Source organism: Scyliorhinus torazame, chromosome 4, assembly GCF_047496885.1.
Source record: "Scyliorhinus torazame isolate Kashiwa2021f chromosome 4, sScyTor2.1, whole genome shotgun sequence".
Taxonomy (NCBI): domain Eukaryota; kingdom Metazoa; phylum Chordata; class Chondrichthyes; order Carcharhiniformes; family Scyliorhinidae; genus Scyliorhinus; species Scyliorhinus torazame.
The window spans coordinates 48,091,721-48,233,445 of record NC_092710.1 but is presented as its reverse complement, the minus strand read 5'-3'; the positions used below and the strand labels follow the sequence as shown (position 1 = coordinate 48,233,445).

At 44.1% G+C, this 141,725-nt stretch overlaps 44 non-coding genes across 44 annotated transcripts; all 44 read left to right on the top strand.

The window, feature by feature from the left end:
* Positions 1–12,388: 12,388 nt before the first annotated feature.
* Positions 12,389–12,461, top strand: trnaq-uug (transfer RNA glutamine (anticodon UUG)). Its single transcript has one exon. It is a non-coding gene; the product is annotated as a tRNA-Gln (tRNA).
* A 453-nt stretch (positions 12,462–12,914) lies between these two features.
* trnat-ugu (transfer RNA threonine (anticodon UGU)) lies at positions 12,915–12,988 on the top strand. The gene has a single exon. It is a non-coding gene; the product is annotated as a tRNA-Thr (tRNA).
* A 1,062-nt stretch (positions 12,989–14,050) lies between these two features.
* On the top strand, positions 14,051–14,123 carry trnak-uuu (transfer RNA lysine (anticodon UUU)). The gene has a single exon. It is a non-coding gene; the product is annotated as a tRNA-Lys (tRNA).
* Positions 14,124–14,577: 454 nt separating this feature from the next.
* On the top strand, positions 14,578–14,651 carry trnap-ugg (transfer RNA proline (anticodon UGG)). Its single transcript has one exon. It is a non-coding gene; the product is annotated as a tRNA-Pro (tRNA).
* Positions 14,652–16,235: 1,584 nt separating this feature from the next.
* trnat-ugu (transfer RNA threonine (anticodon UGU)) lies at positions 16,236–16,309 on the top strand. Its single transcript has one exon. It is a non-coding gene; the product is annotated as a tRNA-Thr (tRNA).
* A 3,254-nt stretch (positions 16,310–19,563) lies between these two features.
* trnat-ugu (transfer RNA threonine (anticodon UGU)) lies at positions 19,564–19,637 on the top strand. The gene has a single exon. It is a non-coding gene; the product is annotated as a tRNA-Thr (tRNA).
* Positions 19,638–22,906: 3,269 nt separating this feature from the next.
* On the top strand, positions 22,907–22,980 carry trnat-ugu (transfer RNA threonine (anticodon UGU)). The gene has a single exon. It is a non-coding gene; the product is annotated as a tRNA-Thr (tRNA).
* Positions 22,981–24,041: 1,061 nt separating this feature from the next.
* trnak-uuu (transfer RNA lysine (anticodon UUU)) lies at positions 24,042–24,114 on the top strand. Its single transcript has one exon. It is a non-coding gene; the product is annotated as a tRNA-Lys (tRNA).
* A 453-nt stretch (positions 24,115–24,567) lies between these two features.
* trnat-ugu (transfer RNA threonine (anticodon UGU)) lies at positions 24,568–24,641 on the top strand. Its single transcript has one exon. It is a non-coding gene; the product is annotated as a tRNA-Thr (tRNA).
* Positions 24,642–49,992: 25,351 nt separating this feature from the next.
* On the top strand, positions 49,993–50,065 carry trnak-uuu (transfer RNA lysine (anticodon UUU)). The gene has a single exon. It is a non-coding gene; the product is annotated as a tRNA-Lys (tRNA).
* Positions 50,066–51,665: 1,600 nt separating this feature from the next.
* trnak-uuu (transfer RNA lysine (anticodon UUU)) lies at positions 51,666–51,738 on the top strand. The gene has a single exon. It is a non-coding gene; the product is annotated as a tRNA-Lys (tRNA).
* A 1,599-nt stretch (positions 51,739–53,337) lies between these two features.
* trnak-uuu (transfer RNA lysine (anticodon UUU)) lies at positions 53,338–53,410 on the top strand. Its single transcript has one exon. It is a non-coding gene; the product is annotated as a tRNA-Lys (tRNA).
* A 1,597-nt stretch (positions 53,411–55,007) lies between these two features.
* On the top strand, positions 55,008–55,080 carry trnak-uuu (transfer RNA lysine (anticodon UUU)). The gene has a single exon. It is a non-coding gene; the product is annotated as a tRNA-Lys (tRNA).
* Positions 55,081–55,533: 453 nt separating this feature from the next.
* Positions 55,534–55,607, top strand: trnat-cgu (transfer RNA threonine (anticodon CGU)). Its single transcript has one exon. It is a non-coding gene; the product is annotated as a tRNA-Thr (tRNA).
* A 21,154-nt stretch (positions 55,608–76,761) lies between these two features.
* Positions 76,762–76,834, top strand: trnak-uuu (transfer RNA lysine (anticodon UUU)). The gene has a single exon. It is a non-coding gene; the product is annotated as a tRNA-Lys (tRNA).
* A 1,600-nt stretch (positions 76,835–78,434) lies between these two features.
* Positions 78,435–78,507, top strand: trnak-uuu (transfer RNA lysine (anticodon UUU)). Its single transcript has one exon. It is a non-coding gene; the product is annotated as a tRNA-Lys (tRNA).
* Positions 78,508–80,628: 2,121 nt separating this feature from the next.
* On the top strand, positions 80,629–80,702 carry trnat-ugu (transfer RNA threonine (anticodon UGU)). Its single transcript has one exon. It is a non-coding gene; the product is annotated as a tRNA-Thr (tRNA).
* A 1,575-nt stretch (positions 80,703–82,277) lies between these two features.
* Positions 82,278–82,351, top strand: trnat-ugu (transfer RNA threonine (anticodon UGU)). Its single transcript has one exon. It is a non-coding gene; the product is annotated as a tRNA-Thr (tRNA).
* Positions 82,352–83,399: 1,048 nt separating this feature from the next.
* On the top strand, positions 83,400–83,472 carry trnak-uuu (transfer RNA lysine (anticodon UUU)). The gene has a single exon. It is a non-coding gene; the product is annotated as a tRNA-Lys (tRNA).
* A 453-nt stretch (positions 83,473–83,925) lies between these two features.
* trnat-ugu (transfer RNA threonine (anticodon UGU)) lies at positions 83,926–83,999 on the top strand. The gene has a single exon. It is a non-coding gene; the product is annotated as a tRNA-Thr (tRNA).
* Positions 84,000–85,587: 1,588 nt separating this feature from the next.
* Positions 85,588–85,661, top strand: trnat-ugu (transfer RNA threonine (anticodon UGU)). The gene has a single exon. It is a non-coding gene; the product is annotated as a tRNA-Thr (tRNA).
* Positions 85,662–87,237: 1,576 nt separating this feature from the next.
* On the top strand, positions 87,238–87,311 carry trnat-ugu (transfer RNA threonine (anticodon UGU)). The gene has a single exon. It is a non-coding gene; the product is annotated as a tRNA-Thr (tRNA).
* Positions 87,312–88,886: 1,575 nt separating this feature from the next.
* Positions 88,887–88,960, top strand: trnat-ugu (transfer RNA threonine (anticodon UGU)). Its single transcript has one exon. It is a non-coding gene; the product is annotated as a tRNA-Thr (tRNA).
* A 1,049-nt stretch (positions 88,961–90,009) lies between these two features.
* On the top strand, positions 90,010–90,082 carry trnak-uuu (transfer RNA lysine (anticodon UUU)). Its single transcript has one exon. It is a non-coding gene; the product is annotated as a tRNA-Lys (tRNA).
* Positions 90,083–90,536: 454 nt separating this feature from the next.
* trnat-ugu (transfer RNA threonine (anticodon UGU)) lies at positions 90,537–90,610 on the top strand. Its single transcript has one exon. It is a non-coding gene; the product is annotated as a tRNA-Thr (tRNA).
* A 1,575-nt stretch (positions 90,611–92,185) lies between these two features.
* Positions 92,186–92,259, top strand: trnat-ugu (transfer RNA threonine (anticodon UGU)). Its single transcript has one exon. It is a non-coding gene; the product is annotated as a tRNA-Thr (tRNA).
* A 1,049-nt stretch (positions 92,260–93,308) lies between these two features.
* Positions 93,309–93,381, top strand: trnak-uuu (transfer RNA lysine (anticodon UUU)). The gene has a single exon. It is a non-coding gene; the product is annotated as a tRNA-Lys (tRNA).
* Positions 93,382–93,835: 454 nt separating this feature from the next.
* Positions 93,836–93,909, top strand: trnat-ugu (transfer RNA threonine (anticodon UGU)). Its single transcript has one exon. It is a non-coding gene; the product is annotated as a tRNA-Thr (tRNA).
* A 1,048-nt stretch (positions 93,910–94,957) lies between these two features.
* trnak-uuu (transfer RNA lysine (anticodon UUU)) lies at positions 94,958–95,030 on the top strand. The gene has a single exon. It is a non-coding gene; the product is annotated as a tRNA-Lys (tRNA).
* A 454-nt stretch (positions 95,031–95,484) lies between these two features.
* On the top strand, positions 95,485–95,558 carry trnat-ugu (transfer RNA threonine (anticodon UGU)). Its single transcript has one exon. It is a non-coding gene; the product is annotated as a tRNA-Thr (tRNA).
* Positions 95,559–97,146: 1,588 nt separating this feature from the next.
* Positions 97,147–97,220, top strand: trnat-ugu (transfer RNA threonine (anticodon UGU)). Its single transcript has one exon. It is a non-coding gene; the product is annotated as a tRNA-Thr (tRNA).
* Positions 97,221–98,269: 1,049 nt separating this feature from the next.
* trnak-uuu (transfer RNA lysine (anticodon UUU)) lies at positions 98,270–98,342 on the top strand. The gene has a single exon. It is a non-coding gene; the product is annotated as a tRNA-Lys (tRNA).
* A 1,587-nt stretch (positions 98,343–99,929) lies between these two features.
* Positions 99,930–100,002, top strand: trnan-guu (transfer RNA asparagine (anticodon GUU)). Its single transcript has one exon. It is a non-coding gene; the product is annotated as a tRNA-Asn (tRNA).
* Positions 100,003–100,456: 454 nt separating this feature from the next.
* On the top strand, positions 100,457–100,530 carry trnat-ugu (transfer RNA threonine (anticodon UGU)). Its single transcript has one exon. It is a non-coding gene; the product is annotated as a tRNA-Thr (tRNA).
* A 1,049-nt stretch (positions 100,531–101,579) lies between these two features.
* trnak-uuu (transfer RNA lysine (anticodon UUU)) lies at positions 101,580–101,652 on the top strand. Its single transcript has one exon. It is a non-coding gene; the product is annotated as a tRNA-Lys (tRNA).
* Positions 101,653–102,105: 453 nt separating this feature from the next.
* Positions 102,106–102,179, top strand: trnat-ugu (transfer RNA threonine (anticodon UGU)). The gene has a single exon. It is a non-coding gene; the product is annotated as a tRNA-Thr (tRNA).
* A 1,049-nt stretch (positions 102,180–103,228) lies between these two features.
* Positions 103,229–103,301, top strand: trnak-uuu (transfer RNA lysine (anticodon UUU)). Its single transcript has one exon. It is a non-coding gene; the product is annotated as a tRNA-Lys (tRNA).
* Positions 103,302–103,754: 453 nt separating this feature from the next.
* trnat-ugu (transfer RNA threonine (anticodon UGU)) lies at positions 103,755–103,828 on the top strand. The gene has a single exon. It is a non-coding gene; the product is annotated as a tRNA-Thr (tRNA).
* Positions 103,829–105,416: 1,588 nt separating this feature from the next.
* Positions 105,417–105,490, top strand: trnat-ugu (transfer RNA threonine (anticodon UGU)). Its single transcript has one exon. It is a non-coding gene; the product is annotated as a tRNA-Thr (tRNA).
* Positions 105,491–106,539: 1,049 nt separating this feature from the next.
* On the top strand, positions 106,540–106,612 carry trnak-uuu (transfer RNA lysine (anticodon UUU)). The gene has a single exon. It is a non-coding gene; the product is annotated as a tRNA-Lys (tRNA).
* A 453-nt stretch (positions 106,613–107,065) lies between these two features.
* trnat-ugu (transfer RNA threonine (anticodon UGU)) lies at positions 107,066–107,139 on the top strand. Its single transcript has one exon. It is a non-coding gene; the product is annotated as a tRNA-Thr (tRNA).
* Positions 107,140–108,727: 1,588 nt separating this feature from the next.
* On the top strand, positions 108,728–108,801 carry trnat-ugu (transfer RNA threonine (anticodon UGU)). Its single transcript has one exon. It is a non-coding gene; the product is annotated as a tRNA-Thr (tRNA).
* A 1,049-nt stretch (positions 108,802–109,850) lies between these two features.
* On the top strand, positions 109,851–109,923 carry trnak-uuu (transfer RNA lysine (anticodon UUU)). The gene has a single exon. It is a non-coding gene; the product is annotated as a tRNA-Lys (tRNA).
* A 2,115-nt stretch (positions 109,924–112,038) lies between these two features.
* trnat-ugu (transfer RNA threonine (anticodon UGU)) lies at positions 112,039–112,112 on the top strand. Its single transcript has one exon. It is a non-coding gene; the product is annotated as a tRNA-Thr (tRNA).
* Positions 112,113–141,725: the final 29,613 nt, after the last annotated feature.

The following is a 141,725-nucleotide window of genomic DNA, read 5'->3' as shown; positions in this document are numbered from 1 at the left end:
ACTAGGTGATGTGGAAGATGGGCTCAATGAACACGCGGGATGGAGCAGGCGGGACTGGAATATGTGGGAAATGGGAAGGTGAGAGGGTGGAGAATGTGGAGGATGGGAAATGTAGCGGATGCGGATTGTGGAGGATTGAAAATGTGGGTTGGGGCAAGTTGAGGAATGGCTAAGTTGGGGGATGGGAAAATGGGCAATGGGAAAGTTGGGTGACGAGGAAGGGGGTTGGGTTGGGAATGTTTTGTTGGGACAGGTGGGTGCGAAATTGGTGTCATGGGGGTGGAGTGGGGTATTGGCAAGGTGAGGGTGGGAAAGTTTGGGGATGGGGTGGTTGGGATGGCAAAGGTGTCCTTTGTGGAACATTCATGATTGAGAAGGTGGCGACAGGAGAAGGTATGGAATGTGGTACATCAGGGATGGGGAATGTTGGGAATGAGGAATGTGGAATACACAGAATGTGGGGGGTGGGGAAGATGGGGATGGTGAATTTGCCGGATGTGAAAGGTGGGGTGTGGTCAAGCCTAGACTCTGGCAGAGCGGTGTGGAGGTTGGTCGTCACCACCAGGACCCATTTTCCTTGTGGGGTGGCTGTGGGAGGACGGGGTGGGGAGGTCTTGGGGAGGGGGAGCAGAGATCCTTGGCCATGTCAGTCGGGATGGTCAGTGTCTGAAGCAGCAACTCCTGCAGGTAGATCATTCTAACTGACAGGACAATGGAACAATGATAGATGATGTTGTGATGCAACAAAGATCATTGATCAAAAAGTAGGAGGGACTGGATTCCTTTCTCAAATTGTAGCTTCATATTGCCCTGGGTTTCGTGTAGTTTTGCTTATTCAGGCTTCAGACCGAGACAGAGAGCAAGGACTTTATGTCCATTCTTTCTAAGTGAGTACCCCTCATAGCAACATCGCCTACGACACAAATTGCCACCCCTGTCCCCTGTAAAATGATGGAAAGAGCTTTCCTCTTCATTTTCAAATACTCCATTGCCTGGAGCCAACCTCTGGTCGCTGAACCATTTGGAGATGGAAAGCTTGCTCCCTCTTCCTCTTCCCCTATTCAACTGGCAACAGATGTTGAAGAAGGTGGCACCATGTAAGGGTGCAGTGTAAGCACAGGAGCAGGCAGCTCGATGCCACCAGGCATCGTGATAAACCGAATCTGCCTGCAGACTCCCGCAGGTGGAGCAAAGATGCTAAATTGAGATCTGAAAGACTGATCATCATAAATCTTGCCCTACCTGGGTGTATAATCCAGGTGGCATGGTGCCTGTGTCAGCAATTCAGCTCTCTCATATAGATTTAGCTTGGCATAATTTTGAAGTATATAAAAGCCTGAATGGTATCGACAAGGTCTGTGTGGAAAGATGTTTCCTCTTTTGAGCTGAGATCTAGGGGGCGCTGTTTTTAACATCCAGGCACCCTTATGGGATAGAGAAGATTGATTTTTCTCTGTCCATGGGTTGTCCAACTTTGAGGCTTTACCTCAGAAAGCAATGGAAGCGGGGTCACTGAATATTGTTAAATCAGAGATAAATTGCTCTTGTTGGGCAGCAAAAGTTTTTGAGAGTCGTTGGGAATTTAAAAATCGAAACACAATCAAAACATCCATAATCTTATTGAATGTTGGTGCTGTCTTGAGAGGCCCAGTCACCTTCTTCTGCTCCAGCTTTGTATGTTCAAATGGAACCAATTTGAAAGCTGACATTTGCACAGCGAATATCCTCATTGTAACGCAAAGAAAATGGCCAAATATTTTTTCAGCGAAAGAATTTAAATGGGGAAACCTTGGCGTCCTTAAAACGGATCAGTTGAAAATGTTTGCTGGGGAAAGATGTCCGCCGACACCCTCACCCGTTTACCGCCTCTGGTTGGGGTCCTGTTATAACCTGCCTACTGACGATTGGCTGGGGACTAATGATTATCCCACAATCCTATGGGAGTATGAACTTCCCCAATGAGGGGGGCGGAGAAACTCCTACTATAAATAAGCTGGCCAGTCCAGGAACCAGGAGGAAGGAGAAGGTAGCAAGGGAAGTTACTGCTACTGCTATGTATATATTGTTATAGTAAATAAACTTTATTATTTTGTATCCTTAAAACTCGTGCTGGGTTCTTCGGGGCCCTTACAAAACTGGCGACGAAGGTAAAAGTGAATAGCTGTCTACACTGCTGAAGCCACCTCCCTGGATTTTTGTTGGATACAGCTTGGAAGTTGTTTTCTATTATACCATGCCTCTGTACGGACGTTTGGATGTTTTTGATGCTGCGCTGGAAAGCTGGAACCAGTACACGCAACGGATGCGTTACTATTTCTGGGCAAACAATATCACTGAAAATGAGCGCCAGGTGGTCATATTGCTCACCGCCTGCGGACCGCATACGTTTGGGGTGATTAGGAGCCTTACGTACCCAGCTGCGCCGGACACCAAAACGTTTGACGAACTTGTGAATATAGTGGGGCAACACTTTAACCCAACCCCGTCCACGATAGTCCAGCGTTACTGGTTTAATACCGCTGAGAGGACCCCTGGAGAATCCCTTGCCGATTTTTTATCCAGGCTACGCGGGATTGCGGAATACTGTGACTATGGTGAGACCTTGTCAGAAATGTTACGCGACCGTTTGGTTTGCGGTATTAACAATGCGGCCACCCAGAGAAAGTTGTTAGCGGAGCCAACATTGACTTTTCAACAGGCAATACAAATAGTCTTGTCCCGAGAGAGGGCAGAGCGAGGAGTACAGGAGCTACAGGGAATGGAAGTGCATGCCTTGGGGCGAAACCCTTTCCGCCCAAAAACGTCCCCCCGCACTCCTGCGGTACCTTGGGCGAGGCAACGACCAGACCGACGCCAGTGGCCATCGGACATTCCTCCCCGAAGGGAGCCTTCTCCAGAGCCAATGGATGAGGAGCCATGTCCGTGTCAGACTTGTAGGCGCCGACCCCGTCGTGGACGGCGGTCCTGGGGACGCCAGAGGCGCCATCGTTCCGACCGAAACTGGGACCAGCCCAGGGGCCGTAACTGGGACCAGCCCAGAGGCCGTACCTTCCATGTGGATGAACCTGCGGCGACCACTCCTGAGGACGTGGAGACGGAGGACGACTGCCTGCAGCTGCATTGTGTGGCAGCTCCCCGTGTGGCCCCCATTAAGGTGACAGTACGGGTCAATGGCCACCCGCTGGAGATGGAGTTGGATACTGGCGCAGCAGTCTCCGTGATCGCCCAGAGGACATTCGACCGCATCAAGCAGGGTATACAGACCCTTACACTAACTGACTCACAGGCCAGGTTGGCCACCTACACGGGGGAACCACTGGACATTTCAGGAACTACAATGACCCCTGTTGTCTATGGACGCCAGGAGGGGCGTTTCCCACTTATCGTAGTGCGTGGCCATGGGCCCAGCCTGTTGGGTCGGGACTGGTTGCGCCATTTGCGGTTGCAATGGCAGCACATCCTCCAAACAGTTTCTGGAGGGTTGACTGAGGTGCTAGGACGATACCCAGAGGTATTCCAGCCTGGTCTGGGGAAAATAAAAGGGGCCGTAGCCCGTATCCAAGTTGAACCAGGAGCCACACCGCGCTATTTCCGGGCGCGCCCAGTGCCTTACGCTTTGCTCGAGAAGGTAGAAGGGGAGCTCACTCGTTTGGAGAGTTTGGGTATTATCAGGCCTGTCCGTTTTGCTGACTGGGCAGCACCAATTGTGCCAGTAATGAAGCCAGATGCCACAGTTCGCTTGTGTGGCGACTATAAACTTACAGTGAATACAGTTTCCCGACTCGACCGATACCCAATGCCTCGCATAGAGGATCTCTACGCGAAACTTGCTGGCGGACTCTCATTCACAAAATTAGATATGAGTCACGCCTACCTGCAGTTGGAGCTGGACCCTGCCTCCCGACCATATGTAACAATTAACACACACCGGGGCCTGTATGAATATACACGGTTGCCCTTTGGAGTATCCTCTGCCTGCGCAATTTTTCAACGTGTTATGGAGGGCATTTTGAGAGGTTTACCACGTGTGGCTGTCTACCTAGATGACGTGTTGATTACAGGGACGTCGGAGCAAGAGCATTTGGAAAATCTGGAGGCTGTCCTTAAACGCCTTTCGGAGGCTGGAGTCCGTTTACGTCACACAAAGTGCGTATTTCAGGCAAAAGAAGTAGTCTACCTAGGTTATCGGGTGGACCGCGAGGGTCTGCACCCCGTCGCAGAGAAGGTGCGTGCAATTCAACATGCCCCCACCCCGACTGACACTTCGCATCTTCGTTCTTTTCTCGGTCTCGTAAACTATTACGGGAAGTTCCTCCCCAATCTGGCAACTACGCTGGCCCCCTTACACCTGCTGCTAAAGAAAAATCACACCTGGGTTTGGGGTCAGCCGCAAGAAACCGCTTTCCGGCGGGTAAAGCAACAATTGTCGTCGTCTGGGTTACTAACCCACTATGATCCGGGAAAGCCTTTGCTCGTCACATGTGATGCATCCCCGTATGGTATTGGGGCTGTCCTGTCCCACAAGATGGAGAACGGGGCCGAGCGACCGATAGCTTTCGCCTCCCGCACATTGACTGCAGCGGAGAAGAAGTACGCGCAGATCGAGAAGGAGGGCCTGGCAGTGGTTTTCGCGGTGAAACGCTTCCACCAGTATGTGTACGGCCGCCATTTCACTATCGTGACTGATCATAAGCCCCTGCTGGGACTCTTCAGAGAGGATAAGCCGATACCGCCCATTGCTTCTGCACGGATCCAGAGCTGGGCTTTGTTGCTTGCTGCATATGAGTATTCTCTGGAGCACAAACCAGGTACGCAGATAGCAAATGCCGACGCACTGAGCCGATTGCCTTTATCGACCGGCCCCATGTCGACCCCCACGACCGGTGAGGTGGTCGCAACCCTAAATTTTATGGACACCTTGCCTGACACGGCATCACAGATCCGTGAGTGGACCCAGACGGAGCCAGTCCTGTCAAAGGTTCGGCACATAGTCCTGTATGGTGGGCAGCATAGACAGCTCCCAGGCGAGTTACGGGCATTTTCCTCCAAGCTGTCAGAGTTCAGCGTGGAAGACGGCATCCTCTTGTGGGCGACGCGTGTGGTTGTCCCGGAAAAAGGCCAGGAGCTGATATTATCAGACTTGCACAATGGGCATCCGGGCGTGACCAAGATGAAAATGTTGGCCCGGAGTTATGTCTGGTGGCCAGGCCTCGACACCGACATTGAGAAGGTGGCCCAAAACTGCTCCATTTGCCAGGAGCATCAGAAGCTTCCGCCGGCCGCACCCCTACATCACTGGGAATGGCCAGGGCGGCCTTGGGCACGCTACATGCAGATTTCGCAGGCCCTTTTCAGGGATCCATGTTCCTTCTACTAATTGACGCCCAGTCCAAATGGCTGGAGGTGCATAAGATGCAGGGGACAACGTCCTGTGCAACAATTGAGAAAATGCGTTTATCATTTAGCACGCATGGCCTCCCCGAGGTGCTGGTCACGGATAATGGCACTCCATTCACGAGTGAGGAGTTTGCTAGGTTTACAAAGATGAACGGCATCCGCCATATCCGCACTGCCCCTTACCACCCGGCTTCAAATGGGTTGGCAGAGCGTGCAGTGCAAACATTCAAAAGAGGCCTAAAGAAGCAGTCTTCCGGATCAATGGACACGAGACTGGCTCGGTTTTTGTTTACGTACAGGACCACCCCCCATACAGTGACTGGGGTAGCTCCCGCAGAACTCCTAATGGGCCGTAGACTTCGCACCCGCCTTAGTATGGTCTTCCCGGACATTGGCGCAAAAGTACGCCGCACACAAGAACGGCAGGGACCGGGATTGTCTCAGCATCGTCCGATTCGGCAGTTTGCGCCCGGTGACCCAGTATTCGTGCGGAATTTTGCTGGTGGTGCCCAATGGGTTCCTGGGGTAATCTTTCGCCAAACGGGCCCTATATCGTACCAAGTGCAAGCCCAGGGTCGTCTCCAGCGAAAACATGTAGACCACGTCCGGTCCAGAAGATCATCCCCACAAAAGATTCCCCGCCCCCGGAGCTCAGTTCAACAGCGGCAAAGACCAGAAACAAGGGAAGGTAGTCCTCCAAATCTTCCACTGGTGCCTCACTCAAAGCCTGCGCAGGTCATGACGGGACCGAATGGGGACAGAGACGCTGACATGACGGAGGCAGCAGACTCTGACTCCGAGATGGAGACACAGGATGAATCAGAGGGGGAATCCTCGGGTCCACAGGCCGTGGATGTACAACCGCGCCGTTCATCACGGAAGCGCCGGTCTCCGTCTCGTTATACGCCGCCTGATCCAGCACCGCGTGCAAATGGCGTCCGGCCTGCGGCCAAACGAGTTCGACGCCTCCCTTCGCCAGGGCCTACGGTGGATTCCTTGGACTTTGGGGGGGAGGGATGTTATAACCTGCCTACTGACGATTGGCTGGGGACTAATGATTATCCAACAATCCTATGGGAGTATGAACTTCCCCAATGAGGGGGGCGGAGAAACTCCTACTATAAATAAGCTGGCCAGTCCAGGAACCAGGAGGAAGGAGAAGGTAGTAAGGGAAGTTACTGCTATGTATATATTGTTATAGTAAATAAACTTTATTATTTTGTATCCTTAAAATTCGTGCTGGATTCTTCGGGGCCCTTACAAAAGGTCCCAGCTCCCAGCAGTGAACATTTTCCAGTAAAATCAAACAAAATGGGCTGATCCAGTCGTCAGTGGAACATCTGGATCTCGCGTCTCCCGTTGAGCACTCGGATCAATAGCTCAATGGTGACTCCAAATCTATGGCCTCGTCAATTTAATTGCAGCTACAATTACGAGGAGATGGAGAGAGAGGAAGAAGCTCATGAGAGGGAAAGAGAGCGTGGGGAATGTTAAAGAGAGGGAAAGTGAGAAAGAGAAGGAAGGGAGAGGGAGGGATCAAGAAAAGTAAAGAGAATTTGCTTTTTCCGAATATTGGAAATGGAGCTGGCAACTCAAAGGTAAGGAGAGTATAGACGGCGTTGCTGCAAGTTAATATCTCTCTCGATGAGGAAATACACACCCCATCCCCCTCACCATCCCTCTCACGTGGGACTACTTTCTGAGACCATCAAGTTTGTGAGATTCCTTTCCAAATTTGAAGAGAATGATGTGAAGCCATTTTTGTTCTTTTAGAAAATAGGAGGGCAGCTAAAATGGCCCCAAGATATCTGGACATTTTTAGTTCATGGGGAGCTGTTTGAGAGCGTCCAAGCGGTCTACTTCATGCTGCATTGTGATGGGCACCAGGGCCATAGGTCCCCAAGGCACAGGGCACCGATGGAGCCAGGGTTGTGGAGGGCAGAGTGCTGGAGGAGTGGCCGGGGGGGGGGGGGGGGAGCAGGACAAGTGGGGGCACGGTCTGCAGTACAGCCTGTTGGACCTGGCTGGGCATGCGAGTACGCACCATGCTAACATGTCTGACTTTTACCCCCTGCAGACAATGGCCTTCAGGCAGCACGTTAGCGCAGTGCTTAGCACAGTTACTTCACGGCTCCAGCGTTCCAGGTTCGATTTCTGGTTTGGGTCACTGTCTGTGCGGAGTCTGCACGTTCTCTGTGTGTGTGTGGGTTTTCTCCGGGTGCTCCGGCTTCCTCCCACAGTCCAAAGATGTGCAGGTTAGGTGGATTGGACACCCTAAATTGCCTTCAGTGTCCAAAACGTTTCGGTGGGGATACTGGGTTACGGGGATAAAGGGGATAGGGTGGAGGCGTGGGGCTTAAGTAGGGTGCTCTTTCCAAGGGCCGGTGCAGACTCACTGGTGGCCTTTTGTGGAACATAGGAGCAGGAGGAAGTCTTTCGGCCCTTCGAGCCTGCTCCGCCATTCATCGCGATCATGGCTGATCATCCACCTCAAAAGCCTAATCCTGCTGTCTTCCCATAGCCTTTGATCCCATTCACCCCAAGTGCTATATCTAGCCGCCTCTTGATTATGTTCAAAGTTTTAGCATCAACTACTTCCTGTGGTAATGAATTCGCAATGAAGGCCAACGTACCACTTTACCACCTGCTGCACCTGCATGCTTACCTTCAGCGACTGGTGCACAAGGACACCCAGGTCCCGCTGCACAGCGAAAACAGCGCGGGAGCAGAGAGAGCCGGGACAGCGAAAACAGCGCGGGAGCAGAGAGAGCCGGGACAGCGAAAACAGCGCCGGAGGAGAGAGCCGGGAGATTTAAAAAGCACGGGAGGAGAGAGCCGGGAGATTTAAAAAGCGCTGGAGGAGAGAGCCGGGACAGTGCTGGGAGAGGTGAGTGCACAAAAGGTGTGACAGGAGTGCCTTTAGTCACGGAGTGCTGATTGGAACAGAGTACATCTGAGTTTAGGTGAGTGACTGAGTTCGGGTGAGTGGCCAGAGAGGGCTGTGTTTTTGTTGGTGTTCGGGTTTATCCTTGAGGTTCGACAAAAAATGTTTTTTTTTTAAATATTTAAATTAATTAACTAGTTGAGTATGGCTGGACAGGTGGTGTGCTGTTGCTGTATGATGATGGAACTGGTGGATCCCATTGAGACCGTCAGTGACCACATCTGCAGTGTTGGCTGCTCGAGGAATTACGACTCAGAATTGATGAGCTGGAGACCGAGCTGCACACACTGCGGCACATCAGGGAGGGGGAACATTACCTGGACGCTTTGTTTCAGGAGGCAGTCACACCCGGTAGAATAAGTTCTGTTAATTCGGACAGTGGTCAGGGACAGAGTGGTGTGACTGCAAGGGAGGCAGGTAGGGGGATCCTGAGTTTAGGAGTTGAGGAGCCTCAGCCCTTGACCTTGTCCAACAGGTATGAGGTACTTTCTCCCTGTGTGGATGAGGAAGAGGGCTGTAGGGAGGATGCGTTGACTGACCACTGCACCGTGGTACAGGAAGCCATTCAAGAGGGGGGAGCAAAAAGACAAGTGGTAGTTGTAGGGGATTCTATAATTAGGGAGATTGATGGCATCCTTTGTAAGCCAGATCGAGAGTCCCGCATGGTATGTTGCCTGCCCGGTGCCAGGGTGAGGGACATCTCTGATTGGCTTGAAAGGATTTTGGAGAGGGAGGGGGAGGATCCAGTTGCTGTGGTCCACGTTGGGACTAACAACATAGGTAAGACTAGGAAAGAGGACCTGTTTGGGGATTATCAAACACTAGGGACTAAATTAAAGAGCAGGTCCTCCAGGGTTATAATCTCTGGATTACTACCCGAGCCACGTGCCAATTGGCAGAGGGTTGAGAAAATTAGAGAAGTTAACACGTGGCTAAAGGAGTGGTGCGGGAAAGAGAGATTCCAATTCATGGGGCATTGGAATCAGTATTGGGACAGGAGGGACCTGTACCGTTGGGACGGTCTTCACCTGAACCATTCTGGGACCAGTGTTCTAGCGAATAGGATAAATAGGTTGGTCACAAGGACTTTAAACTAGCAAGTTGGGGGCAGGGAAGTGTAAAGCTATGGACAGTATAATGGTTAATGGAGATCAAGGCAGCAGGTTACGTGACAGGTTATTTTGTAGAGATATGGGTTCAAAGACAAGGAGAATTAGGAGAAAGGGGAAGAGGAAAAATAAATTGCGATAAGTTGCTGATCAAGGTGTTAGGATTCATAACAAAAACATAAAAAACAGCATAAGTGTACTTTACCTGAATGCTCGTAGTATACGAAATAAGGTAAATGAGTTGATGGCGCAAATCATCGTGAATGACTATGATTTAGTGGCCATTACTGAAACATGGTTAAAAGATGGTCACGACTGGGAGTTAAATATCCAAGGGTATCTAACTATACGAAAGGATAGAATGGACGGTAAGGGCGGTGGTGTAGCTTTGTTGTTTAAGGATGGCATCCGGGCAATAGTAAGGGATGATATTGGTGCTATGGAGGACAAGGTTGAATCAATTTGGGTGGAAATCAGGAATAGTAAGGCAAAAAGGTCACTGATAAGTGTAGTCTATAGGCCACCAAATAGTAACAGAATGGTAGGGCAGGCAATAAGCAAAGAAATAACGGATGCATGTAGAAATGGTACAGCGGTTATCATGGGAGATTTTAATCTGCATATCGATTGGTTTAACCAGGTTGGTAAAGGCAGCCTTGAGGAGGAGTTTATAGAATGTGCCCGGGATAATTTCCTGGAACAGTATGTAATGGAACCTACAAGGGAACAAGCGGTCCTAGATCTGGTCCTGTGTAATGAGGCAGGATTGATTAATGATCTCATCGTTCGGGATCCTCTTGGAAGGAGCGACCACAATATGGTGGAATTTAAAATACAGTTGGAGGATGACAAGGTAAAATCAAACACTAGTGTTTTGTGCTTAAACAAAGGCGATTACAATGGGATGAGAGAAGAACTAGCTAAGGTAGACTGGGAGCAAAGACTTCATGGTGAAGCAGTTGAGGAACAGTGGAGAACCTTCCGTGCAATCTTTCACAGTGTTCAGAAAAGGTTCATACCAACAAGAAAGAAAGACGGTAGAAAGGGGAAAAATCGACCGTGGATATCTAAGGAGGTGAGGGAGAGTATCAAATTGAAGGAAAAAAAATACAAAGTGGCAAAAATTAGTGGGAGACTAGAGGACTGGGTAGTCTTTAGGGGACAACAGAAAGCTATAAAAAAGCCATAAAGAAGAGTAAGGTAGACTGTGAAAGTAAACTGGCTCAGAACATAAAAGCAGATAGTAAAAGCTTCTACAAATATACAAGACAAAAAAGAGTGGCTAAGGTAAATATTGGTCCTTTGGAAGATGAGAAGGGAGATTTAATAATAGGAGACGGGGAAATGGCTGAGGAGCTGAACAGGTTTTTTGGATCAGTCTTCACAGTGGAGGACACAAATAACATGCCAGTGACTGATGGAAATAAGGATATGATAGGTGAGGACCTTGAGAGGATTGTAATCACTAAGGAGGCAGTATTGGGCAAGCTAATGGGGCTAAAGGTAGACAAGTCTCCTGGCCCTGATGGGATGCATCCCAGAGTGTTAAAAGAGATGGCTAGGGAAATCGTAAACGCACTAGTGATAATTTATCAAAATTCACTAGACTCTGGGGTGGTCCCAGAGGATAGGAAAGTAGCAAACGTGACACCACTGTTTAAAAAAGGAGGTCGGCAGAAAGTGGGTAATTATAGGCCGGTAAGCTAAACTTCGGTTGCAGGGAAAATGCTGGAATCTATCATTAAGGAGGAAATAGCGGGGCACCTGGAGGGAAATTGTCCCATTGGGCAGACGCAGCATGGGTTCACAAAGGGTAGGCCGTGTCTGACTAATTTGGTAGAAATTTTTGAGGACGTTACCAGTGCAGTAGATAACGGGGAGCCAATGGATGTGGTATATCTGGATTTCCAGAAAGATTTTGACAAGGTGCCACACAAAAGGTTGCTGCATAAACGAAAGATGCATGGCATTGAGGGTAAAGTGGTAGCATGGGTAGAGGATTGGTTAACTAACAGAAAGCAGAGAGTGGGGATAAATTGGTGTTTCTCTGGTTGGCAACCTGTAACTAGTGGGTTCCCTCAAGGATCAGTGTTGGGCCCGCAGTTGTTCACAATTTACATAGACAATTTAGAGTTGGGGACCAAGTGCAATGTGTCAAAGTTTGCAGACACTAAGATGAGTGGTAAAGCAAAAAGGGCAGAGGATACCGGAAGTGTGCAGAAGGATTTGGATAGGTTAGGTGAATGGGCTAGGTCTGGCAGATGGAATTCAATGTTGCCAAGTGTGAGGCAATCCATTTTGGGAGGAATAACAGCAGAATGGATTATTATTTAAACGGTAAGATGTTAAAACATGCTGCTGTGCAGAGGGACCTGGGTGTGCTGGTGCACGAGTCGCAAAAAGTTGGTGTGCAGGTGCAACAGGTGATTAAGAAGGCTAATCGAGTTTTGTCTTTCATTGCTAGAGGGATGGAGTTCAAGACTAGTGAGGTTATGCTGCAATTGTAGAGGGTGCTGGTGAGGCCGCATCTGGAGTATTGTGTTCAGTTTTGTGCTCCTTACCTGAGAAAGGACATATTGGCACTGGAGGGAGTGCAGAGGAGATTCACTAGGTTGATCCCAGAGTTGAGGGGATTGGATTATGATGAGAGGTTGAGTAGACTGGGAATGTACTCATTGGAGTTCAGAAGGATGCGGGGGGATCTTATTGAGACATATAAAATTATGAAGGGAATAGAAAGGATAGATGCGGGCAGGTTGTTTCCACTGGTCGGGTAAAATGCGAGTGCAATTTGAAGAATTTGAGAAAGGAAACCAAAGGGAGGCTGCCGGTCTGCTTGCGAGGGAAATGAGCTGGAGAGGCTGAATGACCAGTGAAGGAAATTCAAAAGATACAATATGAGACTTTGAAGTGAGCTATGGGAGTGTTTTCATAATGGACCCTGATAGCTCAGTCGGTAGGGCATCAGACTTTGAATTTGAGGGTCCAGGGTTCAAATCCCTGTCTGGGCTTTGATTTTGGCTCAAGGCGTTTGCTTCCCAATGAACGGTAGGAAATAAAAATAAAGAATGCAGGATGCTTTATGGCAAGTGGAAGAACCGTGACAACATCGTGTTTGCCAAATTGCAACAGCCGTCCAGAATTTTCAAGAATTTTTGCTAGATTTTCAGTGAATGTAAAAACTCTCTCCTGGTCTTGTCCTGCATTATACCACTGTAGTTTTCTGGCCATGTTTAATCACTTCCCAATTCGTAAAATATTTCCTGTTTGTATACTTCTTTCCTGCAGAACTGCTTTTAAATGAATAACTTTCAGAATAACTGCAATTTTTACAGTTTCAAAAGCCCAGTGCCGATGAATATTTTAATTTCCACTCTCAAAGTCAGAAGGAGAAATCAACAATACTGATGTTTAATCAAAACAATTGAAATCTGTTCTACACTTGCAAAGCTTATTTGCAGATTGGTGCTGTGGTTTAGATGGTTAAAGTGCCTGTCTTGTAAACAGGAGATCCTGAGTTCAAATCTCAGCAGTACCTTTATACATTCAGGTCAAAGCATGTATCCTGTGAAGAATGCTCTTGTTTAATGGTGAACACAGAAAATGTTGACATCATTTCTGTGGTACTGACCTTCAAGCTTGCTTTATGTCAAACTTGATTCAAACTTCCATATCTCCCATTTTTCACGCAACTTCCATTTTCCTCATCTACTCCATTGCATGTAACCTCGATTCAGCTCTGAATAAGGATCACACGGATTTGAAACATTAACTTTGTATCTGGTTCCACAGACGTCCTCAAATTTGATGAGCTTTCATCCAAGCATTTTTAGTTTCTCATGCAGATTCACAACATGTGCTGTATTTTCCTTTGAATGCACGACAGGATTGACCTCAGGAAATCCAGAAGGAACATTTTGAATGTCTGTCAGCGATGTCTGTGAGCAAAGATTGAATGATTAAATGATTCACTCTGATGAAGGGTAACCCAGCCTCGAAACGTTAGCTCGGTTCGCTCTTCACAGATGCTGCCAGACCCACTGAGATTTTCCATCATTTCCTGTTTTAATTCAGATTTCACATCTGCAGTAATTTGCCTTTTTATTGGACGATATATGTTGCTGCATGTCAGCAAGAACGATTTGGGCGGGATAAAGGATGGGGCGTTTTCCATGAAGATGTGGCATTTGCAGATCTATTTACACCCTGAAAATTTGCGATTTGCATAATTTGCTACTTTACTAGATGAGCTTACTTGCGTTCACACTCTGCCACAACAAACAACAGATGACACGCTTTATTCCCTCTCTCAAAATCCAATCTGTATCTCTGCAGCTTCCCACTGATATCTCAGTGAACTAAACGTAATCTTCAATGTCTTGAAGTCCCAGTGCATGTCCCTGGGTAACAACAGTTGTCACATCACAGGTCATTGGTAAAATGCGAGTCCAAGTTGAAGAATTTGAGAAAGAAAGCCGAAGGGAGGCTGCCGGTCTGCTTGCGAGGGAAATGAGCTGGAGAGGCTGAATTACCAGTGAAGGAAATTCAAAAGATACAATATGAGACTTTGACGTGAGCTATGAGAGCATTGTTGAAATGGGCCCTGGTAGCTCAGTCGGTAGAGCATCAGACTTTTAATCTGAGGGTCCAGGGTTTAGGTCCCTGTCAGGGTTTTGATTTTGGCTCAAGGAGTCTGCTTCCCAATGAACGGTCGGAAATAAAAATAAAGAATGCAGGATGCTTTATGGAAAGTGGAAGAACCGTGACAACGTCGTGTTTGTCAAAATTGCAACAGCAGTCCAGAATTTTCAAGAATTTTTGCTCGATTTTCAGTGAATGTATAAACTCTCTCCTGGTCTTGTCCTGCATTATACCACTGTAGTTTTCTGGCCATGTTTAATCATTTCCCAATTCGCAAAATATTTCCTGTTTGTATACTTCTTTCCTGCAGAACTGCTTTTAAATTAATAACTTTCAGAATCACTGCAATTTTTACAGTTTCAAAAGCCCAGTGCCGATGAATATTTTAGTTTGTACTCTCAAAGTCAGCAGGAGAAATCAACAATACTGATGTTTAATCAAAAGAATTGAAATCTGTTCTAAACTTGCAAAGCTGTCTTGCAGATTGGTGCTGTGGCTTAGATCGTTAAAGTGCCTGTCTTGGAAACAGGAGATCCTGAGTTCAAATCTCAGCAGTACCTTTATAATTTCAGGTCCAAGCATGTTTCCTGTGAAGCATGTTTAATGGTGAACACAGATAATGTTGACAACATTTCTATGGTACTGACCTTCAAGATTGTTTTCGCTTGTTTTATGTCAAACTGGATTCAAATTTCCATAATCTCCCATTTTTCACGCAACTTCCATTTTCCTCATCTACTCCATTGCATGTAACCTCGCTTCAGCTCTGAATAAGGATCACACGGATTTGAAACATTAACTTTGTGTTTGGCTCCACAGACATCCTCAAATTTTATGAGCTTTAATCCAATCATTTTTAGTTTCTCATGCAGATTCACAACATGTGCAGTATTTTCCTTTGAATGCACGACAGGATTGCCCTCAGGAAATTCAGTAGGAACATTTTGAATGTCTGTCAGCGATGTCTGTGAGCAAAGATTGAATGATTAAATGATTTACTCTGATGAAGAATGACCCTGCCTCGAAACTTTAGCTCGGTTCTCTCTGCACAGATGCTGCCAGACCCACTGAGATTTTCCATCATTTCCTGTTTTTTTCCAGATTTCACATCTGCAGTATTTTGCCTTTTTATTGGACGATATATGTTGCTGCATGTCAGCAAGAACGATTTGGGCGGGATAAAGGATGGGGCGTTTTCCATGAAGATGTGGCGTTGACAGATCTATTTACACCCTGAAACTTTGCGATTTGCATAATTTGCTACTTTACTAGATGAGCTTACTTGCGTTCACTCTCTGCCACAACAAACAACAGATGACACGCTTTATTCCCTCTCTCAAAATACAATCTGTATCTCTGCAGCTTCCCACTGATATCTCAGCGAACTAACCGTAATCTTCAATGTCTTGAAGTCCCAGTGCATGTCCCTGGGTAACAACAGTTGTCACATCACAGGTCATTGGTAAAACGTGAGTCCAAGTTGAAGAATTTGTGAAAGAAAGCCGAAGGGAGGCTGCCGGTCTGCTTGCGAGGGAAATGAGCTGGAGAGGCTGAATGACCAGTGAAGGAAATTCAAAAGATACAATATGAGACTTTGAAGTGAGCTATGAGAACATTTTTATAATGGGCTCTGGTAGCTCAGTCGGTCGAGCATCAGATGTTTAATCTGAGGGTCCAGGGGTCAAGTCCCTGTTAGGGTTTTGATTTTGGCTCAAGGCATTTGCTTCCCAATGAACGGTAGGAAATAAAAAGAAAGAATTTAATGGAAAGTGGAAGAACCGTGACAACGTCGTATTTGCCAAATTGCAACAGCCGTCCAGAATTTTCAAGAATTTTTGCTAGATTTTCAGTGAATGTATAAACCCTCTCCTGATCTTGCCCTGCATTATACCACTGTAGTTTTCTGGCCATGTTTAATCACTTCCCAATTCGCAAAATACTTCCTGTTTGTATACTTCTTTCCTGCAGAACTGCTTTTAAATTAATAACTTTCAGAATAACTGCAATTTTTACAGTTTCAAAAGCCCAGTGCCGATGAATATTTTAATTTGCACTCTCAAAGTCAGCAGGAGAAATCAACAATACTGATGTTCAATCAAAACAATTGAAATCTGTTCTACGCTTGCAAAGCTGTCGTGCAGATTGGTGCTGTGGCTTAGATGGTTAAAGCGCCTGTCTTGTAAATAGGAGATCCTGAGTTCAAATCTCAGCAGTACCTGTATACATAGAGGTCAAAGCATGTATCCTGTGAAGAATGCTCCTCATTTAATGGTGAACACAGATAATGTTGACAACATTACTGTGGTACTGACATTCAAGATTGTTTTCGCTTGCTTTATGTCAAACTTGATTCAAACTTCCATATCTCCCATTTTTCACACAACTTCCATTTTCCTCATCTACTCCATTGCATGTAACCTCGCTTCAGCTCTGAATAAGGATCACACGGATTTGAAACATTAACTTTGTTTCTGGCTCCACAGACATCCTCAATTTTATGAGCTTTCATTCAAGCATTTTTAGTTTCTCATGCAGATTCACAACATGTGCAGTATTTTCCTTTGAATGGACGACAGGATTGACCTCAGGGAAACCAGTACCAACATTTTGAATGTTTGCAGCGATGTCTGTGAGCAAAGATTGAATGATTAAATGATTTACTCTGATGAAGAGTGACCCAACTTCGAAACGTTAGCTCGGTTCTCTCTTCACAGATGCTCCCAGACCCACTGAGATTTTCCATCATTTCCTGTTTTAATTCAGATTTCACATCCGCAGTAATTTGTTTTTTATTGGACGATATATGTTGCTGCATGTTAGCAAGAACGATTTGGGCGGGATAAATTGTTGGGCATTTTCCATGAAGATGTGGTGTTGACAGATCTATTTACACCCTGAAACTTTGCGATTTGCATAATTTGTTACTTTACTAGATGAGCTTACTTGCGTTCACACTCTGCCACAACAAACAACACATGACACGTTTTATTCCCTCTCTCAAAATACAATCTGTATCTCTGCAGCTTCCCACTGATATCTCAGCGAACTAACCGTAATCTTCAATGTCTTGAAGTCCCAGTGCATGTCCGTGGGTAACAACAGTTGTCACATCTCAGGTCATTGGTAAAATGCGAGTCCAAGTTGAAGAATTTGAGAAAGAAAGCCGAAGGGAGGCTGCCGGTCTGCTTGCGAGGGAAATGAGCTGGAGAGGCTGAATGACCAGCGAAGGAAATTCAAAAGATACAATATGAGACTTTGAAGTGAGCTATGAAAACATTTGTGCAATGGGCCCTGGTAGCTCAGTCGGTGGAGCATCAGACTTTTAATCTGAGGGTCCAGGGTTCAAGTCCCTGTCACCGCTTTGATTTTGGCTCAAGGCGTTTGCTTCCCAATGAACGGAAATAAAAATAAAGAATGCAGGATGCTTTATGGAAAGTGGAAGAACCGTGACAACGTCGTGTTTGCCAAATTGCAACAGCCGTCCAGAATTTTCAAGAATTTTTGCTAGATTTTCAGTGAATGTATAAACTCTCTCCTGGTCTTGTCCTGCATTATACCACTGTAGTTTTCTGGCCATGTTTAATCACTTCCCAATTCGCAAAATATTTCCTGTTTGTATACTTCTTTCCTGCAGAACTGCTTTTAAATTAATAACTTTCAGAAATAACTGCAATTTTTACAGTTTCAAAAGCCCAGTGCCGATGAATATTTTAGTCTGCACTCTCAAAGTCAGCAGGAGAAATCAACAATACTGATGTTTAATCAAAACAATTGAAATCTGTTCTACACATGCAAATGTGTCATGCAGGTTGGTGCTGTGGCTTAGATGGTTAAAGCGCCTGTCTTGTAAACAGGAGATCCTGAGTTCAAATTTCAACTGTACCTTTACCTGGTCAGGTGAAAGCATGTAGCCTGTGAAAAATCCTCCTCATCTAATGGTGATCACAGAAAATGTTGACGACATTTCTGTGGTACTGACCTACAAGATTGCTTTCCTTTGCTTTATGTCAAACTTCCATATCTCCCATTATTCACGCAACTTCCATTTTCCTCATCTACTCCATTGCATGTAACCTCGCTTCAGCTCTGAATAAGGATCGCACGGATTTGAAACATTAACTTTGTGTCTGGCTCCACAGACATCCTGAAATTTTCTGAGCTTTAATCCAATCATATTTAGTTTCTCATGCAGATTCACAACATGTGCAGTATTTTCCTTTGAATGCACGACAGGATTGACCTCAGGAAATCCAGTAGGAACATTTTGAATGTCTGTCAGCGATGTCTGTGAGCAAAGATTGAACGATTAAATGATTTACTCTGATGAAGAGTGACCCAGCCTCGAAACGCTAGCTCGGCTCTCTCTTCGCAGATGCTGCCAGACCCACTGAGATTTTCCATCATTTCCTGTTTGAATTCAGATTTCACATCCGCAGTAATTTGCTTTTTTATTGGACGATATATGTTGCTGCATGTTAGCAAGAACGATTCGGGCGGGATAAATTATTGGGCGTTTTCCATGAAGATGTGGCGTTGACAGATCTATTTACACCCTGAAACTTTGCGATTTGCATAATTTGCTACTTTACTAGATGAGCTTACTTGCGTTCACTCTCTGCCACAACAAACAACAGATGACACCCTTTATTCCCTCTCTCAAAATACAATCTGTATCTCTGCAGCTTCCCACTGATATCTCAGCGAACTAAACGTAATCTTCAATGTCTTGAAGTCCCAGTGCATGTCCCTGGGTAACAACAGTTGTCACATCACTGGTCATTGGTAAAATGCGAGTCCAAGTTGAAGAATTTGAGAAAGAATGCCGAAGGGAGGCTGCCGGTCTGCTTGCGAGGGAAATGAGCTGGAGAGGCTGAATGACCAGTGAAGGAAATTCAAAAGATACAATATGAGACTTTGAAGTGAGCTATGAGAACATTTTTATATTGGGCCCTGGTACCTCAGTCGGAAGAGCGTCAGACTTTTAATCTGTGGGTCCAGGGTTCAAGTCCCTCTCAGGGTTTTGATTTTGGCTCAAGGCGTTTGCTTCCCAATGAACGGTAGGAATTAAAAATAAAGAATGCAGGATGCTTTATGGAAAGTGGAAGAACCGTGACCACGTCGTGTTTGCCAAATTGCAACAGCCGTCCAGAATTTTCAAGAATTTTTGCTAGATTTTCAGTGAATGTATAAACTCTCTCCTGGTCTTGTCCTGCATTATACCACTGTAGTTTTCTGGCCATGTTTAATCACTTCCCAATTCGCAAAATATTTCCTGTTTGTATGCTCCTTTCCTGCAGAACTTCTTTTAAATTAATAACTTTCAGAAATAACTGCAATTTTTCAGTTTCAAAAGCCCAGTGCCGATGAATATTTTAGTTTGCACACTCAAAGTCAGCAGGAGATATCAACAATACAAAATTTAATCAAAACAATTGAAATCTGTTCTACACTTGCCATGTTGTCTTGCAGATTGGTGCTGTGGCTTAGATGGTTAAAGCGCATGTCTTGTAAACAGGAGATCCTGAGTTCAAATCTCAGCAGTACCTTTATACATTCAGGTCAAAGCATGTATCCTGTGAAGGATGCTCCTCATTCAATGGTGAACACAGAAAATGTTGACGACATTTCTGTGGTACTGACCTTCAAGATCGCTTTCCCTTGCTTTATGCCAAACTTGATTCAAACTTCCATATCTCCCATTTTTCACGCAACTTCCATTTTCCTCATCTACTCCATTGCATGTAACCTCGCTTCAACTCGGAATAAGGATCACACGGATTAGAAACATTAACTTTGTTTCTGGCTCCACAGACATCCTCAAATTTTATGAGCTTTCATTCAAGCATTTTTAGTTTCTCATGCAGATTCACAACATGTGCAGTATTTTCCTTTGAATGCACGACAGGATTGACCTCAGGAAATCCAGTAGGAACATTTTGAATGTTTGTCAGCAATGTCTGTGAGCAAAGATTGAATGATTAAATGATTTACTCTGATGAAGAGTGACCCAACTTCGAAACGTTAGCTCGGTTCTCTCTTCACAGATGCTGCCAGACCCACTGAGATTTTCCATCATTTCCTGTTTTTTTCCAGATTTCACATCCGCAGTAATTTGCCTTTTTATTGGACGACATATGTTGCTGCATGTTAGCAAGAACGATTCGGGCGGGATTAATTGTTGGGCATTTTCCATGAAGATGTGGTGTTGACAGATCTATTCACACCCTGAAACTTTGCGATTTGCATAATTTGTTACTTTACTCGATGAGCTTACTTGCGTTCACTCTCTGCCACAACAAACAACAGATGACACCCTTTATTCCCTCACTCAAAATACAATCTGTATCTCTGCAGCTTCCCACTCACATCTCAGCGAACTAAACATAATCTTCAATGTCTTGAAGTCCCAGTGCATGTCCCTGCGTAACAACAGTTGTCACATCACAGGTGATTGGTAAAATGCGAGCCCACGTTGAAGAATTTGAGAAAGAAAGCCGAAGGGAGGCTGCCGGTCTGCTTGCGAGGGAAATGAGCTGGAGAGGCTGAATGACCAGTGAAGGAAATTCAAAAGATACAATATGAGACTTTGAAGTGAGCTATGAGAATATTTTTATATTGGGCCTTGGTAGCTCAGTCGGTAAAACCTCAGACTTTTAATCTGAGGGTCCAGGGTTCAAGTCCCTGTCAGCGCTTTGATTTTGGCTCAAGGCGTTTGCTTCCCAATGAACGGTAGGAAATGAAAATAAAGAATGCAGGATGCTTTATGGAAAGTGGAAGAACCGTGACAACGTCGTGTTTGCCAAATTGCAACAGCCGTCCAGAATTTTCAAGAATTTTTGCTAGATTTTCAGTGAATGTATAAACTCTCTCCTGGTCTTGTCCTGCATTATACCACTGTAGTTTTCTGGCCATGTTTAATCACTTCCCAATTCGCAAAATATTTCCTGTTTGTATACTTCTTTCCTGAAGAACTGCATTTAAATTAATAACTTTCAGAATAACTGTAATTTTTACAGTTTCAAAAGCCCAGTGCCGATGAATATTTTAATTTGCACTCTCAAAGTCAGCAGGAGAAATCAACAATACTGATGTTTAATCAAAACAATTGAAATCTGTTCTACACTTGCAAAGATGTTTTGCACATTGGTGCTGTGGCTTAGATGGTTAAAGCGCCAGTCTTGTAAATAAGCGATCCTGAGTTCAAATCTCAGCAGTACTTTTCTACATTCAGGTCAAAGCATGTCGCCTGTGAAGAAAGCTCCTCATTTAATGGTAAACACAGAAAATGTTGACAACATTTCTGTGGTAGTGACCTTCAAGATTGCTTTCCCTTGATTTATGTCAAACTTGATTCAAACTTCCATATCTCCCATTATTCACGCAACTTCCGTTTTCCTCATCTACTCCATTGCATGTAACCTCGCTTCAGCTCTGAATAAGGATCACACAGATTTGAAACATTAACTTTGTGTTTGGCTCCACAGAAATCCTCAAATTTCATGAGCTTTAATCCAATCATTTTTAGTTTCTCATGCAGATTCACAACATGTGCAGTATTTTCCTTTGAATGCACGACAGGATTGACCTCAGGAAATCCAGTAGGAACATTTTGAATGTCTGTCAGCGATGCCTGTGAGCAAAGATTGAATGATTAAATGATTTACTCTGATGAAGAATGATCCTGCCTCGAAACGTTAGCTCGGTTCTCTCTTCACAGATGCTGCCAGACCCACTGAGATTTTACATCATTTCCTGTTTTTTTTCAGATTTCACATCTGCAGTAATTTGCCTTTTTATTGGACGATATATGTTGCTGCATGTCAGCAAGAACGATTTGGGCGGGATAAAGGATGGGGCGTTTTCCATGAAGATGTGGCGTTGACAGATCTATTTTCACCCTGAAACTTTGCGATTTGCATAATTTGCTACTTTACTAGATGAGCTTACTTGCGTTCACTTGCTGCCGCAACAAACAACAGATGACACGCTTTATTCCCTCTCTCAAAATACAATCTGTATCTCTGTAGCTTCCCACTGATATCTCAGCGAACTAAACGTAATCTTCAATGTCTTGAAGTCCCAGTGCATGTCCCTGGGTCACAACAGTTGTCACATCACAAGTCATTGGTAAAATGCGAGTCCAAGTTGAAGAATTTGAGAAAGAAAGCCGAAGGGAGGCTGCCGGTCTGCTTGCGAGGGAAATGAGCTGGAGAGGCTGAATGACCAGTGAAGGAAATTCAAAAGATACAATATGAGACTTTGAAGTGAGCTATGAGAGCAGTTTTGGATTGGGCCATGGTAGCTCAGTCGGTAAAGCATCAGATTTTTAATCTGAGGGTCCAGGGTTCAAGTCCCTGTCAGGGTTTTGATTTTGGCTCAAGGCGTTTGCTTCCCAATGAACGGAAATAAAAATAAAGAATGCAGGATGCTTTATGGAAAGTGGAAGAACCGTGACAACGTCGTGTTTGCCAAATTGCAACAGCCGTCCAGAATTTTCAAGAATTTTTGCTAGATTTTCAGTGAATGTATAAACTCTCTCCTGGTCTTGTCCTGCATTATACCACTGTAGTTTTCTGGCCATGTTTAATCACTTCCCAATTCGCAAAATATTTCCAGTTTGTATACTTCTTTCCTGCAGAACTGCTTTTAAATTAATAACTTTCAGAAATAACTGCAATTTTTACAGTTTCAAAAGCCCAGTGCCGATGAATATTTTAGTCTGCACTCTCAAAGTCAGCAGGAGAAATCAACAATACTGATGTTTAATTAGAACAATTGAAATCTGTTCTACACTTGCAAATGTGTCGTGCAGGTTGGTGCTGTGGCTTAGATGGGTAAAGCACCTGTCTTGTAAACAGGAGATCCTGAGTTCATGTCTCAGTAGTACCTTTATACATTCAAGTCAAAGCATGTAGCCTGTGAAAAATGCTCCTCATATAATGGTGAACACAGAAAATGTTGACAACATTTCTGTGGTACTGACCTTCAAGATTGCTTTCCTTTGCTTTATGTCAAACTTCCATATCTCCCATTTTTCACGCAACTTCCATTTTCCTCATCTACTCCGTTGTATGTAACCTCGCTTCAGCTCTGAATAAGGATCACACGGATTTGAAACATTAACTCTGTGTCTGGCTCCACAGACCTCCTCTCATTTTCTGAGCTTTAATCCAATCATATTTAGTTTCTCATGCAGATTCACAACATGTGCCGTATTTTCCTTTGAATGCACGACAGGATTGACCTCAGGAAATCCAGAAGGAACATTTTGAATGTTTGTCAGCGATGTCTGTGAGTAAAGATTGAATGATTAAATTATTTACTCTGATGAAGAATGACCCAGCCTCGAAACGTTCGCTCGGTTCTCACTTCACAGATGCTGCCAGTCCCACTGAGATTTTCCATCATTTCCTGTTTTTTTTCAGATTTCACATCTGCAGTAATTTGCTTTTTTATTGGACGATATATGTTGCTGCATGTCAGCAAGAACGATTTGGGCGGGATAAAGGATGGGGCGTTTTCCATGAAGATGTGGCGTTGACAGATCTATTTACACCCTGACACTTTGCGATTTGCATAATTTGTTACTTTACTCGATGAGCTTACTTGCGTTCACTCTCTGCCACAACAAACAACAGATGACATCCTTTATTCCCTCTCTTAAAATACAATCTGTATTTCTGCAGCTTCCCACTGATATCTCAGCGAACTAAACGTAATCTTCAATGTCTTGAAGTCCCAGTGCATGTCCCTGGGTAACAACAGTTGTCACATCACAGGTCATTGGTAAAATGCGAGTCCAAGTGAAGAATTTGAGAAAGAAAGCCGAAGGGAGGCTGCCGGTCTGCTTGCGAGGGAAATGAGCTGGAGAGGCTGAATGACCAGTGATGGAAATTCAAAAGATACAATATGAGATTTTGAAGTGAGCTATGAGAACATTTTTATATTGGGCCCTGGTACCTCAGTCGGAAGAGCGTCAGACTTTTAATCTGAGGGTCCAGGGTTCAAGTCCCTGTCAGGGTTTTGATTTTGGCTCAAGGCGTTTGCTTCCCAATGAACGGTAGGAATTAAAAATAAAGAATGCAGGATGCTTTATGGAAAGTGGAAGAACCGTGACAACGTCGTGTTTGCCAAATTGCAACAGCCGTCCAGAATTTTCAAGAATTTTTGCTAGATTTTCAGTGAATGTATAAACTCTCTCCTGGTCTTGTCCTGCATTATACCACTGTAGTTTTCTGGCCATGTTTAATCACTTCCCAATTCGCAAAATATTTCCTGTTTGTATACTTCTTTCCTGCAGAACTTCTTTTAAATTAATAACTTTCAGAAATAACTGCAATTTTTACAGTTTCAAAAGCCCAGTGCCGATGAATATTTTAGTTTGCACTCTCAAAGTCAGCAGGAGAAATCAACAATACAAAACTTAATCAAAACAATTGAAATCTGTTCTACACTTGCAAAGTTGTCTTGCAGATTGGTGCTGTGGCTTAGATGGTTAAAGTGCCTGTCTTGTAAACAGGAGATCCTGCGTTCAAATCTCAGCAGCACCTTTCTACATTCAGGTCAAAGCATGTAGTCTGTGAAAAATGCTTCTCATTTAATGGTGGACACAGAAAATGTTGACAACATTTCTGAGGTACTGACCTTCAACATTGCTTTACCGTGATTTATGTCAAACTTGATTCAAACTTCCATATCTCCCACTTTTCACGCAACTTCCATTTTCCTCATCTACTCCATTGCATGTAACCTCGCTTCAGCTCTGAATAAGGATCACACGGATTTGAAACATTAACTTTGTGTCTGGCTCCACAGCATCCTCTAATTTTCTGAGCTTTAATCCAATCATATTTAGCTTCTCATGCAGGTTCACAACATGTGCAGTATTTTCCTTTGAATGCACGACAGGATTGACCTCAGGAAATCCAGTAGGACCATTTTGAATGTCTGTCAGCGATGTCTGTGAGCAAAGATTGAATGATTAAATGATTTACTCTGATGAAGAGTGACGCAGCCTCGAAACGTTAGCTCGGTTCTCTCTTCACAGATGCTGCCAGACCCACTGAGATTTTCCATCATTTCCTGTTTTTTTTCAGATTTCACATCTGCAGTAATTTGCCTTTTTATTGGACGATATATGTTGCTGCATGTCAGCAAGAACGATTTGGGCGGGATAAAGGATGGGGCGTTTTCCATGAAGATGTGGCGTTGACAGATCTATTTACACCCTGAAATTTGCGATTTGCATAATTTGTTACTTTACTAGATGAGCTTACTTGCGTTCACACTCTGCCACAACAAACACAAGATGACACCCTTTATTCCCTCTTTTAAAATACAATCTGTATCTCTGTAGCTTCCCACTCATATCTCAGCGAACAACCTTAATCGTCAATGTCTTGAAGTCCCAGTGCATTGTCCCTGTGCAACAACAGTTGCCACATCGCAGGTCATTGGTAAAGTGCGAGTCCAAGTTGAAGAATTTGGGAAAGGAAATCAAAGGGAGGCTGCCGGTCTGCTTGTGACGAATGTGATATAAAATAGTTAATTTAGAGATATTAGTTAATGTAATGTAGAAATAAGCCACTTTGATTCTGGCAAGTAGAGACAAAGGATTTTAGACCGCATGGAAAAAAGCAGGAAGAGGTGTGTCTATGAGAGTGATGCTGCATTGATAGGGGCCGGAGAAAGGGATTGGAAGTGAGCCAATCAGAATAGATCAAACAAGTCAGGAGCGACATAGGATGACCTATGGGTGTCGAGTATGTGAAACTTGATGCCATTTGAATGTATCAGTACTGATCTCTTTGTCTGGGACATTCACTTAGCTCCCGGGGCTGCAGAGAGCAACATGTTATCTGTATCACTGTGGACTAGGTAGCTTGCAAGCTGAATAAAATAACTAATGTTATACCTGCAAATCCATCTCGACTTTTATTGAGGCCAGACTGACGGATAAAAAAATTTGGGATTCAACATTTGGCGCCGAAAACCGGGATTTCTCAGGGCGATCCTGGTCCAACTGCGAAATCAGAATTAGACTGATTATGAACAGGAGGATGGGGAACGAGGGCCCTCAATGTAGAACTGGAAAATGAACGCGCATTGATTGTTCCGCTCTTCTTATCGTCTGATTAGTCTGGTCACTCGCGGTTGGCACAGAAAGACCGCCTCGACGAAATCACAGGTCAGTCTGGGGATTAGCATTTTAATTGATGGGATTTCATTTGTGAGTTAATTCGGCTGGGGTAGGCTATATTGTTGATGGGACATTTAAAACTATAAATGGTTCAACTTAATTTGTGAGTTAATTCGGCTGGGGAAGGCTATATTGTTGATGGGACATTTAAAACTATAAATGGTTCAACTTCATTTGTGAGTTAATTCGGTTGGGTTAGGTTATGGGAGGTCGATGCGACATTTGAAATTGAAAATGGTTCACCTCCATGTGTGTGTGTGTTAAAAATATAGTTGATTAAGCTAAAATTGTCTCCTTGGACTGTAGTGGCGAAAAACGCAGTTCCGAGGACTAGTTGAGATTATGGGGAATTCCTTGGATAGCACAAATGATCCAGGCATGCCACTGCAAATATTATGTGATAAGTATCCGGACAAAGCGAAGGATTTTAGAAAATTGTCAGCACAGTTAAGAACTAAAATGGGAGATGAGTGGCCACTAGGGGGCACCAAAGACCTAGAAATGGTTAAGAAAATCCAGGGACAAATTTGGAGAAAAAATCAAAGTATGAAAGCTAAAGAATTAATTGGATTATGGAGGCAATATTGTCAAGAGGAAAGAGATAAGATTATGTTGTCTAGCTGGCAGGACAATGCCCTTAAAATGGGGATTCCAATTAGTGAACAGGGCAACCTAAAAACATTACAGATCTTGAAAAAGGAATGTGCATTTAAAAAAAGAGCAAGTAGAGACAGGAAAGACGCGGGTCAAACAAGAGATGAGCTACGTAGTTCAATGGCTGGCCTTGAATTGACAGAAAAAGAAAAATTCAATAATTTGGAAAAGTCAGTAAAAGTTCTGTCTACACCCGTAGCATGGTCTGCGCTCATTCCAGAACCACCAGAGTACAATAATATATACCCAGTCATTGCTGCCCAGATTCCAAATATGCCAGAAACTCAAGCCCTTTTGGATGATAGTGTGGGTGATAGTGTGGGTCCTGATTTACCAACTTCACGACCAGAAGAGCAAAAGGAACTCTGTCCCACAAGCCCAGTTAGCTCTAGGACAAGATCTCGGACAGCGAGAGAGGGGCTTGACCCTCACCAGAAACAATTAAGCGTATCACCTAAGTCTCCCCAAACTAAGGAGAAACCACAAGATTCGGGAACAAAGGAAGCTGAAACAACTTATTTTGAAGAGAAAGAACTCCCCCTAGTGACAGGGAGAGACGTTGAAGTCTTGGAACAGCCAGGGGAAATAGCTAGAGTGCCCCCTGGTGACATTCGGAGACAGTTACTGATTAGGAAGATGCGAAACCCCGACGCAGTGACTGCGGGAGCAAACCCCACGATAGACGTTTACTTCCCATGGACACCCAGTGAGGTGATGGCTATTATGGCTACAATCCCAGATAGAAAAAAATCTCCTGCTGCCTTCGTGGATTCCTTGAGAACTACCATCTCAATTTATCAAGCTGATTTAAGGGACCTCTGGCCCTAGTCCAGCAGATTTTAACCCCAGCAGAGTACCGCAATTATCTTAACCACCTGAATTATGCTAGTCATGCCGCACTTCAGCAGGCCTATGCGTTAGACGACGATGGAAGGACACAGATCTTGAATGCGTTGAATACACATTTCAAAGGCCCATAAATCTTTCTGTTATCTTAGACCTAAAACCTAAGAAGACTGAAGAGCCAGAGGAATTTCTGGAGCGTTTTAATGAAATCTACCGGGGGCAGTCAGGCGATTTGCTGTATCAAAATGGTCAGAATTCCCCTCAATATTGTGCTATGTTAATGCATTGCCTACCACCTTCTGTGGTTACTGCTGTGAAATGTAATAACATGAATTGGACAGAGAACGACCCTTCCCAGATGGCAAGGGTAGTCAGATTTTATTGGAAGGAGGGTGTAGGCCAAAAAGGTGGCTCAGTTACAAAGGTTAAGACTGAGTATGTAATGAAAAAGGATGATTGGCGATCCCAACAAGCGGCAGAAATGGCAGTTTACCAGCAGGAGCCCCAATATAGTGACTTTGGGTGGGTGGATCAGCGAAGAGGAGGATACCAAACCCACCCAAAGGGACCCTCAGGGGCCATTGGTCTACTGGAAGAAGAGGACGGGGCAGAAATAGAGGGAGCAATGCATGTTTTAATTGCGGCCATGTAGATCACTGGCAACAGGAATGCCCCTTTAAAAGACAGGCAGTAGACGGAGATTATCCGACCCAAAGGAGAGGGTACCCACCAAGGGGAGGACAGACGAGATACACTGACTTCTCCCAGGAAAACCCTTTCCCAACACAGGATTGACTAGCTAATTGAGCCATAAGGACTCTCCAATCGGACAGGGAACCTATTATCTCTCTGCAGATAGGAGATCAACATCACTCATTTGTAATCGACACCGGGGCAGCCATGTCTTCTGTGCAATCAGCACTTAAATTACCATTATCCGACCACACGCAGCAATTGTCAGGGTTCCAAGGACAGGTGTGTGAGTATCCTATTTCTGAACCTGTGACAGTCACTTACGAGAATAAGTCTGCAGAGCATCAGTTTGTAGTGACTACTGGATTGGACTGTAACTTGTTGGCCCGAGATTTACTGTGTATCTTGCAGCTACAGCTAGAATGCGGAGATGAGGGGGTAACGGTTACATCATGGAGGATGAGACAACAGTGCTATATTTCTATCACCCCCCAGTGGTGGACGTTAGACGTTGAACAGTCACTGTATCACGTTACCCTGGCCTATGACAGAACTGGACGAAACAGGGAGTTGGAGGACAAATACCGGCCATTACTTGAGACCGAATGGCCAGTCAAGGTTACACCCACAGTCACGGGAAAAGAAGGTACAGCCGATTTTGTTACAATATCACCACATTTATGGCCACAGTCAGATTCGGTAAGCCCTCATATTACACGTCAGGTCCATGACCAGTACCATGCCAGGGATATGGGGCGAATGGTCAGGAGGGCGGTGGATCATTCGGATCCAACAGACTACGCACTTCAAGTCATGCCGGACGGCACTACCATAAAATATTTTGAGGTCCCTGAAACGATTAACACTCGACTGCAGCATCACAGGGGACATGATGTGTTGGAATATGTCAATCCACAGGTCTGGGCGGAATACCCATCACAAGTGGGAAAGACAAATGTTACACCTATTAAGGTGATGATTAAGGATCATGTAAAGCTACCTTCCATTCGACTATACCCCCTGAAATCTCAAGCTGCTCCATCAATAGATAAATTAATCCGAGAGCTGTTGAAACAGGGTATTTTGGTCCCTTGCCAATCAGAATGTAACACCCCCATACTTGCTGTGCCTAAACCAGCCAAACCAGACCAGTACCGATTAGTACAGGATTTACGTTCAATTAATGCCATCGCACAGCCGTTACATGCTCTCGTCCCTAACCCTGCCCACATACTGGCTCAAATTCCAGCTCAAGCCCGGGTCTTCGCCGTAATTGACCTTCAGCACGCCTTCTTTGCCCTCCCACTTGCGACTGAAAGTCAATATTTGTTTGCCTTCACTTACAATGGACAGCAGTATACCTGGACCCGACTGCCACAGGGGTTCGTCAATTCACCTACACTCTTCTCCAGATGTCTGCAGACCCAACTCCAGGCCTTGACATTGGAGCATGGTTCCACTCTGGTGCAGTATGTAGATGACATATTGGTGGCAAGTCCTGACGAGCCCAGTAATAGGGATGATGTGATCCAATTATTGAAACACCTATCCTCGTTGGGTTATGTTGTTTCACAAGCAAAGGTGTTGGTGGCTCAGAGAAAAGTTAAGTTCTTAGGAGTTTTACTTACAGCCACAGAAAGAAGTCTCGAACCCAGTAGGATTGAACCAATATGCCAATTCCCCGCCCCTACAATAGCCAAGGAGGTTCGTCATTGGCTGGGTATGATGAATTATTGTCGGCAGTGGATACCAAACATCGCTGTCTATACAAAGCTGCTGACGCCTTACACTAGTGAAGGGGGGAATTTTACTCTCACCACCGAGGCACTCGAGGCCTTCCATTGCCTGAAGCAGGCCTTGCTACAAGCACCGGCCCTCGGTAGGCCCCTATACGACCGACCATTCCAGATATACTGTACTGTTCTGGAAGGATGTTCAACAGCGGTACTCACCCAGCAACATGGGGACAAGCACCGGCCCGTAGCATATTACTCTTCCAAACTCGACCCAGTGGCGTTGGGCCACCCTGTTTGCACCCAGATCTTGGCAGCGATATACAATAGTTTGCAGGCTGCTGCCAACATCACTCTCCAACAGGATATTACGGTGTATAGCTCCCACTCGGTAATCGCACTATTGGGGCAACTGCAGACTCAGCATCTTACCGCAGCTCGTCAGAATAGGTATGAGATATACCTTTTGAACAATCCACGTCTGACATTTAAATACTGCACCACTATCAATCCAGCCTGTTTTCTTAGTGGTCCCCCTGTCAATGAGGACGCGCCTGGTCACGACTGTTTAGCCTTGATTCAGGAAACTACAACAATAAGGGACGATCTGAGTGATATTCCGTTAGAACAACCTGACATGATTATGTATGTTGATGGCAGTGCATTAGTAAGCCCCACTGGCCGGAGACTGTCGGGTTATGCAATCATAGATCAGGATGGTCTGATTCTAGAAGCGGCAGCTTTCCAGACCCCTTACTCAGCACAACAAGCCGAACCTTTTGCCCTCACCCGTGCATGTATACTTGGGGGAGATCGCCGGGTAAATATCTACACTGACTCCCGATATGCTTTCGGGGTAGTTCATGACTTCGGACAACTCTGGAAGAATAGGGGATTCCTTACCTCGGCAGACACAGAAATATCCAACCGGGGTTTAGTTAATGACCTACTGCAGGCCCTCCTTATGCCCGCGCAGATTTCCGTTATTAAATGCGCTGCCCACACGAATGGTACAACCCCAGTTGACGTTGGTAATGAACGAGCAGATTGTGCAGCGCGAACAGCCGCGCAAATTCAGCAAGTGATGGTGTAGAAGACAGATATGAAAGTGTATAACTGAAAAGTTTCTCCCGGCCATTTTAGGTTAGGTTTGGTTTTAGTGTTTAGTTTAGTCAGTTTTGTCCTTTATAGTCTCCATTTTAGAGATGTCTTTTGGGCGTTCTGTCAGTCTAACAGTCTGTGTCAGTGATGTTAGTCCACTGTTGACTTTGAGTTTGAGTTTCGCTGAAGATTAGCTCTCTCTCTCTCTTCATGTTTCATTGCCAGACTTTGACCTTTAAAAAGTTACTTTCGAGCTGTCTGCCTAAGCAAAGAAAGATAATGTCTGTAATTCTCTGAAAGCTTCGAATTGTCTACAAATTGCCTTTTAAATGACTTTCAAATTGTAATCAAGCGACTACAAATAAAACAATTCTTTTTGGCACCTGAGGAGTTTATACTGCAAATTTCTGCTGAGTTCCAGTATTCGCAAAGTGCTACTGATAACCGAATAGCAGAGATGATATAAATTCCTTCAACTATACACAGTCGAATAATACAAGGAATCGAACAACTTAACACAGTCTACAAATATTATAAATCTTACAACTTGTCGTATTGCGCCAGGACTTGATTCATCAACTAAGCTTCCCCCAAACTTGGCGTAGTTCGACAGGTTAAGAATCTCTATAAATTATAGTTTCCTTTAATTGGCGAGCCAGCCAGGAGTCGAACCTAGAATCTTCTGATTACAAGTCATTCATTTTGGCGTAGTCAGGCAGTGGGGGGGAGTACTGAGGACGACCTTCGGAGGCCCATGTGACGACGGAAAGCTTCGAAGATAATCGGAGGAGGTCGGGAACCTTCGGGAAGCTTCGGAGATAATCGGAGGAGGCCCAGAAGACAGCCGGAACCCACGGCTAGACTAGGGTAAGAAATATCTTTTTCACCCATTAAAAGTCTTAAAGCCGCATCAATCAGTACTTCGACCCTTGAAAAGAACATTTTTTATAAACTGTGTTAAATAAATCAAGTGCCAGTCGGTCAGACTATCAGACGTGACTGGAAGATGAGTCACTGCAGTAACTAAAATAAAACGGCAGTCAGCGATCAAGAAAAGTTATGGCTGATCCTAATCAAAGTGTAGATTCAGAGCCTTTAGAAGGCAGAAAATTACTCCCCACTACATCCAAGGGGGGTGCTGGAATACCAGATGTTTCTGTTGAAGATATGTTGGGGGATTGTAGATCTTTCACTCGTAGACATTTTAACCTATGTGAAACCTCAAAGAAAATTGAATCAAAGTATGATATCCCCAGAGGACAGTGGTCCTTCAATAATATCAAGAGAGCATGGGGAAAATGCACACGATTACACGGTGCAGAACGTGTAAAATGGTCCTTGGTAATTACGGGACAGATACACAGTCAGCAAGAGATCATTGTTAAAAATAAAAGTGATCATCAGCTTCAGTCCACTAAAGACCAACTAAGTGCAGTTCTTGAAGATTTGCAAGATCCAAAATCCAAACTTGAGCATTATGATGAAATTAGAACAGATTTGCAAAATAAAACCTCTGAACTCCAGCAGTTATCTGTTCAAATCGCAGAATTTCAAAATCAAGTTTTTAAAGTGGAGTCAAAATACCAACAGTTACAATTAAATACTGAACGAAGTGATGATGAGTATAGGTCTACTAAAAGGCAACTAATTACAGTTGTTGAAGAATTGCAAGATGCAAAATCCAAACTTGAAACAGATTTGCAAGTTGCAAAATCCAAACTTGAGCATTCTGATGAAATTAAAACAGATTTGCAAGTTGCAAAATCCAAACTTGAGCATTATGATGAAATTAAAACAGATTTGCAAGATGCAAAATCCAAACTTGAAACAGAATTGCAAGTTGCAAAATCCAAATTTGAGCATTATGATGAAATTAAAACAGAATTGCAAGATGCAAAATCCAAACTTGAAACAGAATTGCAAGATGCAAAATCCAAACTTGAGCATTATGATGAAATTAAAACAGAATTGCAAGATGCAAAATCTAAACTTGAAACAGATTTGCAAGATGCAAAATCCAAACTTGAGCATTCTGATGAAATTAAAACAGGTTTGCAAGTTGCAAAATCCAAACTTGAGCATTATGATGAAATTAAAACAGAATTGCAAGATGCAAAGTCCAAACTTGAGCATTATGATGAAATTAAAATAGATTGCAAGATGCAAAATCCAAACTTGAAACATAATTGCAAGTTGCAAAATCCAAACTTGAGCTTATGATGAAATTAAAACAGAATTGCAAGATGCAAAATCCAAACTTGAAACAGATTTGCAAGATGCAAAATCCAAACTTGAGCATTATGATGAAATTAGAACAGATTTGCAAAACAAAACCTCTGAACTCCAGCAATTTCAAATCCAAGTTTTTAAAGTGGAGTCAAAATACCAACAGTTGCAATTAACTACTGAGCGAAGCGATGATGAGTATAGGTCCACTAAAAAGCAACTATTGCAGCTGTTGAAGAATTGCAAGATGCAAAATCCAAACTTGAGCATTATGATGAAATTAAAACAGATTTGCGAAACAAAACCTCTGAACTCCAGCAGTTATCTTTTCAAATAACAGAATTCCAAAATCAAGTCTTTGAAGTGGAGTCAAAATACCGACAATTGCAATTAAAAACTGAGCGAATTGAACTTGAAAATTGCAAGTTAGTGAAAGAAAGGTGTGTTTTAGAAAGGAATATAACCAGTGTGACTGAACATTGCAATTCTTTGACAAACATGCTTTCTGTACAAAAGATTGAACAAACTCAGAAAGCAGTCCAAGCCACCCACCTAGTGGCACAATCGGCAATTGCACAGCCGAGATCAATTGTTAAACATAAATCATTTTCTCTGTCGGATGAATCAGACGAAGATAGTGTTCCTACAATACAAAATACTAAAGCAATTCGACTAGCCCCTTTAAAACGCAAACGGGTTAGGGTTGGAAGCAAAAAAATAGAAGAAGATGGTGAAACTATCACTAGAAACATATTTGACCACCAATGGGTTCATGAACAAATTGATCCTTCTAAAATTGACGAATGGTCCAAGGGTCTTCCACACCCTAAAAAGGGTGGTATGACCACATGGGATGGAATTCACAGATTACAAGCCATTTACAGTCTCCACCCACTTGATGGAGTACAAATTCTGACTATCATGCTAGGTACTCGTATAAGTTTAACCCTTAAAAATGAAGTAGAAGTTCCCTTTGGAGACGATTTGCAAAATTTAGAAGCTGGTTGGCAAGCAGTCAAGAATTGGCTATTAAAATTCCAATATTAATTACAATACATACCCACCTCGTGGTCAATTACGTAACTCACACAAACAAGACGCACCTAGGGTTACGTTCCAACAAGACACACCCAGACTTGCGTACAGGGATTCTAGACCCTCCCAGCCGTACCGACGTAGGGAGGAACCGTACCCACGTAGGGATGAGCTGTACCCACGTAGGGAGGAACCGTACCCACGTAGGGACGAGCTGTACCCACGTAGGAATCCATACGATGATGATAATGCTATGAATGAAATGTTAAACAGCTGTCCTCCAGCTCAAAGAAGTTCTCTGTATGATAATTCAAAAAACTACTAGAACCCACTCTTGATGATTCTCTCCATTTCTCTCTACATGCACTTGTGGAACAAAAAAATGATGGACTATATATTTCATTAAGAGTGGGAGGCATTTATATCGATTTTTTATTCGACACTGGAGCTGAACTTACCTGTGTTACTGAACAGAGTGCTGCTTTCTTTCCCCTAACTGTAGAAACAATTGAAGCTTTTGCTGCAGGAGGAGGCTCGGTCACTCTTCGGAAGACTAAACCACTGCTTTTAGAATTTGGACCACATCAACTGATGACATCAATATGGGTAGGTCCGGTAACACAAGCACTTCTAGGTATGGACATCTTATCACAACTAAATTCTTCACTCAATTTCAATAATGGAAAAATCACCTGGTCCATTAGACACATCAAAAAAGGTGAAATACAAATTCATCCAATTTGGGCAATTGACAAAAATGATTGTGGTCTTTTAAAAATGGAACCAGTCACTTTTATGGGATCCGCTCCACCTTGTACCAAACAATACCCTATTAATAAAACTTCAATTCAAGGCATTCTACCTATAATAAAACAACTTGAAGAGAGGGGTATTTTAATGCGCATTCACAGTTCATCAAACAGCCCTGTATGGCCTGTAAAAAAGGCTAATGGCACATGGCACCTCACTATTGACTATAGAAAGGCAAATCAATTCATTGTCAGAAAAGCTCCTTTAGTGGCAGATCCATCTATAATCTTTAACTCTTTAACTCCTGACCTTCAATGGTTTTCAGTTATTGACATGGCAAATGGCTTCTGGTCAGTACCACTGGCTAAACATGTACAACCATGGTTTGCTTTTACAGTCAATCAGCAACAGCACACATGGACTAGACTACCGCAAGGTTTTCATAATAGCCCAACTGTTTACCACATGGCTCTGCAGAATCATCTCAGGCAACTGCCTGATCTGCCTTCCACCATTATTCAGTATGTAGATGATGTTCCAATAGCCTCCATCAATAAAGATGATCATGACAAAGACTTGCGGGTGGTCTTGAACCACCTCAGTACAAATGGTCACAAAGCTAGCTTTGCCAAAGCACAAAAGCACAAATTGCCCAGGAAGAAGTTGTTTACTTGGGTCAGAAAATTTCCAAAGGCAAAAGGGAACTTACTCAGAACAGAACAATTGCCATCAAAGCAGCTAAAGAACCCTCAACTGTACAGGAAGTCAGATCTTTCTTGGGCCTCTGTAATTTTAACAGAAATTGGATTGATTCTTATACTCAGTTATCCCAGCCATTAAATGATCTTTTAAAAGGAAACAGAAAATCAAAAGATCAAGTTAAACTCAATTCAGAACAAAAACAATCATTTCTGAATTTGAAAAAGGTCTTGTGTTCGGCACCAGCCTTAGGTATTCCAAACAACGGAAAACCTTTTACCATGTTTGTTCATGAAAGAGATGGTTACATGACTGCATTTCTAGCTCAAGAACATGGTGATCAGTTAAGACCAGTTGGGTACTATTCCCTTAAACTTGACAATGTGGCACTGGCATTTGGCAGTTGTTTACGAGCCATGGAAGCCACATGTCGAGCTGTAATGATGACATCAGGCCTTGTTCTAGACCAAAAATTAACCATTAAATGTCCACACTCAGTCCATTCTCTACTATCCATGAACAGAGTGTCACAAGTTACATCAGCGAGATGGACTAGGTGGACAGCAGTACTGGAAGCTCCCAACCTATGTTTTCACAAAGCTAGTCCTATAAACCCATCATCCTTGCTCCCGCTTCTCGAGGAACAAAAGGGAGGGGAGGGAGAAGGGCATGACTGTGTGAAAATAATAGAGGAAATGGAAGAAGTACGCTTAGTAGAAGAAGAGCCACTACAGAACCCAGATTTAATCCTATTCACTGATGGTTCCTCTTTTATTGACAAGGGTATCAGAAAAGCTGGGTGGGCAGTCACAAGCCCATACGAAGTATTAGCTGAAGGAAGCTTGCCCCCAGGTACATCAGCTCAGCAGGCCGAATTAAAGGCACTAACAGAAGCATGTCATGTGGCAAGAGATAAAACTGCTAACATCTATACTGACTCCAGATATGGTTTTGGAGTAGCACATGATTTTGGCCATCTGTGGAGAAAAAGAGGATTTTTCACAACGGCAGGTACACCTATCCGAAATGGACAGGAAGTACAAAATCTTCTAGAAGCTATGGTTTTACCAAAAGAAGTATCAGTTCTAAAATGCAAAGCCCATACTCATGGGGACTCTATGGAAGCAAGAGGAAATGCTCTTGCTGACCAAGCAGCAAGGGAAGCTGCCTCCCTTTGTGCCTCTCAGTGGCATCAGGAATCCAGTCACATTTACAAATTGGGAGTAACTACCTTATTACATGATTTACGTGAAATGCAGAATGATTGTACAAAGGAAGAAAAATGGACATGGTTAGAATCAGGTATTCAACCAGGTGATGATGATGACATTTGGAGAGAAGTTCAAACTTGTAAACCAGTTGCACCACAATCGCTAATGCCTTTTTTAGCTCAACAAATTCATTCATGGGGACACATATCACCTCAACAAATGATGGATCGATTCCATAGAAGTTGGTGTGGTAAAGGATTCAAAAAACATGCACAATTGTTAGCAAACCGCTGTGTAACCTGTCAAAAGAATAACTTGGGACCCATAACATCAATGCCTCAATTAAGAGCTCCTGCTCCTGCAGGTCCATTCCAGGATATACAGGTAGATTACATCAGCCTTCCTAAATGTCAACAATACAATGACCTTGTAATAGTGGATAAATTCTCCAGATGGGTGGAAGCTGCTCCAGCTAGAAGAGGGACAGCTGCCCATACAGCCAAAGTGCTATGCAAAGACTTTATCCCTAGATGTTGATCCCCAAATTTCTTTCTCTGTCAGTCTGGCCTCAATAAAAGTTGAGATGGATTCGCACGTAAAAAGAAGTTATTTATTTAGCTTGCAAGCTTGAATCATCTTACAGAAACGTAAGAGACATCCAGCCTCTTACACCCCAGAAAACGACTGAACTAAAAGACAAAGGGATCTCTGCAAAATCAATTCAAATGGTATCAAGTTTCACATACTCGACGGACATAGGTCAGCCTATGTCCCTCCTGACCTGTTCGCTCTATTCTGATTGGCTCACTTCCAATCCCTTTCTCTGGCCCCTATCAATGCAGCATCACTCTCATAGACACACCTCTTCCTGCTTTTTCCATGCGGTCTCAAACCCCTTTGTCCCTAACTGCCAGAATCAAAGTGGCTTATTTCTACATACATTAACTAGTAACTCTAAAGTAACTATTTTATATCACATTCGTCATTCCCTCCTTTTATCATTCCATGATAACCGAACTATCCAATCCATAGCTACGGTTCCTCATCTAAAAAGATCCGTCGCTGCATTTCCAATTCCTGTCTTAGCCCCCCTTCATCTGCCTCACCCTCATGGATTTTAACAGTTAAATTTTTTTTTCCGGTGATTGGGGCGGTGATCTGATCTAGTGCACCCCGCATTCTACCCATCACACATTTAAGGATGGCCAGGCCCACAAAGATGCAGCCGATAGCTACCACTAGATACATGGCCATATTTATCAACCAGTCCTTCCATCCTCCAAATCCCCAGTTACCCCAAGAGTCAGGATCCTGCATCCCGTCCAAGTGATCCCGTATGCGATCCATAAATTTAGTAATGTTAGCGGTCAAGTCCTGAACACCCATGATACACTTGCCCTGTACTATGGCGCATACCCCACCCTCACGGGCCAGAAGATAGTCAAGAGCATACCGGTTCTGCATTGCAAACAACCGTAGCTGAGACAACTCCTTGGTTATTGCCCCGAGGGCTCCCAAGGTTTACTACCCAGGTTTTCCTCAGTTTGGCCTTTAACTAACTTAAGTGTATCTCCCGGTAACCTACGTTCTAGCTGTACTTCCCTTCTCACACGCCCCGTCCTCTCTCTAGTCCCTTTCTCTTTCTCATGGTCTCTTCCTACACTCTTCTGACAGCCTGATTTTACCTTTATTGTACCACTTTTAACACATCCAAAATCAAATTTACATGTATTCCAAAAACAAGGCAATGTCCATATAATGTTCCCTTCCCATCGCCGGGACCGGTGCAGCTGCTTCATGACTCCTGCATTCTCCTTAACTTTGATGAACTTCCATGAGTCGATACCATGTCCTCGTATATGGGGGCAGCGAAGAACATCACCTTTGCATAGGTGATGTATCCTTGTAGATTGGTTGGGGCGACACAGATACATAATATTCCCCTTTTCCATATCCATCGCCAATAACACGCCAAGCGAAGTGAGGCCAAATATCAGACAGACGATGCGTAGCCACTCCATCATGCTCCACACCTGTAAAATAGCACTGGAGAAGGGAGGCAGGTTAGTATCCGACCTTTTACAGTAGTGGAGATGGACTCAATTTACAGTGATGTAGGTGGAACCAAGCACTTCGCCCCTCCACTTTAACTGCTGTGGGGGTGGTAAGGAGAACTTGGAAGGGCCCGTCCCATCGCGGCTCCGACCCCTTCCTAGTCCAATTTTTTGACCATGACATAACTACCGGGCTGGACTGAAAGTGAGCTAGGTACTGGGGCAATGGCTGGTGAGCCGCGCGGACTGGGCCATGGAGTTCCTTGAGCACTTGTGTAAGGGCTAGAACATAGGTGGTCATTTCTTCAGTCATCTGATGAAACTGAACCCGTCTGGGAACCTGCAGGCTCCAAGGAGTTCTAAGAGGCCTGCCATAAAGAATCTCGGCGGGAGAGAGCCGGGCTGGTCCCGCAGGTGTAACCCGCAGCTGGAAGAGGGCAACGGGGAGCAACTTAAGCTATGTCAGTCCCGTGTCTGCTCTTAATTTTGCCAATTTAGTTTTGAGGGTCTGATTGTGTCTCTCAACCAACCCGGCCGCCTGCGGTCTGTAAGCACAGTGTAACTGCTGGCGTATGCCCAACTGGGAGCAAAACTCCTTGTTAATTTGTCCAATAAAATGAGGCCCATTATCAGAACTTAACTGAGCTGGTATACCGTACCGGGGAATGATTTCCCTCATCAAGACTTTCACCACAGGAGCAGCTTTACTATAGATAGTCGGATACTCCTCGACCCATCTGCTGAACACATCCACAATGACCAAAACATATTTGTAACATTGACACCTTTCCAACTCAATGTAATCCATTTGGAGCGTCTCAAAGGGACCACTGGGCAACGGGGTTTGCCCCTTCCCACAAGGGACACCTTTTCCGGTGTTATATTGCTGACAAATCAAACACCGATTACTGATACTTTGGGCCAACCCCTGCGTTTTAGGGTGCCACCAAGTGTCCAGCAACAAATCACTAGTCCCTCGAGCCCCACAATGAGTTGCAAAGTGTACACATTCAATGACCCATAAAGCCAGCGCATCAGACATACAAGTCTGATGTGCAGGCGTGGTCCATAAAGAGGAAACAGAATCATATGTACAACCTAACCGTTTCCACATTTGTTTATCACTCTCAGGAGCGTCCTCCTGTAACCTTATGACGTCTTGGATGGTTGGCATTGGCTTGTCAGAAGCAGACATATTCATAGTAGATCGTTTAGTCTGACTTAACATTTTAGGCACCATCACTTGCTGAATTTGTGCGGCTGTTCGCGCTGCACGATCTGCTCGTTCATTACCAACGTCAACTGGGGTTGTACCATTCGTGTGGGCAGCGCATTTAATAACGGAAATCTGCGCGGGCATAAGGAGGGCCTGCAGTAGGTCATTAACTAAACCCCGGTGGGATATTTGACCACACATAATCATGTCAGGTTGTTCTGACGAAATGTCACTCAAATCGCCCCTTATTGTGGTAGTTTCCTGAATCAAGGCTAAACAGTCGTGGCCAGGTGCGTCTTCATGGACAGGGGGACCACTAAGAAAACAGGCTGGATTGATAGTGGTACAGTATTTAAATGTCAGACGTGGATTGTTCAAAAGGTATATCTCATACCTATTCTGACGAGCTGCGGTAAGATGCTGACCATTCGCCCCATATCCCTGGCATGGTACTGGTCATGGACCTGACGTGTAATATGAGGGCTTACCGAAGCTGACTGTGGCCATAAATGTGGTGATATTGTAACAAAATCGGCTGTACCTTCTTTTCCCGTGACTGTGGCTGTAACCTTGACTGGCCATTCGGTCTCAAGTAATGGCCGGTATTTGTCCTCTAACTCCCTGTTTCGTCCAGTTCTGTCATAGGCCAGGGTAACGTGATGCAGTGACTGTTCAACGTTTAACGTCCACCACTGGGGGGGGTGATAGAAATATAGCACTGTTGTCTCATCCTCCTCTTCGCTGATCCACCCACCCAAAGTCACTATATTGGAGCTCCTGCTGGTAAACTACCATTTCTGCCGCTTGTTGGGGTCGCAGATCATCCTTTTTCATTACATACACATAAGTATTAGCAAAATCAACTATCATCTCCAGATTGACACTTTTTAAAATGGTGTCCATGATCTTCATTAAGTTTCTATTAATCTCCAGATAAAATGAGATAAACCTTATTTCAAGTAAGTAAAACTTAAGATTCTGGCAATTTCAATCAATTGCTTTCGAAAATAATAACTTTTATCAAAGAGGTGGAGAAACCCACTGGTTTCCTTTAATTAATTCAAAACGTAACTTTGCTGGTGTTCACTGACTCAAAGGAAAGGTATCCGATTACACTACGGCTGCTGCTGTTATCTCAAAGCCTGAGTGAGAAGCACTGTCTGTTTTCAACTCCGCCTGCTGCTGTTAACCCTTTGAGAGACTTCTGCTTCAACCAATATGCAGCATTCCTCACAATCTCAACTAGACTTCGGAACTTTACAGTCCAAGGAGACAATTTTAGCTTAATCAACTATATATTTAAAACACTCACACATAGAGTTGAACCATCCTCAGATTTAAAAACAGTTATACTGGACTGAACCTCCATCTATTGAAGTCCCATCAGCCCCTGAACCCATATAATAGACTGAACCTTCATTAATGAAGTCACATCAGCCTCTGAACCCTTATAATAGACTGAACCTTCATTAATGAAGTCACATCAGCCTCTGAACCCATATAATAGACTGAACCTTCATTAATGAAGTCACATCAGCCTCTGAACCCATATAATAGACTGAACCTTCATTATTAAAGTCCCATCAGCCCAAAACCCTAACCCAAGCCGAAACAACAATATGAAATCCCATCAATTAAAGTGCTAATCCCCAGACTGACCTGTGATTTCGTCGAGGCGGTCTTTCTGTGCCAACCGCGAGTGACCAGACTAATCAGACGATAAGAAGAGGGGAACAATCAATGCGCGGTCGTTTTCCAGTTCTACATTGAGGGCCCTTTGTTCCCCATCCTCCTGTTCATAATCAGTCTAATTCTGATTTCGCAGTTGGATCAGGATCGCCCAGAGAAATCCCGGTTTTCGGCACCAAATGTTGATCCCCAAATTTCTTTCTCTGTCAGTCTGGCCTCAATAAAAGTTGAGATGGATTCGCACGTAAAAAGAAGTTATTTATTTAGCTTGCAAGCTTGAATCATCTTACAGAAACGTAAGAGACATCCAGCCTCTTACACCCCAGAAAACGACTGAACTAAAAGACAAAGGGATCTCTGCAAAATCAATTCAAATGGTATCAAGTTTCACATACTCGACGGACATAGGTCAGCCTATGTCCCTCCTGACCTGTTCGATCTATTCTGATTGGCTCACTTCCAATCCCTTTCTCTGGCCCCTATCAATGCAGCATCACTCTCATAGACACACCTCTTCCTGCTTTTTCCATGCGGTCTCAAACCCCTTTGTCCCTAACTGCCAGAATCAAAGTGGCTTATTTCTACATACATTAACTAGTAACTCTAAAGTAACTATTTTATATCACATTCGTCATAGATGGGGAGTTCCAGCTAGCATTGACTCAGACAATGGATCCCACTTCACAGGTGCTGTTTGTAAGGAAGTCTGTAAACTACTAAACATTATCTGGAATTTACACTGTCCTTACATCCACAATCACCAGGACAAGTGGAACGTATGAATCGAACTTTGAAAGAAAGACTGTCTAAATACAGCCAGGAAGGCATGAACTGGGTCCAAGCTTTGCCAATAGTGTTATGCAGTATTAGAGCTACACCAAACAGAACAACAGGCCTGAGTCCATTTGAAATCATCACAGGCAGACCAATGTCTCTGCCAGGAACTATTGACTTGCGGAAAGCAGACTGTCATTTAATGAGTGATACTTTGTTGTCTTACTGTCAAGATCTAACAAATGCAGTTAGCTCTGCTTCTCAACAGGTGTTAGCTGCTTGGGGAGATCCTCCAGAAGGTGGGCACGACCTGGTGCCTGGTGAAGAAGTGTACGTTAAAAAGCTGCAAAAGGAACCCTTAGGATCAAAGTGGGAAGGTCCTTTCGTAATCCTTCTCACCACCCAATCCGCTGTGAAGTTAAAAGGAAAGAAAAGTTGGATTCACGCATCACACGTGAAGCGCGCATACAAGTAAAATGTTTGCCGCAATTTTAATTTTCAGTTCTGTGATTGGCTTTGTGAACGTTGTATCAGAACTGAATAAGAACACATTCCTTTACACATCTACGATATATGCTAAAAACTTTAATATTTCCAATTGTTGGGTATGCATTGCAACCCCTACTAACTCAGGGGAGGGTATTCCCTTTCTAACTATTCCCTTTAATGCTTCAGAAACGGCAGAATGGTACATCTATCAAAGTGTCCCTCACTCTGTGGTGATCCGTTCTGGAGCATATTCATGTGAAAAAGGAAGGTTCCAGGTTCGCATCCAAAAATATATTAAACTATGGAAATCTGCAGGTTATCCACTAAATACCTTTTTCGGATGGCACCAACTTAAATATAACCCTAACCAAAAACCTCAACATCTCAACCTCCCAACTAATGGTAAACAAAACGGATCAATTTGCTTCATGAGTAAGAACCCTAAAGGGATACAAATGGGTAATAGTATTTGTACTAATTATGTAGATGTTAACACAGCTTATAAATGTACAAACGATCTCTTACAAAGAGTTCTGCGGTCCTCAAAGATAACAGGCATACCTAATCTCAAAAATAAGAAAACATTCGAAGACCGATGGTTCTTAGAAAATATCTACTTATATTCTGCTTATAATGGAACTTATTTTATTTGTGGTAACAAAGCATATCCCTGGCTCCCAACATCCTGGTCAGGATCTTGCTATTTAGGATACATTGTACCGGCCATTCGTCATGTGATTAATCTTCCTCATGCTTCAGAAGCAGTTGCTCGAAGGAACAAACGTTCCATTTTCTTAAAAGATGCAATTTTTGATAGAATGATTCCTTTCTATCAGAAAATGAGGATGGAGAATAAATTGAATAAAATAACAACCATCATACAAAACTTAGCAGATTACACCGCCGCTGCCCTAGATAAAATTTCTGACGAAATGCGAGCAATTTGAACCGTGGTATTACAAAATCGAATGGCACTTGACTATGTGCTAGCTGAAAAAGGTGGCACCTGCGCCCTGATTGGTGCAGAATGGTGCACTTTCATTCCCGATAACTCGAAAGAAGTTAAAGATTTGGCATTACATATCCAAAACGAAATCAAAAAACTTGATCCACCCCAATTTATCTCTCTCTGGGATAAAATTTGTGGGTGGCTTGGACCCACTGGAATGTCCACAATAAGAATAATCTCATTCTCCTGTGTAGCTGTATTCACCATTTACATAACATACCAATGTGCTAAGTGCATAAAAAACCTATTCGCTAAACGCAGGGGACCAACTATCAGAATGATTCAAACTAACCCAACGGTACCCGTAATTGATGAACTTGAGCTGAAATACTATTATTGAAATATTACTGATCAATCAACTATTTGACTATTATTAACATATTGTATCATTTATTAATACTGAATCAGTAGGATCAAATTTGATTAATTCATTAATTATAATAATTATTTTGACTGTATTATTAACATTGTATAATTTATTAATACTGAATCAGTAGGGTCAAGTTTGATTAATCTATTAATTGTAATAATTATTTTGAAATGCCTGTTGTATTTTAAGTGTCAATTTTATTGTTTAAAACTACAATGATTCTTTGCGCTTTTACCTATCCTATCGCATTAATGATGTATTTTAATCTTTTCTGATATATCTCAATTTTTCGATTTATCAAAGGGCCGATTGTAGAAGCCAGGTATTTCGAATACAACTAGTATAGGTAAAAGATAGCTGTTTAAGCATAAATGTTGAGCCCCAGTTTTAATACCCATTTATACAGCATAATTCACTTTTACTGAAGTCCGTTGTTCTGGCAAATGCATATTTTCAAAGACAGTGTGACATTAAAACAGCAAGATAATTTGACACTGCTTGTGCTAATTGTCAAGGACAGGGACTGAATACACAGCACCATTGTTCACAATGCCGATAACAGTTAGGTCAGAAAAGCTGATGTTGCACATTGAAGATGGACGGCTTGCCATCAAATCAAACGTGTTTGAGTCTAACCCAAACCAATTAGGATTATATTGGGGTGTAATTAGACGACTTAAGACAGATATGAAAGTGTATAACTGAAAAGTTTCTCCCGGCCATTTTAGGTTAGGTTTGGTTTTAGTGTTTAGTTTAGTCAGTTTTGTCCTTTATAGTCTCCATTTTAGAGATGTCTTTTGGGCGTTCTGTCAGTCTAACAGTCTGTGTCAGTGATGTTAGTCCACTTTTGACTTTGAGTTTGAGTTTAGCTGAAGATTAGCTCTCTCTCTCTCTTCATGTTTCATTGCCAGACTTTGGCCTTTAAAAAGTTACTTTCGAGCTGTCTGCCTAAGCAAAGAAAGATAATGTCTGTAATTCTCTGAAAGCTTCGAATTGTCTACGAATTGCCTTTTAAATGACTTTCAAATTGTAATCAAGCGACTACAAATAAAACAATTCTTTTTGGCACCTGAGGAGTTTATACTGCAAATTTCTGCTGAGTTCCAGTATTCGCAAAGTGCTACTGATAACCGAATAGCAGAGATGATATAAATTCCTTCAACTATACACAGTCGAATAATACAAGGAATCGAACAACTTAACACAGTCTACAAATAGTACAAATCTTATAACTTGTCGTATTGCGCCAGGACTTGATTCATCAACTAAGCTTCCCCCAAACTTGGTGTGGTTCGACAGGTTAAGATCCTATAAATTAAAGATTCCTTCAGATGTTAAGATGCCTAAGATGTTAAGTCAGACTAAACGATCTACTATAAATATGTCTGCTTCTGACAAGTCAATGCCAACCATCCAAGACGTCATAAGATTACAGGAAGACGCTCCTGAGAGTGATAAACAAATGTGGAAATGGTTAGGTTGTACATATGATTCTGTTTCCTCTTTATGGACCACGCCTGCACATCAGACTTATATGTCTGATGTGCTGGCTTTATGGGTAATTGAATGTGTACACTTTGCAACTCATTGTGGGGCTCAAGGGACGAGTGATTTGTTGCTGGACACTTGGTGGCACCCTAAAATGCAGGGGTTGGCCCAAAGTATCAGTAATCGGTGTTTGATTTGTCAGCAATATAACACCGGAAAAGGTATCTCTTGTGGGATGGGGCAAACCCCGTTGCCCAGTGGTCCCTTTGAGACGCTCCAAATGGATTACATTGAGTTGGAAAGGTGTCAATGTTATAAATATGTTTTGGTCATTGTGGATGTGTTCAGCAGATGGGTCGAGGCGTATCCAACTATCGATAATAAAGCTGCTACTGTGGTTAAAGTCTTGATGAGGGAATTCATTCCGCGGTACGGTATACCAGCTCAGTTAAGTTCTGATAATGGGCCTCATTTAATTGGACAAATTAACAAGGAGTTTTGCTCACAGTTGGGCATACGCCAGCAGTTACACTGTGCTTATAGACCGCAGGCGGCCGGGTTGGTTGAGAGACACAATCAGACCCTCAAAACTAAATTGGCTAAATTAAGAGCAGACACGGGACTGACATGGCTTAAGTTGCTCCCCGTTGCCCTCTTCCAGCTGCAGGTTACACCTGCAGGACCGGCCCAGCTCTCTCCCGCCGAGATTCTTTATGGCAGGCCTCTTAGAACTCCCTGGAGCCTGCAGGTTCCCAGACTGGTTCAGTTTCATCAGATGACTGAAGAGATGACCACCTATGTTCTAGCCCTCACGCAAGTGCTCAAGGAACTCCATGGCCAGGTCCACGCGGCTCACCAGCCATCGCCCCCGGTACCTAGCTCACTTTCAGTCCAGCCCGGTAGTTATGTCATGGTCAAAAATTGGACTAGGAAGGGGTCGGAGCCGCGATGGGACAGGCCCTTCCAAGTTCTCCTTACCACCCCCACAGCAGTTAAAGTGGAGGGGCGAAGTGCTTGGGTCCACCTACATCACTGTAAATTGAGTCCATCTCCACTACTGTAAAAGGTCGGATACTAAACTGCCTCCCTTCTCCAGTGCTATTTTACAGGTGTGGAGCATGATGGAGTGGCTACGCATCGTCTGTATGATATTTGGCCTCACTTCGCTTGGCGTGTTATTGGCGATGGACATGGAAAAGGGGAATATTATGTATCTGTGTAGCCCCAACCAATCTACAAGGTTACATCACCTCTGCAATGGTGATGTTCTTCGCTGCCCCCATATACGAGGACATGGTATCGGCTCATGGAAGGTCATCAAAGTTAAGGAGAATGCAGGAGTCATGAAGCAGTTGCACCGGTCCCGGCGATGGGAAGGGAACATTATATGGACATTGCCTTGTTTTTGGAATACATGTAAATTTGATTTTGGATGTGTTAAGAGTGGTGCAATAAAGGTAAAATCAGGCCGTCAGGAGAGCGTAGGAAGAGGCTATGAGAAAGTGAAAGGGACTAGAGAGAGGACGGGGCGTATGAGAAGGGAAGTACAGCTAGAACGTAGGTTACCGGGAGATACACTTAAGTTAATTAAAGGCCAAACTGAGGAAAACGAGGGTAGTATGAATCTCTTCTACCAGATTTACCACCGCTTGTATGGCCAGGGACGGGTTGTCTGCTACCCAAACGCCGCAGCGGTGTCTAGGTTATTTTCTGTTTCACCGCTTTGGGGCACTCCCCAAACGGTGGTTCATTGTCAGCATTCCGAACCACTGCCCGAGCAAGTCACTCTTCCTTACGATCCGGATTCAGCACCACCGGCTATTTGCCTTCCCCTTCCTCGGGATAATTCCCATTCACAGTACGATAGGCTGCGACGGTGGAGGGCGTACATACCTAGCCACTTCACTCCCAATAGGGATTCCCGGTCGTACGAGAATTGCTTCAGCAGTGAAGGATACGGCTGTTTGCTGGTAGAGGTGGACACAAATATAACATGTCTGTTTCCCACCTTTACGGACAGGAGGTGCCATATCACCCAGGCGTCTGGCCAATGCGTTTGTTACAACACCACTTGCGTTCCATTGAACGCCGGCCTCCAGCTCCTTTGTGGCTGGGCGAATGTCTCTCATATCACTGTTGGGACTAGGGCTTTCCGCATTGCTAGGCGGCCCGAATGGGCATTTCAAAGTTGGATAAACTGGGCTACTGGAGGGTCCTTACGCAACCGATATGCTGATTGTGATGCTAGCCTGCACACGGAGCAAGGATACTACTTTTTATTTAATGGTACAGCGACCAATGTTTTGTCACCCCCATTTCCCCGCCGAATTGCTATAGGGACTCTAATCCCTACCACAGTCCCCTGCCCTTCGGCGTGGAACCTGCATAATCAGTTAGCACGCCGGGCAGTCTCTGCTGAATTTTGCGAGAACTGGAAAAAACCTCAGGTTCTTGCACCCAACCGGGGCCACTCAGCCGGGTGGGGCATTCTGGGCGTATTGACACTGGGAGGTGTGGGGGGTTCCTTGGCTGTCAGTGATCGGAATTATTTTATTTGCGGCCTTACCATCTTGGGAAATGAAACCTTGGGAGCCCTCGGGGCAATAACTAAGGAGTTGTCTCAGCTACGGTTGTTTGCAATGCAGAACCGGTATGCTCTTGACTATCTTCAGGCCCGTGAGGGTGGGGTATGCGCCATAGTGCAGGGCAAGTGTATCGTGGGAGTTCAAGACTTGACCGCTAACATCACTAAATTTATGGATCGCATACGGGATCACTTGGACGGGATGCAGGATCCTGGCTCTTGGGGTAACTGGGGATTTGGAGGTTGGAAGGACTGGTTGATAAATATGGCCATGTATCGAGTGGTAGCTATCCGCTGCATCTTTGTGGGCCTGGCCATCCTTAAATGTGTGATGGGTAGAATGCGGGGTGCACTGGATCAGATCACCGCCCCAAGAAATTTAACTGTTAAAATCCATGAGGGTGAAGCAGATGAAGGGGGGCTAAGACAGGAATTGGAAATGCAGCGACAGGTCTTTTTGGATGAGGAACCGTAGCTATGGATTGGATAGTTCGGTTATCATGGAATGATAAAAGGAGGGAATGACGAATGTGATATAAAATAGTTACTTTAGAGATATTAGTTAATGTAATGTAGAAATAAGCCACTTTGATTCTGGCAAGTAGAGACAAAGGATTTTAGACCGCATGGAAAAAAGCAGGAAGAGGTGTGTCTATGAGAGTGATGTTGAATTGATAGGGGCCGGAGAAAGGGATTGGAAGTGAGCCAATCAGAATAGATCAAACAAGTCAGGAGGGACATAGGATGACCTATGGGTGTCGAGTATGTGAAACTTGATGCCATTTGAATGTATCAGTACTGATCGCTTTGTCTGGGACATTCACTTAGTTCCTGGGGCAGCAGAGAGCAACATGTTATCTGTATCACTGTGGACTAGGTAGCTTGCAAGCTGAATAAAATAACTAATGTTTTACCTGCAAATCCATCTCGATTTTTATTGAGGCCAGACTGACGGATAAAGAAATTTGGGATTCAACATTTGCGAGGGAAATGAGCTGGAGAGGCTGAATTACCAGTGAAGGAAATTCAAAAGATACAATATGAGACTTTGATATGAGCTATGAGAGCATTGTTGAAATGGGCCCTGGTAGCTCAGTCGGTAGAGCATCAGACTTTTAATCTGAGGGTCCAGGATTCAAGTCCCTATCAGGGCTTTGATTAAGGCTCAAGGTGTTTGCTTCCCAATGAATGGTCAGAAATAAAAAATAAAGAATGCAGGATGCTTTATGGAAAGTGGAAGAACCGTGACAACGTCGTGTTTGTCAAATTGCAAGAGCCGTCCTGAATTTTCAAGAATTTTTGCTAGATTTTCAGTGAATGTAAAAACTCTCCTGGTCTTGTCCTGCATTATACCACTGTAGTTTTCTGGCAAAGTTTAATCACTTCCCAATTCACAAAATATTTCCTGTTTGTATACTTCTTTCCTGCAGAACTGCTTTTAAATTAATAACTTTCAGAAATAACTGCAATTTTTACAGTTTCAAAAGCCCAGTGCCGATGAATATTTTAGTTTGCACTCTCAAAGTCAGCAGGAGAAATCAACAATACTGATGTTTAATCAAAACAATTGAAATCTGTTCTACACTTGCAAACATGTCTGGTAGGTTGGTGCTGTGGCTTAAATGGTTAAAGTGCCTGTCTTGTAAACAGGTGATCCTGAGATCAAATCTCAACAATACATTTACACTTTCAGGTCAAAGCATGTAGCCTGTGAAAAATGCTTGTCATTTAATGGTGAACACAGAAAATGTTGACAACATTTCTGTCGTGCTGTCCTTCAAGATTGCTTTTCCTTGATTTATGTCAAACTTGATTCAAAATTCCATATCTCCCACTTTTCACGCAACTTCCATTTTCCTCATCTACTCCATTGCATGTAACCTCGCTTCAGCTCTGAATAAGGGTCACACGGATTTGAAACATTAACTTTGTGTCTGGCTCCACAGACATCCTCAAATTTTATTTACTTCAATCTAATCAATTTTAGTTTCTCATGCAGATTCACAACATGTGCAGTATTTTCCTTTGAATGCACGACAGGATTGACCTCAGGAAATCGAGAAGGAACATTTTGAATGTCTGTCAGCGATGTCTGTGAGCAAAGATTGACTGATTAAATGATTTACTCTGATGAAGAGTGACGCAGCCTCGAAACGTTAGCTCGGTTCTCTCTTCACAGATGCTGCCAGACCCACTGAGATTTTCCATCATTTCCTGTTTTTTTTCAGATTTCATAACTGCAGTAATTTGCCTTTTTATTGGACGATATATGTTGCTGCATGTCAGCAAGAACGATTTGGGCGGGATAAAGGATGGGGCGTTTTCCATGAAGATGTGGCGTTGACAGATCTATTTACACCCTGAAAATTTGCAATTTGCATAATTTGTTACTTTACTCGATGAGCTTACTTGCGTTCACACTCTGCCACAACAAACAACAGATGACACACTTTATTCCCTCTCTCAAAATCCAATCTGTATCTCTGCAGCTTCCCACTGATATCTCAGCGAACTAACCGTAATCTTCAATGTCTTGAAGTCCCAGTGCATGTCCCTGGGTAACAACAGTTGTCACATCACAGGTCATTGGTAAAATGCGAGTCCAAGTTGAAGAATTTGAGAAAGAAAGCCGAAGGGAGGCTGCCGGTCTGCTTGCGAGGGAAATGAGCTGGAGAGGCTGAATGACCAGTGAAGGAACTTCAAAAGATACAATATGAGACTTTGAAGTGAGCTATGAGAACACTTTTATAATGGGCCCTGGTAGCTCGGTCGGTAGAGCATCAGACTTTTAATCTGAGGGTCCAGGGTTCAAGTCCCTGTCAGGGCTTTGATTTTGGCTCAAGGCGTTTGCTTCCCAATGAACGGTCGGAAATAAAAATAAAGAATGCAGGATGCTTTATGGAAAGTGGAAGAACCGTGACAACGTCGTGTTTGCCAAATTGCAACAGCCGTCCGGAATTTTCAAGAATTTTTGCTAGATTTTCAGTGAATGTAAAAACTCTCTCCTGGTCTTATCCAGCATTATACCACTGTACTTTTCTGGCCATGTTTAATCACTTCCCAATTCGCAAAATATTTCCTGTTTGTATACTTCTTTCCTGCAGAACTGCTTTTAAATTAATAGCTTTCAGAATAACTGCAATTTTTACAGTTTCAAAAGGCCACTGCTGATGAATATTTTAGTTTGCACTCTTAAAGTCAGCAGGAGAAATCAACAATACTGATGTTTAATCAAAACAATTGAAATCTGTTCTACACTTGCAAAGCTGTCTTGCAGATTGGTGCTGTGGCTTAGATGGTTAAAGCGCTTATCTTATAAACAGGAGATCCTGAGTTCAAATCTCAGCTGTACATTTATACATTCAGATTTAAGCATGTAGCCTATGAAGAATGCTCCTCATTCAATGGTGCAAACAGGAAATGGTGTAAATGTTTCTGTGGTACTGACCTTCAACATTGCTTTCCCTTGATTTATCTCAAACTTGATTCAAACTTCCATATCTCCCACTTTTCACGCAACTTCCATTTTCCTCATCGACTCCATTGCATGTAACCTCGCTTCAGCTCTGAATAAGGATCACACGGATTTGAAAAATTAACTTTGTGTCTGGCTCCACAGAAATCCTCAAATTTTATGAGCTTTAATCCAATCATTTTTAGTTTCTCATGCACATTCACAACATGTGCAGTATTTTCCTTTGAATGCACAACAGGATTGACCTCAGGAAATCCAGTAGGAACATTCTGAATGTCTGTCAGCGATGTCTGTGGGCAAAGATTGAATGATTAAATGATGTACTCTGATGAAGTGTGACCCAGCCTCAAAGCGTTAGCTCAGTTCTCTCTTCACAGATGCTGCCAGACCCACTGAGATTTTCCATCATTTCCTGTTTTTTTTCAGATTTCACATCTGCAGTGATTTGCCTTTTTATTGGACGATATATGTTGCTGCATGCTAGCAAGAACGATTTGGGCGGGATAAAGGATGGGACGTTTTCCATGAAGATGTGGCGTTGACAGATCTATTTACACCCTGAAACTTTGCGATTTCCATAATTTGTTACTTTACTAGATGAGCTTACTTGCGTTCACACGCTGCCACAACAAACAACAGATGACACGCTTTATTCCCTCTCTCAAAATACAATCTGTATCTCTGCAGCTTCCCACTGATATCTCAGCGAACTAGTGTAATCTTCAATGTCTTGAAGTCCCAGTGCATGTCCCTGGGTAACAACAGTTGTCACATCACAGGTCATTGGTAAAATGCGAGTCCAAGTTGAAGAATTTGAGAAAGAAAGCCGAAGGGAGGCTGCCGGTCTGCTTGCGAGGGAAATGAGCTGGAGAGGCTGAATGACCAGTGAAGGAAATTCAAAAGATACAATATGAGACTTTGAACTGAACTATGAGCACATTTTTGTAATTGGCCCTTGTAGCTCAGTCGGTAGAGCATCAGACTTTTAATCTGAGGGTCCAGGGTTCAAGCCCCTGTCAGGGTTTTGATTTTGGCTCAAGGCCTTTGCTTCCCAATGAACGGAAATAAAAATAAAGAATGCAGGATGCCTCAAGGAAAGTGGAAGAACCGTGACAACGTCGTGTTTGCCAAATTGCAACAGCCGTCCAGAATTTTCAAGAATTTTTGCTAGATTTTCAGTGAATGTGAAAACTCTCTCCTGGTCTTATCCAGCATTATACCACTGTAGTTTTCTGGCCATGTTTAATCACTTCCCAATTCGCAAAATATTTCCTGTTTGTATACTTCTTTCCTGCAGAACTGCTTTTAAATTAATAACTTTCAGAAATAACTGCAATTTTTACAGTTTCAAAAGCCCAGTGCCGATGAATATTTTAATTTGCACTCTCAAAGTCAGCAGGAGAAATCAACAATACTGATGTTTAATCAAAACAATTGAAATCTGTTCTACACTTGCAAAGCTGTCTTGCAGATTGATGCTGTGGCTTAGATGGTTAAAGCGTGTGTTTTATAATCAGGAGATTCTGAGTTCAAATCTCAGCAGTACCTTTATACATTCAGGTTTAAGCATGTAGCCTGTGAAGAATGCTCCTCATTTAATGGTGAACACAGAAAATGTTGACATCATTTCTGTGGTACTGACCTTCAAAATTGTTTTCGCTTGTTTTATGTCAAACTTGATTCAAACTTCCATATCTCCCATTTTTCACGCAACTTCCATTTTCCTCATCTGCTCCATTGCATGTAACTTCGATTCAGCTCTGAATAAGGATCACACGGATTTGAAACATTAACTTTGTGTCTGGCTCCACAGACATCCTCTAATTTTCTGAGCTTTAATCCAATCATTTTTAGTTTCTCATGCCGATTCACAACATGTGCAGTATTTTCCTTTGAATGCACGAGAGGATTGCCCTCAGGAAATACAGTAGGAACATTTTGAATGTCTGTCAGCGATGTCTGTGAGCAAAGATTGAATGGCTAAATGATTTACTCTGATGAAGAATGACCCTGCCTCGAAACTTTAGCTCGGTTCTCTCTTCACAGATGCTGCCAGACCCACTGAGATTTTCCATCATTTCCTGTTTTTTTTCAGATTTCAAATCTGCAGTAATTTGCCTTTTTATTGGACGATATATGTTGCTGCATGTCAGCAAGAACGATTTGGGCGGGATAAAGGATGGGGCGTTTTCCATGAAGATGTGGCATTTGCAGATCTATTTACACCCTGAAAATTTGCAATTTGCATAATTTGTTACTTTACTCGATGAGCTTACTTGCGTTCACACTCTGCCACAACAAACAACAGATGACACACTTTATTCCCTCTCTCAAAATCCAATCTGTATCTCTGCAGCTTCCCACTGATATCTCAGCGAACTAACCGTAATCTTCAATGTCTTGAAGTCCCAGTGCATGTCCCTGGGTAACAACAGTTGTCACATCACAGGTCATTGGTAAAATGCGAGTCCAAGTTGAAGAATTTGAGAAAGAAAGCCGAAGGGAGGCTGCCGGTCTACTTGCGAGGGAAATGAGCTGGAGAGGCTGAATGACCAGTGAAGGAAATTCAAAAGATACAATATGAGACTTTGAAGTGAGCTATGAGAACACTTTTATAATGGGCCCTGGTAGCTCGGTCGGTAGAGCATCAGACTTTTAATCTGAGGGTCCAGGGTTCAAGTCCCTGTCAGGGCTTTGATTTTGGCTCAAGGCGTTTGCTTCCCAATGAACGGTCGGAAATAAAAATAAAGAATGCAGGATGCTTTATGGAAAGTGGAAGAACCGTGACAACGTCGTGTTTGCCAAATTGCAACAGCCGTCCGGAATTTTCAAGAATTTTTGCTAGATTTTCAGTGAATGTAAAAACTCTCTCCTGGTCTTATCCAGCATTATACCACTATAGTTTTCTGGCCATGTTTAATCACTTCCCAATTTGCAAAATATTTCCTGTTTGTATACTTCTTTCCTGCAGAACTGCTTTTAAATTAATAGCTTTCAGAATAACTGCAATTTTTACAGTTTCAAAAGCCCAGTGCTGATGAATATTTTAGTTTGCACTCTCAAAGTCAGCAGGAGAAATCAACACTACTGATGTTTAATCAAAACAATTGAAATCTGTTCTAAACTTGCAATGCTGTCTTGCAAATTGGTGCTGTGGCTTAGATGGTTAAAGCACCTGTCTCGTGAACAGGGGATCCTGAGTTCAAATCTCAGCAGTGCCTTTATACATTCAGGTCAAAGCATGTAGCCTGTGAAGAATGCTCCTCATTTAATGGTGAACACAGAAAATGTTGACATCATTTCTGTGGTACTGACCTTCAAAATTGTTTTCGCTTGTTTTATGTCAAACTTGATTCAAACTTCCATATCTCCCATTTTTCACGCAACTTCCATTTTCCTCATCGACTCCATTGCATGTAACTTCGATTCAGCTCTGAATAAGGATCACACGGATTTGAAACATTAACTTTGTGTCTGGTTCCACAGACGTCCTCAAATTTGATGAGCTTTAATCCAATCATTTTTATTTTCTCATGCAGATTCACAGATTTACTCTGATGAAGAGTGACCCAGCCTCGAAACGTTAGCTCGGTTCTCTCTTCACAGATGCTGCCAGACCCACTGAGATTTTCCATCATTTCCTGTTTTTTTTCAGATTTCACATCTGCAGTAATTTGCCTTTTTATTGGACGATATATGTTGCTGCATGTCAGCAAGAACGATTTGGGCGGGATAAAGGATGGGGCGTTTTCCATGAAGATGTGGCGTTGACAGATCTATTTACACCCTGAAATTTGCGATTTGCATAATTTGCTACTTTACTAGATGAGCGTACTTGCGTTCACACTCTGCCACAACAAACACCAGATGACACCCTTTATTCCCTCTTTTAAAATACAATCTGTATCTCTGTAGCTTCCCACTCATATCTCAGCGAACTAACCTTAATCGTCAATGTCTTGAAGTCCCAGTGCATTGTCCCTGCGCAACAACAGTTGCCACATCGCAGGTCATTGGTAAAGTGCGAGTCCAAGTTGAAGAATTTGGGAAAGGAAACCAAAGGGAGGCTGCCGATCTGCTTGTGACGAATGTGATATAAAATAGTTACTTTAGAGATATTAGTTAATGTAATGTAGAAATAAGCCACTTCGATTCTGGCAAGTAGAGACAAAGGATTTTAGACCGCATGGAAAAAAGCAGGAAGAGGTGTGTCTATGAGAGTGATGCTGCATTGATAGGGGCCGGAGAAAGGGATTGGAAGTGAGCCAATCAGAATAGATCAAACAAGTCAGGAGCGACATAGGATGACCTCTGGGTGTCAAGTATGTGAAACTTGATGCCATTTGAATGTATCAGTACTGATCTCTTTGTCTGGGACATTCACTTAGCTCCCGGGGCTGCAGAGAGCAACATGTTATCTGTATCACTGTGGACTAGGTAGCTTGCAAGCTGAATAAAATAACTAATGTTATACCTGCAAATCCATCTCGACTTTTATTGAGGCCAGACTGACGGATAAAGAAATTTGGGATTCAACATTTGGTGCCGAAAACCGGGATTTCTCAGGGCGATCCTGGTCCAACTGCGAAATCAGAATTTGACTGATATTGAACAGGAGGATGGGGAACGAGGGCCCTCAATGTAGAACTGGAAAATGAACGCGCATTGATTGTTCCGCTCTTCTTATCGTCTGATTAATCTGGTCACTCGCGGTTGGCACAGAAAGACCGCCTCGACGAAATCACAGGTCAGTCTGGGGATTAGCATTTTAATTGATGGGATTTCATTTGTGAGTTAATTCGGCTGGGGTAGGCTATATTGTTGATGGGACATTTAAAACTATAAATGGTTCAACTTCATTTGTGAGTTAATTCGGCTGGGGAAGGCTATATTGTTGATGGGACATTTAAAACTATAAATGGTTCAACTTCATTTGTGAGTTAATTCGGTTGGGTTAGGTTATGGGAGGTCGATGCGACATTTGAAATTGAAAATGGTTCACCTCCATGTGTGTGTGTGTTAAAAATATAGTTGATTAAGCTAAAATTATCTCCTTGGACTGTAGTGGCGAAAAACGCAGTTCCGAGGACTAGTTGAGATTATGGGGAATTCCTTGGATAGCACAAATGATCCAGGCATGCCACTGCAAATATTATGTGATAAGTATCCGGACAAAGCGAAGGATTTTAGAAAATTGTCAGCACAGTTACGAACTAAAATGGGAGATGAATGGCCACTAGGGGGCAGCAAAGACCTAGAAATGGTTAAGAAAATCCAGGGACAAATTTGGAGAAAAAATCAAAGTATGAAAGCTAAAGAATTAATTGGATTATGGAGGCAATATTGTCAAGAGGAAAGAGATAAGATTATGTTGTCTAGCTGGCAGGACAATGCCCTTGAAATGGGGATTCCAATTAGTGAACAGGGTAACCTAAAAACATTACAGATCTTGAAAAAGGAATGTGCATTTAAAAAAAGAGCAAGTAGAGACAGGAAAGACGCGGGTCAAACAAGAGATGAGCTACGTAGTTCAATGGCTGGCCTTGAATTGACAGAAAAAGAAAAATTCAATAATTTGGAAAAGTCAGTAAAAGTTCTGTCTACACCCGTAGCATGGACTGCGCTCATTCCAGAACCACCAGAGTACAATAATATATACCCAGTCATTGCTCCCCAGATTCCAAATATGCCAGAAACTCAAGCCCTTTTGGATGATAGTGTGGGTGATAGTGTGGGTCCTGATTTACCAACTTCACGACCAGAAGAGCAAAAGAAACTCTGTCCCACAAGCCCAGTTAGCTCTAGGACAAGATCTCGGACAGCGAGAGAGGGGCTTGACCCTCACCAGAAACAATTAAGCATATCACCTAAGTCTCTCCAAACTAAGGAGAAACCACAAGATTCGGGAACAAAGGAAGCTGAAACAACTTCTTTTGAAGAGAAAGAACTCCCCCTAGTGACAGGGAGAGATGTTGAAGTCTTGGAACAGCCAGGGGAAATAGCTAGAGTGCCCCCTGGTGACATTCGGAGACAGTTACCGATTAGGAAGATGCGAAACCCCGACGCAGTGACTGCGGGAGCGAACCCCACGATAGACGTTTACTTCCCATGGACACCCAGTGAGATGATGGCTATTATGGCTACAATCCCAGATAGAAAAAAATCTCCTGCTGCCTTCGTGGATTCCTTGAGAACTACCATCTCAATTTATCAAGCTGATTCAAGGGACCTCTGGGCCCTAGTCCAGCAGATTTTAACCCCAGCAGAGTACCGCAATTATCTTAACCACCTGAATTATGCTAGTCATGCCGCACTTCAGCAGGCCTATGCGTTAGACGACGATGGAAGGACACAGATCTTGAATGCGTTGAATACACATTTCAAAGGCCCATAAATCTTTCTGTTATCTTAGACTTAAAACCTAAGAAGACTGAAGAGCCAGAGGAATTTCTGGAGCGTTTTAATGAAATCTACCGGGGGCAGTCAGGCGATTTGCTGTATCAAAATGGTCAGAATTCCCCTCAATATTGTGCTATGTTAATGCATTGCCTACCACCTTCTGTGGTTACTGCTGTGAAATGTAGTAACATGAATTGGACAGAGAACGACCCTTCCCAGATGGCAAGGGTAGTCAGATTTTATTGGAAGGAGGGTGTAGGCCAAGAAGGTGGCTCAGTTACAAAGCTTAAGACTGAGTATGTAATGAAAAAGGATGATTGGCGATCCCAACAAGCGGCAGAAATGGCAGTTTACCAGCAGGAGCCCCAATATAGTGACTTTGGGTGGGTGGATCAGCGAAGAGGAGGATACCAAACCCACCCAAAGGGACCCTCACCCCCTTTTTATGGCCCACCGAACGAATCAACATCTCTACAACCGCAGCCCCCTCTGAGGGCCCATTGGTCTACTGGAAGAAGAGGACGGGGCAGAAATAGAGGGAGCAATGCATGTTTTAATTGCGGCCATGTAGATCACTGGCAACAGGAATGCCCCTTTAAAAGACAGGCAGTAGAAGGAGATTATCCGACCCAAAGGAGAGGGTACCCACCAAGGGGAGGACAGACGAGATACACTGACTTCTCCCAGGAAAACCCTTTCCCAACACAGGATTGACTAGCTAATTTAGCCATAAGGACTCTCCAATCGGACAGGGAACCTATTATCTCTCTGCAGATAGGAGATCAACATCACTCATTTGTAATCGACACCGGGGCAGCCATGTCTTCTGTGCAATCAGCACTTAAATTACCATTATCCGACCACACGCAGCAATTGTCAGGGTTCCAAGGACAGGTGTGTGAGTATCCTATTTCTGAACCTATGACAGTCACTTACGAGAATAAGTCTGCAGAGCATCAGTTTGTAGTGACTACTGGATTGGACTGTAACTTGTTGGCCCGAGATTTACTGTGTATCTTCCAGCTACAGCTAGAATGCGGAGATGAGGGGGTAACGGTTACATCATGGAGGATGAGACAACAGTGCTATGTTTCTATCACCCCCCAGTGGTGGACGTTAGATGTTGAACAGTCACTGCATCACGTTACCATGGCCTATGACAGAACTGGACGAAACAGGGAGTTGGAGGACAAATACCGGCCATTACTTGAGACCGAATGGCCAGTCAAGGTTACACCCACAGTCACGGGAAAAGAAGGTACAGCCGATTTTGTTACAATATCACCACATTTATGGCCACAGTCAGATTCGGTAAGCCCTCATATTACACGTCAGGTCCATGACCAGTACCATGCCAGGGATATGGGGCGAATGGTCAGGAGGGCGGTGGATCATTCGGATCCAACAGACTACGCACTTCAAGTCATGCCGGACGGCACTACCATAAAATATTTTGAGGTCCCTGAAACGATTAACACTCGACTGCAGCATCACAGGGGACATGATGTGTTGGAATATGTCAATCCACAGGTCTGGGCGGAATACCCATCACAAGTGGGAAAGACAAATGTTACACCTATTAAGGTGATGATTAAGGATCATGTAAAGCTACCTTCCATTCGACTATACCCCCTGAAATCTCAAGCTGCTCCATCAATAGATAAATTAATCCGAGAGCTGTTGAAACAGGGTATTTTGGTCCCTTGCCAATCAGAATGTAACACCCCCATACTTGCTGTGCCTAAACCAGCCAAACCAGACCAGTACCGATTAGTACAGGATTTACGTTCAATTAATGCCATCGTACAGCCGTTACATGCTTTCGTCCCTAACCCTGCCCACATACTGGCTCAAATTCCAGCTCAAGCCCGGGTCTTCGCCGTAATTGACCTTCAGCACGCCTTCTTTGCCCTCCCACTTGCGACTGAAAGTCAATATTTGTTTGCCTTCACTTCCAATGGACAGCAGTATACCTGGACCCGACTGCCACAGGGGTTCGTCAATTCACCTACACTCTTCTCCAGATGTCTGCAGACCCAACTCCAGGCCTTGACATTGGAGCATGGTTGCACTCTGGTGCAGTGTGTACATGACATATTGGTGGCAAGTCCTGACGAGCCCAGTAATAGGGATGATGTGATCCAATTATTGAACCACCTATCCTCGTTGGGTTATGTTGTTTCACAAGCAAAGGTCTTGGTGGCTCAGAGAAAAGTTAAGTTCTTAGGAGTTTTACTTACAGCCACAGAAAGAAGTCTCGAACCCAGTAGGATTGAACCAATATGCCAATTCCCCGCCCCTACAATAGCCAAGGAGGTTCGTCATTGGCTGGGTATGATGAATTATTGTCGGCAGTGGATACCAAACATCGCTGTCTATACAAAGCTGCTGACGCCTTACACTAGTGAAGGGGGGAATTTTACTCTCACCACCGAGGCACTCGAGGCCTTCCGTTGCCTGAAGCAGGCCTTGCTACAAGCACCGGCCCTCGGTAGGCCCCTATACGACCGACCATTCCAGATATACTGTACTGTTCTGGAAGGATGTTCAACAGCGGTACTCACCCAGCAACATGGGGACAAGCACCGGCCCGTAGCATATTACTCTTCCAAACTCGACCCAGTGGCGTTGGGCCACCCTGTTTGCACCCAGATCTTGGCAGCGATATACAATAGTTTTCAGGCTGCTGCCAACATCGCTCTCCAACAGGATATTACGGTGTATAGCTCCCACTCGGTAATCGCACTATTGGGGCAACTGCAGACTCAGCATCTTACCGCAGCTCGTCAGAATAGGTATGAGATATACCTTTTGAACAATCCACGTCTGACATTTAAATACTGTACCACTATCAATCCAGCCTGTTTTCTCAGTGGTCCCCCTGTCAATGAGGACGCGCCTGGTCACGACTGTTTAGCCTTGATTCAGGAAACTACAACAATAAGGGACGATCTGAGTGATATTCCGTTAGAACAACCTGACATGATTATGTATGTTGATGGCAGTGCATTAGTAAGCCCCACTGGCCGGAGACTGTCGGGTTATGCAATCATAGATCAGGATGGTCTCATTCTAGAAGCGGCAGCTTTCCAGACCCCTTACTCAGCACAACAATCCGAACCTTTTGCCCTCACCCGTGCATGTATACTGGGGGGAGATCGCCGGGTAAATATCTACACTGACTCCCGATATGCTTTTGGGGTAGTTCATGACTTCGGACAACTCTGGAAGAATAGGGGATTCCTTACCTCGGCAGGCACAGAAATATCCAACCGGGGTTTAGTTAATGACCTACTGCAGGCCCTCCTTATGCCCGCGCAGATTTCCGTTATTAAATGCGCTGCCCACACGAATGGTACAACCCCAGTTGACGTTGGTAATGAACGAGCAGATTGTGCAGCGCGAACAGCCGTGCAAATTCAGCAAGTGATGGTGTAGAAGACAGATATGAAAGTGTATAACTGGAAAGTTTCTCCCGGCCATTTTAGGTGAGGTTTGGTTTTAGTGTTTAGTTTAGTCAGTTTTGTCCTTTATAGTCTCCATTTTAGAGATGTCTTTTGGGCGTTCTGTCAGTCTAACAGTCTGTGTCAGTGATGTTAGTCCACTTTTGACTTTGAGTTTGAGTTTAGCTGAAGATTAGCTCTCTCTCTCTCTTCATGTTTCATTGCCAGACTTTGACCTTTAAAAAGTTACTTTCGAGCTGTCTGCCTAAGCAAAGAAAGATAATGTCTGTAATTCTCTGAAAGCTTTGAATTGTTTACGAATTGCCTTTTAAATGACTTTCAAATTGTAATCAAGCGACTACAAATAAAACAATTCTTTTTGGCACCTGAGGAGTTTATACTGCAAATTTCTGCTGAGTTCCAGTATTCGCAAAGTGCTACTGATAACCGAATAGCAGAGATTATATAAATTCCTTCAACTATACACAGTCGAATAATACAAGGAATCGAACAACTTAACACAGTCTACAAATATTATAAATCTTACAACTTGTCGTATTGCGCCAGGACTTGATTCATCAACTAAGCTTCCCCCAAACTTGGCGTAGTTCGACAGGTTAAGAATCTCTATAAATTATAGTTTCCTTTAATTGGCGAGCCAGCCAGGAGTCGAACCTAGAATCTTCTGATTGCAAGTCATTCGTTTTGGCGTAGTCAGGCAGTGGGGGGGAGTACTGAGGACGACCTTCGGAGGCCCAGGTGACGCCGGAAAGCTTCGAAGATAATCGGAGGAGGTCGGGAACCTTCGGGAAGCTTCGGAGACAATCGGAGGAGGCCCAGAAGACAGCCGGAACCCACGGCTAGACTAGGGTAAGAAATATCTTTTTCACCCATTAAAAGTCTTAAAGCCGCATCAATCAGTACTTCGACCCTTGAAAAGAACATTTTTTATAAACTGTGTTAAATAAATCAATTGCCAGTCGGTCAGACTATCAGACGTGACTGGAAGATGAGTCACTGCAGTAACTAAAATAAAACGGCAGTCAGCGATCAAGAAAAGTTATGGCTGATCCTAATCAAAGTGTAGATTCAGAGACTTTAGAAGGCAGAAAATTACTCCCCACTACATCCAAGGGGGGTGCTGGAATACCAGATGTTTCTGTTGAAGATACGTTGGGGGATTGTAGATCTTTCACTCGTAGATATTTTAACCTATGTGAAACCTCAAAGAAAATTGAATCAAAGTATGATATCCCCAGAGGACAGTGGTCCTTCAATAATATCAAGAGTGCATGGGGAAAATGCACACGATTACACGGTGCAGAACGTGTAAAATGGTCCTTGGTAATTACGGGACAGATACACAGTCAGCAAGAGATCATTGTTAAAAATAAAAGTGATCATCAGCTTCAGTCCACTAAAGACCAACTAAGTGCAGTTCTTGAAGATTTGCAAGATGCAAAATCCAAACTTGAGCATTATGATGAAATTAGAACAGATTTGCAAAATAAAACCTCTGAACTCCAGCAGTTGTCTGTTCAAATCGGAGAATTTCAAAATCAAGTTTTTAAAGTGGAGTCAAAATACCAACAGTTACAATTAAATACTGAACGAAATGATGATAAGTATAGGTCTACTAAAAGGCAACTAATTACAGTTGTTGAAGAATTGCAAGATGCAAAATCCAAACTTGAAAGAGATTTGCAAGATGCAAAATCCAAACTTGAGCATTCTGATGAAATTAAAACAGATTTGCAAGTTGCAAAATCCAAACTTGAGCATTATGATGAAATTAAAACAGATTTGCAAGATGCAAAATCCAAACTTGAAACAGAATTGCAAGTTGCAAAATCCAAACTTGAGCATTATGATGAAATTAAAACAGAATTGCAAGATGCAAAATCCAAACTTGAAACAGAATTGCAAGATGCAAAATCCAAACTTGAGCATTATGATGAAATTAAAACAGAATTGCAAGATGCAAAATCCAAACTTGAAACAGATTTGTAAGATGCAAAATCCAAACTTGAGCATTCTGATGAAATTAAAACAGATTTGCAAGTTGCAAAATCCAAACTTGAGCATTATGATGAAATTAAAACAGATTTGCAAGATGCAAAATCCAAACTTGAAACAGAATTGCAAGTTGCAAAATCCAAACTTGAGCATTCTGATGAAATTAAAACAGATTTGCAAGATGCAAAATCCAAACTTGAAACAGAATTGCAAGATGCAAAATTGAAACTTGAGCATTCTGATGAAATTAAAACAGAATTGCAAGATGCAAAATCCAAACTTGAAACAGATTTGCAAGATGCAAAATCCAAACTTGAGCATTCTGATGAAATTAAAATAGGTTTGCAAGTTGCAAAATCCAAACTTGAGCATTATGATGAAATTAAAACAGAATTGCAAGATGCAAAGTCCAAACTTGAGCATTATGATGAAATTAAAATAGATTGCAAGATGCAAAATCCAAACTTGAAACATAATTGCAAGTTGCAAAATCCAAACTTGAGCATTATGATGAAATTAAAACAGAATTGCAAGATGCAAAATCCAAACTTGAAACAGATTTGCAAGATGCAAAATCCAAACTTGAGCATTCTGATGAAATTAAAACAGATTTGCAAGTTGCAAAATCCAAACTTGAGCATTATGATGAAATTAGAACAGATTTGCAAAACAAAACCTCTGAACTCCAGCAATTTCAAATCCAAGTTTTTAAAGTGGAGTCAAAATACCAACAGTTGCAATTAACTACTGAGCGAAGCGATGATGAGTATAGGTCCACTAAAAAGCAACTAATTGCAGTTGTTGAAGAATTGCAAGATGCAAAATCCAAACTTGAGCATTATGATGAAATTAAAACAGATTTGCGAAACAAAACCTCTGAACTCCAGCAGTTATCTTTTCAAATAACAGAATTCCAAAATCAAGTCTTTGAAGTGGAGTCAAAATACCGACAATTGCAATTAAAAACTGAGCGAATTGAACTTGAAAATTGCAAGTTAGTGAAAGAAAGATGTGTTTTAGAAAGGAATATAACCAGCGTGACTGAACATTGCAATTCTTTGACAAACATGCTTTCTGTACAAAAGATTGAACAAACTCAGAAAGCAGTCCAAGCCACCCACCTAGTGGCACAATCGGCAATTGCACAGCCGAGATCAATTGTTAAACATAAATCATTTTCTCTGTCGGATGAATCAGACGAAGATAGTGTTCCTACAATACAAAATACTAAAGCAATTCGACTAGCCCCTTTAAAACACAAACGGGTTAGGGTTGGAAGCAAAAAAATAGAAGAAGATGGTGAAACTATCACTAGAAACATATTTGACCACCAATGGGTTCATGAACAAATTGATCCTTCTAAAATTGACGAATGGTCCAAGGGTCTTCCACACCCTAAAAAGGGTGGTATGACCACATGGGATGGAATTCACAGATTACAAGCCATTTACAGTCTCCACCCACTTGATGGAGTACAAATTCTGACTATCATGCTAGGTACTCGTATAAGTTTAACCCTTAAAAATGAAGTAGAAGTTCCCTTTGGAGACGATTTGCAAAATTTAGAAGCTGGTTGGCAAGCAGTCAAGAATTGGCTATTAAAATTCCGTCCCCCGAGGACCAATTGGTCTAAGATCACAGCTTGCATTCAAAAAAATGATGAAGATATTCAGGATTTTGAGGAAAGATTTTTACATACTTGGATGGAATATTCAGGGATGACACTCGACCAGGAAAATGACACATGGGATGCAAGCACTTTAAGTCCATTAAAAACGGCTTTTATAGCCGGTGTTAAACCTGGAATTTCTGCTGCCTTGAATTTGGTTTTACCAGCTTGGGCCACAGCTGGCACATACCGAGACATAGTTGACCGATGCATTCAGATAGATCGTGGTTTGTACAATCAGGCAACTTTTAACACTGCAGCTGCTCAAATGCAGCCTATTGCTCAAATCCAGCCCATGTTACCTGCTGCTCCAGCGGCGGCTGTTGCAGCACCTGCAGGAATATCAGCAGTAACTACAATTTCACCACCGGCGCCAGGGCAAACATGTACCCTTGCTCCATTAAAATCACGTAAGGAAATACAACAATGTCTTTTCTGTGGTAGAGTAGGACACTGGATGGCAAAATGCTATCAAAAACAACGGATGGATTCAAGAGATGATAATGAAGTAGAAAATATTAATTACAATACATACCCACCTCGTGGTCAATTACGTAACTCACACAAACAAGATGCACCTAGGGTTACGTTCCAACAAGACACACCCAGACTTGCGTACAGGGATTCTAGACCCTCCCAGCCGTACCCACGTAGGGAGGAACCGTACCCACGTAGGGACGAGCTGTACCCACGTAGGGAGGAACCGTACCCACGTAGGGACGAGCTGTACCCACGTAGGAATCTATACGATGATGATAATGCTATGAATGAAATGTTAAACAGCTGTCCTCCAGCTCAAAGAAGTTCTCTGTATGATAATTCAAAAAACTACTAGAACCCACTCTTGATGATTCTCTCCATTTCTCTCTACATGCACTTGTGGAACAAAAAAATGATGGACTATATATTTCATTAAGAGTGGGAGGCATTTATATCGATTTTTTATTCGACACTGGAGCTGAACTTACCTGTGTTACTGAACAGAGTGCTGCTTTCTTTCCCCTAACTGTAGAAACAATTGGAGCTTTTGCTGCAGGAGGAGGCTCGGTCACTCTTCGGAAGACTAAACCACTGCTTTTAGAATTTGGACCACATCAACTGATGACATCAATATGGGTAGGTCCGGTAACACAAGCACTTCTAGGTATGGACATCTTATCACAACTAAATTCTTCACTCAATTTCAATAATGGAAAAATCACCTGGTCCATTAGACACATCAAAAAAGATGAAATACAAAGCCATCCAATTTGGGCAATTGACAAAAATGATTGTGGCCTTTTAAAAATGGAACCAGTCACTTTTATGGGATCCGCTCCACCTTGTGCCAAACAATACCCTATTAATAAAACTTCAATTCAAGGCATTCTACCTATAATAAAACAACTTGAAGAGAGGGGTATTTTAATGCGCATTCACAGTTCATCAAACAGCCCTGTATGGCCTGTAAAAAAGGCTAATGGCACATGGCGCCTCACTATTGACTATAGAAAGGCAAATCAATTCATTGTCAGAAAAGCTCCTTTAGTGGCAGATCCATCTACAATCTTTAACTCTTTAACTCCTGACCTTCAATGGTTTTCAGTTATTGACATGGCAAATGGCTTCTGGTCAGTACCACTGGCGAAACATGTACAACCATGGTTTGCTTTTACAGTCAATCAGCAACAGCACACATGGACTAGACTACCGCAAGGTTTTCATAATAGCCCAACTGTTTACCACATGGCTCTGCAGAATCATCTCAGGCAACTGCCTGATCTGCCTTCCACCATTATTCAGTATGTAGATGATGTTCTAATAGCCTCCATCAATAAAGATGATCATGACAAAGACTTACGGGTGGTCTTGAACCACCTCAGTACAAATGGTCACAAAGCGAGCTTTGCCAAAGCACAAATTGCCCAGGAAGAAGTTGTTTACTTGGGTCAGAAAATTTCCAAAGGCAAAAGGGAACTTACTCAGAACAGAACAATTGCCATCAAAGCAGCTAAAGAACCCTCAACTGTACAGGAAGTCAGATCTTTCTTGGGCCTCTGTAATTTTAACAGAAATTGGATTGATTCTTATACTCAGTTATGTCAGCCATTAAATGATCTTTTAAAAGGAAACAGAAAATCAAAAGATCAAGTTAAACTCAATTCAGAACAAAAACAATCATTTCTGAATTTGAAAAAGGTCTTGTGTTCGGCACCAGCCTTAGGTATTCCAAACAACGTAAAACCTTTTACCATGTTTGTTCATGAAAGAGATGGTTACATGACTGCATTTCTAGCTCAAGAACATGGTGATCAGTTAAGACCAGTTGGGTACTATTCCCTTAAACTTGACAATGAGGCACTGGCATTTGGCAGTTGTTTACGAGCCATGGAAGCCACATGTCGAGCTGTAATGATGACATCAGGCCTTGTTCTAGACCAAAAATTAACCATTAAATGTCCACACTCAGTCCATTCTCTACTATCCATGAACAGAGTGTCACAAGTTACATCAGCTAGATGGACGAGGTGGACAGCAGTACTGGAAGCTCCCAACCTATATTTTCACAAAGCTAGTCCTATAAACCCATCATCCTTGCTCCCGCTTCCCGAGGAACAAAAGGGAGGGGAGGGAGAAGGGCATGACTGTGTGAAAATAATAGAGGAAATGGAAGAAGTACGCTTAGTAGAAGAAGAGCCACTACAGAACCCATATTTAATCCTATTCACTGATGGTTCCTCTTTTATTGACAAGGGTATCAGAAAAGCTGGGTGGGCAGTCACAAGCCCATACGAAGTATTAGCTGAAGGAAGCTTGCCCCCAGGTACATCAGCTCAGCAGGCCGAATTAAAGGCACTAACAGAAGCATGTCATGTGGCAAGAGATAAAACTGCTAACATCTATACTGACTCCAGATATGGTTTTGGAGTAGCACATGATTTTGGCCATCTGTGGAGAAAAAGAGGATTTTTCACAACGGCAGGTACACCTATCCGAAATGGACAGGAAGTACAAAATCTTCTAGAAGCTATGGTTTTACCAAAAGAAGTATCAGTTCTAAAATGCAAAGCCCATACTCATGGGGACTCTATGGAAGCAAGAGGAAATGCTCTTGCTGACCAAGCAGCAAGGGAAGCTGCCTCCCTTTGTGCCTCTCAGTGGCATCAGAATCCAGTCACATTTACAAATTGGGAGTAACTACCTTATTACATGATTTACGTGAAATGCAGAATGATTGTACAAAGGAAGAAAAATGGACATGGTTAGAATCAGGTATTCAACCAGGTGATGATGATGACATTTGGAGAGAAGTTCAAACTTGTAAACCAATTGCACCACAATCGCTAATGCCTTTTTTAGCTCAACAAATTCATTCATGGGGACACATATCACCTCAACAAATGATGGATCGATTCCATAGAAGTTGGTGTGGTAAAGGATTCAAAAAACATGCACAATTGGTAGCAAACCGCTGTGTAACCTGTCAAAAGAATAACTTGGGACCCATAACATCAATGCCTCAATTAAGAGCTCCTGCTCCTGCAGGTCCATTCCAGGATATACAGGTAGATTACATCAGCCTTCCTAAATGTCAAAAGTACAATGACGTCCTTGTAATAGTGGATAAATTCTCCAGATGGGTGGAAGCTGCTCCAGCTAGAAGAGGGACAGCTGCCCATACAGCCAAAGTGCTATGCAAAGACTTTATCCCTAGATGGGGAGTTCCAGCTAGCATTGACTCAGACAATGGATCCCACTTCACAGGTGCTGTTTGTAAGGAAGTCTGTAAACTACTAAACATTGACTGGAATTTACACTGTCCTTACATCCACAATCATCGGGACAAGTGGAACATATGAATCGAACTTTGAAAGAAAGACTGTCTAAATACAGCCAGGAAGGCATGAATTGGGTCCAAGCTTTGCCAATAGTGTTATGCAGTATTAGAGCTACACCAAACAGAACAACAGGCCTGAGTCCTTTTGAAATCATCACAGGCAGACCAATGTCTCTGCCAGGAACTATTGACTTGCGGAAAGCAGACTGTCATTTAATGAGTGATACTTTGTTGTCTTACTGTCAAGATCTAACAAATGCAGTTAGCTCTGCTTCTCAACAGGTGTTAGCTGCTTGGGGAGATCCTCCAGAAGGTGGGCACGACCTGGTGCCTGGTGAAGAAGTGTACGTTAAAAAGCTGCAAAAGGAACCCTTAGGATCAAAGTGGGAAGGTCCTTTCGTAATCCTTCTCACCACCCAATCCGCTGTGAAGTTAAAAGGAAAGAAAAGTTGGATTCACGCATCACACGTGAAGCGCGCATACAAGTAAAATGTTTGCCGCAATTTTAATTTTCAGTTCTGTGATTGGCTTTGTGAACGTTGTATCAGAACTGAATAAGAACACATTCCTTTACACATCTACGATATATGCTAAAAACTTTAATATTTCCAATTGTTGGGTATGCATTGCAACCCCTACTAACTCAGGGGAGGGTATTCCCTTTCTAACTATTCCCTTTAATGCTTCAGAAACGGCAGAATGGTACATCTGTCAAAGTGTCCCTCACTCTGTGGTGATCCGTTCTGGAGCATATTCATGTGAAAAAGGAAGGTTCCAGGTTCGCATCCAAAAATATATTAAACTATGGAAATCTGCAGGTTATCCACTAAATACCTTTTTAGGATGGCACCAACTTAAATATAACCCTAACCAAAAGCCTCAACATCTCAACCTCCCAACTAATGGTAAACAAAACGGATCAATTTGCTTCATGAGTAAGAACCCTAAAGGGATACAAATGGGTAATAGTATTTGTACTAATTATGTAGATGTTAACACAGCTTATAAATGTACAAACGATCTCTTACAAAGAGTTCTGCTGTCCTCAAAGATAACAGGCATACCTAATCTCAAAAATAATAAAACATTCGAAGACCGATGGTTCTTAGAAAATATTTACTTATATTCTGCTTATAATGGAACTTATTTTATTTGTGGTAATAAAGCATATCCCAGGCTCCCAACATCCTGGTCAGGATCTTGCTATTTAGGATATATTGTACCGGCCATTCGTCATGTGATTAATCTTCCTCATGCTTCAGAAGCAGTTGCTCGAAGGAACAAACGTTCCATTTTCTTAAAAGATGCAATTTTTGATAGAATGATTCCTTTCTATCAGGAAATGAGGATGGAGAATAAATTGAATAAAATAACAACCATCATACAAAACGTAGCAGATTACACCGCCACTGCCCTAGATAAAATTTCTGACGAAATGCGAGCAATTTGAACCGTGGTATTACAAAATCGAATGGCACTTGACTATGTGCTAGCTGAAAAAGGTGGCACCTGCGCCCTGATTGGTGCAGAATGTTGCACTTTCATTCCCGATAACTCGAAAGAAGTTAAAGATTTGGCATTACATATCCAAAACGAAATCAAAAAACTTGATCCACCCCAATTTATCTCTCTCTGGGATAAAATTTGTGGGTGGCTTGGACCCACTGGAATGTCCACAATAAGAATAATCTTATTCTCCTGTGTAGCTGTATTCACCATTTACATAACATACCAATGTGCTAAGTGCATAAAAAACCTATTCGCTAAACGCAGGGGACCAACTATCAGAATGATTCAAACTAACCCAACAGTACCCGTAATTGATGAACTTGAGCTGAAATACTATTATTGAAATATTACTGATCAATCAACTATTTGACTATGATTAACATATTGTATCATTTATTAATACTGAATCAGTAAGATCAAATTTGATTAATTCATTAATTATAATAATTATTTTGACTGTATTATTAACATTGTATAATTTATTAATACTGAATCAGTAGGGTCAAATTTGATTAATCTATTAATTATAATAATTATTTTGAAATGCCTGTTGTATTTTAAGTGTCAATTTTATTGTTTAAAACTACAATGATTCTTTGCGCTTTTACCTATCCTATCGCATTAATGATGTATTTTAATCTTTTCTGATATATCTCAATTTTTCGATTTATCAAAGGGCCGACTGTAGAAGCCAGGTATTTCGAATACAACTAGTATAGGTAAAAGATAGCTGTTTAAGCATAAATGTTGAGCCCCAGTTTTAATACCCATTTATACAGCATAATTCACTTTTACTGAAGTCCGTTGTTCTGGCAAATGCATATTTTCAAAGACAGTGTGACATTAAAACAGCAAGATAATTTGACACTGCTTGTGCTAATTGTCAAGGACAGGGACTGAATACACAGCACCATTGTTCACAATGCCGATAACAGTTAGGTCAGAAAAGCTGATGTTGCACATTGAAGATGGACGGCTTGCCATCAAATCAAATGTGTTTGAGTCTAACCCAAACCAATTAGGATTATATTGGGGTGTAATTAGACGACTTAAGACAGATATGAAAGTGTATAACTGAAAAGTTTCTCCCGGCCATTTTTGGTTAGGTTTGGTTTTAGTGTTTAGTTTAGTCAGTTTTGTCCTTTATAGTCTCCATTTTAGAGATGTCTTTTGGGCGTTCTGTCAGTCTAACCGTCTGTGTCAGTGATGTTAGTCCACTTTTGACTTTGAGTTTGAGTTTAGCTGAAGATTAGCTCTCTCCCTCTCTTCATGTTTCATTGCCAGACTTTGACCTTTAAAAAGTTACTTTCGAGCTGTCTGCCTAAGCAAAGAAAGATAATGTCTGTAATTCTCTGAAAGCTTCGAATTGTCTACGAATTGCCTTTTAAATGACTTTCAAATTGTAATCAAGCGACTACAAACAAAACAATTCTTTTTGGCACCTGAGGAGTTTATACTGCAAATTTCTGCTGAGTTCCAGTATTCGCAAAGTGCTACTGATAACCGAATAGCAGAGATGATATAAATTCCTTCAACTATACACAGTCGAATAATACAAGGAATCGAACAACTTAACACAGTCTACAAATAGTACAAATCTTATAACTTGTCGTATTGCGCCAGGACTTGATTCATCAACTAAGCTTCCCCCAAACTTGGTGTGGTTCGACAGGTTAAGATCCTATAAATTAAAGATTCCTTCAGATGTTAAGATGCCTAAGATGTTAAGTCAGACTAAACGATCTACTATAAATATGTCTGCTTCTGACAAGTCAATGCCAACCATCCAAGACGTCATAAGATTACAGGAAGACGCTCCTGAGAGTGATAAACAAATGTGGAAACGGTTAGGTTGTACATATGATTCTGTTTCCTCTTTATGGACCACGCCTGCACATCAGACTTATATGTCTGATGTGCTGGCTTTATGGGTCATTGAATGTGTACACTTTGCAACTCATTGTGGGGCTCGAGGGACTAGTGATTTGTTGCTGGACACTTGGTGGCACCCTAAAATGCAGGGGTTGGCCCAAAGTATCAGTAATCGGTGTTTGATTTGTCAGCAATATAACACCGGAAAAGGTATCTCTTGTGGGATGGGGCAAACCCCGTTGCCCAGTGGTCCCTTTGAGACCTCCAAATGGATTACATTGAGTTGGAAAGGTGTCAATGTTATAAATATGTTTTGGTCATTGTGGATGTGTTCAGCAGATGGGTCGAGGCGTATCCGACTATCGATAATAAAGTTGCTACTGTGGTTAAAGTCTTGATGAGGGAATTCATTCCCCGGTACGGTATACCAGCTCAGTTAAGTTCTGATAATGGGCCTCATTTAATTGGACAAATTAACAAGGAGTTTTGCTCACAGTTGGGCATACGCCAGCAGTTACACTGTGCTTATAGACCGCAGGCGGCCGGGTTGGTTGAGAGACACAATCAGACCCTCAAAACTAAATTGGCTAAATTAAGAGCAGACACGGGACTGACATGGCTTAAGTTGCTCCCCGTTGCCCTCTTCCAGCTGCGGGTTACACCTGCAGGACCGTCCCAGCTCTCTCCCGCTGAGATTCTTTATGGCAGGCCTCTTAGAACTCCCTGGAGCCTGCAGGTTCCCAGACTGGTTCAGTTTCATCAGATGACTGAAGAGATGACCACCTATGTTCTAGCCCTCACGCAAGTGCTCAAGGAACTCCATGGCCAGGTCCACCGGCTCACAAGCCATCGCCCCCAGTACCTAGCTCACTTTCAGTCCAGCCCGGTAGTTATGTCATGGTCAAAAACTGGACTAGGAAGGGATCGGAGCCGCGATGGGACAGGCCCTTCCAAGTTCTCCTTACCACCCCCACAGCAGTTAAAGTGGAGGGGCGAAGTGCTTGGGTCCACCTACATCACTGTAAATTGAGTCCATCTCCACTACTGTAAAAGGTCGGATACTAAACTGCCTCCCTTCTCCAGTGCTATTTTACAGGTGTGGAGCATGATGGAGTGGCTACGCATCGTCTGTATGATATTTGGCCTCACTTCGCTTGGCGTGTTATTGGCGATGGACATGGAAAAGGGGAATATTATGTATCTGTGTAGCCCCAACCAATCTACAAGGTTACATCACCTCTGCAATGGTGATGTTCTTCGCTGCCCCCATATACGAGGACATGGTATCGGCTCATGGAAGGTCATCAAAGTTAAGGAGAATGCAGGAGTCATGAAGCAGTTGCACCGGTCCCGGGGATGGGAAGGGAACATTATATGGACATTGCCTTGTTTTTGGAATACATGTAAATTCGATTTTGGATGTGTTAAGAGTGGTGCAATAAAGGTAAAATCAGGCCGTCAGGAGAGCGTAGGAAGAGTCTATGAGAAAGTGAAAGGGACTAGAGAGAGGACGGGGCGCATGAAAAGGGAAGTACAGCTAGAACGTAGGTTACCGGGAGATACACTTAAGTTAATTAAAGGCCAAACTGAGGAAAACCCGGGTAGTATGAATCTCTTCTACCAGATTTACCACAGCTTGTATGGCCAGGGACGGGTTGTCTGCTACCCAAACCCCGCAGCGGTGTCTAGGTTATTTTCTGTTTCACGCTTTGGGGCACTACCCAAACGGTGGTCCATTGTCAGCATTCCGAACCACTGCCCGAGCAAGTCACTCTTCCTTACGATCCGGATTCAGCACCACCGGCTATTTGCCTTCCCCTTCCTCGGGATAATTCCCATTCACAGTACGATAGGCTGCGACGGTGGAGGGCGTACATACCTAGCCACTTCACTCCCAATAGGGATTCCCGGTCGTACGAGAATTGCTTCAGCAGTGAAGGATACGGCTGTTTGCTGGTAGAGGTGGACACAAATATAACATGTCTGTTTCCCACCTGTGCGGACAGGAGTTGCCATATCACCCAGGCGTCTGGCCAATGCGTTTGTTACAACACCACTTGCGTTCCATTGAACGCCGGCCTCCAGCTCCTTTGTGGCTGGGTGAATGTCTCTCATATCACTGTTGGGACTAGGGCTTTCCGCATTGCTAGGCGGCCCGAATGGGCATTTCAAAGTTGGATAAACTGGGCTACTGGAGGGTCCTTACGCAACCGTTATGCTGATTGTGATGCTAGCCTGCACACGGAGCAAGGATACTACTTTTTATTTAATGGTACAGCGACCAATGTTTTGTCACCCCCATTTCCCCGCCGAATTGCTATAGGGACTCTAGTCCCTACCACAGTCCCCTGCCCTTCGGCGTGGAACCTGCATAATCAGTTAGCACGCCGGGCAGTCTCTGCTGAATTTTGCGAGAACTGGAAAAAACCTCAGGTTCTTGCACCCAACCGGGGCCACTCAGCCGGGTGGGGCATTCTGGGCGTATTGACACTGGGAGGTGTGGGGGGTTCCTTGGCTGTCAGTGATCGGAATTATTTTATTTGCGGCCTTACCATCTTGGGAAATGAAACCTTGGGAGCCCTCGGGGCAATAACCAAGGAGTTGTCTCAGCTACGGTTGTTTGCAATGCAGAACCGGTATGCTCTTGACTATCTTCTGGCCCGTGAGGGTGGGGTATGCGCCATAGTGCAGGGCAAGTGTATCGTAGGAGTTCAAGACTTGACCGCTAACATCACTAAATTTATGGATCGCATACGGGATCACTTGGACGGGATGCAGGATCCTGGCTCTTGGGGTAACTGGGGATTTGGAGGTTGGAAGGACTGGTTGATAAATATGGCCATGTATCGAGTGGTAGCTATCGGCTGCATCTTTGTGGGCCTGGCCATCCTTAAATGTGTGATGGGTAGAATGCGGGGTGCACTGGATCAGATCACCGCCCCAAGAAATTTAACTGTTAAAATCCATGAGGGTGAAGCAGATGAAGGGGGGCTAAGACAGGAATTGGAAATGCAGCGACAGGTCTTTTTAGATGAGGAACCGTAGCTATGGATTGGATAGTTCGGTTATCATGGAATGATAAAAGGAGGGAATGACGAATGTGATATAAAATAGTTACTTTAGAGATATTAGTTAATGTAATGTAGAAATAAGCCACTTTGATTCTGGCAAGTAGAGACAAAGGATTTTAGACCGCATGGAAAAAAGCAGGAAGAGGTGTGTCTATGAGAGTGATGTTGAATTGATAGGGGCCGGAGAAAGGGATTGGAAGTGAGACAATCAGAATAGATCAAACAAGTCAGGAGGGACATAGGATGACCTATGGGTGTCGAGTATGTGAAACTTGATGCCATTTGAATGTATCAGTACTGATCTCTTTGTCTGGGACATTCACTTAGTTCCCGCGCAGCAGAGAGCAACATGTTATCTGTATCACTGTGGACTAGGTAGTTTGCAAGCTGAATAAAATAACTAATGTTATACCTGCAAATCCATCTCGATTTTTATTGAGGCCAGACTGACGGATAAAGAAATTTGGGATTCAACATTTGCGAGGGAAATGAGCTGGAGAGGCTGAATTACCAGTGAAGGAAGTTCAAAAGATACAATATGAGACTTTGATGTGAGCTATGACAGCATTGTTGAAATGGGCCCTGGTAGCTCAGTCGGTAGAGCATCAGACTTTTAATCTGAGAGTCCAGGATTCAAGTCCCTGTCAGGGCTTTGATTTTGGCTCAAGGTGTTTGCTTCCCAATGAATGGTCAGAAATAAAAAATAAAGAATGCAGGATGCTTTATGGAAAGTGGAAGAACCGTGACAACGTCGTGTTTGTCAAATTGCAAGAGCCGTCCTGAATTTTCAAGAATTTTTGCTAGATTTTCAGTGAATGTAAAAACTCTCCTGGTCTTGTCCTGCATTATACCACTGTAGTTTTCTGGCCATGTTTAATCACTTCCCAATTCACAAAATATTTCCTGTTTGTATACTTCTTTCCTGCAGAACTGCTTTTAAATTAATAACTTTCAGAAATAACTGCAATTTTTACAGTTTCAAAAGCCCAGTGCCGATGAATATTTTAGTTTGCACTCTCAAAGTCAGCAGGAGAAATCAACAATACTGATGTTTAATCAAAACAATTGAAATCTGTTCTACACTTGCAAACATGTCATGTAGGTTGGTGCTGTGGCTTAGATGGTTAAAGTGCCTGTCTTGTAAACAGGTGATCCTGAGATCAAATCACAACAATATGTTTACACTTTCAGGTCAAAGCATGTAGCCTGTGAAAAATGCTTGTCCTTTAATGGTAAACGCAGAAAATGTTGACAACATTTCTGTCGTGCTGTCCTTCAAGATTGCTTTTTCTTGATTTATGTCAAACTTGATTCAAACTTCCATATCTCCCACTTTTCACGCAACTTCCATTTTCCTCATCTACTCCATTGCATGTAACCTCGCTTCAGCTCTGAATAAGGGTCACACGGATTTGAAACATTAACTTTGTGTCTGGCTCCACAGACATCCTCAAATTTTATGAACTTTAATCTAATCATTTTTAGTTTCTCATGCAGAGTCACAACATGTGCAGTATTTTCCTTTGAATGCACGACAGGATTGACCTCAGGAAATTCAGTAGGAACATTTTGAATGTCTGTCAGCGATGTCTGTGAGCAAAGATTGAATGATTAAATGATTTACTCTGATGAAGAGTGACGCAGCCTCGAAACGTTAGCTCGGTTCTCTCTTCACAGATGCTGCCAGACCCCCTGAGATTTTCCATAATTTCCTGTTTTTTTTCAAATTTCATAACTGCAGTAATTTGCCTTTTTATTGGACGATATATGTTGCTGCATGTCAGCAAGAACGATTTGGGCGGCATAAAGGATGGGTTGTTTTCTCTGAAGATGTGGCGTTGACAGATCTATTTGCACCCTGAAACTTTGCGATTTGCATAATTTGCTACTTTACTAGATGATCTTACTTGCGTTCACTCTCTGCCACAACAAACAACAGATGACATGCTTTATTACCTCTCTAAAAATACAATCCGTATCTCTGCAGCTTCCCACTGATATCTCAGTGAACTAAACGTAATCATCAATGTCTTGAAGTCCCAGTGCTTGTCCCTGGGTAACAACAGTTGTCACATCACAGGTCACTGGTAAAATGCGAGTCCAAGTTGAAGAATTTGAGAAAGAAAGCCGAAGGGAGGCTGCCGGTCTGCTTGCGAGGGAAATGAGCTGGAGAGGCTGAATGACCAGTGAAGGAAATTCAAAAGATACAATATGAGACTTTGAAGTGAGCTGTGACAAAGTTTTTGGAATGGGCCTTGGTAGCTCAGTCGGTAGAGCATCAGACTTTTAATCTGAGGGTCCAGGGTTCAAGTCACTGTCAGGGTTTCGATTTTGGCTCAAGGCTTCCCAATGAACGGTAGGAAATGAAAGATAAAGAATGCAGGATGCTTCAAGGAAAGTGGAAGAACCGTGACAACGTCGTGTTTGCCAAATTGCAACAGCCGTCCAGAATTTTCAAGAATTGTTGCTAGATTTTCAGTTGATGTTTAAACTCTCTCCTGGACTTGTCCTGCATGATATCACTATAGTTTTCTGGCCATGTTTAATCACTTACCAATTCGCAAAATATTTCCTGTTTGTATACTTCTTTCTTGCAGAAGTGCTTTTAAATTAATAACTTTCAGAAATAACTGCAAACTTTACAGTTTCAAAACCCAGTGCCGATGAATATTTTAATTTGCACTCTCAAAGTCAGCAGGAGAAATCAACAATACTGATGTTTAATCAAAACAATTGAAATCTGTTCCGCACTTGCAAGCCTGTCTTGCAGATTGGTGTTGTGGCTTAGATGGTTAAAGTGCCTGTCTTGTAAACAGTAGATCCTGAGTTAAATCTCAGCAGTACCTTTATACATTCAGGTCAAAGCATGTAGCCTGTGAAGAATTCTCCTCATTTAATGGTGAACACAGAAAATGTTGACAACATTTCTGTGGTACTGACCTTCAAGATTGCTTTCCCTTGTTTTATGTCAAACTTGATTCAAACTTCCATATCTCCCATTTTTCACGCAACTTCCATTTTCCTCATCTACTCCATTGCATGTAACCTCGCTTCAGCTCTGAATAAGGATCACACGGATTTGAAACATTAACTTTGTGTTTGGCTCCACAGACATCCTCAAATTTTATGAGCTTGAATCCAATCATTTTTAGTTTCTCATGCACATTCACAACATGTGCAGTATTGTCCTTTGAATGCACAACAGGATTGACCTCAGGAAATCCAGTAGGAACATTTTGAATGTTTGTCAGCGATGTCTGTGAGCAAAGATTGAACGATTGAATGATTTACTCTGATGAAGAATGACCCTGCCTCGAAACATTAGCTCGGTTCTCTCTTCACAGATGCTGCCAGACCCACTGAGATTTTCCATAATTTCCAGTTTTTTTTAAGATTTCACATCTGCAGTAATTTGCCTTTTTATTGGACGGTATATGTTGCTGCATGTCAGCAAGAACGATTTGGGCGGGATAAAGGATGGGGCGTTTCCCATGAAGATGTGGCATTGACAGATCTATTTACACCCTGAAACTTAGCGATTTGCAGAATTTGCTACTTTACGAGATGAGCTTACTTGCATTCAGACTCTGCCACAACAAACAACAGATGACACGCTTTATTACCTCTCTCAAAATACAACCTGTATCTCTGCAGCTTCCCACTGATATCTCAGCGAACTAAACATAATCTTCAATGTCTTGAAGTCCCAGTGCATGTCCCTGGGTAACAACAGTTGTCACATCACAGGTCATTGGTAAAATGCGAGTCCAAGTTGAAGAATTTGAGAAAGAAAGCCGAAGGGAGGCTGCCGGTCTGCTTGCGAGTGAAATGAGCTGGAGAGGCTGAATGACCAGTGAAGGAAATTCAAAAGATACAATATGAGACTTTGAAGTGAGCTATGAGAACATTTTTGCATTGGGCCCTGGTAGCTCAGTTGATAGAGCATCAGGCTTTTAATCTGATGGTCCAGGGTTCAGGTCCCTGTCAGGGTTTTGATTTTGGCTCAAGGCGTTTGCTTCCCAATGAACGGTCGGAAATAAAAATAAAGAATGCAGGATGCTTTATGGAAAGTGGAAGAACCATGACAACGTCGTGTTTGCCAAATTGCAACAGCCGTCCAGAATTTTCAAGAATTTTTGCTAGATTTTCAGTTGATGTTTAAACTCTCTCCTGGTCTTGTCCTGCATTATACCACTATAGTTTTCTGGCCATGTTTAGTCACTTACCAATTCGCAAAATATTTCCTGTTTGTATGCTCCTTTCCTGCAGAACTGCTTTTAAATTAATAACTTTCAGAAATAACTGCAATCTTTACAGTTTCAAAAGCCCAGTGACAATGAATATTTTAATTTGCACTCTCAAAGTCAGCAGGAGAAATCAACAATACTGATGTTTAATCAAAACAATTGAAATCTGTTCTACACTTGCAAAATTGTCTGGCAGATTGGTGCTGTGGCTTAGATGGTTAAAGCGCCTGTCTTGTAAACAGGAGATCCTGAGTTCAAATCTCAGCAGTACCTTTGTACATACAGGTCAAAGCATGTAACCTGTGAAGAATGCTTCTCATTTAATGGTGAACACAGAAAATGTTGACAACCTTTCTGTGGTACTGACCTTCAAGGTTGCTTTCCCCTGTTTTACGTCAAATTTCCATATCTCCCATTTTTCACGCAACTTCCATTATCCTCATCTACTCCATTGCATGTAACCTCGCTTCAGCTCTGAATAAGGATCACACGGATTTGAAACATTAACTTTGTGTTTGGCTCCACAGACATCCTCAAATGTTATGTGCTTTAATCCAATCATTTTTAGTTTCTCATGCACATTCACAACATGTGCAGTATTTTCCTTTGAATGCACGACAGGATTGACCTCAGGAAATCCAGTAGGAACATGTTGAATGTCTGTCAGCAAAGATTGAATGGTTAAATGATTTACTCTGATGAAGAGTGACGCAGCCTCGAAACGTTCGCTCGGTTCTCTCTTCACAGATGCTGCCAGACCCACTGAGATTTTCCATCATTTCCTGTTTTTTTCAGATTTCACATCTGCAGTAATTTGCCTTTTTATTGGACGATATATGTTGCTGCATGTCAGCAAGAACGATTTGGGCGGGATAAAGGATGGGGCGTTTTCCATGAAGATGTGGCATTTGCAGATCTATTTACACCCTGAAAATTTGCGATTTGCATAATTTGCTACATTACTAGATGAGCTTACTTGAGTTCACACTCTGCCACAACAAACAACAGATGACACGCTTTATTACCTCTCTCAAAATACAACCTGTATCTCTGCAGCTTCCCACTCACATCTCAGCGAACTAAACAAAATCTTCAATGTCTTGAAGTCCCAGTGCATGTCCCTGGGTAACAACAGTTGTCACATCACAGGTCATTGGTAAAATGCGAGTCCAAGTTGAAGAATTTGAGAAAGAAAGCCGAAGGGAGGCTGCCGGTCTGCTTGCGAGGGAAATGAGCTGGAGAGGCTGAATGACCAGTGAAGGAAATTCAAAAGATACAATATGAGACTTTGAAGTGAGCTATGAGAACATTTTTGCATTGGGCCCTGGTAGCTCAGTTGATAGAGCATCAGGCTTTTAATCTGATGGTCCAGGGTTCAGGTCCCTGTCAGGGTTTTGATTTTGGCTCAAGGCGTTTGCTTCCCAATGAACGGTCGGAAATAAAAATAAAGAATGCAGGATGCTTTATGGAAAGTGGAAGAACCATGACAACGTCGTGTTTGCCAAATTGCAACAGCCGTCCAGAATTTTCAAGAATTTTTGCTAGATTTTCAGTTGATGTTTAAACTCTCTCCTGGTCTTGTCCTGCATTATACCACTATAGTTTTCTGGCCATGTTTAATCACTTACCAATTCGCAAAATATTTCCTGTTTGTATGCTCCTTTCCTGCAGAACTGCTTTTAAATTAATAACTTTCAGAAATAACTGCAATCTTTACAGTTTCAAAAGCCCAGTGACAATGAATATTTTAATTTGCACTCTCAAAGTCAGCAGGAGAAATCAACAATACTGATGTTTAATCAAAACAATTGAAATCTGTTCTACACTTGCAAAATTGTCTGGCAGATTGGTGCTGTGGCTTAGATGGTTAAAGCGCCTGTCTTGTAAACAGGAGATCCTGAGTTCAAATCTCAGCAGTACCTTTGTACATACAGGTCAAAGCATGTAACCTGTGAAGAATGCTTCTCATTTAATGGTGAACACAGAAAATGTTGACAACATTTCTGTGGTACTGACCTTCAAGGTTGCTTTCCCCTGTTTTACGTCAAATTTCCATATCTCCCATTTTTCACGCAACTTCCATTATCCTCATCTACTCCATTGCATGTAACCTCGCTTCAGCTCTGAATAAGGATCACACGGATTTGAAACATTAACTTTGTGTTTGGCTCCACAGACATCCTCAAATGTTATGTGCTTTAATCCAATCATTTTTAGTTTCTCATGCACATTCACAACATGTGCAGTATTTTCCTTTGAATGCACGACAGGATTGACCTCAGGAAATCCAGTAGGAACATGTTGAATGTCTGTCAGCAAAGATTGAATGGTTAAATGATTTACTCTGATGAAGAGTGACGCAGCCTCGAAACGTTCGCTCGGTTCTCTCTTCACAGATGCTGCCAGACCCACTGAGATTTTCCATCATTTCCTGTTTTTTTCAGATTTCACATCTGCAGTAATTTGCCTTTTTATTGGACGATATATGTTGCTGCATGTCAGCAAGAACGATTTGGGCGGGATAAAGGATGGGGCGTTTTCCATGAAGATGTGGCATTTGCAGATCTATTTACACCCTGAAAATTTGCGATTTGCATAATTTGCTACATTACTAGATGAGCTTACTTGAGTTCACACTCTGCCACAACAAACAACAGATGACACGCTTTATTACCTCTCTCAAAATACAACCTGTATCTCTGCAGCTTCCCACTCACATCTCAGCGAACTAAACAAAATCTTCAATGTCTTGAAGTCCCAGTGCATGTCCCTGGGTAACAACAGTTGTCACATCACAGGTCATTGGTAAAATGCGAGTCCAAGTTGAAGAATTTGAGAAAGGAAACCGAAGGGAGGCTGCCAGTCTGCTTGCGAGGGAAATGAGCTGGAGAGGCTGAATGACCAGTGAAGGAAATTCAAAAGATACAATATGAGACTTTGAAGTGAGCTGTGAGAACATTTTCAGAATGGGCCTTGGTAGCTCAGTCGGTAGAGCATTAGACTTTTAATCTGAGGGTCCAGGGTTCAAGTCCCTGTCAGGGCTTTGATTTTGGCTCAAGGCGTTTGCTTCCCAATGAACGGTCGGAAATAAAAATAAAGAATGCAGGATGCTTGATGGAAAGTGGAAGAACCGTGACAACGTCGTGTTTGCCAAATTGCAACAGCCGTCCAGAATTTTCAAGAATTTTTGCTAGATTTTCAGTTGATGTTTAAACTCTCTCCTGGACTTGTCCTGCATGATATCACTATAGTTTTCTGGCCATGTTTAATCACTTACCAATTCGCAAAATATTTCCTGTTTGTATACTTCTTTCTTGCAGAACTGCTTTTAAATTAATAACTTTCAGAATAACTGCAATTTTTACAGTTTCAAAAGCCCAGTGCCGATGAATATTTTAATTTGCACTCTCAAAGTCAGCAGGAGAAATCAACAATACTGATGTTTAATCGAAGCAATTGAAATCTGTTCCACACTTGCAAGCCTGTCTTGCAGATTGGTGCTGTGGCTTAGATGGTTAAAGCGCCTGTCTTGTAAACAGGAGATCCTGAATTCAAATCTCAGCAGTACCTTTATACATTCAGGTCAAAGCAGGTAGCCTGTGAAGAATCCTCCTCATTCAATGGTAAACACAGAAAATGTTGACAACATTTCTGTGGTACTGACCTTCAAGATTGCTTTCCCCTGTTTTATGTCAAACTTCCATATCTCCCATTTTTCACGCAACTTCCATTTTCCTCATCTACTCCATTGCATGTAACCTCGCTTCAGCTCTGAATAAGGATCACACAGATTTGAAACATTAACTTTGTGTTTGGCTCCACAGACATCCTCAAATTTTATGAGCTTTCACCCAAGCATTTTTAGTTTCTCATGCAGATTCACAATATGTGCAGTATTTTCCTTTGAATGCACGACAGGATTGACCTCAGGAAATCCAGTAGGAACATTTTGAATGTTTGTCAGCGATGTCTGTGAGCAAAGATGGAATGATTAAATGATTTACTCTGATGAAGAGTGACCCAACTTCGAAACGTTAGCTCGGTTCTCTCTTCACAGATGCTGCCAGACCCACTGAGAATTTCCATCATTTCCTGTTTTAATTCAGATTTCACATCCGCAGTAATTTGCTTTTTTATTGGACGATATATGTTGCTGCATGTTAGCAAGAATGATTCGGGCGGGATAAATTGTTGGGCATTTTCCATGAAGATGTGGTGTTGACAGATCTATTGACACCCTGAAATTTGCGATTTGCATAATTTGTTAGTTTTCTAGATGAGCTTACTTGCGTTCACACTCTGCCACAACAAACAACAGATGGCACGCTTTATTCCCTCTCTCAAAATACAACCTGTATCTCTGCAGCTTCCCACTCACATCTCAGCGAACTAAACATAATCTTCAATGTCTTGAAGTCCCAGTGCATGTCCGTGGGCATCAACAGTTGCCACATCTCAAGTCATTGGTAAAATGCGAGTCCAAGTTGAAGAATTTGAGAAAGGAAACCAAAGGGAGGCTGCCAGTCTGCTTGCGAGGGAAATGAGCTGGAGAGGCTGAATGACCAGTGAAGGAAATTCAAAAGATACAATATGAGACTTTGAAGTGAGCTATGAGAACATTTTTGCATTGGGCCCTGGTAGCTCAGTTGATAGCGCATCAGGCTTTTAATCTGATGATCTAGGGTTCAGGTCCCTGTCAGGGTTTTGATTTTGGCTCAAGGCGTTTGCTTCCCAATGAACGGTCGGAAATAAAAATAAAGAATGCAGGATGCTTTATGGAAAGTGGAAGAACCATGACAACGTCGTGTTTGCCAAATTGCAACAGCCGTCCAGAATTTTCAGGAATTTTTGCTAGATTTTCAGTTGATGTTTAAACTCTCTCCTGGTCTTGTCCTGCATTATACCACTATAGTTTTCTGGCCATGTTTAATCACTTACCAATTCGCAAAATATTTCCTGTTTGTATGCTCCTTTCCTTCAGAACTGCTTTTAAATTAATAACTTTCAGAAATAACTGCAATCTTTACAGTTTCAAAAGCCCAGTGACGATGAATATTTTAATTTGCACTCTCAAAGTCAGCAGGAGAAATCAACAATACTGATGTTTAATCAAAACAATTGAAATCTGATCTACACTTGCAAAACTGTCTGGCAGATTGGTGCTGTGGCTTAGATGGTTAAAGCGCCTGTCTTGTAAACAGGAGATCCTGAGTTCAAATCTCAGCAGTACCTTTGTACATACAGGTCAAAGCATGTCACCTGTGAAGAATGCTTCTCATTTAATGGTGAACACAGAAAATGTTGACAACATTTCTGTGGTACTGACCTTCAAGGTTGTTTTCCCCTGTTTTACGTCAAATTTCCATATCTCCCATTTTTCACGCAACTTCCATTATCCTCATCTACTCCATTGCATGTAACCTCGCTTCAGCTCTGAATAAGGATCACACGGATTTGAAACATTAACTTTGTGTTTGGCTCCACAGACATCCTCAAATGTTATGTGCTTTAATCCAATCATTTTTAGTTTCTCATGCACATTCACAACATGTGCAGTATTTTCCTTTGAATGCACGACAGGATTGACCTCAGGAAATCCAGTAGGAACATGTTGAATGTCTGTCAGCAAAGATTGAATGGTTAAATGATTTACTCTGATGAAGAGTGACGCAGCCTCGAAACGTTCGCTCGGTTCTCTCTTCACAGATGCTGCCAGACCCACTGAGATTTTCCATCATTTCCTGTTTTTTTTCAGATTTCACATCTGCAGTAATTTGCCTTTTTATTGGACGATATATGTTGCTGCATGTCAGCAAGAACGATTTGGGCGGGATAAAGGATGGGGCGTTTTCCATGAAGATGTGGCATTTGCAGATCTATTTACACCCTGAAAATTTGCGATTTGCATAATTTGCTACTTTACTAGATGAGCTTACATGCGTTCACACTCTGCCACAACAAACAACAGATGACACGCTTTATTACCTCTCTCAAAATACAACCTGTATCTCTGCAGCTTCCCACTCACATCTCAGCGAACTAAACATAATCTTCAATGTCTTGAAGTCCCAGTGCATGTCCGTGGGCATCAACAGTTGCCACATCTCAAGTCATTGGTAAAATGCGAGTCCAAGTTGAAGAATTTGAGAAAGGAAACCAAAGGGAGGCTGCCAGTCTGCTTGCGAGGGAAATGAGCTGGAGAGGCTGAATGACCAGTGAAGGAAATTTAAAAGATACAATATGAGACTTTGAAGTGAGCTATGAGAACATTTTTACATTGGGCCCTGGTAGCTCAGTTGATAGAGCATCAGGCTTTTAATCTGATGGTCCAGCGTTCAAGTCCCTGTCAGGGCTTTGATTTTGGCTCAAGGCGTTTGCTTCCCAATGAACGGTCGGAAATAAAAATAAAGAATGCAGGATGCTTTATGGAAAGTGGAAGAACCGTGACAACGTCGTGTTTGCCAAATTGCAACAGCCGTCCAGAATTTTCAAGAATTTTTGCTACATTTTCAGTTGATGTTTAAACTCTCTCCTGGTCTTGTCCTGCATTATACCACTATAGTTTTCTGGCCATGTTTAATCACTTACCAATTCGCAAAATATTTCCTGTTTGTATGCTCCTTTCCTGCAGAACTGCTTTTAAATTAATAACTTTCAGAAATAACTGCAATCTTTACAGTTTCAAAAGCCCAGTGACAATGAATATTTTAATTTGCACTCTCAAAGTCAGCAGGAGAAATCAACAATACTGATGTTTAATCAAAACAATTGAAATCTGTTCTACACTTGCAAAATCGTCTGGCAGATTGGTGCTGTGGCTTAGATGGTTAAAGCGCCTGTCTTGTAAACAGGAGATCCTGAGTTCAAATCTCAGCAGTACCTTTGTACATACAGGTCAAAGCATGTAACCTGTGAAGAATGCTTCTCATTTAATGGTGAACACAGAAAATGTTGACAACATTTCTGTGGTACTGACCTTCAAGGTTGCTTTCCCCTGTTTTACGTCAAATTTCCATATCTCCCATTTTTCACGCAACTTCCATTAACCTCATCTACTCCATTGCATGTAACCTCGCTTCAGCTCTGAATAAGGATCACACGGATTTGAAACATTAACTTTGTGTTTGGCTCCACAGACATCCTCAAATGTTATGTGCTTTAATCCAATCATTTTTAGTTTCTCATGCACATTCACAACATGTGCAGTATTTTCCTTTGAATGCACGACAGGATTGACCTCAGGAAATCCAGTAGGAACATGTTGAATGTCTGTCAGCAAAGATGGAATGATTAAATGATTTACTCTGATGAAGAGTGACCCAACTTCGAAACGTTAGCTCGGTTCTCTCTTCACAGATGCTGCCAGACCCACTGAGAATTTCCATCATTTCCTGTTTTAATTCAGATTTCACATCCGCAGTAATTTGCTTTTTTATTGGACGATATATGTTGCTGCATGTTAGCAAGAATGATTCGGGCGGGATAAATTGTTGGGCATTTTCCATGAAGATGTGGTGTTGACAGATCTATTGACACCCTGAAATTTGCGATTTGCATAATTTGTTAGTTTTCTAGATGAGCTTACTTGCGTTCACACTCTGCCACAACAAACAACAGATGGCACGCTTTATTCCCTCTCTCAAAATACAACCTGTATCTCTGCAGCTTCCCACTCACATCTCAGCGAACTAAACATAATCTTCAATGTCTTGAAGTCCCAGTGCATGTCCGTGGGCATCAACAGTTGCCACATCTCAAGTCATTGGTAAAATGCGAGTCCAAGTTGAAGAATTTGAGAAAGGAAACCAAAGGGAGGCTGCCAGTCTGCTTGCGAGGGAAATGAGCTGGAGAGGCTGAATGACCAGTGAAGGAAATTCAAAAGATACAATATGAGACTTTGAAGTGAGCTATGAGAACATTTTTGCATTGGGCCCTGGTAGCTCAGTTGATAGCGCATCAGGCTTTTAATCTGATGATCTAGGGTTCAGGTCCCTGTCAGGGTTTTGATTTTGGCTCAAGGCGTTTGCTTCCCAATGAACGGTCGGAAATAAAAATAAAGAATGCAGGATGCTTTATGGAAAGTGGAAGAACCATGACAACGTCGTGTTTGCCAAATTGCAACAGCCGTCCAGAATTTTCAAGAATTTTTGCTAGATTTTCAGTTGATGTTTAAACTCTCTCCTGGTCTTGTCCTGCATTATACCACTATAGTTTTCTGGCCATGTTTAATCACTTACCAATTCGCAAAATATTTCCTGTTTGTATGCTCCTTTCCTTCAGAACTGCTTTTAAATTAATAACTTTCAGAAATAACTGCAATCTTTACAGTTTCAAAAGCCCAGTGACGATGAATATTTTAATTTGCACTCTCAAAGTCAGCAGGAGAAATCAACAATACTGATGTTTAATCAAAACAATTGAAATCTGATCTACACTTGCAAAACTGTCTGGCAGATTGGTGCTGTGGCTTAGATGGTTAAAGCGCCTGTCTTGTAAACAGGAGATCCTGAGTTCAAATCTCAGCAGTACCTTTGTACATACAGGTCAAAGCATGTCACCTGTGAAGAATGCTTCTCATTTAATGGTGAACACAGAAAATGTTGACAACATTTCTGTGGTACTGACCTTCAAGGTTGTCTTCCCCTGTTTTACGTCAAATTTCCATATCTCCCATTTTTCACGCAACTTCCATTATCCTCATCTACTCCATTGCATGTAACCTCGCTTCAGCTCTGAATAAGGATCACACGGATTTGAAACATTAACTTTGTGTTTGGCTCCACAGACATCCTCAAATGTTATGTGCTTTAATCCAATCATTTTTAGTTTCTCATGCACATTCACAACATGTGCAGTATTTTCCTTTGAATGCACGACAGGATTGACCTCAGGAAATCCAGTAGGAACATGTTGAATGTCTGTCAGCAAAGATTGAATGGTTAAATGATTTACTCTGATGAAGAGTGACGCAGCCTCGAAACGTTCGCTCGGTTCTCTCTTCACAGATGCTGCCAGACCCACTGAGATTTTCCATCATTTCCTGTTTTTTTTCAGATTTCACATCTGCAGTAATTTGCCTTTTTATTGGACGATATATGTTGCTGCATGTCAGCAAGAACGATTTGGGCGGGATAAAGGATGGGGCGTTTTCCATGAAGATGTGGCATTTGCAGATCTATTTACACCCTGAAAATTTGCGATTTGCATAATTTGCTACTTTACTAGATGAGCTTACATGCGTTCACACTCTGCCACAACAAACAACAGATGACACGCTTTATTACCTCTCTCAAAATACAACCTGTATCTCTGCAGCTTCCCACTCACATCTCAGCGAACTAAACATAATCTTCAATGTCTTGAAGTCCCAGTGCATGTCCGTGGGCATCAACAGTTGCCACATCTCAAGTCATTGGTAAAATGCGAGTCCAAGTTGAAGAATTTGAGAAAGGAAACCAAAGGGAGGCTGCCAGTCTGCTTGCGAGGGAAATGAGCTGGAGAGGCTGAATGACCAGTGAAGGAAATTTAAAAGATACAATATGAGACTTTGAAGTGAGCTATGAGAACATTTTTACATTGGGCCCTGGTAGCTCAGTTGATAGAGCATCAGGCTTTTAATCTGATGGTCCAGGGTTCAAGTCCCTGTCAGGGCTTTGATTTTGGCTCAAGGCGTTTGCTTCCCAATGAACGGTCGGAAATAAAAATAAAGAATGCAGGATGCTTTATGGAAAGTGGAAGAACCGTGACAACGTCGTGTTTGCCAAATTGCAACAGCCGTCCAGAATTTTCAAGAATTTTTGCTACATTTTCAGTTGATGTTTAAACTCTCTCCTGGTCTTGTCCTGCATTATACCACTATAGTTTTCTGGCCATGTTTAATCACTTACCAATTCGCAAAATATTTCCTGTTTGTATGCTCCTTTCCTGCAGAACTGCTTTTAAATTAATAACTTTCAGAAATAACTGCAATCTTTACAGTTTCAAAAGCCCAGTGACAATGAATATTTTAATTTGCACTCTCAAAGTCAGCAGGAGAAATCAACAATACTGATGTTTAATCAAAACAATTGAAATCTGTTCTACACTTGCAAAATCGTCTGGCAGATTGGTGCTGTGGCTTAGATGGTTAAAGCGCCTGTCTTGTAAACAGGAGATCCTGAGTTCAAATCTCAGCAGTACCTTTGTACATACAGGTCAAAGCATGTAACCTGTGAAGAATGCTTCTCATTTAATGGTGAACACAGAAAATGTTGACAACATTTCTGTGGTACTGACCTTCAAGGTTGCTTTCCCCTGTTTTACGTCAAATTTCCATATCTCCCATTTTTCACGCAACTTCCATTAACCTCATCTACTCCATTGCATGTAACCTCGCTTCAGCTCTGAATAAGGATCACACGGATTTGAAACATTAACTTTGTGTTTGGCTCCACAGACATCCTCAAATGTTATGTGCTTTAATCCAATCATTTTTAGTTTCTCATGCACATTCACAACATGTGCAGTATTTTCCTTTGAATGCACGACAGGATTGACCTCAGGAAATCCAGTAGGAACATGTTGAATGTCTGTCAGCAAAGATGGAATGATTAAATGATTTACTCTGATGAAGAGTGACCCAACTTCGAAACGTTAGCTCGGTTCTCTCTTCACAGATGCTGCCAGACCCACTGAGAATTTCCATCATTTCCTGTTTTAATTCAGATTTCACATCCGCAGTAATTTGCTTTTTTATTGGACGATATATGTTGCTGCATGTTAGCAAGAATGATTCGGGCGGGATAAATTGTTGGGCATTTTCCATGAAGATGTGGTGTTGACAGATCTATTGACACCCTGAAATTTGCGATTTGCATAATTTGTTAGTTTTCTAGATGAGCTTACTTGCGTTCACACTCTGCCACAACAAACAACAGATGGCACGCTTTATTCCCTCTCTCAAAATACAACCTGTATCTCTGCAGCTTCCCACTCACATCTCAGCGAACTAAACATAATCTTCAATGTCTTGAAGTCCCAGTGCATGTCCGTGGGCATCAACAGTTGCCACATCTCAAGTCATTGGTAAAATGCGAGTCCAAGTTGAAGAATTTGAGAAAGGAAACCAAAGGGAGGCTGCCAGTCTGCTTGCGAGGGAAATGAGCTGGAGAGGCTGAATGACCAGTGAAGGAAATTCAAAAGATACAATATGAGACTTTGAAGTGAGCTATGAGAACATTTTTGCATTGGGCCCTGGTAGCTCAGTTGATAGCGCATCAGGCTTTTAATCTGATGATCTAGGGTTCAGGTCCCTGTCAGGGTTTTGATTTTGGCTCAAGGCGTTTGCTTCCCAATGAACGGTCGGAAATAAAAATAAAGAATGCAGGATGCTTTATGGAAAGTGGAAGAACCATGACAACGTCGTGTTTGCCAAATTGCAACAGCCGTCCAGAATTTTCAAGAATTTTTGCTAGATTTTCAGTTGATGTTTAAACTCTCTCCTGGTCTTGTCCTGCATTATACCACTATAGTTTTCTGGCCATGTTTAATCACTTACCAATTCGCAAAATATTTCCTGTTTGTATGCTCCTTTCCTTCAGAACTGCTTTTAAATTAATAACTTTCAGAAATAACTGCAATCTTTACAGTTTCAAAAGCCCAGTGACGATGAATATTTTAATTTGCACTCTCAAAGTCAGCAGGAGAAATCAACAATACTGATGTTTAATCAAAACAATTGAAATCTGATCTACACTTGCAAAACTGTCTGGCAGATTGGTGCTGTGGCTTAGATGGTTAAAGCGCCTGTCTTGTAAACAGGAGATCCTGAGTTCAAATCTCAGCAGTACCTTTGTACATACAGGTCAAAGCATGTCACCTGTGAAGAATGCTTCTCATTTAATGGTGAACACAGAAAATGTTGACAACATTTCTGTGGTACTGACCTTCAAGGTTGTCTTCCCCTGTTTTACGTCAAATTTCCATATCTCCCATTTTTCACGCAACTTCCATTATCCTCATCTACTCCATTGCATGTAACCTCGCTTCAGCTCTGAATAAGGATCACACGGATTTGAAACATTAACTTTGTGTTTGGCTCCACAGACATCCTCAAATGTTATGTGCTTTAATCCAATCATTTTTAGTTTCTCATGCACATTCACAACATGTGCAGTATTTTCCTTTGAATGCACGACAGGATTGACCTCAGGAAATCCAGTAGGAACATGTTGAATGTCTGTCAGCAAAGATTGAATGGTTAAATGATTTACTCTGATGAAGAGTGACGCAGCCTCGAAACGTTCGCTCGGTTCTCTCTTCACAGATGCTGCCAGACCCACTGAGATTTTCCATCATTTCCTGTTTTTTTTCAGATTTCACATCTGCAGTAATTTGCCTTTTTATTGGACGATATATGTTGCTGCATGTCAGCAAGAACGATTTGGGCGGGATAAAGGATGGGGCGTTTTCCATGAAGATGTGGCATTTGCAGATCTATTTACACCCTGAAAATTTGCGATTTGCATAATTTGCTACTTTACTAGATGAGCTTACATGCGTTCACACTCTGCCACAACAAACAACAGATGACACGCTTTATTACCTCTCTCAAAATACAACCTGTATCTCTGCAGCTTCCCACTCACATCTCAGCGAACTAAACATAATCTTCAATGTCTTGAAGTCCCAGTGCATGTCCGTGGGCATCAACAGTTGCCACATCTCAAGTCATTGGTAAAATGCGAGTCCAAGTTGAAGAATTTGAGAAAGGAAACCAAAGGGAGGCTGCCAGTCTGCTTGCGAGGGAAATGAGCTGGAGAGGCTGAATGACCAGTGAAGGAAATTTAAAAGATACAATATGAGACTTTGAAGTGAGCTATGAGAACATTTTTACATTGGGCCCTGGTAGCTCAGTTGATAGAGCATCAGGCTTTTAATCTGATGGTCCAGGGTTCAAGTCCCTGTCAGGGCTTTGATTTTGGCTCAAGGCGTTTGCTTCCCAATGAACGGTCGGAAATAAAAATAAAGAATGCAGGATGCTTTATGGAAAGTGGAAGAACCGTGACAACGTCGTGTTTGCCAAATTGCAACAGCCGTCCAGAATTTTCAAGAATTTTTGCTACATTTTCAGTTGATGTTTAAACTCTCTCCTGGTCTTGTCCTGCATTATACCACTATAGTTTTCTGGCCATGTTTAATCACTTACCAATTCGCAAAATATTTCCTGTTTGTATGCTCCTTTCCTGCAGAACTGCTTTTAAATTAATAACTTTCAGAAATAACTGCAATCTTTACAGTTTCAAAAGCCCAGTGACAATGAATATTTTAATTTGCACTCTCAAAGTCAGCAGGAGAAATCAACAATACTGATGTTTAATCAAAACAATTGAAATCTGTTCTACACTTGCAAAATCGTCTGGCAGATTGGTGCTGTGGCTTAGATGGTTAAAGCGCCTGTCTTGTAAACAGGAGATCCTGAGTTCAAATCTCAGCAGTACCTTTGTACATACAGGTCAAAGCATGTAACCTGTGAAGAATGCTTCTCATTTAATGGTGAACACAGAAAATGTTGACAACATTTCTGTGGTACTGACCTTCAAGGTTGCTTTCCCCTGTTTTACGTCAAATTTCCATATCTCCCATTTTTCACGCAACTTCCATTATCCTCATCTACTCCATTGCATGTAACCTCGCTTCAGCTCTGAATAAGGATCACACGGATTTGAAACATTAACTTTGTGTTTGGCTCCACAGACATCCTCAAATGTTATGTGCTTTAATCCAATCATTTTTAGTTTCTCATGCACATTCACAACATGTGCAGTATTTTCCTTTGAATGCACGACAGGATTGACCTCAGGAAATCCAGTAGGAACATGTTGAATGTCTGTCAGCAAAGATTGAATGGTTAAATGATTTACTCTGATGAAGAGTGACGCAGCCTCGAAACGTTCGCTCGGTTCTCTCTTCACAGATGCTGCCAGACCCACTGAGATTTTCCATCATTTCCTGTTTTTTTCAGATTTCACATCTGCAGTAATTTGCCTTTTTATTGGACGATATATGTTGCTGCATGTCAGCAAGAACGATTTGGGCGGGATAAAGGATGGGGCGTTTTCCATGAAGATGTGGCATTTGCAGATCTATTTACACCCTGAAAATTTGCGATTTGCATAATTTGCTACATTACTAGATGAGCTTACTTGAGTTCACACTCTGCCACAACAAACAACAGATGACACGCTTTATTACCTCTCTCAAAATACAACCTGTATCTCTGCAGCTTCCCACTCACATCTCAGCGAACTAAACAAAATCTTCAATGTCTTGAAGTCCCAGTGCATGTCCCTGGGTAACAACAGTTGTCACATCACAGGTCATTGGTAAAATGCGAGTCCAAGTTGAAGAATTTGAGAAAGGAAACCAAAGGGAGGCTGCCAGTCTGCTTGCGAGGGAAATGAGCTGGAGAGGCTGAATGACCAGTGAAGGAAATTCAAAAGATACAATATGAGACTTTGAAGTGAGCTATGAGAACATTTTTGCATTGGGCCCTGGTAGCTCAGTTGATAGAGCATCAGGCTTTTAATCTGATGGTCCAGGGTTCAAGTCCCTGTCAGGGTTTTGATTTTGGCTCAAGGCGTTTGCTTCCCAATGAACGGTCGGAAATAAAAATAAAGAATGCAGGATGCTTTATGGAAAGTGGAAGAACCATGACAACGTCGTGTTTGCCAAATTGCAACAGCCGTCCAGAATTTTCAAGAATTTTTGCTAGATTTTCAGTTGATGTTTAAACTCTCTCCTGGTCTTGTCCTGCATTATACCACTATAGTTTTCTGGCCATGTTTAATCACTTACCAATTCGCAAAATATTTCCTGTTTGTATGCTCCTTTCCTGCAGAACTGCTTTTAAATTAATAACTTTCAGAAATAACTGCAATCTTTACAGTTTCAAAAGCCCAGTGACAATGAATATTTTAATTTGCACTCTCAAAGTCAGCAGGAGAAATCAACAATACTGATGTTTAATCAAAACAATTGAAATCTGTTCTACACTTGCAAAATTGTCTGGCAGATTGGTGCTGTGGCTTAGATGGTTAAAGTGCCTGTCTTGTAAACAGGAGATCCTGAATTCAAATCTCAGCAGTACCTTTATACATTCAGGTCAAAGCATGTAGCCTGTGAAGAATCCTCCTCATTCAATGGTAAACACAGAAAATGTTGACAACATTTCTGTGGTACTGACCTTCAAGATTGCTTTCCCCTGTTTTATGTCAAACTTCCATATCTCCCATTTTTCACGCAACTTCCATTTTCCTCATCTACTCCATTGCATGTAACCTCGCTTCAGCTCTGAATAAGGATCACACGGATTTGAAACATTAACTTTGTGTTTGGCTCCACAGACATCCTCAAATTTTATGAGCTTTCACCCAAGCATTTTTAGTTTCTCATGCAGATTCACAATATGTGCAGTATTTTCCTTTGAATGCACGACAGGATTGACCTCAGGAAATCCAGTAGGAACATTTTGAATGTTTGTCAGCGATGTCTGTGAGCAAAGATGGAATGATTAAATGATTTACTCTGATGAAGAGTGACCCAACTTCGAAACGTTAGCTCGGTTCTCTCTTCACAGATGCTGCCAGACCCACTGAGATTTTCCATCATTTCCTGTTTTAATTCAGATTTCACATCCGCAGTAATTTGCTTTTTTATTGGACGATATATGTTGCTGCATGTTAGCAAGAATGATTCGGGCGGGATAAATTGTTGGGCATTTTCCATGAAGATGTGGTGTTGACAGATCTATTGACACCCTGAAATTTGCGATTTGCATAATTTGTTAGTTTTCTAGATGAGCTTACTTGCGTTCACACTCTGCCACAACAAACAACAGATGACACCCTTTATTCCCCCTCTTAAAATACAATCTGTAGCTCTGTCGCTTCCCACTCATATCTCAGCGAACTAACCGTAATCTTCAATGTCTTGAAGTCCCAGTGCATGTCCGTGGGCATCAACAGTTGCCACATCTCAAGTCATTGGTAAAATGCGAGTCCAAGTTGAAGAATTTGAGAAAGGAAACCAAAGGGAGGCTGCCAGTCTGCTTGCGAGGGAAATGAGCTGGAGAGGCTGAATGACCAGTGAAGGAAATTCAAAAGATACAATATGAGACTTTGAAGTGAGCTATGAGAACTTTTTTACATTGGGCCCTGGTAGCTCAGTTGATAGAGCATCAGGCTTTTAATCTGATGGTCCAGGGTTCAGGTCCCTGTCAGGGTTTTGATTTTGGCTCAAGGCGTTTGCTTCCCAATGAACGGTCGGAAATAAAAATAAAGAATGCAGGATGCTTTATGGAAAGTGGAAGAACCATGACAACGTCGTGTTTGCCAAATTGCAACAGCCGTCCAGAATTTTCAAGAATTTTTGCTAGATTTTCAGTTGATGTTTAAACTCTCTCCTGGTCTTGTCCTGCATTATACCACTATAGTTTTCTTGCCATGTTTAATCACTTACCAATTCGCAAAATATTTCCTGTTTGTATGCTCCTTTCCTGCAGAACTGCTTTTAAATTAATAACTTTCAGAAATAACTGCAATCTTTACAGTTTCAAAAGCCCAGTGACAATGAATATTTTAATTTGCACTCTCAAAGTCAGCAGGAGAAATCAACAATACTGATGTTTAATCAAAACAATTGAAATCTGTTCTACACTTGCAAAATCTTCTGTCAGATTGGTGCTGTGGCTTAGATGGTTAAAGCGCCTGTCTTGTAAACAGGAGATCCTGAGTTCAAATCTCAGCAGTACCTTCGTACATACAGGTCAAAGCATGTAACCTGTGAAGAATGCTTCTCATTTCATGGTGAACACAGAAAATGTTGAAAACGTTTCTGTGGTACTGACCTTCAAGGTTGCTTTCCCCTGTTTTACGTCAAACTTCCATATCTCCCATTTTTCACGCAACTTCCATTATCCTCATCTACTCCATTGCATGTAACCTCGCTTCAGCTCTGAATAAGGATCACACGGATTTGAAACATTAACTTTGTGTTTGGCTCCACAGACATCCTCAAATGTTATGTGCTTTAATCCAATCATTTTTAGTTTCTCATGCACATTCACAACATGTGCAGTATTTTCCTTTGAATGCACGACAGGATTGACCTCAGGAAATCCAGTAGGAACATGTTGAATGTCTGTCAGCAAAGATTGAATGGTTAAATGATTTACTCTGATGAAGAGTGACGCAGCCTCGAAACGTTCGCTCGGTTCTCTCTTCACAGATGCTGCCAGACCCACTGAGATTTTCCATCATTTCCTGTTTTTTTTCAGATTTCACATCTGCAGTAATTTGCCTTTTTATTGGACGATGTATGTTGCTGCATGTCAGCAAGAACGATTTGGGCGGGATAAAGGATGGGGCGTTTTCCATGAAGATGTGGCATTTGCAGATCTATTTACACCCTGAAAATTTGCGATTTGCATAATTTGCTACTTTACTAGATGAGCTTACTTGCGTTCACACTCTGCCACAACAAACAACAGATGACACGCTTTATTACCTCTCTCAAAATACAACCTGTATCTCTGCAGCTTCCCACTCACATCTCAGCGAACTAAACATAATCTTCAATGTCTTGAAGTCCCAGTGCATGTCCCTGGGTAACAACAGTTGTCACATCACAGGTCATTGGTAAAATGCGAGTCCAAGTTGAAGAATTTGAGAAAGAAAGCCGAAGGGAGGCTGCCGGTCTGCTTGCGAGGGAAATGAGCTGGAGAGGCTGAATGACCAGTGAAGGAAATTCAAAAGATACAATATGAGACTTTGAAGTGAGCTATGAGAACATTTTCTGAATGGGCCCTGGTAGCTCAGTCGGTAGAGCATCAGACTTTTAATCTGAGGGTCCAGGGTTCAAGTCCCTGTCAGGGCTTTGATTTTGGCTCAAGGCGTTTGCTTCCCAATGAACGGTCGGAAATAAAAATAAAGAATGCAGGATGCTTTATGGAAAGTGGAAGAACCGTGACAACGTCGTGTTTGCCAAATTGCAACAGCCGTCCAGAATTTTCAAGAATTTTTGCTAGATTTTCAGTTGATGTTTAAACTCTCTCCTGGACTTGTCCTGCATGATATCACTATAGTTTTCTGGCCATGTTTAATCACTTACCAATTCGCAAAATATTTCCTGTTTGTATACTTCTTTCTTGCAGAACTGCTTTTAAATTAACAACTTTCAGAATAACTGCAATTTTTACAGTTTCAAAAGCCCAGTGCCGATGAATATTTTAATTTGCACTCTCAAAGTCAGCAGGAGAAATCAACAATACTGATGTTTAATCGAAGCAATTGAAATCTGTTCCACACTTGCAAGCCTGTCTTGCAGATTGGTGCTGTGGCTTAGATGGTTAAAGTGCCTGTCTTGTAAACAGATGATCCTGAATTCAAATCTCAGCAGTACCTTTATACATTCAGGTCAATGCATGTAGCCTGTAAAGAATCCTCCTCATTCAATGGTAAACACAGAAAATGTTGACAACATTTCTGTGGGACTGACCTTCAAGATTGCTTTCCCCTGTTTTATGTCAAACTTCCATATCTCCCATTTTTCACGCAACTTCCATTTTCCTCATCTACTCCATTGCATGTAACCTCGCTTCAGCTCTGAATAAGGATCACACGGATTTGAAACATTAACTTTGTGTTTGGCTCCACAGACATCCTCAAATTTTATGAGCTTTCACCCAAGCATTTTTAGTTTCTCATGCAGATTCACAATATGTGCAGTACTTTCCTTTGAATGCACGACAGGATTGACCTCAGGAAATCCAGTAGGAACATTTTGAATGTTTGTCAGCGATGTCTGTGAGCAAAGATGAATGATTAAATGATTTACTCTGATGAAGAGTGACCCAACTTCGAAACGTTAGCTCGGTTCTCTCTTCACAGATGCTGCCAGACCCACTGAGATTTTCCATCATTTCCTGTTTTAATTCAGATTTCACATCCGCAGTAATTTGCTTTTTTATTGGACGATATATGTTGCTGCATGTTAGCAAGAACGATTCGGGCGGGATAAATTGTTGGGCATTTTCCATGAAGATGTGGTGTTGACAGATCTATTGACACCCTGAAATTCGTGATTTGCATAATTTGTTAGTTTTCTAGATGAGCTTACTTGCGTTCACACTCTGCCACAACAAACAACAGATGACACCCTTTATTCCCCCTCTTAAAATACAATCTGTAGCTCTGTCGCTTCCCACTCATATCTCAGCGAACTAACCGTAATCTTCAATGTCTTGAAGTCCCAGTGCATGTCCGTGGGCATCAACAGTTGCCACATCTCAAGTCATTGGTAAAATGCGAGTCCAAGTTGAAGAATTTGAGAAAGGAAACCGAAGGGAGGCTGCCGGTCTGCTTGCGAGGGAAATGAGCTGGAGAGGCTGAATGACCAGTGAAGGAAATTCAAAAGATACAATATGAGACTTTGAAGTGAGCTATGAGAACATTTTTATCTTGGGCCCTGGTAGCTCAGTTGGTAGAGCATCAGGCTGTTAATCTGATGGTCCAGGGTTCAGGTCCTTGTCAGGGTTTTGATTTTGGCTCAAGGCGTTTGCTTCCCAATGAACGGTCGGAAATAAAAATAAAGAATGCAGGATGCTTTATGGAAAGTGGAAGAACCGTGACAACGTCGTGTTTGCCAAATTGCAACAGCCGTCCAGAATTTTCAAGAATTTTTGCTAGATTTTCAGTTGATGTTTAAACTCTCTCCTGGTCTTGTCCTGCATTATACCACTCTCGTTTTCAGGCCATGTTTCATCACTTACCAATTCGCAAAATATTTCCTGTTTGTATGCTCCTTTCCTGCAGAACTGCTTTTAAATTAATAACTTTCAGAAATAACTGCAATCTTTACAGTTTCAAAAGCCCAGTGACAATGAATATTTTAATTTGCACTCTCAAAGTCAGCAGGAGAAATCAACAATACTGATGTTTAATCAAAACAATTGAAATCTGTTCTACACTTGCAAAGCTGTCTGGCAGGTTGGTGCTGTGGCTTAGATGGTTAAAGTGCCTGTCTTGTAAACAGGAGATCCTGAGTTCAAATCTCAGCAGTACCGTTGTGCATTCAGGTCAAAGCATGTAGCCTGTGAAGAATGCTTTTCATTTAATGGTGAACACAGAAAATGTTGACAACATTTCTGTGGTACTGACCTTCAAGGTTGCTTTCCCCTGTTTTACGTCAAACTTCCATATCTCCCATTTTTCACGCAACTTCCATTATCCTCATCTACTCCATTGCATGTAACCTCGCTTCAGCTCTGAATAAGGATCACACGGATTTGAAACATTAACTTTGTGTTTGACTCCACAGCCATCCTCAAATTTTATGTGCTTTAATCCAATCATTTTTAGTTTCTCATGCACATTCACAACATGTGCAGTATTTTCCTTTGAATGCACGACAGGATTGACCTCAGGAAATCCAGTAGGAACATGTTGAATGTCTGTCAGCAAAGATTGAATGGTTAAATGATTTACTCTGATGAAGAGTGACGCAGCCTCGACACGTTCGCTCGGTTCTCTCTTCACAGATGCTGCCAGACTCACTGAGATTTTCCATCATTTCCTGTTTTTTTTCAGATTTCACATCTGCAGTAATTTGCCTTTTTATTGGACGATATATGTTGCTGCATGTCAGCAAGAACAATTTGGGCGGGATAAAGGATGGGGCGTTTTCCATGAAGATGTGGCATTTGCAGATCTATTTACACCCTGAAAATTTGCGATTTGCATAATTTGCTACTTTACTAGATGAGCTTACTTGAGTTCACACTCTGCCACAACAAACAACAGATGACACGCTTTATTACCTCTCTCAAAATACAACCTGTATCTCTGCAGCTTCCCACTCACATCTCAGCGAACTAAACAAAATCTTCAATGTCTTGAAGTCCCAGTGCATGTCCCTGGGTAACAACAGTTGTCACATCACAGGTCATTGGTAAAATGCGAGTCCAAGTTGAAGAATTTGAGAAAGAAAGCCGAAGGGAGGCTGCCGGTCTGCTTGCGAGGGAAATGAGCTGGAGAGGCTGAATGACCAGTGAAGGAAATTCAAAAGATACAATATGAGACTTTGAAGTGAGCTATGAGAACATTTTCTGAATGGGCCCTGGTAGCTCAGTCGGTAGAGCATCAGACTTTTAATCTGAGGGTCCAGGGTTCAAGTCCCTGTCAGGGCTTTAATTTTGGCTCAAGGTGTTTGCTTCCCAATGAACGGTCGGAAATAAAAATAAAGAATGCAGGATGCTTTATGGAAAGTGGAAGAACCGTGACAACGTCGTGTTTGCCAAATTGCAACAGCCGTCCAGAATTTTCAAGAATTTTTGCTAGATTTTCAGTTGATGTTTAAACTCTCTCCTGGACTTGTCCTGCATGATATCACTATAGTTTTCTGGCCATGTTTAATCACTTACCAATTCGCAAAATATTTCCTGTTTGTATACTTCTTTCTTGCAGAACTGCTTTTAAATTAATAACTTTCAGAATAACTGCAATTTTTACAGTTTCAAAAGCCCAGTGCCGATGAATATTTTAATTTGCACTCTCAAAGTCAGCAGGAGAAATCAACAATACTGATGATTAATCGAAGCAATTGAAATCTGTTCCACACTTGCAAGCCTGTCTTGCAGATTGGTGCTGTGGCTTAGATGGTTAAAGTGCCTGTCTTGTAAACAGGAGATCCTGAGTTCAAATCTCAGCAGTACCGTTGTACATTCAGGTCAAAGCATGTAGCCTGTAAAGAATGCTTTTCATTTAATGGTGAACACAGAAAATGTTGACAACATTTCTGTGGTACTGACCTTCTAGGTTGCTTTCCCCTGTTTTACGTCAAACTTCCATATCTCCCATTTTTCACGCAACTTCCATTATCCTCATCTACTCCATTGCATGTAACCTCGCTTCAGCTCTGAATAAGGATCACACGGATTTGAAACATTAACTTTGTGTTTGGCTCCACAGACATCCTCAAATTTTATGTGCTTTAATCCAATCATTTTTAGTTTCTCATGCACATTCACAACATGTGCAGTATTTTCCTTTGAATGCACGACAGGATTGACCTCAGGAAATCCAGTAGGAACATGTTGAATGTCTGTCAGCAAAGATTGAATGGTTAAATGATTTACTCTGATGAAGAGTGACGCAGCCTCGAAACGTTCGCTCGGTTCTCTCTTCACAGATGCTGCCAGACCCACTGAGATTTTCCATCATTTCCTGTTTTTTTTCAGATTTCACATCTGCAGTAATTTGCCTTTTTATTGGACGATATATGTTGCTGCATGTCAGCAAGAACGATTTGGGCGGGATAAAGGATGGGGCGTTTTCCATGAAGATGTGGCATTTGCAGATCTATTTACACCCTGAAAATTTGCGATTTGCATAATTTGCTACTTTACTAGATGAGCTTACTTGCGTTCACACTCTGCCACAACAAACAACAGATGACACGCTTTATTACCTCTCTCAAAATACAACCTGTATCTCTGCAGCTTCCCACTCACATCTCAGCGAACTAAACAAAATCTTCAATGTCTTGAAGTCCCAGTGCATGTCCCTGGGTAACAACAGTTGTCACATCACAGGTCATTGGTAAAATGCGAGTCCAAGTTAAAGAATTTGAGAAAGAAAGCCGAAGGGAGGCTGCCGGTCTGCTTGCGAGGGAAATGAGCTGGAGAGGCTGAATGACCAGTGAAGGAAATTCAAAAGATACAATATGAGACTTTGAAGTGAGCTATGAGAACATTTTCAGAATGGGCCCTGGTAGCTCAGTCGGTAGAGCATCAGACTTTTAATCTGAGGGTCCAGGGTTCAAGTCCCTGTCAGGGCTTTGATTTTGGCTCAAGGCGTTTGCTTCCCAATGAACGGTCGGAAATAAAAATAAAGAATGCAGGATGCTTTATGGAAAGTGGAAGAACCGTGACAACGTCGTGTTTGCCAAATTGCAACAGCCGTCCAGAATTTTCAAGAATTTTTGCTAGATTTTCAGTTGATGTTTAAACTCTCTCCTGGACTTGTCCTGCATGATATCACTATAGTTTTCTGGCCATGTTTAATCACTTACCAATTCGCAAAATTTTTCCTGTTTGTATACTTCTTTCTTGCAGAACTGCTTTTAAATTAATAACTTTCAGAATAACTGCAATTTTTACAGTTTCAAAAGCCCAGTGCCGATGAATATTTTAGTTTGCACTCTCAAAGTCAGCAGGAGAAATCAACAATACTGATGTTTAATCGAAGCAATTGAAATCTGTTCCACACTTGCAAGCCTGTCTTGCAGATTGGTGCTGTGGCTTAGATGGTTAAAGTGCCTGTCTTGTAAACAGGAGATCCTGAATTCAAATCTCAGCAGTACCTTTATTCATTCAGGTCAAAGCATGTAGCCTGTGAAGAATTCTCCTCATTCAATGGTAAACACAGAAAATGTTGACAACATTTCTGTGGTACTGACCTTCAAGATTGCTTTCCCCTGTTTTATGTCAAACTTCCATATCTCCCATTTTTCACGCAACTTCCATTTTCCTCATCTACTCCATTGCATGTAACCTCGCTTCAGCTCTGAATAAGGATCACACGGATTTGAAACATTAACTTTGTGTTTGGCTCCACAGACATCCTCAAATTTTATGAGCTTTCACCCAAGCATTTTTAGTTTCTCATGCAGATTCACAATATGTGCAGTATTTTCCTTTGAATGCACGACAGGATTGACCTCAGGAAATCCAGTAGGAACATTTTGAATGTTTGTCAGCGATGTCTGTGAGCAAAGATTGAATGATTAAATGATTTACTCTGATGAAGAGTGACCCAACTTCGAAACGTTAGCTCGGTTCTCTCTTCACAGATGCTGCCAGACCCACTGAGATTTTCCATCATTTCCTGTTTTAATTCAGATTTCACATCCGCAGTAATTTGCTTTTTTATTGGACGATATATGTTGCTGCATGTTAGCAAGAATGATTCGGGCGGGGTAAATTGTTGGGCATTTTCCATGAAGATGTGGTGTTGACAGATCTATTGACACCCTGAAATTTGCGATTTGCATAATTTGTTAGTTTTCTAGATGAGCTTACTTGCGTTCACACTCTGCCACAACAAACAACAGATGACACCCTTTATTCCCCCTCTTAAAATACAATCTGTAGCTCTGTCGCTTCCCACTCATACCTCAGCGAACTAACCGTAATCTTCAATGTCTTGAAGTCCCAGTGCATGTCCGTGGGCATCAACAGTTGCCACATCTCAAGTCATTGGTAAAATGCGAGTCCAAGTTGAAGAATTTGAGAAAGGAAACCAAAGGGAGGCTGCCAGTCTGCTTGCGAGGGAAATGAGCTGGAGAGGCTGAATGACCAGTGAAGGAAATTCAAAAGATACAATATGAGACTTTGAAGTGAGCTATGAGAACATTTTTACATTGGGCCCTGGTAGCTCAGTTGATAGAGCATCAGGCTTTTAATCTGATGGTCCAGGGTTCAGGTCCCTATCAGGGTTTTGATTTTGGCTCAAGGCGTTTGCTTCCCAATGAACGGTCGGAAATAAAAATAAAGAATGCAGGATGCTTTATGGAAAGTGGAAGAACCATGACAACGTCGTGTTTGCCAAATTGCAACAGCCGTCCAGAATTTTCAAGAATTTTTGCTAGATTTTCAGTTGATGTTTAAACTCTCTCCTGGTCTTGTCCTGCATTATACCACTATAGTTTTCTGGCCATGTTTAATCACTTACCAATTCGCAAAATATTTCCTGTTTGTATGCTCCTTTCCTGCAGAACTGCTTTTAAATTAATAACTTTCAGAAATAACTGCAATCTTTACAGTTTCAAAAGCCCAGTGACAATGAATATTTTAATTTGCACTCTCAAAGTCAGCAGGAGAAATCAACAATACTGATGTTTAATCAAAACAATTGAAATCTGTTCTACACTTGCAAAATTGTCTGGCAGATTGGTGCTGTGGCTTAGATGGTTAAAGTGCCTGTCTTGTAAACAGGAGATCCTGAGTTCAAATCTCAGCAGTACCTTTGTACATACAGGTCAAAGCATGTAACCTGTGAAGAATACTTCTCATTTAATGGTGAACACAGAAAATGTTGACAACATTTCTGTGGTACTGACCTTCAAGGTTGCTTTCCCCTGTTTTACGTCAAATTTCCATATCTCCCATTTTTCACGCAACTTCCATTATCCTCATCTACTCCATTGCATGTAACCTCGCTTCAGCTCTGAATAAGGATCACACGGAGTTGAAACATTAACTTTGTGTTTGGCTCCACAGACATCCTCAAATGTTATGTGCTTTAATCCAATCATTTTTAGTTTCTCATGCACATTCACAACATGTGCAGTATTTTCCTTTGAATGCACGACAGGATTGACCTCAGGAAATCCAGTAGGAACATGTTGAATGTCTGTCAGCAAAGATTGAATGGTTAAATGATTTACTCTGATGAAGAGTGACGCAGCCTCGAAACGTTCGCTCGGTTCTCTCTTCACAGATGCTGCCAGACCCACTGAGATTTTCCATCATTTCCTGTTTTTTTTCAGATTTCACATCTGCAGTAATTTGCCTTTTTATTGGACGATATATGTTGCTGCATGTCAGCAAGAACGATTTGGGCGGGATAAAGGATGGGGCGTTTTCCATGAAGATGTGGCATTTGCAGATCTATTTACACCCTGAAAATTTGCGATTTGCATAATTTGCTACTTTACTAGATGAGCTTACTTGCGTTCACACTCTGCCACAACAAACAACAGATGACACGCTTTATTACCTCTCTCAAAATACAACCTGTATCTCTGCAGCTTCCCACTCACATCTCAGCGAACTAAACATAATCTTCAATGTCTTGAAGTCCCAGTGCATGTCCCTGGGTAACAACAGTTGTCACATCACAAGTCACTTGTAACATGCGAGTCCAAGTTGAAGAAGTTGAGAAAGAAAGCCGAAGGGAGGCTGCCGGTCTGCTTGCGAGGGAAATGAGCTGGAGAGGCTGAATGACCAGTGAAGGAAATTCAAAAGATACAATATGAGACTTTGAAGTGAGCTATGAGAACTTTTTCTGAATGGGCCCTGGTAGCTCAGTCGGTAGAGCATCAGACTTTTAATTTGAGGGTCCAGGGTTCAAGTCCCTGTCAGGGCTTTGATTTTGGCTCAAGGCGTTTGCTTCCCAATGAACGGTCGGAAATAAAAATAAAGAATACAGGATGCTTTATGGAAAGTGGAAGAACCGTGACAACGTCGTGTTTGCCAAATTGCAACAGCCGTCCAGAATTTTCAAGAATTTTTGCTAGATTTTCAGTTGATGTTTAAACTCTCTCCTGGACTTGTCCTGCATGATATCACTATAGTTTTCTGGCCATGTTTAATCACTTACCAATTCGCAAAATATTTCCTGTTTGTATACTTCTTTCTTGCAGAACTGCTTTTAAATTAATAACTTTCAGAATAACTGCAATTTTTACAGTTTCAAAAGCCCAGTGCCGATGAATATTTTAGTTTGCACTCTCAAAGTCAGCAGGAGAAATCAACAATACTGATGTTTAATCGAAGCAATTGAAATCTGTTCCACACTTGCAAGCCTGTCTTGCAGATTGGTGCTGTGGCTTAGATGGTTAAAGTGCCTGTCTTGTAAACAGGAGATCCTGAATTCAAATCTCAGCAGTACCTTTATACATTCAGGTCAAAGCATGTAGCCTGTGAAGAATCCTCCTCATTCAATGGTAAACACAGAAAATGTTGACAACATTTCTGTGGTACTGACCTTCAAGATTGCTTTCCCCTGTTTTATGTCAAACTTCCATATCTCCCATTTTTCACGCAACTTCCATTTTCCTCATCTACTCCATTGCATGTAACCTCGCTTCAGCTCTGAATAAGGATCACACGGATTTGAAACATTAACTTTGTGTTTGGCTCCACAGACATCCTCAAATTTTATGAGCTTTCACCCAAGCATTTTTAGTTTCTCATGCAGATTCACAATATGTGCAGTATTTTCCTTTGAATGCACGACAGGATTGACCTCAGGAAATCCAGTAGGAACATTTTGAATGTTTGTCAGCGATGTCTGTGAGCAAAGATTGAATGATTAAATGATTTACTCTGATGAAGAGTGACCCAACTTCGAAACGTTAGCTCGGTTCTCTCTTCACAGATGCTGCCAGACCCACTGAGATTTTCCATCATTTCCTGTTTTAATTCAGATTTCACATCCGCAGTAATTTGCTTTTTTATTGGACGATATATATTGCTGCATGTTAGCAAGAATGATTCGGGCGGGGTAAATTGTTGGGCATTTTCCATGAAGATGTGGTGTTGACAGATCTATTGACACCCTGAAATTTGCGATTTGCATAATTTGTTAGTTTTCTAGATGAGCTTACTTGCGTTCACACTCTGCCACAACAAACAACAGATGACACCCTTTATTCCCCCTCTTAAAATACAATCTGTAGCTCTGTCGCTTCACACTCATATCTCAGCGAACTAACCGTAATCTTCAATGTCTTGAAGTCCCAGTGCATGTCCGTGGGCATCAACAGTTGCCACATCTCAAGTCATTGGTAAAATGCGAGTCCAAGTTGAAGAATTTGAGAAAGGAAACCAAAGGGAGGCTGCCAGTCTGCTTGCGAGGGAAATGAGCTGGAGAGGCTGAATGACCAGTGAAGGAAATTCAAAAGATACAATATGAGACTTTGAAGTGAGCTATGAGAACATTTTTACATTGGGCCCTGGTAGCTCAGTTGATAGAGCATCAGGCTTTTAATCTGATGGTCCAGGGTTCAGGTCCCTATCAGGGTTTTGATTTTGGCTCAAGGCGTTTGCTTCCCAATGAACGGTCGGAAATAAAAATAAAGAATGCAGGATGCTTTATGGAAAGTGGAAGAACCATGACAACGTCGTGTTTGCCAAATTGCAACAGCCGTCCAGAATTTTCAAGAATTTTTGCTAGATTTTCAGTTGATGTTTAAACTCTCTCCTGGTCTTGTCCTGCATTATACCACTATAGTTTTCTGGCCATGTTTAATCACTTACCAATTCGCAAAATATTTCCTGTTTGTATGCTCCTTTCCTGCAGAACTGCTTTTAAATTAATAACTTTCAGAAATAACTGCAATCTTTACAGTTTCAAAAGCCCAGTGACAATGAATATTTTAATTTGCACTCTCAAAGTCAGCAGGAGAAATCAACAATACTGATGTTTAATCAAAACAATTGAAATCTGTTCTACACTTGCAAAATTGTCTGGCAGATTGGTGCTGTGGCTTAGATGGTTAAAGCGCCTGTCTTGTAAACAGGAGATTCTGAGTTCAAATCTCAGCAGTACCTTTGTACATACAGGTCAAAGCATGTAACCTGTGAAGAATACTTCTCATTTAATGGTGAACACAGAAAATGTTGACAACATTTCTGTGGTACTGACCTTCAAGGTTGCTTTCCCCTGTTTTACGTCAAATTTCCATATCTCCCATTTTTCACGCAACTTCCATTATCCTCATCTACTCCATTGCATGTAACCTCGCTTCAGCTCTGAATAAGGATCACACGGAGTTGAAACATTAACTTTGTGTTTGGCTCCACAGACATCCTCAAATGTTATGTGCTTTAATCCAATCATTTTTAGTTTCTCATGCACATTCACAACATGTGCAGTATTTTCCTTTGAATGCACGACAGGATTGACCTCAGGAAATCCAGTAGGAACATGTTGAATGTCTGTCAGCAAAGATTGAATGGTTAAATGATTTACTCTGATGAAGAGTGACGCAGCCTCGAAACGTTCGCTCGGTTCTCTCTTCACAGATGCTGCCAGACCCACTGAGATTTTCCATCATTTCCTGTTTTTTTTCAGATTTCACATCTGCAGTAATTTGCCTTTTTATTGGACGATATATGTTGCTGCATGTCAGCAAGAACGATTTGGGCGGGATAAAGGATGGGGCGTTTTCCATGAAGATGTGGCATTTGCAGATCTATTTACACCCTGAAAATTTGCGATTTGCATAATTTGCTACTTTACTAGATGAGCTTACTTGCGTTCACACTCTGCCACAACAAACAACAGATGACACGCTTTATTACCTCTCTCAAAATACAACCTGTATCTCTGCAGCTTCCCACTCACATCTCAGCGAACTAAACATAATCTTCAATGTCTTGAAGTCCCAGTGCATGTCCCTGGGTAACAACAGTTGTCACATCACAAGTCACTTGTAACATGCGAGTCCAAGTTGAAGAATTTGAGAAAGAAAGCCGAAGGGAGGCTGCCGGTCTGCTTGCGAGGGAAATGAGCTGGAGAGGCTGAATGACCAGTGAAGGAAATTCAAAAGATACAATATGAGACTTTGAAGTGAGCTATGAGAACATTTTCTGAATGGGCCCTGGTAGCTCAGTCGGTAGAGCATCAGACTTTTAATCTGAGGGTCCAGGGTTCAAGTCCCTGTCAGGGCTTTGATTTTGGCTCAAGGCGTTTGCTTCCCAATGAACGGTCGGAAATAAAAATAAAGAATGCAGGATGCTTTATGGAAAGTGGAAGAACCGTGACAACGTCGTGTTTGCCAAATTGCAACAGCCGTCCAGAATTTTCAAGAATTTTTGCTAGATTTTCAGTTGATGTTTAAACTCTCTCCTGGACTTGTCCTGCATGATATCACTATAGTTTTCTGGCCATGTTTAATCACTTACCAATTCGCAAAATATTTCCTGTTTGTATACTTCTTTCTTGCAGAACTGCTTTTAAATTAATAACTTTCAGAATAACTGCAATTTTTACAGTTTCAAAAGCCCAGTGCCGATGAATATTTTAATTTGCACTCTCAAAGTCAGCAGGAGAAATCAACAATACTGATGTTTAATCGAAGCAATTGAAATCTGTTCCACACTTGCAAGCCTGTCTTGCAGATTGGTGCTGTGGCTTAGATGGTTAAAGGGCCTGTCTTGTAAACAGATGATCCTGAATTCAAATCTCAGCAGTACCTTTATACATTCAGGTCAAAGCATGTAGCCTGTGAAGAATCCTCCTCATTCAATGGTAAACACAGAAAATGTTGACAACATTTCTGTGGTACTGACCTTCAAGATTGCTTTCCCCTGTTTTATGTCAAACTTCCATATCTCCCATTTTTCACGCAACTTCCATTTTCCTCATCTACTCCATTGCATGTAACCTCGCTTCAGCTCTGAATAAGGATCACACGGATTTGAAACATTAACTTTGTGTTTGGCTCCACAGACATCCTCAAATTTTATGATCTTTCACCCAAGCATTTTTAGTTTCTCATGCAGATTCACAATATGTGCAGTATTTTCCTTTGAATGCACGACAGGATTGACCTCAGGAAATCCAGTAGGAACATTTTGAATGTTTGTCAGCGATGTCTGTGAGCAAAGATGGAATGATTAAATGATTTACTCTGATGAAGAGTGACCCAACTTCGAAACGTTAGCTCGGTTCTCTCTTCACAGATGCTGCCAGACCCACTGAGAATTTCCATCATTTCCTGTTTTAATTCAGATTTCACATCCGCAGTAATTTGCTTTTTTATTGGACGATATATGTTGCTGCATGTTAGCAAGAATGATTCGGGCGGGATAAATTGTTGGGCATTTTCCATGAAGATGTGGTGTTGACAGATCTATTGACACCCTGAAATTTGCGATTTGCATAATTTGTTAGTTTTCTAGATGAGTTTACTTGCGTTCACACTCTGCCACAACAAACAACAGATGACACCCTTTATTCCCCCTCTTAAAATACAATCTGTAGCTCTGTCGCTTCCCACTCATATCTCAGCGAACTAACCGTAATCTTCAATGTCTTGAAGTCCCAGTGCATGTCCGTGGGCATCAACAGTTGCCACATCTCAAGTCATTGGTAAAATGCGAGTCCAAGTTGAAGAATTTGAGAAAGGAAACCAAAGGGAGGCTGCCAGTCTGCTTGCGAGGGAAATGAGCTGGAGAGGCTGAATGACCAGTGAAGGAAATTCAAAAGATACAATATGAGACTTTGAAGTGAGCTATGAGAAAATTTTTGCATTGTGCCCTGGTAGCTCAGTTGGTAGTGCATCAGGCTTTTAATCTGATGGTCTAGGGTTCAGGTCCCTGTCAGGGTTTTGATTTTGGCTCAAGGCGTTTGCTTCCCAATGAACGGTCGGAAATAAAAATAAAGAATGCAGGATGCTTTATGGAAAGTGAAAGAACCATGACAACGTCGTGTTTGCCAAATTGCAACAGCCGTCCAGAATTTTCAAGAATTTTTGCTAGATTTTCAGTTGATGTTTAAACTCTCTCCTGGTCTTGTCCTGCATTATACCACTATAGTTTTCTGGCCATGTTTAATCACTTACCAATTCGCAAAATATTTCCTGTTTGTATGCTCCTTTCCTGCAGAACTGCTTTTAAATTAATAACTTTCAGAAATAACTGCAATCTTTACAGTTTCAAAAGCCCAGTGCTGATGAATATTTTAATTTGCACTCTCAAAGTCAGCAGGAGAAATCAACAATACTGATGTTTAATCAAAACAATTGAAATCTGTTCTACACTTGCAAAACTGTCTGGCAGATTGGTGCTGTGGCTTAGATGGTTAAAGCGCCTGTCTTGTAAACAGGAGATCCTGAGTTCAAATCTCAGAAGTACCTTTGTACATACAGGTCAAAGCATGTAACCTGTGACGAATGCTTCTCATTTAATGGTGAACACAGAAAATGTTGACAACATTTCTGTGGTACTGACCTTCAAGATTGCTTTCCCTTGGTTTATGTCAAACTTGATTCAAACTTCCATATCTCCCACTTTTCACGCAACTTCCATTTTCCTCATCGACTCCATTGCATGTAACCTCGCTTCAGCTCGGAATAAGGATCACACGGATTTGAAACATTAACTTTGTGTCTGGCTCCGCAGACATCCTCAAATTTTATGAGCTTTAATCCAATCATTTTTAGTTTCTCATGCAGATTCACAACATGTGCAGTATTTTCCTTTGAATGCACGACAGGTTTGACCTCAGGAAATCCAGTAGGAACATTTTGAATGTTTGTCAGCGATGTCTGTGAGCAAAGATTGAATGATTACATCGAACATAGAACATAGAACGATACAGCGCAGTACAGGCCCTTCGGCCCACGATGTTGCACCTAAACAAAAGCCATCTAACCTACACTATGCCATTATCATCCATATGTTTATCCAATAAACTTTTAAATGCCCTCAATGTTGGCGAGTTCACTACTGTAGCAGGTAGGGCATTCCACGGCCTCACTACTCTTTGCATAAAGAACCTACCCCTGACCTCTGTCCTATATCTATTACCCCTCAGTGTAAAGCTATGTCCCCTCGTGCCAGCCATTTCCATCCGCGGGAGAAGGCTCTCACTGTCCACCCTATCTAACCCCCTGATCATTTTGTATGCCTCTATTAAGTCTCCTCTTAACCTTCTTCTCTCCAACGAAAACATCCTCAAGTCCATCAGCCTTTCCTCATAAGATTTTCCCTCCATACCAGGCAACATCCTGGTAAATCTCCTCTGCACCCGCTCCAAAGCCTCCACGTCCTTCCTATAATGCGGTGACCAGAACTGTACGCAATACTCCAAATGCGGCCGTATCAGAGTCCTGTACAGCTGCAACATGACCTCCTGACTCCGGAACTCAATCCCTCTACCAATAAAGGCCAACACTCCATAGGCATTCTTCACAACCCTATCAACCTGGGTGGCAACTTTCAGGGATCTATGTACATGGACACCTAGATCCCTCTGCTCATCCACACTTCCAAGAACTTTACCATTAGCCAAATATTCCGCATTCCTGTTATTCCTTCCAAAGTGAATCACCTCATACTTCTCTACATTAAACTCCATTTGCCACCTCTCAGCCCAGCTCTGCAGCTTATTTAAATCCCTCTGTAACCTGCTACATCCTTCCACACTATAGACAACACCACCAACTTTAGTATTGTCTGCAAATTTACTCACCCACCCTTCTGCGCCTTCCTCTTGGTCATTGATAAAAATGACAAACAGCAACGGCCCCAGAACAGATCCTTGTGGTACTCCACTTGTAACTGAACTCCATTCTGAACATTTCCCATCATCCACCACCCTCTGTCTTCTTTCAGCTAGCCAATTTCTGATCCACATCTCTAAATCACCCTCAATCCCAGCCTCTGTATTTTCTGCAATAGCCTACCGTGGGGAACATTATCAAACGCTTTGCTGAAATCCATATACACCACATGAACTGCTCTACCCTCGTCTACCTGTTCAGTCACCTTCTCAAAGAACTCGATAAGGTTTGTGAGGCATGACCTACCCTTCACAAAGCCATGCTGACTATCCCTGATCATATTATTCCTATCTAGATGATTATAAATCTTGTCTCTTATAATCCCCTCCAAGACTTTACCCACTACAGACGTGAGGCTCACTGGTCTATAGATGCCGGGGTTGTCTCTGCTCCCCTTTTTGAACAAAGGGACCACATTTGCTATCCTCCAGTCCTCTGGCACTATTCCTGTAGCCAATGATGACATAAAAATCAAAGCCAAAGGTCCAGCAATCTCTTCCCTGGCCTCCCAGAGAATCCTAGGATAAATCCCATCCGGACCCGGGGACTTATCTATTTTCAGCCTGTCCAGAATTGCCAACACCTCTTCCCTACGTACCTCAATGCCATCTATTCTATTAGCCTGGGTCTCAGCATTCTCCTCCACAACATTATCTTTTTCCTGAGTGAATACTGACGAAAAATATTCATTTAGTATCTCACCTATCTCTTCAGACTCCACACACAACTTCCCATCCCTGTCCTTGACTGGTCCTACTCTTTCCCTAGTCTAAGAGTAGGGAGGGCACCTTCAAGGTTAGTGCCATGGAGATTTTGCCAATAAACTCTGCATTCACCATTAAATTGGGAGCTTTTCATAACAGGTTACTTGTTTTGACGTAAAGGTATAAAGGCACTGCTGAGATTTGAACTTAGAATCTCCTGTTTACTTAGACAGGTGCTTTAACAATCTAAGCCACAGCACCAACTTAAACCAGTACTGAGCCGACTTCCAGTTGCGGCAGGGATGAGCTAGCCGCACGTTTCGGCGGCTCAAGCTCCGACGGAACTTCGGGCTCTTTTAAGAGCCCCAACGGGGACTTTGGCGGCCGAAAAACCCGGTGCGAGGCGCGAGGGAAGGGAGTCCCCCCCGAACGACGGAGGGAAAAACCGGCGGCGGCGGCTACAGCCCGAAGAATCTGCAGCCAGAAGGTCAGAGGGAGTGGAACAAAATGGCGGCAGAGAAACCACAGGTGACATGGGGGCCTGAGCAGGACGAGGTGGTGAGACGGTGCGTGGACCTGCTGAAGAAGGACGTAATGACCCCGTTGTTACAGGCAATTGAGGGGCTTAAGGAGACTTTAAAGACCCAGGAGACTGAACTTCGCGTGGTGGAGCAGAAGGTGTCAGGTATTGAGGACGAGGTCCTGGGCCTGGCGGTCAAGACTCAGACGCACGAGGCACTTCATAAAAAGTGTGCTGACAGGATTGAGGCCCTTGAAAATGGAGCACGAAGGAAGAACCTCAGGATACTAGGTCTCCCAGGGGGTGTGGAAGGAGTGGACTGTGGAGCGTACGCAAGTGAGATGCTGAGCTCACTGATGGGTGCTGAGGCCCCTGCGGGCCCAATGGAGGTGGAGTGGGCAAATCGGATCCCGGCGAGAAGACCAAAAGCGGGAGAGCCACTGAGGGCGATAATTGTGCGATTCTACCGCCTTAAGGACAGAGAAGAGGTCCTGAGATGGGCTAAAAAGGTGCGGAGTAGCAGATGGGAGAATGCGGTGGTAAGGGTCTACCAGGATTGGAGTGCGGAGGTGGCGAGAAGGAGGGCGAGCTTCAACCGAGTCAAAGAGGTTTTGCACAAAAGGAAGGTGAAGTTTGGGATGCTGCAGCCGGCAAGACTATGGGTCACGCATCAGGAGAGACACTATTATTTCGAGACGGCGGAGGAAGCATGGTCCTTCATCAATGAAGAGAAACTGGACCGGAACTGAGGGACTGATGCTGCAGGGAACTGTTATTGTTGTTATTATTGTTTTTGTTAATGGGATGGTGAAAGTTAATCGAGAAGTAAACAGGGAAGGGGGGGGACACTGGGGAAATGTGGGCGCCGGTGAGGGAGGAGAGGCGGGACATAGTCGGAGAATGGGGAAGGAGAGGGGGAGGGGAAAGGGAGCTGCGCCATAAGAGGCGGGTAAGGTAAAGGGATGTTCCCACGCCAGAAAGAATAAGGCGGGAAAATAGGCGCAAGGCGGATGGGAGTTCCCTCACACCGGGGGGGGGTCGAGGAGCGAGCAGGAGTAGCCGGGGTCAGTTGAAGTCAGCTGACTTACGGAAGTGATATGAGGGGAGCAATCAAGCTAGATAGGGATCTAGCAGGGCGGGGGGGGTGGGGGGGATGGGAGGGGACAACCGGGTTGCTGCTGTGAAATCCAAAAGGAAATGGCTAAAGAGAGGGTGGTCGGGGGCGGAATGCAACGCTGGGGGAGCGAGCGGGAGCGCGGAGGCGGGATATGGGACTGGCCTAGAGAAGGTAATGGCTAGTCGACACGGGAGGGGGGCAGGTAGCCCCCCAGTGAGGCTGATCACGTGGAACGTGAGAGGCCTGAATGGACCGATAAAAAGGGCCCGAGTGCTCGCGCATTTGAAAGGACTGAGGGCAGACGTGGCTATGCTCCAAGAGACGCACCTCAAGGTGGCAGACCAAGTTAGGCTAAGGAAAGGATGGGTGGGACAGGTGTTCCACTCAGGACTGGACGCAAAGAACAGAGGGGTGGCCTTTTTGGTGGGGAAACGGGTAGCATTTGAAGCAAAGAACATCGTAGCAGATAGTGGAGGTAGATATGTAATGGTGAGTGGTAGGCTGGAGGGAATGGAGGTCGTGTTGGTTAATGTGTATGCCCCAAATTGGGACGATGCAGGGTTCATGAGATGGATGCTGGGGCGTATACCGGACCTGGTGGTAGGAAATTTGATTTTAGGAGGGGACTTTAATATGGTGCTGGACCCGGGGCTAGATAGATCCAGCTCAAGGACTGGAAGAAGGCCGGCAGCGGCCAAGGTACTTAAGGGGTTTATGGACCAAATGGGGGGAGTGAATCCATGGCGATTTCTTAGACCCAGGGCTAGGGAGTATTGCTTCTTCTCCCACGTCCATAAAGTGTACTCCCGGATAGATACTTTGTTTTAGGAAGGTCGTTGATCTCTAGGGTGGAAGAAGATGAATACTCAGCCATAGCGGTTTCAGATCTTGCCCCACATTGGGTGGACCTGGAAGTAGGAGGGGACAGGGAGCAGAGAACACTCTGGCGATTAGATGTGGGACTGATGGCGGATGAGGGAGTGTGTGCAAGTGTGAGGGGGTGTATCGAGAGATACCTGGAGGTCAATGACGACGGCGACGTCCCTGTGGGTGTGGTCTGGGAAGCACTAAAAGCGGTGGTCAGAGGAGAGCTGATTTCTATTGTGGCCCACAAAAGGAAAACAGAGGCCAAGGAAAGGGATAGATTACTGGGGGAGATTTTAAGGGTGGACAGGGAATTTGCAGAGACCCCGGAGGAGGAGCTATTCAGGGAGAGGAGACGACTCCAGACCGAGTTTGACCTTCTGACCACCAGAAAGGCGGAGGTACTGTGGAGGAGGGCACAGGGGAGGAAGTATGAATATGGGGAAAAGGCTAGTCGCCTGTTGGTGCACCAACTGCGAAAGAGGGCAGCAGCGAGGGAGATAGGAGGAATTAGGGATGAAAGGGGAGACACTGTGCGAAGGGCAGGAAAGATAAATGAGGTGTTTAAGACCTTTTATGAAGAACTGTATAGGTCTCAGCCCCCAGAGGGAGAGGAGGGGATGCGGCAGTTCCTGGACCAGTTGAGGTTCCCGAAAGTGGAGGAGCAGGCGGTGGCAGGCCTGGGGGCGCCGATTGAGGTGGACGAGGTTATTAAGGGACTGGGAAGCATGCAAGCAGGGAAGGCCCCGGGGCCGGACGGGTTCCCGGTGGAATTCTACAGAAAATATGTTGACTTGTTGGCCCTGTTGTTGGCGAGGACGTTCAATGAGGCCAGGGAAGGGGGGACACTACCCCCGACAATGTCGGAGGCTACGATATCGCTAATTTTGAAGAGGGACAAAGATCCGATGCAGTGTGGGTCCTACAGGCCTATTTCACTATTGAACGTGGACGCCAAACTGCTAGCAAAGGTGCTGGCATCGAGGATAGAGGACTGTGTCCCAGGGGTGGTGTACGAAGACCAGACAGGGTTCGTAAAAGGGAGACAATTGAATGTTAACGTGCGACGGCTATTAGGGGTGATAATGATGCCCTCAGTGGAGGGGGAGGCAGAGATAGTGGCGGCAATGGACGCAGAGAAGGCATTTGATAGGGTGGAGTGGGAGTATTTATGGGAAGTGTTAAGGAGGTTTGGGTTTGGGAACGGATTTATTCGCTGGGTTAGACTACTTTATGTGGCACCAACGGCAAGCGTAGTTACAGGTCGACATAGATCGGAGTATTTCCGATTATATAGGGGAACAAGACAGGGATGCCCGCTGTCTCCATTGTTGTTTGCGCTGGCAATTGAACCTCTGGCCATGGCGCTGAGAGACTCCAGGAAATGGAGAGGGGTGACTAGAGGGGGAGAAGAACACCGAGTCTCGTTATACGCGGATGACCTATTGCTATACGTGTCGGACCCAGCGGGGGGGATGATAGAGGTTGTGCGAATCTTGAGGAGGTTCGGGGAATTTTCGGGGTATAGGTTAAACATGGGGAAGAGTGAATTATATGTGATAAATCCAGGGGACCAGAGTAGAGAGATAGAAGGCTTGCCGCTAAGGAAAGTGGAAAGAAACTTCCGATACTTGGGGATTCAGATCGCTAGGAGCTGGGGAACCTTGCACAGACTTAATCTGACACGGCTGGTAGAACAAATGGAGGAGGACTTAAAGAGGTGGTACATGCAGCCTTTATCGCTGGCGGGCAGGGTGCAGGCAATTAAGATGATGGTCCTCCCGAGGTTCTTATTTGTATTTCAATGTCTCCCTATTTTAATCACCAGGACCTTTTTTAATAAAATAGATAGAAGCATTACGAGCTTTGTGTGGGCAGGGAAAGTTCCGAGAGTAAGGAGGGGGTTCCTGCAGCGCAGTAGGGACAGAGGAGGACTGGCACTACCGAACTTGGGAGATTATTATTGGGCCGCCAATGTGGCAATGATACATAGATGGATGATGGAGGGTGAGGGAGCGGCATGGAAAAGGCTGGAGAGAAGGTCCTGTAAAGGGACGAGTCTCGAGGCGCTGGTGACGGCGCCGCTACCGTTCTCACCGAAAAAGTACACCACGAACCCGGTGGTGGCGGCAACACTGAACATATGGGGACAGTGGAGGCGACAGAGAGGGGTGCGGGGAGCCCTGGTGGGGTCCCCTATCAGGAACAACCATAAGTTCGCCCCAGGAAGAATGGATGGAGGATTTCAGAGCTGGTACCAGTTGGGAATTAGGAAGGTGGGAGATTTATTCATCGATGGGACTTTTGCAAGCTTGGGAGCACTGGAGGAAAAGTATAAGTTACCCCGGGGGAATTTCTTGAGATATATGCAGGTGAGGGCGTTTACTAGACAACAGGTGAGGGAATTTCCGCGGCTCCCGACACAGGGGATACAGGACAGGGTGCTTTCAGGGGTGTGGGTCGGAGAGGGCAAGGTGTCAGAGATTTATAGAGAGATGAGGGAAGAGGGGGAGGAGTCGGTGGGCGAATTAAAAAGAAAGTCGGAAGAAGAATTAGGGGAGGAGATAGAGGAGGGTATGTGGGCTGATGCCCTAAGCAGGGTAAATTCCTCTTCCTCATGCGCCAGGCTTAGCCTGATTCAATTTAAGGTGCTACATAGAGCACGCATAACGGGGACAAGATTGAGCAGGTTCTTTGGAGTGGAGGACAAATGTGGGAGGTGTGGCGGGAGCCCGGCAAACCACGCACATATTTTTTGGGCATGCCCGGCACTGGAAGTGTACTGGAAGGGAGTGACGGGAGTGTTTCGCAGGTGGTGAAGGCACGGGTCAAACCAGGCTGGGGGTTAGCTCTATTTGGAGTTGCGGAAGAGCCGGGAGTGCAGGAGGCGAAAGAGGCCGATGTCGTGGCCTTTGCATCCCTCGTAGCCCGGTGCAGGATCCTACTCATGTGGAAGGAGGCAAAAACCCCCGGACTGGAGGCCTGGGTAAACGATATGGCGGGGTTTATTAAACTGGAGCAGATAAAGTTTGCCCTGAGAGGATCGGCTCAAGGGTTCACCAGGCGGTGGCAGCCATTTCTCGACTACCGAGGGGAACGTTAGAGGGAAGACAGATGGCCAGCAGCAGCAACCCAGGGGGAGGGGGTGGGGGGGGGGGGGTGGGGAGGAGGCTTAGTTGAGTATAGGTCAATAGAGTACGAGGTTTTGTTACTTGTATATTATTATTATTATTATTATTGTTAAAAAGTTTTTTAAAAATTCGTTTCGATTGCTTTGTAAGCGGGAAAAATGTTGCTCAGGGAAAAACAATTTCAATAAAACCAGTACTGGGCCTCTGACTGTGTGTAAATATCCCCAGTACTGAGCCTCTGACTGTGTGGCACTATCCCCAGTACTGAGTCTCTGACTGTGTGGCACTATCCCCAGTACTGAGCCTCTGACTGTGTGGCACTATCCCCAGTACTGAGCCTCTGACCGTGTGGCACTACCCCCTGTACTGAGCCTGACTGTGTGGCACTATCCCCAGTACTGAGCCTCTGACTGTGTGGCACTATCCCCAGTACTGAGCCTCTGACCGTGTGGCACTATCCCCAGTACTGAGCCTCTGACTGTGTGGCCCTATCCCCAGTACTGAGCCTCTGACTGTGTGGCACTATCCCCAGTACTGAGCCTCTGACTGTGTGGCACTATCCCCAGTACTTAGCCTCTGACTGTGTGGCTCTATCCCCAGTACTGAGCCTCTGACTGTGTGGCACTATCCCCAGTACTGAGCCTCTGACTGTGTGGTACTATCCCCAGTACTGAGCCTCTAACTGTGTGGCACTATCCCCAGTACTGAGCCTCTGACTGTGTGGCTCTATCCCCAGTACTGAGCCTCTGACTGTGTGGCACTGTCCCCAGTACTTAGCCTCTGACTGTGTGGCTCTATCCCCAGTACTGAGCCTCTGACTGTGTGGCACTATCACCAGTACTGAGCCTCTGACTGTGTGGCTCTATCCCCAGTACTGAGCCTCTGACTGTGTGGCACTGTCCCCAGTACTTAGCCTCTGACTGTGTGGCTCTATCCCCAGTACTGAGCCGCTGACTGTGTGGCACTATCCCCAGTACTGAGCTTCTGACTGTGTGGTACTATCCCCAGTACTGAGCCTCTAACTGTGTGGCACTATCCCCAGTACTGAGCCTCTGACTGTGTGGCACTGTCCCCAGTACTGAGCATCTGACTGTGTGGCATTATCCTCAGTACTGAGCCTCTGACTGTGTGGTTCTATCCCCAGTACTGAGCCTCTGACTGTGTGGCACTATCCCCAGTACTGAGCCTATGACTGTGTGGCACTATCCCCAGTACTGAGCTTCTGACTGTGTGGTACTATCCCCAGTACTGAGCCTCTAACTGTGTGGCACTATCCCCAGTACTGAGCCTCTGACTGTGTGGCTCTATCCCCAGTACTGAGCCTCTGACTGTGTGGCACTGTCCCCAGTACTGAGCATCTGACTGTGTGGCATTATCCTCAGTACTGAGCCTCTGACTGTGTGGTTCTGTCCCCAGTACTGAGCCTCTGACTGTGTGGCACTATCCCCAGTACTGAGCCTATGACTGTGTGCACTATCCCCAGTACTGAGCCTCTGACTGTGTGGCTCTATCCCCAGTAGTGAGCCTCTGACTGTGTGACAATATCCCCAGTACTGAGTCTCTGACTGTGTGGCACTATTCCCAGTACTGAGTCTCTGACTGTGTGGCACTATCCCCAGTACGGAGCCTCTGACTGTGTGGCACTATCCCCAGTACTGAGCCTCTGGCTGTGTGGCACTATCCCCAGTCCTGAGCCTCTGACTGTGTGGCTCTATCCCCAGTACTGAGCCTCTGACTGTGTGGCACTATCCCCAGTACTGAGCCTCTGACTGTGTGGCTCTATCCCCAGTACTGAGCCTCTGACTGTGTGGCACTATCCTCAGTACTGAGCCTCTGACTGTGTGGCACGATCCCCAGTACTGAGCCTCTGACTGTGTGGGCTCTATCCCCAGTACTGAGCCTCTGACTGTGTGGCACTGTCCCCAGTACTGAGCATCTGACTGTGTGGCACTATCCTCAGTACTGAGCCTCTGACTGTGTGGCACTATCCCCAGTACTGAGCCTCTGACTGTGTGACATTATCCCCAGTACTGAGCCTCTGACCGTGTGGCTCTATCCCCAGTACTGAGCCTCTGACTGTGTGGCTCGCTCCCCAGTACTGAGCCTCTGACTGTGTGGCACTATCCTCAGTACTGAGCCTCTGACTGTGTGCCACTATCCCCAGTACTGAGCCTCCGACTGTGGCACTATCCCCAGTACTGAGCCTCTGACTGTGTGGCACTATCCCCAGTACTGAGCCTCTGACTGTTGGCACTATCCCCAGTACTGAGCCTCTGACTGTGTGGCACTATCCCCAGTACTGAGCCTCTGACTGTGTGGCACTATCCCTAGTACTGAGCCTCTGACTGTGTGGCACTATCCCCAGTACTGAGCCTCTGACTGTGTGGCACTATCCCCAGGACTGAGCCTCTGACTGTGTGTCTCTATCCCCAGTACTGAGCCTCTGACTGTGTGGCACTATCCCCAGTACTGAGCCTCTGACTGTGTGGCACTAGCCCCAGTACTGAGCCTCTGACTGTGTGGCACTATCCCCAGTACTGAGCCTGACTGTGTGGCACTATCCCTGGTACAGAACCTCTGATTGTGTGGCACTATCCCCAGTACTTAGCCTCTGACTGTGTGGCACTATCCCCGGTGCTGAGCCTCTGACTGTGTGGCACTATCCCCAGTACTGAGCCTGACTGTGTGGCACTATCCCTGGTACAGAACCTCTGATTGTGTGGCACTATCCCCAGTACTGAGCCTCTGACTGTGTGGCACTATCCCCAGTACTGAGCCACTGACTGTGTGGCACTATCCCCAGTACTGAGCCTCTGACTGTGTGGCACTATCCCCAGGACTGAGCCTCTGACTGTGTGTCTCTATCCCCAGTACTGAGCCTCTGACTGTGTGGCACTATCCCCAGTACTGAGCCTCTGACTGTGTGGCACTAGCCCCAGTACTGAGCCTCTGACTGTGTGGCACTATCCCCAGTACTGAGCCTGACTGCGTGGCACTATCCCTGGTACAGAACCCCTGATTGTGTGGCACTATCCCCAGTACTTAGCCTCTGACTGTGTGGCACTATCCCCAGTACTGAGCCTCTGACTGTGTGGCACTATCCCCAGTACTGAGCCTCTGACTGTGTGGCACTATCCCCAGTACTGAGCCTCTGACTGTGGCACTATCCCCAGTACTGTGCCTCTGACTGTGTGGCACTATCCCCAGTACTGAGCCTCTGACTGTGTGGCACTATCCCCAGTACTGAGCCTCTGACTGTGTGGCACTATCCCCAGTACTGAGCCTCTGACTGTGTGGCTCTATCCCCAGTACTGAGCCTCTGACTGTGTGGCACTATCCCCAGTACTTAGCCTCTGACTGTGTGGCACTGTCCCCAGTACTGAGCATCTGACTGTGTGGCATTATCCTCAGTACTGAGCCTCTGACTGTGTGGCTCTATCCCCAGTACTGAGCCTCTGACTGTGTGGCACTATCCCCAGTACTGAGCCTATGACTGTGTGGCTCTATCCCCAGTAGTGAGCCTCTGACTGTGTGACACTATCCCCAGTACTGAGTCTCTGACTGTGTGGCACTATCCCCAGTACTGAGTCTCTGACTGTGTGGCACTATCCCCAGTACGGAGCCTCTGACTGTGTGGCACTATCCCCAGTACTGAGCCTCTGGCTGTGTGGCACTATCCCCAGTCCTGAGCCTCTGACTGTGTGGCTCTATCCCCTTAACTGAGCCTCTGACTGTGTGGCACTGTCCCCAGTACTGAGCCTCTGACTGTGTGGCTCTATCCCCAGTACTGAGCCTCTGACTGTGTTGCACTATCCTCAGTACTGAGCCTCTGACTGTGTGGCACTATCCCCAGTGCTGAGCCTCTGACTGTGTGGGCTCTATCCCCAGTACTGAGCCTCTGACTGTGTGGCACTGTCCCCAGTACTGAGCATCTGACCGTGTGGCACTATCCCCAGTACTGAGCCTCTGACCGTGTGGAACTATCCTCAGTACTGAGCCTCTGACTGTGTGGCACTATCCCCAGTCCTGAGCCTCTGACTGTGTGGCACTATCCCCAGTACTGAGCCTCTGGCTGTGTGGCACTATCCCCAGTCCTGAGCCTCTGACTGTGTGGCTCTATCCCCAGTACTGAGCCTCTGACTGTGTGGCACTATCCCCAGTACTGAGCCTCTGACTGTGTGGCTTTATCCCCAGTACTGAGCCTCTGACTGTGTGGCACTATCCTCAGTACTGAGCCTCTGACTGTGTGGCACGATCCCCAGTACTGAGCCTCTGACTGTGTGGGCTCTATCCCCAGTACTGAGCCTCTGACTGTGTGGCACTGTCCCCAGTACTGAGCATCTGACTGTGTGGCACTATCCCCAGTACTGAGCATCTGACCGTGTGGCACTATCCTCAGTACTGAGCCTCTGACTGTGTGGCACTATCCCCAGTACTGAGCCTCTGACCGTGTGGCACTATCCTCAGTACTGAGCCTCTGACTGTGTGGCACTATCCCCAGTACTGAGCCTCTAACTGTGTGACATTATCCCCAGTACTGAGCCTCTGACCGTGTGGCTCTATCCCCAGTACTGAGCCTCTGACTGTGTGGCTCGCTCCCCAGTACTGAGCCTCTGACTGTGTGGCACTATCCTCAGTACTGAGCCTCTGACTGTGTGGCACTATCCCCAGTACTGAGCCTCCGACTGTGGCACTATCCCCAGTACTGAGCCTCTGACTGTGTGGCACTATCCCCAGTACTGAGCCTCTGACTGTTGGCACTATCCCCAGTACTGAGCCTCTGACTGTGTGGCACTATCCCCAGTACTGAGCCTCTGACTGTGTGGCACTATCCCTAGTACTGAGCCTCTGACTGTGTGGCACTATCCCCAGTACTGAGCCTCTGACTGTGTGGCACTATCCCCAGGACTGAGCCTCTGACTGTGTGTCTCTATCCCCAGTACTGAGCCTCTGACTGTGTGGCACTATCCCCAGTACTGAGCCTCTGACTGTGTGGCACTAGCCCCAGTACTGAGCCTCTGACTGTGTGGCACTATCCCCAGTACTGAGCCTGACTGTGTGGCACTATCCCTGGTACAGAACCTCTGATTGTGTGGCACTATCCCCAGTACTTAGCCTCTGACTGTGTGGCACTATCCCCAGTACTGAGCCTCTGACTGTGTGGCACTATCCCCAGTACTGAGCCTGACTGTGTGGCACTATCCCTGGTACAGAACCTCTGATTGTGTGGCAAAATCCCCAGTACTGAGCCTCTGACTGTGTGGCACTATCCCCAGTACTGAGCCTCTGACTGTGTGGCACTATCCCCAGTACTGAGCCTCTGACTGTGTGGCACTATCCCCAGGACTGAGCCTCTGACTGTGTGTCTCTATCCCCAGTACTGAGCCTCTGACTGTGTGGCACTATCCCCAGTACTGAGCCTCTGACTGTGTGGCACTAGCCCCAGTACTGAGCCTCTGACTGTGTGGCACTATCCCCAGTACTGAGCCTGACTGCGTGGCACTATCACTGGTACAGAACCCCTGATTGTGTGGCACTATCCCCAGTACTTAGCCTCTGACTGTGTGGCACTATCCCCAGTACTGAGCCTCTGACTGTGTGGCACTATCCCCAGTACTGAGCCTCTGACTGTGTGGCACTATCCCCAGTACTGAGCCTCTGACTGTGGCACTATCCCCAGTACTGTGCCTCTGACTGTGTGGCACTATCCCCAGTACTGAGCCTCTGACTGTGTGGCACTATCCCCAGTACTGAGCCTCTGACTGTGTGGCACTATCCCCAGTACTGAGCCTCTGACTGTGTGGCTCTATCCCCAGTACTGAGCCTCTGACTGTGTGGCACTATCCCCAGTACTTAGCCTCTGACTGTGTGGCACTGTCCCCAGTACTGAGCATCTGACTGTGTGGCATTATCCTCAGTACTGAGCCTCTGACTGTGTGGCTCTATCCCCAGTACTGAGCCTCTGACTGTGTGACACTATCCCCAGTACTGAGCCTCTGACTGTGTGGCTCTATCCCCAGTAGTGAGCCTCTGACTGTGTGACACTATCCCCAGTACTGAGTCTCTGACTGTGTGGCACTATCCCCAGTACTGAGTCTCTGACTGTGTGGCACTATCCCCAGTACGGAGCCTCTGACTGTGTGGCACTATCCCCAGTACTGAGCCTCTGGCTGTGTGGCACTATCCCCAGTACTGAGCCTCTGACTGTGTGGCTCTATCCCCAGTGCTGAGCCTCTGACTGTGTGGCTCTATCCCCAGTACTGAGCCTCTGACTGTGTGGCACTGTCCCCAGTACTGAGCCTCTGACTGTGTGGCTCTATCCCCAGTACTGAGCCTCTGACTGTGTTGCACTATCCTCAGTACTGAGCCTCTGACTGTGTGGCACTATCCCCAGTACTGAGCCTCTGACTGTGTGGGCTCTATCCCCAGTACTGAGCCTCTGACTGTGTGGCACTGTCCCCAGTACTGAGCATCTGACCGTGTGGCACTATCCCCAGTACTGAGCCTCTGACCGTGTGGAACTATCCTCAGTACTGAGCCTGACTGTGTGGCACTATCCCCAGTCCTGAGCCTCTGACTGTGTGGCTCGCTCCCCAGTACTGAGCCTCTGACAGTGTGGCACTATCCTCAGTACTGAGCCTCTGACTGTGTGGCACTATCCCCAGTACTGAGCCTCCGACTGTGGCACTATCCCCAGTACTGAGCCTCTGACTGTGTGGCACTATCCCCAGTACTGAGCCTCTGACTGTTGGCAGTATCCCCAGTACTGAGCCTCTGACTGTGTGGCACTATCCCCAGTACTGAGCCTCTGACTGTGTGGCACTATCCCCAGTACTGAGCCTCTGACTGTGTGGCACTATCCCCAGTACTGAGCCTCTGACTGTGTGGCACTATCCCCAGGACTGAGCCTCTGACTGTGTGTCTCTATCCCCAGTACTGAGCCTCTGACTGTGTGGCACTATCCCCAGTACTGAGCCCCTGACTGTGTGGCACTATCCCCAGTACTGAGCCTCTGACTGTGTGGCACTATCCTCAGTACAGAACCTCTGACTGTGTGACACTATCCCCAGTACTGAACCTCTGTCTGTGTGGCCCTGTCCCCAGTACTGAGCCTCTGACTGTGTGGCACTATCCCCAGTACTGAGCCTCTGACTGTGTGGAACTATCCCCAGTACTAAGCCTGACTGCGTGGCACTATTCCTGGTACAGAACCTCTGATTGTGTGCCACTATCCCCAGTACTTAGCCTCAGACTGTGTGGCACTATCCCCAGTACTGAGCCTCTGACTGTGTGGCACTATCCCCAGTACTGAGCCTCTGACTGTGTGGCACTATCCCCAGTACTGTGTCTCTGACTGTGAGGCACTATCCTCAGTACTGAGCCTCTGACTGTGTGGCACTATCCCCAGTACTGAGCCTCTGACTGTGTGGCACTATCCTCAGTACAGAACCTCTGACTGTGTGACACTATCCCTAGTACTGAACCTTTGTCTGTGTGGCCCTGTCCCCAGTACTGAGCCTCTGACTGTGTGGCACTATCCCCAGTACTGAACCTCTGTCTGTGTGGCACTATCCCCAGTACTGAGCCTCTGACTGTGTGGCTCTATCCCCAGTACTGAGCCTCTGACTGTGTGGCACTATCCCCAGTACTGAGCCTCTGATTGTGTGGCACTATCCCCAGTACTGAGCCTCTGACTGTGTGGCACTGTCCCCAGTACTGAGCCTCTGACTGTGTGGCACTATCCCCAGTACTGAGCCTCTGACTGTGTGGCACTGTCCCCAGTACTGAACCTCTGTCTGTGTGGCCCTGTCCCCAGTACTGAGGCTCTGACTGTGTGACACTATCCCCAGCACTGAGCCTCTGTCTGTGTGGCCCTGTCCCCAGCACTGAGCCTCAGACTGTGAGTTGTTATTCACAGCACTAAACCTCTTGTTATGTGGAACTATCCCAAGTATTACGATCTGACAATGCGGCCGCTCTTCAATGCTGACTTGAACTCACACGGTTCTGATGCTAGAAAGAGGCTGTGATGTGCAGATTGATTGGAATAACACAATGGTTAAAATGGCTGAACTGGGAGTATGTACTCCAACCTCGAATATTATCTTGAATAAATTAAGAATAATTGGAATCATGAATATAGTAATACACAGGATCAGCAATAGGCGATTCGGCCCATCGAGCAGCGAAACCGTGGATGGCCTGATTGTGATCTTAGTTCCACTTTCCTGACAGTCCCTCTGGTCAGAGCTTCCACTGCTGGCTGGGAAAGGGAATGGAAATACCAGCGACACTCAGGTTGAACAAATTCCCACTCCGCTCCATCTTAAATTTAACCTCGCCCCGCTTTTAATGTTCACGAAGCTCCAGATTACTGAAATGAGAGGAACATCTTCTCCTAATCTTGCCTGCCACGCCTCCTCGGAATGGGACATGTTTCACTAGGATCACCTCTCATTCTTCAAAGATTTAATGAGTATTGCCCAATATGGGCAAAGTCTCCTCCTAACTTTTGTAAGGGCCCCGAAGAATCCAGCACGAGTTCTAAGGATACAAAATAATAAAGTTTATTTACTATAACAATATATACATAGCAGTAGCAGTAACTTCCCTTGCTACCTTCTCCTTCCTCCTGGTTCCTGGACTGGCCAGCTTATTTATAGTAGGAGTTTCTCCGCCCCCCTCATTGGGGAAGTTCATACTCCCATAGGATTGAGGGAAAGTCATTAGTCCCCAGCCAATCGTCAGTAGGCAGGTTATAACATCCCTCCCCCCCAAAGTCCAAGGAATCCACCGTAGGCCCTGGCGAAGGAAGGCGTCAAACTCGTTTGGCCGCAGGCCGGACGCCATTTTCACGCGGCGCTGGATCAGGCGGCGTATTACGAGACGGAGACCGGCGCTTCCGTGATGAACGGCGCGGTTGTACATCCACGGCCTGTGGACCCGAGGATTCCCCCTCTGATTCATCCTGTGTCTCCATCTCGGAGTCAGAGTCTGCTGCCTCCGTCATGTCAGCGTCTCTGTCCCCATTCGGTCCCGTCATGACCTGCGCAGGCTTTGAGTGAGGCACCAGTGGAAGATTTGGAGGACTACCTTCCCTTGTTTCTGGTCTTTGCCGCTGTTGAACTGAGCTCCGGGGGCGGGGAATCTTTTGCGGGGATGATCTTCTGGACCGGACGTGGTCTACATGTTTTCGCTGGAGACGACCCTGGGCTTGCACTTGGTACGATATAGGGCCCGTTTGGTGAAAGATTACCCCAGGAACCCATTGGGCACCACCAGCAAAATTCCGAACGAATACTGGGTCACCGGGCGCAAACTGCCGAATCGGACGATGCCGAGACAATCCCGGTCCCTGCCGTTCTTGTGTGCGGCGTACTTTTGCGCCAATGTCCGGGAAGACCATACTAAGGCGGGTGCGAAGTCTCCGGCCCATTAGGAGTTCTGCGGGAGCTACCCCAGTCACTGTATGGGGGGTGGTCCTGTACGTAAACAAAAACCGAGCCAGTCTCGTGTCCATTGATCCGGAATACTGCTTCTTTAGGCCTCTTTTGAATGTTTGCACTGCACGCTCTGCCAACCCATTTGAAGTCGGGTGGTAAGGGGCAGTGCGGATATGGCGGATGCCGTTCATCTTTGTAAACCTAGCAAACTCCTCACTCGTGAATGGAGTGCCATTATCCGTGACCAGCACCTCGGGGAGGCCATGCATGCTGAATGATAAACGCATTTTTTCCAATTGTTGCGCAGGACGTTGTCCCCTGCATTTTATGCACCTCCAGCCATTTGGACTGGGCGTCAATTAGTAGAAGGAACATGGATCCCTGAAAAGGGCCTGCGAAATCTGCATGTAAGCGTGCCCAAGGCCGCCCTGGCCATTCCCAGTGATGTAGGGGCGCGGCCGGCGGAAGCTTCTGATGCTCCTGGCAAATGGAGCAGTTTTGGGCCACCTTCTCAATGTCGGTGTCGAGGCCTGGCCACCAGACATAACTCCGGGCCAACATTTTCATCTTGGTCACGCCCGGATGCCCATTGTGCAAGTCTGATAATATCAGCTCCTGGCCTTTTTCCAGGACAACCACACGCGTCCCCCACAAGAGGATGCCGTCTTCCACGCTGAACTCTGACAGCTTGGAGGAAAATGCCCGTAACTCGCCTGGGAGCTGTCTATGCTGCCCACCATACAGGACTATGTGCCGAACCTTTGACAGGACTGACTCCGTCTGGGTCCACTCACGGATCTGTGATGCCGTGACAGGCAAGGTGTCCATAAAATTTAGGGTTGCGACCACCTCACCGGTCGTGGGGGTCGACATGGGGCCGGTCGATAAAGGCAATCGGCTCAGTGCGTCGGCATTTGCTATCTGTGTACCTGGTTTGTGCTCCAGAGAATACTCATATGCAGCAAGCAACAAAGCCCAGCGCTGGATCCGTGCAGAAGCAATGGGCGGTATCGGCTTATCCTCTCTGAAGAGTCCCAGCAGGGGCTTATGATCAGTCACGATAGTGAAATGGCATCCGTACACATACTGGTGGAAGCGTTTCACCGCGAAAACCACTGCCAGGCCCTCCTTCTCGATCTGCGCGTACTTCTTCTCCGCTGCAGTCAATGTGCGGGAGGCGAAAGCTATCGGTCGCTCGGCCCCGTTCTCCATCTTGTGGGACAGGACAGCCCCAATACCATACGGGGATGCATCACATGTGACGAGCAAAGGCTTTCCCGGATCATAGTGGGTTAGTAACCCAGACGACGACAATTGTTGCTTTACCCGCCGGAAAGCGGTTTCTTGCGGCTGACCCCAAACCCAGGTGTGATTTTTCTTTAGCAGCAGGTGTAAGGGGGCCAGCGTAGTTGCCAGATTGGGGAGGAACTTCCCGTAATAGTTTACGAGACCGAGAAAAGAACGAAGATGCGAAGTGTCAGTCGGGGTGGGGGCATGTTGAATTGCACGCACCTTCTCTGCGACGGGGTGCAGACCCTCGCGGTCCACCCGATAACCTAGGTAGACTACTTCTTTTGCCTGAAATACGCACTTTGTGTGACGTAAACGGACTCCAGCCTCCGAAAGGCGTTTAAGGACAGCCTCCAGATTTTCCAAATGCTCTTGCTCCGACGTCCCTGTAATCAACACGTCATCTAGGTAGACAGCCACACGTGGTAAACCTCTCAAAATGCCCTCCATAACACGGTGAAAAATTGCGCAGGCAGAGGATACTCCAAAGGGCAACCGTGTATATTCATACAGGCCCCGGTGTGTGTTAATTGTTACATATGGTCGGGAGGCAGGGTCCAGCTCCAACTGCAGGTAGGCGTGACTGATATCTAATTTTGTGAATGAGAGTCCACCTGCAAGTTTCGCGTAGAGATCCTCTATGCGAGGCATTGGGTATCGGTCGAGTCGGGAAACTGTATTCACTGTAAGTTTATAGTCGCCACACAAGCGAACTGTGGCATCTGGCTTCATTACTGGCACAATTGGTGCTGCCCAGTCAGCAAAACGGACGGGCCTGATAATACCCAAACTCTCCAAACGAGTGAGCTCCCCTTCTACCTTCTCGAGCAAAGCGTAAGGCACTGGGCGCACCCGGAAATAGCGCGGTGTGGCTCCTGGTTCAACTTGGATACGGGCTACGGCCCCTTTTATTTTCCCCAGACCAGGCTGGAATACCTCTGGGTATCGTCCTAGCACCTCAGTCAACCCTCCAGAAACTGTTTGGAGGATGTGCTGCCATTGCAACCGCAAATGGCGCAACCAGTCCCGACCCAACAGGCTGGGCCCATGGCCACGCACTACGATAAGTGGGAAACGCCCCTCCTGGCGTCCATAGACAACAGGGGTCATTGTAGTTCCTGCAATGTCCAGTGGTTCCCCCGTGTAGGTGGCCAACCTGGCCTGTGAGTCAGTTAGTGTAAGGGTCTGTATACCCTGCTTGATGCGGTCGAATGTCCTCTGGGCGATCACGGAGACTGCTGCGCCAGTATCCAACTCCATCTCCAGCGGGTGGCCATTGACCCGTACTGTCACCTTAATGGGGGCCACACGGGGAGCTGCCACACAATGCAGCTGCAGGCAGTCGTCCTCCGTCTCCACGTCCTCAGGAGTGGTCGCCGCAGGTTCATCCACATGGAAGGTACGGCCTCTGGGCTGGTCCCAGTTACGGCCCCTGGGCTGGTCCCAGTTTCGGTCGGAACGACGGCGCCTCTGGCGTCCCCAGGACCGCCGTCCGCGACGGGGTCGGCGCCTACAAGTCTGACACGGACATGGCTCCTCATCCATTGGCTCTTCCATTCCCTGTAGCTCCTGTACTCCTCGCTCTGCGCTCTCTCGGGACAAGACTATTTGTATTGCCTGTTGAAAAGTCAATGTTGGCTCCGCTAACAACTTTCTCTGGGTGGCCGCATTGTTAATACCGCAAACCAAATGGTCGCGTAACATTTCTGACAAGGTCTCACCATAGTCGCAGTATTCCGCAATCCCGCGTAGCCTGGATAAAAAATCGGCAAGGGATTCTCCAGGGGTCCTCTCAGCGGTATTAAACCGGTAACGCTGGACTATCGTGGACGGGGTTGGGTTAAAGTGTTGCCCCACTATATTCACAAGTTCGTCAAACGTTTTGGTGTCCGGCGCAGCTGGGTACGTAAGGCTCCTAATCACCCCAAACGTATGCGGCCCGCAGGCGGTGAGCAATATGACCACCTGGCGCTCGTTTTCAGTGATATTGTTTGCCCGGAAATAGTAACGCATCCGTTGCGTGTACTGGTTCCAGCTTTCCAGCGCAGCATCAAAAACATCCAAACGTCCGCATAGAGGCATGGTGTAATAGAAAACAACTTCCAAGCTGTATCCAACAAAAATCCAGGGAGGTGGCTTCAGCAGTGTAGACAGCTATTCACTTTTACCTTCGTCGCCAGTTTTGTAAGGGCCCCGAAGAACCCAGCACGAGTTTTAAGGATACAAAATAATAAAGTTTATTTACTATAACAATATATACATAGCAGTAGCAGTAACTTCCCTTGCTACCTTCTCCTTCCTCCTGGTTCCTGGACTGGCCAGCTTATTTATAGTAGGAGTTTCTCCGCCCCCCTCATTGGGGAAGTTCATACTCCCATAGGATTGTGGGATAGACATTAGTCCCCAGCCAATCGTCAGTAGGCAGGTTATAACACTAACCAACACCTTCATTACAGGAAAAAGCCAAGTGAAACGATTCTGAGTGTCATCTAATTGGAGCTGACCAACACTGTGTTCTCTCCAATGCCATGTACATCAAGAAATCTCATCTTTTATACTTGTAATAAAGTTGAGCATCCGGTTTGCATTTTGTGAGTCATGTACACTGCAAACATACTGCTCACCCATGTCAATCTAGTTCTGCTCTTCGGCAATCCCTGTCCAAGTGAGCAACTCTGTGACCCTGTATGTAAGATTCTGTAGGATTTGGTGTATTCTCCTCCTCATCATGACCTCCCCTGTCGCCCCTCCGCTCTGTACAGATATTTGTTGTTCCTCGTCCCACATCTAGGGGTCCACGGCGAGCTTTACTTTGCACAGGTGGTTCCCCTGAACCAGGTTCAAGTGTAGCTGAAAGTGCATGCCTCAAATATCATGTTCATGTGTTCTCCTGTTCACGTGTCACGTGCTGTCCCAGCTGAGATTGTGATAAAAATAACATGCAGAAAAGTAAGCCATGACTAAATATATCACAGGTCAGAGAATGCTCCTTAGGTTTTATTGTTATTTATTGGAAGGGGAAGAATTTGGATGGAACGCTGAGTACAAATATGTCCGCAGTGTTGTCATTGAATACTCACGGGATGTATTTACACTCGATTATCCACAGAATAAATCTCCTTCTGCACCGCACTTATCAAATGCCCCCAAACACAGGGTTCGATACAAAGTAAAGCTAGCTCTACAATGTCCCTCCCAGGGAACATGGAGCTAGATACATCCAAAGCTCCCTCGATATTGTCCCTGTCAAGCACTTCCATCAAATGGTTCTCTTGAACCAGGTTCTCTAGACGTCCTGGGCAGGTGTATCAAGATGTAATTGAAGAGTAAATGCCCCTTTAGATTGTCCCATCAACATTTCCAGGGCAATTAAAGTGCCCATTAGATGCAGAATAAGGGTCTCTACACGTTTTCGTTAGACCCATTCAGGGGCCTGCATTGGAAGAAACGCAATGGGTGTGGACAGATTGCAAGGAAGGGGAGAGACAGAGGGTGAGACTGAGAGAAAGGGGAGCAAGCAGTATGGTTGATAAATAGAGAGTGGGAGAGCGAAATAAAATAAAATGTGTGGAAATGATTATAGGGAGGCGAGAGGGACTGATTATGCTGGAGAGTGAGGAAAGGTAATGGGAGAGGAATTCAGTGTGATGTTGAGTGAGAGATAAAGTAGGAGAGTGAGTATTGAGCAGGAGGCAGAAAGCAAAAGTGGAGCCTGAGGGTTGAAGGTGGGAACAATGGACTGTGAAGAGACATATTGGTGTTGGGCAGTGAGAAGGAGAGTGGTAGATATCTGGTTAGAAACTTGTCTGATGTCAGATATGAACAGTCTGCAAACAGGCAGCGCCAGCTGCAGACAGTTCCCTGGAAGAGGGCTGGAGTCGTCAAGAAAGCCCCAAGCTAAGTCTAAGGGTTGTCAGTACCGTTTGCCAATCCATTCACTGCCCTCGCATCCCTTACTGTTCTCAGCTCCCCACTGAGGTCCTTATAACCCCCCCCCACCCCCCTCCACCCACTGTCTGTCTATCCAGGGGAGAGGAGGGATAGAAAGAGAGAGAGAGAGTTCGCAATGATCAGGCGGGCGAATGAAAGTGGCACATATAAATCAATAGAATAATAAATAAATAAAATGTATTCACACAAGGTTTCCACAATGGGCAGCCTGTTGTTTTTGTGAAAGCTCTATTCTTTCTTCTGAGACGACTGAAGGTGTTGAGAATCGAGACAGAGGAGGTGGAGGAGGCACGGGCCTGCTGTTGTATTTCCTGATGCATCAAGAAGTCCAGGTTAAAGCCCAACAGGTTTGTTTCAAATCAGTAGCTTTCGGAGCGCAGCGCATTCCTCAGGTGAATGAAGAGGTGGGTTCCACATCCACATATACAGAAAAAGTCAATGATGCAAGACGATACTTTGAATGCGAGTCTTTGCAGGTAATTATATCTTTACAGGTTCAGATGGAGCAACTGGAGAGAAGTATCATCGCAGGTTAAACAGGTGTCAATTGTCTCAAGCCAGGACAGTTGGTAGGAGTTTGCAATCCCAGGCTGTCATGATATTCAAACACACACATCATGATGGACACACCAACAGACAAATCAGAGCACACAACACCACAACCAATCACACACAAGGACAGCAACCACATAAAAGCACGAGCACGACACCTAGTGGACAGTAGGTCTGGGGACAAAGACACGGACAAGACCTGTTACAAGATCACAAACAGGGAATCCCCACGTGCAGAGTATCAAGACAAAACTGTACATAGAAAGTTTAAATAAAATAGCGTTGTACCATATACAACCGTGTTGGCTCATCTGTGTGTCAGAACGCCCAACACCACACAGGCCAGATGGTGGGGGATAAATGTAATGCAACATGAGTCCAAGGTTCGGTTGAGGCTGTAGTGCAGAACCTGGCTATCAGTTTCTGCTCGGCGATTCTGCATTGTCGTGCATCCTGAAGGCCGCCTTGGAGAACGCTTACCCGAAGATCAAAGGTTAAATACCCTTGACTGCTGAAGTGTTCCCCGACTGGAAGGGAACATTTCTGCCTGGCGATTGTCGCACGATGTCCGATCATTCTTTGTCGCAGCGTCTGCATCGTCTCGCCAATGTGCCACGCTTCGGGACATCCTTTCCTGCAGCGTACGAGGTAGACAACGTTGGCCTGTTAGAGGCTGTGTGGTTGTCTGAAGGCAAGTAGTGGGGTGTGGGGATGGCCTTGTCAAGATGTTCGTCTCCATTGATGGCATGTTAAAGGCAACGAAGAAGATGTCGTAGTTTCTCTGCCCTGGGGAAGTACTGGACGGCGAACGGTACTCTGTCGGTTGTGTCCCATGTTTGTCTTCTGTGGAGCTTGGTGCGGTTTTTTGCTGTGGCACGTTGGAACTGTTGATCGATGAGGCGTGCACCATATCCTGTTCTTACGAGTGCGTCTTTCAGTGTCTATAGATGTCTGTTACGTTCCTCCTTGACTGGGCAGATCCTGTGCATATGGAGGGCTTGTCCATAGGGGATGGCTCCTTTAATGTGTTTAGGGTGGAAGCTGGAGAAGTGGACCATCGTGAGATTGTCCTTGGGCTTGCGGGAAGTGCTGAGGTGACCGTCCTTGATGGAGATGCATGTGTCCAAGAATGCAACTGATTCTGGAGAGTAGTCCATGATGAGTCTGATGGTGGGATGGAACTTATTAATGTCATTGTGTTGTCATTTCAGTGATTCATCGCTGTGGGTCCAAAGGAAAAAAATGTCATCAATGTGTCTGGTGTTGAAGGTCCTGTGCAGTGAGGAGGTCTTGTTCGAACTTGTGCGTGATGATGTTGGCGTATTGGGATGCAAATCTCATCCCCATGGCTGTTCCGTGAGTCTGGACGAAGAACTTGTTGTCGATGGTGAAGACGTTGTGATCCAGGATGAAGCGGATGAGTTGCAGAATTGCGTCTGGAGATTGGTAGTTGTTGGTGTTGAGGACTCAGGCTGTTGCAGCAATGCCGTCGTCATGGGGGATGCTGGTGTCGAGTGATTTTGTCAATGTATGGGTTGTGGAACCCACCTCTTCACTCACCTGCTGAAGGAGCAGTGCTCTGAAAGCTAGTGATTCGAAACAAACCTGTTGGATTTAACCTGGTGTTGTCAGACTTCTTACTGTGCCCACCCCAGTCCAACGCCAGCATCTCCACATCAGTATTTCCTGATATTCAGAGACTGTGCTGTCTGCCCTCCTGGCCCCTTTACAGCCGCTCCTCTGAATGTCAGCGCTTATCCATCATGACCCGATCTGTCGTATTCCCTCCTCGGGGGTTTCCTTCCAGTCCTCCTGCATTCCTCTGTTACCCTTGAGCACTGGGCCATTGAGCTCCTCTCAGTGTTTCTGTTTCTTCATTAATTTAATAATTGACACAGCCGGATATCTCACTAACTTCACAACCTGTTCTCTAAATTTGGACTGAGTCAACACATAAATAAACGCATTGGTGCAGCAATTTAAATTCCGCAGCATGTATGAGACTTTTTCAAAGATATAAGAAGAACTATTATCTAAATATCCATCGACATCAAAAAAATATAAAATATACATAAACCACAGGAGTATGAAGCTGCCCGATAGAGTGAAGAGTAAAATCATAGATTTCCTTCTGCTCTCCATCTCTGGGTCACTGACATTCTCTCTCTTCCTCTGACCCCTCAGTGCCTTCCGGGCTCGACTGGCCACTAAAATGTGTCTGACTGTCAGAGCGTTGAGCAGCAGAATTAAACCGAATGGCAGCAAAGGAGTTAAAACCTTATCAAACATTCTGAATCCAATCCAAACCGGGTCAGTAAAGTAGCTTGGCTTATTAGAACATCTGATTTCAACATTGTTAACTATCCTTCTGGGTTCAAATCTGAAGTACAGGGGAATATTTTTTAAACAGAGAAAAATGCCGGTTGTTGCTAGTATCACCTCCGCAGTTGTCTTGGTGCAATATTTAGATTTCAGCTTCTGACAACAAATAAGGACAAATCGATCAAAAGTGAAGGTGACGGTGAACCATACAGAACAGTCGATGCCTATACGGAGCAGGACATATCGAACTCGACACGCAGGGGTGAATTCCATTAAAACCATTGGGAAATAATAATTATTGATTCGGTTGAGTATGACCTCAGTGATAATTGACAGGAGATCTGCCATTGCCATGGCTACCAGGTAACGAACGATACCAGCGGAGAGGCCACACTTTCCCTGCGACACGACCACAATTACCATTAAATTCGCTGTCAGAGAAAGAGGGAAGACTGAAAATTACCAATAAACATTCCTGGTTTCTGAGCCCATGTAGTAAGGACTGCTTTTGTCACGCAAACATTGGATTTGGGATTGCTTAAGAGGTAAAAAATCGCAATAATGACCTCACCTTGTCTCCGATCTAAACCTCCAGGCTTAACAGATAAGCAGCTGGGACATGCAGCAGATCACTTGCAGGTGGCAGGGGAAGGGGACGCAGACTGTTACCAGAATAGGGACAGAGTGTATCACAGAAAAACAATCAAGTCAGAGGGAATACAGTGGCAGTAAGTTGCAGGAGAGTAAGAGAAGGCTGAATGGCCTCTGCTTTATTAACGGAGTATTACAGGTAAAACGGATGAGTTAAGGGCGAGGATTGACACGTGGAATTATGATATAGTAGCCATCGCGGACACGTGGTTGAGAGAGGGGCAGGATTGGCAGCTTAACCTCCCCGGGATACAGAATCTTCAGGACGGACAGGGGAGGGGGCAAAAGAGGGGGAGGAATTGCACTATTAGTTACGAAGACAATTACTGCAGTAAGGAGAGATGAGAGAGAACATACAGTGCAGAAGGAGGCCATTCGGTCCATCGAGTCTGCACTGACCCACGTAAGCCCTCACTTCCACCCTATCCCCGTAACCCAATAACCTCCCGAACCTTTTTTGGTCACTAAGGGCAATTTATCATGGCCAATCCATTCAAGCTGCATGTCTTCGGACTGTGGGAGGAAACCGGAGCAAACCCACACGGACACGGGAAGAAGGTGCAGACTCCATACAGAAAGTGACCCAGTGGGGAATCGAATCTGGGACCCTGGTGCTGTGAAGCCACAGAGCTATCCACTTCTGATACCGTGCTGCCTAGTGTTGCATCTTGGGGGTTGCATTAATTGAAGCTTTGTGGGTAGAGCTTAGAATAAAAAAGGGACAGCCACATTGCTAGGTGTTTATTATAGACCCCCGAATAGCTAGAGGGAAATTGAGAAGCAAATATGGGCGTAATTTGCAGATGTAAAAATAACAGAGTAATTATACGGGGGTGAATTCAACTTTCCCAATATTAACTGGCGTAGTCATTGTGTTAAGGGCTTAGATGGAGCAGAGTTCATAAAACTTATGTGTGGAGGGTCCAACAAGTGATGTTGCAGTGCTGGACCTAATGCTGGGGAATGAAGCCAGACAGAGTGGTAGACGTGATGGCGGGGGAGCATTTTAGTGATAGCGACCTCAACATGGTGCAATGTCAATTTATTATGTACAAGGAAATAAGCAAATTGCAGAAAGTTTTGTTGGATTGGGGAAGAGCAGACTTTAATAAAATAAGGCCGGATCTGGCCAAGGTAGATTGGGAAAAGTTACTGGCGGGGAGATCTACGGAAGAGCAGTGGGGGGGTGGGGGGGGGGGTGGTGGGTTCAAAGAGGAAATGGGGAGGGTACAGGCCCAACATGTTCCCTTTAGGGTAACAGGAAGGAGTAACAAGCCCAGAGAAGCATGGATGGCCAGAGATATTCAGGATACAATGAGAAGGAAGAGAGAGGCCCTTCATAAGTACAAGGGAAACAAATCAACATACACATTCGTGGAGTACAGAAAGGGCAGGATTGAGCTTGAGAAAGCAAAGAGGGGATATGAGAAATCTCTAGCTGGTAAAAGTAGGGAAAATCCCAGGATATTCTCTCAGTATATCAATGGGAAGAGGATAACTAGAGAAACAGTAGGGTCCATTCGGGACCAAGGGGGGAATCTGTGGTGGAGCCAGAGGGATTGGTAGTGTGTTAAATTAATATTTCACATTTATCTTCACCCAGGAGAATGAGGAGGCAGCTATGGAACTCTGGGAGAGAGATTGTGAGGTTATTGAGCAAGTTGTCCCAGGGAGGGAAAGTTATCGGAAAGTGTGAGGCGTTACATTTTTGAAGGAGCAAATTGACAAGGAAATATTCAATGAATGACACCACACTGGGAAGTCCTGTGGAACAAAGGGACCTTGGCGTGTTTGTAATTAGATCTCTGAAGGCAGAAGGGCAGGTTAATAGGGTGGTGAAAAAGGCATATGGTACACTTGCAATTATCAATCGAGGCATAGATAGTAAAAGCACGGAAGTCATGTTGGAGTTATGTAGAGCATTGGTGATGCCACAGCTGGAATACTGTGTGCAGTTCTCGTAATCGTATTATAGTAAGTATGTGTTTGCACTGGAGCGCCTGAAGAGGCGTTTCAACAGATGTTGCCTGGGATGGGACATTTTAGTTATGAAGAGAGGTTGGATAGGTTTGGATTGTGTTCACTAGAGCAGAGAATACTGAGGGGTGACCTAATCAAGGTGTACAAGATTATGAGGCGCATGGACAGGGTGGATGGAGAACAGCTGTTCCCCGTAGCTGAAGGCTTGGTTACGAGGGGACACAAGTTCAAGGTGAGGAGCAGATGGTTCAGGGAGGGTTTGAGGAAAAACCTTTTTACCCAGAGGGTGATGACGGTCTGGAATGCACTGCCTGGGAGAGTAGTAGAGGCAGGTTGCCTCACATCCTTCAATACTACCGGGATGAGCACTTGGCATCTCTTAACATTCGAGGCTATGAGCCAAGTGCTGGTAAATGGGATTAGGATGGGCAGACCATGCGGCGGTGCAGACTTGATGGGCCGAAGGGCCTTTTCTACACTGTATTTTTCTGTGATTCTGTGAGGCATGTTTAATATTCTAATCATGAAACAAAGAAACTGATCGGTTGGCAAACCCTTCTCTGGACTTCGGTCACTCCCGAGGTTGTAACCCATCCAGGATTCGGATCAGTCCCCGGAATAGGAGACATTCCTCCCTGGCTCAAATCATTCAGTTAGACAGTGGACTCTCATTTGAATCACTGACTATTATTAGGATACCGGGGTTGCAAATGCATCAATTATTGAAATGAAAGCGAGTTTATTTTGATTATGTTAATATGCTCAAAGCATTGGGTGCATGCCTACAAGAAGACCATTAAAAGAAACAAGGTCATATTAGCTTATGTAAAACCAAGGTTATAGCACATTTAGCACAGTATATACGGTCCTAGTCTACAAATCATGTCGAGGCATTGAAGTAGGTGCACACGGTATTTTCAGTAATAATGCCACCATTGGAAATGATAGGTGTGGTGAAATATTGAACCGACTGAGGCACTATTCTAAGGATGGGAGACGACTGCGTGATGACCCAATAGATTACCCTAAAATTATAGACTGGTTTGAGAGGTGCATATGTAGAAATTATTTCCACATGTGAGCGTGACTATTTAGAAAGTAAAGGCAGAACTGTTTGTTCCGAGTGGTGAGAATGGGGAATTCTTGGAAACGGAATAGTTCAGAATCGAAACATTTAAAGGACGTGAGCTCAGTGCATGAAGGAGACAGGGATGGAAATGCATTCTGATGGGATTCGATGAGCTGGAACAGAGGAGGCAGGTGCGCAGCACAAAGTCAGATGGAACTCAGTTGGCACAAATGCCACGTTTCTCTGCTGTAACATCTGTAACTTCATAATCATCAGAGTTTTAACTTCATAATGTTGAAGTCATTTAAAATTTAATACAGTTCATTCCTGACTCAGCCACTCTCTGGACTGAAGAAGGCAATTATTCAGTTGCAAAAGGTGCTGTCATTACCCCTACCCAGAGTAAGAATAAGATGGTTCCCCACACCGAACGTAATTGAACAATGGAAGATTCTGCAGGAACAATATCCTAACCGTGGTGAGGTGTTACACACCAGTTAGTGATCCACACTCTGTGCTTTGTAACATTGATAGATACTCCCGGTAGCATACACTAACTGCGGTCAGATATTCCACTCTGGTTAATGATCC